The 102,556-nt window shown below is 41.3% G+C and overlaps 2 protein-coding genes and 1 pseudogene across 2 annotated transcripts; 1 reads left to right on the top strand and 2 right to left on the bottom strand.

Annotated features, from left to right (window-relative positions):
- Positions 1-1,743: 1,743 nt before the first annotated feature.
- On the top strand, positions 1,744-97,496 carry Wdr33 (WD repeat domain 33). The gene is made up of 22 exons (XM_027400657.2): positions 1,744-1,931; positions 24,111-24,337; positions 26,382-26,450; positions 27,046-27,150; positions 30,613-30,708; positions 30,880-31,031; positions 32,706-32,803; positions 72,801-72,927; positions 73,948-74,102; positions 74,197-74,275; positions 75,411-75,521; positions 79,631-79,725; positions 80,297-80,383; positions 80,630-80,769; positions 81,990-82,142; positions 82,380-83,465; positions 85,710-85,818; positions 88,733-89,171; positions 92,873-93,036; positions 93,128-93,223; positions 94,724-94,939; positions 96,815-97,496. Exons 2-22 carry the CDS (start codon positions 24,134-24,136, stop codon positions 97,042-97,044), a joined length of 4,011 nt encoding a protein of 1,336 aa, XP_027256458.1. The 5' UTR covers positions 1,744-1,931; positions 24,111-24,133; the 3' UTR covers positions 97,045-97,496.
- Positions 89,310-89,822, bottom strand: LOC100754447 (annotated as a pseudogene).
- A 2,942-nt stretch (positions 97,497-100,438) lies between the features above and the next one.
- On the bottom strand, positions 100,439-101,304 carry LOC113834028 (vesicle transport protein SFT2C). The gene has a single exon (XM_027400658.2). The coding sequence runs from the start codon at positions 101,239-101,241 to the stop codon at positions 100,588-100,590; it is 654 nt and encodes a 217-aa protein (XP_027256459.1). The 5' UTR covers positions 101,242-101,304; the 3' UTR covers positions 100,439-100,587.
- Between the last annotated feature and the right edge of the window lie 1,252 nt (positions 101,305-102,556).

The raw sequence follows: 102,556 nt of genomic DNA, 5'->3' as shown, positions 1-102,556 counted from the left end.
CCATATACTAAAGCCTATTGGCTTCTAAGTTCCCTTTATTTTTATACATCTGCCAAGGCCAACTGAGGAATGTCTCAGGCTGTTTTTGGACCTAGATTCAGAATCCTATAGAGCACCTATAACCTCTTGTAGTCAGTAATAGCCTCCAACAGCCTAGGTAGCTAAGGACTTCCTTGAACTCTTCTCCTTCCTCTCCACATCCCAGGTGCTGTTATTACAAGCATGTCCCACCATGCCTGATTCATGTAGTGTGGGGAGCAGATGAAGTCATGAGTGAATGTGTGTTTGTTTACACGCACAGCTATGTCAGGGACTCCAATGCCTGAAACCCATGGTGTCTTCATTCGGGTTTCTGTTGCTGTGGAAAAATACCATGACCAAAAGCACTTAAGGAGGAAAGGGTTTATTTTGCTTACACTTCCAGATAACAGTCCTTCATATCCTGAGAGAAGTCAAGGAGGAATGCAGAACACACAGAGGACTGCTACTTACTGGCTTGCTCTCTGTAACCTTTTTCTTATCGAACCCAGGACCACAAGCCCAAGGGTGACAGTGCCTACAATGAACTCCCACATCAATCATTAGTCAAGAAAGTGCACCACAAGCTTGCTCATAGACCAATCTGGTGGGAGCATTTTCTCAATTGAGGTTCCATATTCCCAAATGATTCTAGCTTGACATGTCATCTATCCAGTACAAGACTGAAATGGACAAGTAGGGAAGGATAGTTAAATGACAATGACTTCGACTATTGCAAACTTTCTGTAGATAGTGTGTTAGGCTTTGGAGTGTTTAATACTTTCTGTCCTGTCTTCTGTGTGTGTGGGGGGGGGGTAAAGGAAAAGTGTGTTCAATTGTTCTCTGCCTCATATATCATTTTCACACACAGTAGAGCATGTTTTTAATCCCAACTCTTGGGAAGCAGAAGCACGTGGCTCTTTGAGTTTGAGGCCAGTATGGTCTACATACCTCATCCCAAGCCAGTCTGAGCTACAAAGGAAGACTCAAGTCTTCTCCAAGAACATTATACCCTCTAAACCTCTGAGACATCTCTCCAGCCCCTACAAGCTTTCATTAAATTTACGAAGTAACTTAAGGTTAAGTATTTTACTCACAATTTGGTTCTTGCATTAGGGATAAAAGACCCATGCCACAGACCATATGAGCTGCTCCTGCTAGCAAGGGCTAGGGGTGTGGCGCACTTTTTATACAAAAAGAAATTACCTTGCAATGTTCTTTTCCCTTTGTTTCTGTGTTTCTTTTTGTAGATACAAAGATTAATCTTTCCTTGGCTTTGGAGGCTATCCTGGAACTCGCTCTTGTAGACCAGGTTGGTCTCGAACTACAGAGATCCGCCTGCCTCTGCTTCCTTAGTGCAGGGATTAAAGGCGTGCACCACCACTGCCCGGCTTTTATTTTGTTTTTTGTTTTTTTGAAACAGGGTTTTATTGTGTAACTGTTCTGGCTGTCTCAGCCTCTTAAATGTTCGGATTACAAGCATGAGCCACTACTCTCGGTTTGAACAAGTGTCTTATTTAGCTTTGTAAAATTGGATGTTTTTGAGAGTACCCATGACAGCTCACAAGGTGAATAAACTCAGTAAGGCTAAAGGTTCTGGTGTCAGGATCTCTCCAAATACCGACTCACATCTTTGGGCGCCGGAGATTCAGGCCCCACCCCTCACCTGCGCGCATGCTCTGACTTGAGCCCTATGGGAGACCTGCAGTATAGGCGCGCGTGACGTAGCACTGTGTGGCCGTGATGACGCACAGGCGTACGCTCGGTGGCTCCTCGGGGAAGATGGCGGCTGCATCTTTGAAGGAGAGGAATTGAGAGTGGGGAGAAGAGAAGAGGACCAGACGGGAGAGACATTCCCTGCGGCGCCGAAGGACACCGCGCTCGCGGTTAGGCGCCCTTCCAGGCCCCCCACGGTGAGTGCGCGGAGGGACCCACGAGGGCCGCGGGCGGTCGCGCTCCGCCATTTTCGGGCCCGGCCGTTGCGTGCTTCGGGGGGACCGGAGGGGACAGGTCGCGGGAGAGAGGAGGGCGGGCATCTGCGGGGCCGGCCGCGGCTGGTGGGGGTCCCAGCGGAGGGACTGTGGGGAGAAGGAGGCCGTGCGGCAGCCTCGGCCTAGCCGGGACGGCGAGGCCGGCCGCAGAGACGCGAAGTTCGGAGGAAGGAAGCGCGTTGGGATGGGAGGGGAGTGGAATCGAGTGCGGCTTTGAGGGCTGCCCAGAAGGGGGCTGGAGAAGTTCCGGGAATCCGGGGAAACAGCTGGAGACTGAGCCTGGATGCTTTCTAAAATTGAGATCCGTGTTGGGGACCCGGAGAAAGTCAGAGCCTTGCTCTTTTGCGCGAGTTTCATTCCTGTCTGGCTCCTTACAAATGTCCCACTAAGTACTAATTCTTCACTTACAACTGGAAATAACTTCTCAGTATGTGAGAGACACAAAGGCCACCTGGCAACTAGGTATTCATGGTATTAGAAAGCGGCTCTGGTTTTCTCTTCTCCTTTTTTCTATTTCTTTGAGAGTGGTCTAGTTGTATTGCCCGGGTTCGCCGAGTTTTTCCAGTCTTTCACCTGCCCGGCACAAGCGAGAGATAATAAGCGCGCGCGCTACCTGGCTTGGCCAGCGGTCCTTTTTGTTTGTTTGGTTTGATTTTTATTTTATTTCTGATTCAGGGTTTCACTGTGTAGCCAGGCTGGCCTAGAAAGTCACTGTGTGTGTAGTCTATGTTTCGAACTTAGCGGTAATGATCATGTCTCATTCTCCCAACCGATGGGATGACTAGCCCGAGCCCCACTAGATTTGGCTATAACCCAGGCTGGCACTAACTTGCTATATGCCTCTGGCCTCTATTCTTTGATCCTCCTGCTTCCACTTCCCGAGTGGGATCAAAGGCGTGGGGCCACACCTGACCTAGAATTCCTGGTTTTTTTTTTTTTTTTTTCTGTTTTGAATCGAGGAATTGCACATTTGTTTGTGTGCGCGCTCGCCCCTTCTTTCCTTCCCGGGGGGGGGGTGGGGTTGTTCAGAGGACAGTTTGCTGGAGAACGCTTTTCCACTTGTATTGATTGAATTTAACGCTGAACGATTTATTGGGTCACATTCTTGTGTTTACTTTCTTTCTTTTTTTTTTTTTTTTTTTAAGAAAGTAAGTATTGATATTTGGTTGTAACCCTTGTGGTATGGCCTTTCAGAGTAAGGAAAGAGGCTGGCTATAGGGATTACCTCCTTGGGTTAGGAATCCAAGTCAGAAAAGTGTTTTAACTAACGCGTAAAGACTGTCAGGAATGCTTTAGTTTCTATACGGGAGACAGCTATTCGGGAGCTTTGGATGACAGGAACCAAGCCACAGTGGTGACATACACCACTTGGGAACCAAACTTTCACGTACACTCTGGATATAATGCAGGCAGCCTTTTGCCTGTGAATGTTTAACCCAAACAAAGAACAAAGCTCTTAGTGACTGTTAAAAGAAAACACTTTAATTGTTTCCCTGGTGGCATTTTTTTTTTCTTTTCCTAATCTTAATTGCATTTGAGACCCACCTTTTGTTACTATTAGGTACTTTCGCGTTTTTAACTTGTTTTCTTGCCCAGTAGAGGTAAAAATACTGTATAGTTTTGGGCCAAAAACTTGAAGCACTGTATTAGGATATTTACTGTAGACATTTTGACACCCTTCCCCCCAATCCTGAGAAGGATTTTGGTAGAAGGTTGGCTTACATCACAGTGCATTAGAAAAAGTAGTTTGACTGCCAGGCCTGATGGCACATTGATTTAATTGGGGAGGCAGAGGTAGGCAGATGTGAGTTTCAGGCCAGCCTGATCTACAGAGTGAGTTCCAGGACAGCCAGGGCTACATACAGAAACCCTGTTTCAAAAAGCAAGCAACTGAAAAACAACAATAAAAAAGAAATAGTAAATTGTTATTTGTGAATGTGAAAGCTTACTTCCTACCAGTTCTTTCTTTTGTTGGTAAAAATACGAAATGACTAATTTTGTCATCACAGTGTTAGCCTGACCTAAACCTTAAATAATATTTTTACTGACCTCTTAAGGCCTGTATTCAGAGCTTATTTTGCTAAATAACAAAAAGTTCATTAACAAAAAAAGCCCAGTAGATAACAGAAAGTCTTTATTGTTTTGTTTTGTTTTTGGTTGATAGTATTTGATTATTGCCAAGCTCAAACATTTGTATTTTAGAATGAAAAGTGAGATTATGGTAAAGTTTCATAACTCCAACAAAGATACTAGTGAAAGTTTTTTATTTTAAATCTACAGGAATGCATTTATGTAATCCTTTTGAGGTTATTTAACATAAATGTGGTATTTTACTTGTGTTTTTAGTTTGTAGGTAAAGTAGTATTAGTTGGAGCTAAATGTTCACTGTCAACGTTTGTTCATTAGGAATTTACATTTATTCTGCGTGTGTGTTTATCATGAGTGTAGAAGTCAGAGGACAAAATAAAGGGGTTGCTTTTCTTTTTTCTTTTCTTTCCTTTCCTTTCCTTCCGAGATAGGATTTCTCTGTGTGGCTTTGTACCCTGCCCTAGAACTGGATCTATAGATCAGGCTGATTTTGAACTCACAGAGATCCGCCTGCCTCTGCCTCCTTAGAGCTGGCATTAAAGGTGTGCTTCACCGCCGCCTGGTTGGTTTAGGCTTCAGAGTTCCACTTGGACATGTTTTCTTGGTGACATACTGTTTGTCTTGGACTCCAAAGCTTGTCAGCATGTTGGAAAGTATGACCTACATTGCTGTTAACTCTTTCTGGACTGTAAGCATTTTAGCAATTTTCAGGTATAGTAACAGCTTCATAAATTTTCTTTTTTGGTTTTTTGAGATAGGGTTTCTCTGTATTGCTTTGGAGGCTTTCCTGGAACTAGCTCTTGCAGACCAGGCTGGTCTCGAACTCACAGAGATCCGCCTGCCTCTGCCTCCCAAGTGCTGGAACAAAAGGCCACCACTGCCCAGCACTTTTAAAATATTTTATTTCAGCATGATTGTATAAGAAATATACTTGGGGGCTAGAGAGAGATGGCTCAGTGGTTAAGAGCATCTAGGGAACTGGGTTTAGTTCCCAGCACCTCTGGTGCCATGTGTGGCAGCTCACAGCTGTCCGTAACTCTAGTTCCAGGAAATCTGACACCCTCACACAGACATACATGCAGGAGAAATACCAATGCACATAAGTAAAAATACATTATATATAAAAAAAAAAGAAATATACTCAGCCAGGTGGTAGTGGCACACAACTTAGTCACAGCACCTGGGAGGCAGAGGCAGTTGAATCTCTTGAGTTCGAGGCCAACCTGGTCTATGGATTGAGTTCTAGGACAGCCAGGACTACATAGAGAAACCCTGTCTGGAGCTGCACACCCCCTACTCCCCCCACCCCCGCCCAAAGAAAAGTTTTTACAATTATTCTTGGACTGTGCTTTGGCATCCTGTTGTGAGTTCCTTGTTTCTCAAAGTTTTAGCTAGTGATTGATGATTGTTGACTAAGCCATTGGGGATTCTAATAAAACAACTGTTTCTGCTTTAAAAATGTTGATAAGTCAAGGTATACAGGGGTTTGATGTTTTCTTAGGATCTATGAGTCCTCAGTCCAATATGCTAAGAATTGTTTTTACTGCAGGGCCACACCTCCAGCTGTCTCCATTTTGGTATTTTATTTTATTTTTTTCTCTTTCTTCTGTCTTTTTCTTTTTTATCTTTTGAGACAGGGTTGTACTGTGTAGCTCTGAGTGGCCTGGAGGTTACTATGTAGACCAGGCTGGCCTCAAACTTGCATCAGTCCTCCAATCTTCTTGTTGCCCTACATTTTGAGTACTGGGACTACAGACATGTGACATCACAATCAACTTTAGTAATTTTTTGATTGGGTCAGGGTAGATGTAGCCTAGAGTAGTTTCCATGATATATACCTAGACTAATATGTACCTTGCTATTTTGTTGTTTTGTTGGTTGAAGTGCTGAGTGAGAATTAATTGAGTCTGGGACCTTGTGCATGTTAGTCCAGCACTTTTATCATTAAGCTATATACATTTCTGGGCTTTTGTTTTTATTTTTTTTAAACCTTGCCAAAGCTAGCTTTGAACTTAAGTGTTCCTTCTAGTTCAGCTGTACTTTATTGTGAATCATATTGTAGCCGGGCATTGGTGGTGAACACCTTTAATCCCAGCACTCAGGAGGCAGAGGCAGGAGAATATCTGTGAGTTTTGAGGCCAACCTGGTCTACAGAGCGAGTTCTAGGACAGTCAGGACAGTTACACAAGAAACCCTGTCAATCTGCCGCCCCCCCCCACTCCATTCTTTTTTTTTTTGCGCGTGTGTATGTGTATGGGTGTTTTACTTGCACGTATGTTTGCCTACAGAGGCCAAAAGAGGCTATCAGATTCCCCTAGAACTGGAGTTACTGATAGTTGTGAGTTGTCATATGAGTTCTGGGAGTTGAACCTTGGTTCTCTGGAAGAGCCGTTATTGCTCTCAACCTCTGAGCTGTTTTTCCAGCCCTCTGTTGCATATTTGTTTGGTGCTGCAAGTATTTAATCCCAGCACTGGGGAGGCAGAGGCAGGTGGATCTGTTGAGTTCTGGGCTAGCCTGGTTTACCTAGCAAGTTCCAGGCCAGCCAGGGCTACATAGTGAGATCTTGTCTCAAGGGGAAAAAAAGATTTTTTCATTTAAGATGATTTAATTCTCCTTTTGTCATCTTTGGGTTTTTATTAGGTGTTTTTTCCTTGGATGTGTACCATGTTGCAGAGGAGGATGCAGGGTCACCTAGAACTGTACATGCAGATGGGTTGTGAGTCACCTTATGGGTGCTGGGAATTGAACCTGATCCTCTTCAAGATCAGCAAGTGCTCTGGATTGCTAAGCCATCTATCTCTCCAGCCCTGGGTTCTTTTTTCTTTTTCTTACTGAGTTGTAAGAGTTCTTTACACATTCTGAATGGCCTCCACATTACTGCCTGCCTCACTGTGGGGCAGGGTCTCATTAGCTTGCCCCTGGCTAAGATTATGTGCGTGTGCTGACATGCTCTGATGCAAGACTCTCATTAGACTTGTGATTTGCAGATACTTTCTCTGTAGATTTTTACTTCTATTTTTGTGTTTCATGGGATCAGAACCCAGAGACTCATATGTGCTAGGCTGGCTGTTCACTGTCACTGAGCTGTTCTCCCAGCTTTCTTTTTTATTTCTCAAAAAATTTATTGTTTGTTTATTTTTTGTTTTTTGAGACAGGTTTTCTCTGTGTAACTTTGGAGCCTGTCCTGGCACTTGCTCTGTAGACCAGCCTGGCCTTGGACTCCTCACAGAGATCTATCCGCCTGCCTCTTTCTCCCGAGTGCTAGAACTAAAAGCGTGCACCACCACCACCCAGCTCTTTTTCACTTTATTTAAAAAAATTTTTTATATGCTTTACTTGCATGTAAGTAAGTGTATCACATTTATTCGACATCAGAAGAGGGTACCGGAATTTTTGGAACTGGAGTTAGAGACAGTTGTGGGCCATCATGTGGGTACTGGGAACTGGACTTGGGTCCTCTAAGCAAGAACAGCAAGTGCTTTTAGCCATAGAGCCATCTCTCCAGCTTCACTTTTTTCTTTTTTGTGTTTTATGTGTGAGTGAGTGTGTGTGTGTGTGTGTGTGTGTGTGTGTGTGTGTGTGTGTGTATCTGTGTAGACCAGAGGTTGATGTTGACTATTTTCCTCATTTGTTCTCTTTTTTGTTTGTTTTTCAAGACAAGGTTTCTCTGTGTAACAGCACTAGCTGTCCTGGAACTAGCTCTGGAGACCAGGCTGGCCTCCAACTCAGCCCGCCTCTGCCTCCCAAGTGCTGGGATTAAAAGCGAGCACTACCACCTCCTGCCCCTCCCCCCTTTATTTTTACAAGGCTCTCTTAATCTAGAGCCAGGCTGGAAATCAGCAAACCCTGATGATAATCCTGCTTTTGCCCCTCCCTCCCCCCAGTGTTTGGGATTACAGGTATCTGTGGCCACACTTACCTTTTTAAAAAACGTAGCTATGTATCTGAAGCTGGCCTTGAATTTACAGATCTGCCTATGGAGTGCTGGGACTAAAGGTGTACGCTACCACCAGGGCAGTGGTGGCGCTCGCCTTTAATCCCAGCACTCAGGAGGCAGAGGCAGGCTCTGTGAGTTTGAGACCAGCCTGGTCTACAGAGTAAGTTCCAGGACAGCCTCCAAAGCCACAGAGAAACCCTGTCTCAAAAAACAAAACAAAACAAAACAAAACAAAAAACATGTGTGCTACCATACCTGGCAGTTTTACAAAGCTTGTGCACCTGCTGCTGATATTCTTGATGTTACCAATAAGTTTTGTGACTGTAGCAAAAAGCTGTCTTTTATTTTCATTTTGACCTTGGATTTAGTGGTCTAGTACTTTCTCTTGTACATGGTTTTTTTGAAATATATAGGTTGGGAGTATCTGTCAGTCCCATGGCAGGGTTTCTCCAATAGTAGAGCTTCATATTCTTGGGTTTTTAGCATTAAGGATACCCTTAAAAGCTATGGGCTTTTTAGCTCCAGGTTATTTATTCGTTCGTTCGTTCATTCATTCATTCATTCATTCATTCATTCATTCGTCCAGCCATCTATCCATCCATCTCCTTTGGAGACAGGGTTTCTCTGTGTAGCTCTGAGTGTCTTGGAACTAGCTCTGTAGACCAGGTTGGCCTTGAACTCAGAGTTCCTCCTGCCTCTGCCCCACCTCTGTTTCCTGAGTTCTGGGATTAAAGGCATGCACAACCACCACCAGGCCCAATCCTGTAAGTCTTTAAAAATACTTACTCTTTGTGTATGTGTGTGCATCTGTCTGAATTTATATGCATCACATGTGTGCAGGAGCCCTCAGAGACCAGAAGAGGACAGAAGATATCCTGGAATTAGAGTTATAGGCTGTTTCAAGCCCCCCATGCAGACCTGGCCATGGATCTTCCGCAAGAGCTTAAGTTCTCTTAAACCACTGAGCCATCTCTTCAGTCCCTAATTTGATATATATTTATGAGACTGATTTAAACTTATTATTCCATAATTTTTATTATTCCATAATTTAATTTTTATTTTGTTTGCCTTCATTTACCTTTTGATAATTATGTTTATGAGTATGCCTGGTTCCTGCAGAGGTCAGAAGAGGGTATTGGATCCCCTGGAATTGGAGTGATAAACAGTTGTGAACTACCATGTGGGTGTTGGAACCAAACCCAGGTACTATGCAAGAGCAGCAAATGTTCTTAACTGCTGAGGTGTCTCTGTTCCCCCTTCATTTACCTTTTAAGATACTCTCTTTCAATGTATTCAGGTACTTAGTCATGGTTCTCCTATGTTAGCCTCCTAAGTACTGTGATTACAGGTGTATACCATCATGCCTTGCTCATCATTAGCTCTTTGTACTTGTTCTTACTGTATAAAACTGGTAATGGATAAAACGATCAAACTATGCTACCGGTCTTTGTGTGTTGATTCCTGTTTCACTACCACAGTGGTTCTCAAACTGTGGGTTACAGTCTCTTGGGGGTTTGAAGACTCTTTTACAGCGGTCACCTGATACCATCAGAAAACACAAATATTTACATTATGATTCATAACTAGTAAAATTACAGTTATGAAGTAGCAACAAATATAACTGTATTAAAGGGCTGAGAACCACTTCACCAGTAGGTACAAAGAAAACATGTAGCTGTGCAGTGGTGGCTCATGCCTTTAATCACAGCACCTGGGGGTTAGAGGCAGGTGGATTCTTTTTGAGTTCAAGGACAGCCTGGTCTACAGAGCAAGTTCCAGGACAGCCAGGGCTACACAAAGAAACCATGTCAACAAAAACAAAACAAGATCCCCCCAAAAGAAAAAAGAAAACATGCAAATTACTAAAGAATATAATTTTTTTTTTTTTCCGAGACAGGGTTTCTCTGTTTATCTTTGTAGCCTATCCTGGCACTCGCTCTGGAGACCAGGCTGGGCTTGAACTCACAGAGGTCCGCCTGCCTCTGGCTCCCGAGTGCTGGGATTAAAGGTGTGCACCACCAACGCCCGGCTAAGAATATAATTTTAAAAGTGCTAAAAATAGTTCCATTAATATTTTTACATTTTTTATTTTTTATGTGTGTTCATGTGCCATTGCCCATGGCTACACATGGGAGCCAGAGGTTGATGTCAACTGTCTTCCTCCTCTGCTTCTCTTTTTATTTTTGAGACAGGGTTTTACTATGTAGTCCTGGAACTTGGTATGTTGGTCTTAAACTCACAGAGATCTGCTTCCTCTGTTTCTAGTACTGGGATTAAAGGCTGGCCTTGAACACAGAAATCCTGCCTCTGCCTTCTAAATGCTTTTCCTATCTCATTTTTTTTTTCTTTTTTTTCTTTTTTTGGTCTCTTTTGTTGTTTTGAGACAGGGCCTTTCTATGTATACTAGGCTGGCCTTGAACTCACAGAGATCTCCTGCCTCTGCCTCCTGAGTGCAGGGATCAGAGGTGTATGCCACCATGCTTGGCTGAGACAGGGTCTCTTATTGAGCATGGAACTTGTTCTTTTGGCTAGACTGGCTGACCATTGAGTTCCAGGGATCTTCCTGTCTCCCTGTCACCTACCCCCATAGCATTGGGGTTGCAGATGTGCACTGTTGTGCCTGGCTTTGTTTGTTTGCTTGTATTTTTACTTGCTTAGTCTGCACTGTTCTATAGTGTGCATGTGGAGGCCAGAGGACAACATGGGGAGGGATTAAACTCAGATTGTTAGGTGTAGGCGGAGTTTTCCTGTTCCGAAGCCCATCTCAAATAATCACTCAGAGGCTTAATATTAATTAAAAATGCTCAGCCTATAGCTCAGGCTTGTTACTAGCTAACTCTTACATTTAAATTAGCCCATATTTCTTATCTATGCTTTTCGAATGGCTCATGGCTTGTTATCTCATTTTCTACAGTCCTGCTTCCTGGGTGGCTAGTTGGCATCTGTCTCGCTTGGCTCTACCCTTCTTCATCCCATTGTTTTTGTAATTTGGTTGTCTTGCCTGGTTACTGGCCAGTCAGTTTTTTATTAAACCAATCCGAGTAGCAAATCTTGCAGTGTACAAAAGGATTATTCCACAGCAGTTAGGCTTGGTAGTAAGAACCTTTACCTACTGAGCTTTCTTTTGGACCCTAGTCCTAGGTTTTTTTATGTTGATATCTGAACTCTGATCCTCAGTCTTGTATAGCAAACATTTTATCTCTCCAGTCCCAATAACCATTCACTTTTTTTTTTTTTTTTAATTTTTGAGAGCAGTTTACTGTGTAGTCTTGGCTGGACTGGAATTCTTAGTAGACCAGCTAGCCTTGAATTTAGAGATCCTTCTTTGTCTGCTCCCGTGCTGGTATTAAAGGAGTGAACTACTAAGGCTGGAAAGATGGCTCAGCACTTAGGAACACTTGTATATATAAACATACATATACATACAAATGTATACACACACACTAAGTAGGAATACACCCTAAAATAGAGTATTATATAGTATACATAAGCCTGTAGTGTCAGTTGTTTATTACCATTGTCAAGTATACACAATTGTGGTTTATTGCCATCGTATTGTACATAATTCAGAATTGTATATGCTATATTGTTATGTACCTGGCTACATAGATTTACATGTACAAACCCAAGCAATGCTTTATGCTGTCATGTGACTTTACTAGGCAATAGGGATTTTTATTTTCAGTGTCATGGTACCAAATTTGTTTATGTGGTCCTTTGTGGGCTGTATTATTTTAATGGGGCACAATATCAGGAATGAAAGAAGAATTTTAGAGAAGATCTTACAGATGTTAAAATACTGAGATACCGGGCTGGAGACATGGCTCAGGGGTTAAGAGCACTGACTGCTCTTCCAGAGGTTCTGAGTTCAATTCCCAGCAACCACATGGTGGCTCACAACCATCTGTAATGTGATCTGGTGCCCTCTTCTGGCATGCACTGTATACATGATAAATAAATAAATCTTTAAAAAAGAAAAAATACTGAGATACCACGTCCTAAAAATTGGTAACATGGGAGAAATTAATTTTGTTAAAATACAAACAACCAAAACTAACTAAAGAACCCCAAATCAGTCTACTTTGTAGCTCTGACAATGGTGCTATGGCCACTAGTTCTAGTATGTTACCCCTGCCTAACTTGGTGACTGCCAAACTAGGTGAATTTATTTGTCAGGACTTCCTGTATGATGGTAGCCTCTGTTCTGCTACACTGTTGTACAAGTCTGTTGAGCCGTCTTAAAACATACAAGATACTGTTTCTCAACATGAAATGACACCCCCACCCCTACCCCATTTCCACCTCTCCCTCCTTGCATTCCTCTTCTCTCTTTTAAAGCTGTCTCTGCACCCCCCACCCCCACCCCTTTTGTGACAGGATGCTGCTATGTAGCCCCTGGCTGGCTTGAAATCCACTGTGTTGACCAGGCTGGCTTAGAAAGTCAGAGATCTGCCTGCTTCTTCCTTGGGATTGCTGGGATTGAAGGTGTGTCACCATGCTTGACAGAATTCTAGTTCTTAAAAACCCTTTAAAAATAGTGGAAATCGGCTTGGCGGTGGTGGTACACACCTTTAGTCCCAGCACTTGGGAGCCAGAGGCTCTACTGAGTAAGTTCCAGGACAGCCTCCAAAGTCACAGAGAAACCCTGTCTCGAAAAACAAAAAAAAAAAAAAATAAATAAAAAAGGAAATCTATTTTTATTCTGCCTCATACTTGATATTTCTCTGTATGTGGGTTTTCAGAACAAGGTTTCTCTATATGACAGCTGTGGCTGTCCTGGAACTCACTTTGTAGACCAGGCTGGCCTCAAACTCATAGAGGTCAACTTTCCTCTTCCTCCCAAGTGCTGGAATTATAGGTGTGCACCACTATGCCCAGCCTGATACTTCTTCCTCCTCTTCTTCCTCCTCCTCCTCCTCCTCCTCCTCCTCCTCCTCCTCCTCCTCTTCCTCCTCCTCCTTCTTTGGATGTAACACAGGGTAGGCCAATGGAATTGTAAAGTGGTACTGCCGGTTTTGAAAATAGCTTGGTGTTTTTCAGAAGATTAATCACAAATTTAAATGACCCAAGTTTCAGTTCTATTTATTTACTCTAGGAAAAAAATAATACAGTCACAGAAAAGTTTTTGTAGTGTTTATAGTAGTTTTATTCAAATTGCTGAACAGCATACATCCAAACGTCTTCAGTGATAGCATAAACTGGTTATCTCTATAGAATTTAGCAACAAAAGAAACGAATAATTTAAAAAGCGTTGTTAATTCTTCAAAAACATCATGGCACACAAAAAAATGCTACGGTCTCAAGGCTTCCTGAGATATATATATAATATATATATATATATATATATATATATATATATATATTTTTTTTTTTTGTATTGTTTGAAAATACAGACTTTAATGATGGGAAACATTCCAGTGGTTGCTGTGGTTAAAGTTAGTGCTGGAGACTAACAAGGGACAATATAGGATATGTGTACACAAACAGAAAATATAAGTGTAATGATAGGTGCCATTCATCACAGACTTGCTTCAAACTCTCTGTGTAGCTGAACATGATCTTGAATCTCTGAGCTTCCTACTGCTACCTCTTGAGTGCCACTGTTACAGATATATGCCACCAAACTTGGTTTGTGTAGTGTAGTTCAAACCCAAAACTTCAGGCATGTAGCAAAGCATCCTGCTAACTGAGCTATATTTTTAGCCCCAATGTCTGTATCTTGATTGCATAAAATGAATATTAAAATTAATTTTAATTATGTATATCTGTGTGTTTGATTGTGGGTTGCACATGTTTGAGTGCAGGTACCAGAAGGAGGTGTTGAATCTCTCTCTCTCTCTCTTTTTTTTTTTTTCTTTTTTTTTTTTGGTTTTTTGAGACAGGGTTTCTCTTTGTAGCTTTGGAGCCTATCCTGGCACTCACTCTGTAGACCAGGCTGGCCTCAAACTCACAGAGAATGTTGAATCTCTTGTAGTTGGAATTCTGAACTTTCTGACTTAGGAATTGTGTGTAATAGTCAAAATAAATTTGGTGCTCAGTGTTAGGGATGCTGTGGTGATCTTGCACAAATAAAGCCTGTCTGAGGGTCAGAGAATGGAGCTTGCCACTAGCTTTCCATAGAGGTCTGGAGGTCTGTACAGACAGACAGGAAGTGAGGTATCTGGGCAGAAACAATATAAAAAACAGGGAGAAATAGGAAATCACTCTCTTGTCTGCTGAGATGCGAAAGAGGTAAGCTGTGGTTTGCGCCTTCTCTCTGATCTCTCAGCATTTATTTCCCTCTATATCTGACTCTGGCTTTTTATTATCTAAACCAATTAAGAACTTCATTTTACAGATGCTTGTCTAGTTGTGTGCAAGAGTCTGGGTTTTATCTCCAATACTTCAAAAATAAATATAAATATCAAGTAAATACACTTTAGTTAGAAGAATGAGCAGAAAAGCCATAGATCATGAGAAAAATTCTTGTAAAAAATATCTCACCAGACAAAGGTGATGCTCATCTTTAATCCGAACACTCAGGAGGCAGAGACAGATGGATCTCTGAGTTTAAGGCCAGCCTGGTCTACATTGAGAGTTTCATGCCAGCCAGGAGAGATCCCGTCTCAAAAACAAAAACTAAACCAAACAAAAAACTCATTAAAGGTAAGATATCTAAAACAGCTGGCCGGTGGTGGCTCATGTCTTTGGTCCCAGCACTTGGGAGGCAGAGGTAGGTGGGTCTCAGAGAGTTTGAGGCTATTCTTGTCTACAGAGTGAGTTCCAGGACAGCCTCCAAAGCTACACAGAGAAACCCCCCTGCCTGGTGGTGGTGGGGGGAAGACATGGACTGGATGGGACGGGATGACTATTTAAGAAAATGGACAGAAAGGTCTGAATAGAAACATTATCATATAGATGTCAAATAAGTATGTGGAAAATGCTGAGCTGGGCATTATGCTTGTGTACAGTGTTATAATCCCAGAACTCTGGAGGCTAAGGCAGAAAATTTGCTGCCTGTCTCTGCCTCCCAAATGCTTGGACTAAAGGTGTATGCCACCACTGCCTGGCCTGTTGGTTTATTATACTATTTTTTTAAAAAAAAAATATGGAGTCTCTTTATGTAGACGAGATAGATTGGCCTTCCGTGACCTCCTAAATTTTGGGTTAAAGGCAGAAAGGCCACCACATGGGGCAAGATTCCTATTTATTAATGTTAGGACAAAATGAAGAGAGTGGGCATGTTGATAGTTTTATTACCAGCCCAGTTAACCAGCAGTTAAAGTTTGGTGATAGATTAGGGATCATGTGTCTTTTGGGGTAGTATCTGAGGTTTGATTATCCAGTCCAGAACCTATATGGGTAATCTAAAACAGCTGCTATTACAGCTGATATAAGATAACACTTCCTACTCTTAAAAAACAAAACCTAAGGACCTACAATTTTAAAGGTTATAAGAAACTATTTCAAACATTTGTTTCCTTAAAAAGTTCCCTTTGTGCTAGCACAGGATCACAGTATACTAATATATTCATCTATGTAACCCAAGGTTAGTCTTCAGAGACTGTAGGAGGAGCTCCTTACCTGTGCAGGGAGGCTGGCTTGGCCTCTGGTAATAGTCTCTGTTATACTAGACCCCTAACAGTGGCCTCTGCTGGGATATCAGTGAATGGTTGGCTTCTCCCCACTTCTCCCTCCCTCCTGATCCCTTTTCTTTCTCCCTGTCTCAGGTCGATGAGCCTGGTCTCAAACTTGATATGCAGCCAAACTCCTGATCCTCCTGCTTCTACCTCCCAAGTACCGGGACTATAGGTGTTTGCTCCTATACTCTGCAGGTGTATTTGTTCTTAGTGGTGTAAAGTCTGTCAGAACTTAGAAGGTACACGAATTTGGAAGGGACCTTGACGCCAGCCCAGTCTAAATAATGAGACCCTATATTAAAAACAAACAAAATAAACTAATCCTGAACAAATCAGGATTTTTTCTTTTTCTTTTTTTGAGACAGGGTCTCACTATGTAGCTCTGACTGCCCTAGAATTCACTGTGTGCATCAGGCTAGCTTGGAACTTACAGAGATCTACTTGTCTCTGACTTCTGAGTGCTGGCACTAAAGTTATGTGCTACTACGCCTAGCCAAATCAGGGAAATTTATACAGAAACCAATTGGTTTTCTAAAGAACAAACACAGACTGGAAAAAGGAGCAGGAGTCTTTCATTGAACAAAGAACCTTAGGAGATGGCAAATACCTAACTGTAACCTCAATATAGACCTTTTGGAATAGTTAAGTCTCCTAAGTGGTTTTGTTTTTAAGAACATTGATTTAATGTGTATTTTTCTGAGTATATGTATGTACCACATGTATGCAGTAGTAGCCCATGGAGGTCAGTAGGTATTAACCATCCTGAAACTGGAGTTGGGGGTGGTTGTGAGCTGTTGTGTGTGCTCTTAAGAATGTAAGAGCAATGACCACTTTTACTGACTGCTAAACTATCTAGCTTCTCCTAAGCAGAGAGGTGTGCTCCAACACCCGAGTGGGCACTCATACGCACGCACGCACACAGATTCTTTCTCTAAATACAAAAACATTTTAAGTTTTTTGTTGTTGTTGTTCTTGAAGAGCTTTTTGTATTCCTGTGTGCATTGTGTATGTGGAAATGTTCATGCATATATGTGCACATGTGGGTGGAGGACAGAAGTTTCGATTGTATTACTTTATTGCTATCTATCTTACATACCGAGGCAGGGCCTCTCATTTAACCTAGAGCATGCTGATTCAGCTAGTGTAAGTACACAGTTTACTCCAGGGATCCCTTTTCTGCCTTACATGCACTGGGATTATACAGGTGGCATTTACATGGGTACTGGGGACCCAAACTCTGGTCCTGACACATGTGTGGCAAACATTTTACTTGATGAGTGATCTCACAAGCCCCAAATTATTATTATTATTTATTTTATTTTATTTTTGGTTTTTTGAGACAGGGTTTTTTAACAGGAGCTTTGGAGCCTATCCTGGCACTTGCTCTGGAAACCAGGCTGGCCTCGAACTCACAGAGATCTGCCTGCCTCTGCCTCCCGAGTGCAGGGACTAAAGGTGTATACCACCACCGCCCAGCTGCCCCAAATTATTTTTTAATTACACATTTGAAAGTAAAAAGCATTATTTGTGAAAAAATGTTTTCTTTTTCTTTTTTTAGTTTTTTTGAGGCAGCGTTTCTCTGTGTATCCCTGGCTGTCTGGAACTCTCTCTGTAGACCAGGTTGGCCTCAAACTCATTGAGATCCGCCTGCCTCTGCCTCTCAAATGCTGGGATTAAAGGTGTGCACCACCACTTCCTAGCCTGCTAATGGAATTTTGTATAGTTAGGATATGGTTGCAATATAAATACAGAGTAGACCAGGTACCATGGAGCCCGAGTCAGAATGATGTGATTTTACCTGATGTATGTAATATAAAGCAAACATTTGACAGAATTGTGCTCCTTGCTTGAGACATTACAAGTTTGTGTTTAGGAGAAAGATGGAATGAATTTAGTTGTTTAGGTGGATTTTTATCCTTAACAACTTGAATGTTTAGTTATATTATATATGAATAAACTTAGGTAAATTATTTGTCTCCTCCTGACTTCTGTTCCTCTTCCAACCCACTTGCCCACCTCTCATTCCCCAGCTCAATTATGAGTTTGTTTGGGGAAAACCTAACTTTTACTTGAATTTTGGCATTCTAGTACTGAGTCTGAAGCAAATACTACAGTGAGTACAAAACTTGTATTAGTATTTCATTTGGCTAAAGCTACTATTTCTCTGCATTTGGTTAACATAGTTCCATTGTGAAGTTTGAAAGATAACTTTGATTTGAGGCTCTCTATGTGAGTCACTGTTTTTTCAAATTTGTGTCAGATTTTCTGCTTAGGCTCCTATTGAATGAGAGTCAGGAGGAGGAGAGCCAGGCAATTTACTCTGACTCTGCCGCTCTATAAATTGCCTAGAAGGAACCATAACAAGCACCACAGCTTTGGTGGTTTAAATAAATAATTTTCCTCTCAGTTCTCAATGCTACAATTCAAAAATCTAAGATGTGAGCAGGGTTGTTTCTTCGTGACGCTTTCTGACTTTTTTTTTTTTTTTTTTTTTGGCATGCTGTGTTCACCTATGTATATTGCTCTGTGTTGTCTCTCCCTCACTCTCTTTTCTCGAGACAGGGGCTCTCTGTACAGCTTTGGCTGTCTTGGAACTTGATCTGTAGACCAGGCCTCAGTTCACAGGGATCCCTTTGTTTCTGCCTCTTGAGTGCTGATATTAAAGGCGTGTGCCACCACCACAGGGCCTTTTTTCCTTTTTTCTCCTCTCTCTTTTTTTTTGTCCTCATTTTTTTGCTGTTCAGGTTAGATTAGAACCCTAAAGCTAAATATTATATTCTGAGATACTGGGATTTAGGCCTTTGATAAATGTAGTGGGAAGGGTAGTTCAAACCAAAACATCAACAAAGACACACTGTTTAAAGTTTGACCAAAAGAAATATTTTTTGTTTGTTATTTATTTGATTTTCCTTCTTTCCTCCCCCTCTCTTGCCTTCCCTCCCTCATTTGGAGAAAGTCTCATGTAGCCTAGGCTAGCTTCAAATTCACAATGTAGCAGAAGGATGACCTTTATGCCTCCACCTTCCAAGTGCAGAGATTACACAAATACATCACTGTGCCCAGCTATTTTTATTTTTGTGGTGCTAGGGAATGAACCCAGGGAATTCTCAAATAATCTCAATCTCTTTCTCTCTCCTTTCCCACTACTAAGTAATTTAATGGGTTGTCTGTCTGAAAGCTGTAGCTTGTAAGATATATTGTAAAGCTTGCTCATGGTAACTGTATGGTGAGATGTTTTGTTTTTGCTTAATTTCATGTTAGACTTTTAAATTTATTTCATTGATGAATTGTGTGTGGGGCTGGGTCCATGCTTGCTGTGTTATGTGGGTGGGTACCAGAGGATAACATGTCAGTAGTTGTCCTTTCCTTTACACCATATGGCTCCCGGGAAATCATCAGACATGGTGGCAAGTTCTTTTAACCCCTGAGCTGTCTTCCTGGGCCTCTGTCTTAGAAATAACGTTAGGTGTCACAAAAGAGGAGACCACTCCTCCAGTTAAAGTGTCTCAACAGGCAGACTGTATTTCTGAGCAGCGGATGTGCTGTTTAGAAAACCAAAGGAGCTAGCACACTGGGGCAGGGAGGTGGTGACTTTCCCTATTGATAGGGTTCAGCCTCACAGTTTTTCTTGATTTAAAAGAATCAGAGGAAAGAAAAGGAAAGACATCACATAGTGGAAAGTTACCGAGTTCTAAGACCACAGCAGGACCTTTAAAGCACAAGCAAAAGTTGTACCTAGTGGGGGGGGTACTAGGTAAAACATTTGCATAAAAGTTGTACAAGGTGGGGAGAAAAGTTTTGCATTCCTTATAGTTAACAAAAGTTTTACAGCATTTGACAGAAACAAGTAATATTTAATGTTTCTTACATGAAGGCTGAATTTTGTTTTGAAATTAGTCATTAACCACCTCCACCCCCTTTTTAAGACAGGTTTCTCTGTGTAGCCTTTGCTATCCTGGATCTCACAGAGATCCACCTGCCTCTGCCTCCCCAGTGCTGGAAATAAAGGTGTGTGCCACCCCTGTGTGGACTTTTTTTTTTTCATTATTCCAGAGTTTTGGTTTCTTGAACATGAGTAGTACTTTGGCCATTTAGAAATCAAAAAACAGCTGGGCGTTGGTGGCGCTCGACTTTAGTCCCAGCACTTGGGAGGCAGAGGCAGGCGGATCTCTGTGAGTTTGAGGCCAGCCTGGTCTATAGAGAAAGTGCCAGGATAGGCTCCAAAGCTACACAGAGAAACCCTGCCTTAAAAAACAAAAACAAACAAAAAAACCAAGAAGACCATTCTCAGAACACTCACTTGATTTTGTTTTATGTATTTTCCTGAGACAGAGTCTCACTGACCATATTGTTGGCTGTCCTGGGGCTCACTGTCCTTAGCTCCCCCCCTTTTATTTTTTTACATTTTCCAAGTTTGCTTTTAACTCACCAAGTAGCCAGGGGTGGTTTTGAGCTTCTCAGAGTTTTATGTTTATCCTTAGTGCTAGGATTACAGGTATTTGCTGTCAGCCTGGGTTTATGTAGTGATAGGGATAGAACAAGCACTCTACCAGCCCTTGCTGAACAAATTTTACTCAACAACTTGCCTTTTCTTTTTGTGAATTGGACCTTAGTCATTCGTGCATCAGTCTTGGGTCTTGGTTAGTGCTCTATCCAGTTGAAGCCTCTACCTTCAACAGTCACCAACTTTTTGTTATTGTTTCATTTGATACCTATTTGAATTTTTTCCTTACATTTCCCATTTTTAGTTGATGTATATGTCACACATCATTAAGGTCACCTGGAGGCAGGGGCATTTCAAGACAGGGTTTCTCTGTTTAGTCCTGGCTGTCCTAGAACTCCTTCTATAGACCAAGATGAGCGCAAACTCAGAGATCTTCCTGCCTCTGCCTCCTGAGTGCTGGGATTAAAGGCAAGCATCACCAGTGCTCCGCTTTTAAATCCACTTAAAGTGCACCTTTCCTCTCATTTAGCACATTCAGGGTTGTATAGATGCCTCCTCTTCCTAGTTCTAACCTTTTCTTGTCCTTGAAGGAAAGACCATTCTTAGGAAGTAGTCTTCCTGGACTCTTGTAACCTGTAATTGAGAGGCTTTATCTCTATGAAGCATATTCTGGGTTTTTCATTTAAAAAGACTCATAACATGTGGCCTTTTGTTTTTGACTGCTTTTCTTTGACACACTTCCCACAGTATACATGTTATAATTAGTATATATATATTTTTTTTGTTGAAATTCATTCCAGTAAAATTAGAAAATTTATAACAAAAGTTAGAATTTTCAGCTGGGTGGTGGTGGCACACATCTCTAATCCCAGCACTTGGAAGGCAGATGCAGGCAGATCTCTGTGAGTTGAGACCAGCCTGGTCTATAGAACGAGTTTCAGGACAGCCTCCAAAGCTACAGAGAAACCCTGTTTCTTTCCAGCCTAGTCCCACAGCTCTTAGTCCCAAATAAACACACAAAGGCTTCTATTAATTATAAACTGTTTGGCCAATGACTAAGGCTTCTTAGTAGCTGTCTCTCTTAATTACTAACCCATTTCTATTAAACTGTGTGTTGCCATGAGGCTTACCCGTAAATGCTCAGGTTGGTGGCTACATGGCATCTCTCTCCCCGCCTTTCCTTTTCCTAGAATTTTCCTTGTCTTGTAGCCTTCATCAACCAATAAGAGAAATATATATTCACAGCATACGGAAGGACCTCCCCCATAAAAACAAAACGACAACAACAACAAAATTAGAACTTTCTAAGTATGCTTTTTTGGGGGCTTGGGCCTGCACCTCAGTGTTATAACATGTGAGATGCTAGACTCAATCCCTAGTACCATACTCTATTCCCTAAACTTAAGAGTTTTTATTTTTTATTCTTTTTTGATTTTACTTAAAAATACTTCATTTATTTTTGTGGTGTGTGTGCGTGTATGTGTGTGTATGTGCATGCATCCATGTATGTATGTATAAAAGTATACATGCACATGGCTTTCCAAATGAGGATCTATGGAAGTTGGGAGTGTAAGGTTGGGTCAGCCCTCCTTCCATGTGAGTCTTGGGAATCAAACTCGTGATGGCAGGCTTCTCAGCAAGTCCCTTTAACTGTTGGGCCATCTTGCCAGCTCAAAATATGCCCCATCCCTCCGTTTTCTCTGTGTAATCCTGGCTATACTGGAACTCTCTGTAGAACAGGCTGACCTGGAACTTAGAGATCTGCCTGCTTCTGCCTTCCCTGCCTGCTTCTGCTGGCATTTAAAGCATGTACTGCCACCACCACCTGTCCCAGAATACTTTTAAAAATGGTATTGGGCACACAGCTCAACATTTGGGAGGCAGAGAGTGGAGGATTCTGAGTTTAGAACTAGACTGTGTTATGTAATGAGACCATGTCTCAAAACAAATTTAGAAAAAAAATTAGGCCTTTAGAAAAATTGGCCTAGATATCTGGATTGGAGCTTTTAAATCTCATAGCTGAGATGTAGCTGTGTTTGTGAGGTGTTTGAGTAAGCTGATTCCTCACCAGCCTCTAAGCGCTTTTTGTACACAGTAATTATACACAACTCTAATAGTTGGGGTGTTTCTCATCTCATTATAAACTAACATGCTGGGGCTGTCGATCAAGAATTGCTTCCTAGTAGTAGAAGAACACATTAAATACTTGCTTTGTTGTCCTATTTATTTTGGTGTGTGTGTGTATTTTTGTCCTCGACATCACTACCACTCCTCTTTTGCATCATTGCTGTCACACTTGCAGGGGCAGAATGAAGTAGTACCAAAACCATTTCCCCCCCCTCTCTCTCTCTCTCTCTCTCTCTCTCTCCTCCTCTCTCTCTCCCTCCCCTCCCTCTCCCTCCCCCTCTCTCTTCCTCTCTCCCCTCCTCATTTTTTGAGACAGGGTTTCTCTGTGTAGCTTTGTAGACCAGGCTGGCCTTGAACTCACAGAGATCCGCCTGCCTCTGTCACCCAAGAGCGCTGTGACTAAAGGTGTGCGTCACCATCAACTGACCTTCTCTTTTCTTTTTCTTCTTATTCTCATGTATTACAATCCAGCTGCTGTTTTTCCTCTCTCCTCTTCCAGTCCTTGCCTGCCACATCCCCTCTCTCCCAGACTCTCTCCTCCTCTCTTCCCTTCACAAAAAGGCAGACCTCTCAGGGGCATCAACCAAACACAGAATGTCAAGTTATAATAATGTCAAGTTATAATAAATCTAGGCACATCCCCTCATTAGGCTGGATGGCAACCAAATATGAGGGAAAGGGTCGCAAAAGAGAAGTAGCCTCGCTCCCACGGTTAAGAGTCCCACAGGAACACCAAGATACACAACCTAGGCCAGACCCATATAGGCTCCCTGACGGTTTCTGCATTCAGTCTTTGTGAGCTTCCATGAGCCCTGGTCAGTTGACTCTGTGGGCCATTTTCTTGTTGTGTCTTAACCCTTCTGGCTCCTGTAGTCCTTCCTCACAACCTTCTGCAGGATTCCCTAAGTTTCACCTAATGTTTGGCTGGGTCTCTGTATCTGCTCCCAAAACAGTTGCTGAATGAAACCTCACCAATGATGCCAGGACCATTTTTACCTGAAGAATATCGTATTTTTTAAAAAGTTTAGAAAAAAACCAAATGTAAGAACAGGCTGGGCGTTGGTGGCGCACGCCTTTAATTCCAGCACTTGGGAGGCAGAGGCAGGAGGATCTCCGTGAGTTCGAGGCCAGCCTGGTCTCCAGAGTGAGTGCCAGCATAGGCTCCAAAGCTACCCAGAGAAACCCTGTCTCGAAAAACCAAAAAAAGAAAAAGAAAAAAGAAACATAGTGAAATAAAAACAATAGTGGCCAGGTGGTGCTAGCACATGCCTTCAATCCCAACACTTGGGAGGCAGAGGCAGAGGCAGAGGCAGGTGAATCTAAGTGAGTTCAAGGCCAGCCTTGTCTACAGAATGAGTGTCAGGACAGGCTCCAAAGTTACACAGAGAAAACCCTGTCTTGGGGAAAAAATAACTAGGCCAGTGATGGTACATGCCTTTAATCCCAGCACTCAGGAGGCAGAGCCAGTCGGATCTCTGGGAGATCAAGGCCATCCTGGTCTTCGGAGCTAGTTCCAGGACAGCCAAAGCTGCACAGAGAAACCATCTCTAAAATCCAAAAACAAACAAATAAATAGCATTTTAAAAACTATTCACTTAAATTTAGCTTGGGACTGGAGATGGCTCATCAGTTAAGAGCACTGGCTACTCTTCCAGAGGACCCAGGTTTATTTTCAGCATGTACATGGCATCGCACATCCATCTGTAACTCCAGTTCGAAGAATCTGATGCCCTCTTCTGGCCTTTTCAGACATATTCTTGTAGGCAAAACACCCATACACATTTTTAAAAAGTTTAAAAATGTTTTCAGGTTAAAAAGAAATATGCTTTTAGGCACTGTTGTCATGCTGACATGTGTACTGAAAATACTTCCTCTTCTATTCTAGTGACCTAGTAGGAATACATCACCATGGCTACAGAAATTGGCTCTCCTCCACGATTTTTCCATATGCCAAGGTTTCAACACCAGGCACCCCGACAACTATTTTATAAGCGACCCGATTTTGCACAGCAGCAAGCAATGCAGCAACTTACCTTCGATGGAAAACGAATGAGAAAAGCTGTAAACCGAAAAACCATAGACTATAATCCTTCTGTAATTAAGTATTTGGAGGTAAGTCCAATCAATGTACTTTGTCCAAAGTGTTTTGTTTTTTTTTTGTTTGTTTGTTTTGTTTTTCTTTTTTAAACTAAAGGGTGGTATTACTGGTATTTCTTGAATTAGTGGAATGGATAAGCATTTTAGATGTAGAGTTCATTAGTCATCTTCTGAAAATGACCCACTATGTATGTGAACTAGTAACTGACTACCAATAGTAATATTTCTGAGACACTGGCACTGAGAACGTCCCTTGCCCCACTTCTGAGTTTCCAAGGGTAAGAATTTTAATCTGGAGGAGGAGATCCATATTTAACTTGAAGATTGAATCTCTACTACACTCATGGAATACAGTGATATGCTGAAAGTGCTTTCAGCTCTGTTTCTCTACTTTTGAGTTCTTGAGGTACTTGTGTTAGCCTGTTCAATGTTACTATTCCATCCATTTAGCTTAGATTGCCTTTTTTTTTTTTTTTTAACCTTAGTTCGGTGGTTAAAGGCCTATTTACACATTGAACTAATTACTAATTAGTGTATTACAGGCACATGGCAAAATGTGTCAGAGGTAAGGACAGATTTAGACTTTAGGTTTTCCTCTTTTTTTTTTTTTTTTTTTTTTAAAGACAGGATCTTATGTAGCACAGGCTGGTTTTGGATTCCCTGCATCCCCCAAGTACTGAGATTAAACCATGTGATAATACACTGATTGACTTAGAGTTTCTTGGGAATTTCATTTGGGAAACTAGAGTATTGAGCTAGAATTTGGAAAGAATAAAAAAGAAAGCCAAAAGAGAGATACAAGAAACTGTTTTATACTAATGGTTTTGGCAGAAGAATGGTTGCCATTCTGTCTTCACCTCCCCCACCAACTTTTATGTGTGTGATTATTTTGCTTGCATGTATGTATGTATGTCTGGTGTGTGTATGCCTGTTACCCATATAGGGAAGAGGAGGATGTTACATCCTCCAGAACTGGAGTTAACAAGCTGTGAGCCATGGCCAGGCATTGGTGGCGAATGCCTTTAATCCCAGCGCTCAGGAGGCAGAGGCAGAGGCAGAGGCAGAGGCAGAGGCAGAGGCAGATGGATCTCTTGAGTTCAAGGCCAGCCTGGTCTCCAGAGAGAGTGCCAGGATGGGCACTCTCTGTGCCAAGATACACAGAGAAACCCTGTCTTGAAAAACCAACCAACCAACCAACTAACCAACCAACCAACCAACCAACCAACCAACCAACCAACCAACCAACCAACCAACCAACCAAATAAATAAATAAATAAATAAATAAATAAATAAATGAATGAATGAATGAATGAATGAATGAATGAATAAATGAATAAATAAATACAAGCTGTGAGCCATTTGGATACTTCTGAAAGAACAGAATGTGCTCTTAACCACTGAGCCATCTCTCCAGGACCCTCCCTCACTTCCATTTATCAGGATGAAAAATGAGTGAGGATGTGCTGGGGATCAGAAGAACTGGGTGAGTAGAGAAAGGGCTACGTGAGTAAAATTGTAAGCTGGGACAGCAGAAAAGGGAACATCTTAGACACTGCCATCACTCTTATCTGTGTTTGAGAAAATAACCTGCTGTGTTGTACCTTTTATCCTAGTGCCGTGGAAGCAACAACTCTGAGTTCCAAGCCACACTGCTGTATATACAGGGGGTTGCAGACTAGCCAGGGCTATACAGTGAGAACCTGTCTTTAAAAAAACAAAAATAAAATTCAAAACACACATGAATCCTGTTACATTTGTGGGCTGGAGAGGTGTCTCAGTGGTTAAGAGCACAGGCTGCTCTTCTAGAGGACCTGGGTTTGATCCTCAGTATGAACATGGTGACCCATAACCATTTGTAATTCCAGTTTTAGAGTATCTCATGCTCTTCTGACCTCTATGGGCAACAAGCATGCATATGTTGCTTGGTACCCACATACATATACATGCAGGCAATTATCTGTATACACATATGAAAAATATGCATTAGAATTCATTATTAATTAAATTTTATATGAAGGCCACAAGACCATATACTCATTAGTTAATTTGTTTTAAACAGAATAGGATATGGCAGAGAGACCAGAGAGATATGCGGGCCATTCAGCCGGATGCAGGTTATTATAATGATGTAAGTATAAATTCTATCACACTAGCTCCTTTTTTGGTCATGTAAACCTCAAAGCATGTGAATTCACGGTTAAGGTTGTTTTTTCTCCTTACATTTTTATAGTTAACATATTTCCAAAAGTATAATGTAGTATGTCTGTATTTACCTTGATTTAATTTTTTCTCAACTTAAATATTCCTTTAAATTTAATGATGAATAAACTTTGGAGGCAAAAGCAATGTCGAAAGATTGAACAGCCTCAATTCTTTTAATAGAAAAATTGATTTTTAAATTTGGGTTTTGCAAACATGCTTTGCTGTATTGACCTTGAGAAGAAATTTAAAAAATCTGATACTTAAACAGACGTTGAAATTAAGTCCCAGATTAATACTGATGGGGTTTAACTTTTTATGTTACTTTTCTTTTAATTAATGTAGAATACTTTAATCTCCTAAAAGTTTTGGAAAGTTATCCTGAAATTTTCTTTAGATGTTGAAATAGTTATCTTGCTATGTGTTGAAATAGTTAATCTTGCTATGTACCTCATTTCTTCCCTGTGAGTTATCAGGTATTATAAAAACCTAATGTTCTGTTTTTTCTTTTTCCTTTTTAATAGCTGGTCCCACCTATAGGGATGTTGAATAATCCTATGAATGCAGTAACAACAAAATTTGTTAGGACATCAACAAACAAAGTAAAATGCCCAGTATTTGTTGTGAGGGTAAGTATTCTGTTAGATTTTTTTTTTGAAAAATTAATGTTTAGTTTTATAAATGTATTTGACAAGGTTGGGCCAGGTGGCACATGTCTTTAATCCTAGAAGCAGGAGGATCTCTGTTAGTTCAAGACCAGCCTGGTGTACGTAGCTCCAGGATAACCAGAAGTACATAGAGAGACCTTGACTCAAACAAACAAAAAAGTATTTTACAAAATAAAAATTAAATATTATTGGATGTATACATAAGAAAATATTTAGTTTGTTATTAGCACTTTTACTTTGGAATGCACTGTTTTATTCATTTTGTCCAAGTTCTTTGAATTATTTTTCATCATGTAGAATTCTGAAATATGTAGCATATTCATACTGCAGCAGGTCATTGAATAGAGATGGCTTTGTTGCTGTTGGAAAAACAGCATCCCAAGATGAATGAAAAACTGTTGGGTGTTGATAGGAAATGATGTTTTGGGAGAGCTGAAAAACATAACAGATACATCATACTTAACAGCTCTGTGAAGGTGCCTAGTAGTTTCTTTGGATTTATAAAATACAATTTTATTTAGTCGATGGTGGCATTTGCCTTTAATCACAGCACTCGTGAGGTAGAGGCAGGCAGATCTCTCTTGAGTTCAAGGCCATTGTGATCTACAGAGAAAGTTCCAGGACAGGCTCCAAAGCTACACAGAAAAACCCTGTCTAGGAAGAACAACAGCAGCACACACACACACACACACACAGAGTTTTATAATCAGAATTATATTCGCATTGCTTAATGTTTAGAAGGGTTTTTTCAGTAAAACGGTTCTTTTCCATATTGACCAGACATTCAGTTCATATTCCTACAGATGGCTAATGTAATTATTTCTTTTTGTTTTATTTCCTTTCTCTTTCTATCCTGTTTAATTTTTCTTACTCTCTCTTTTTTTTTTTTTTTTTTTTTTTTTTGGCTTTAGTTTTCTGAGGCATGGATTCTCTGTGTATTCCTGACTGTCCTGAAACTCGTTCTGTATACCAGGCTGGCATCAAACTCAGAGATCTTCCTGCCTTTGCCTACAGAGTGCTGGGATTAAAAGCTGGAACCACTACCACCTGGCTTGATTTCATGTTAAATGATGTGTATAAATGCATATCTGTGCATGTTAGTAGAGGGGTTTTTGGAGGCTAGAAGATAGCATCCAATTCTTTGGAGCTGGAGTTAACAGGTTAGGAACTACCTTATGTTGATGCTGGCAACTGAACTCAGGCCTCTGTAAAATCAGTATAGTCTCTTAACTGTTAAGCCATCTATCTTTTCAGCTGCCTTGTTTTTCATTTCATTTTATTTATTTTTTTAAAGATTTTTATTTATTTATTATGTATACAACATTCTGCTTCCATGTGTATCTGCATACCAGAAGAGGGCACCAGATCTCATAACAGATGGTTGTGAGCCACCATGTGGTTGCTGGGAATTGAACTCAGGACCTCTGGAAGAGCAGTCAGTGCTCTTAACCTCTGAGCCATCTCTCCAGCCCTCATTTTATTTTTTAACTGAATTATTATTGTGTGTGTATGTAGGGGTTCTCCCTTGTGTATGTGTGGAAGGCAGGATCACCCATGGAATTGCATCTCTTCGTTGACATTTATGTGGGTTCCAGGCATTGGGCTTAGGCTGTCAGGATTCTCTGGAGCTGGAGGTGACAGGTGGTTGTAAGCTGTCTGATGTTGGTGTTGGGAACCAAGTGCTGGTCCTCTGGAAGAATTGCAAACACTTTGAGCTGTTGAGTTATTCTCCAGCCCTTTATCGTTTTGTAGTACAGAAAACCTTTTTGAAATGAAGCTGGCATATCCCATATTTTTATTTTCTCCCCTTATTTCTAGGGATAGAACCTAGGGCCTTGCATATGCTCTGAATTACACCCTTCGCCCCCTTACTCCTTAAGAAAAAAAAAAAACCAAAACAATAATAAACCCCCTGCTGGTCTTGAACTCATCTTGTATTGTAACCCAGGCTGCCCTAAAACTCTTGGTCCCCCTTCACCTTCTCCATGTGGTGGAGTTTCCTTCTTTGGAGATCAAGGTATTAGATCTTGGGGAAAATTTGTGTGCTAGATTTGAAAGTTATTAAGAAATATTGTATTTACAGTTTGGTTTACTACAGAATTGATAGGGTTGGAATCATAGCAGATAGCAAAATCTAAGAAGATAGGAGTACCTTATTTAGAATCATTAAAACGATTTATTGATAAAGCAATGAAGGGCCAAGTGGTCACACTTATTTGTATCATTTTCCAAATAAACTTCATTTTATTTTATTATTATTTTTTTGTTTTGTTTTTTGAGACAGGGTTTTTCTGTGTAGCTTTTGAGTCTGTCCTGAAACTTGCTCCAGCCTGGCCTTGAACTCACAGAGATCCGCCTGCCTCTGCCTCTCTAGTACTGGAATTAAAGGCGTGTGCCACTACCACCTCTAGTAATTTTATTTATTTATCTTATTTAGGGTCTCATGTAGCTACAGATGATCTTGAACTTCTGCATCCTGCCTCTGCCCCCTAAGTGCTGTGTTAGACCTCTGTCACATAGCTAACTTTGTTTTTTGAGGTGATGTCTTACCGTGTATCTGAGGCTTTCCTCAAACTAGTGATCCTTGTCCATCCAGCTGTTAAGTGCTTTGTAATGTATATACCACCACATTGATTATTTTCTCTCTATATATATGTCAAACAGCAATTGAAAGATTCCTTGTTTTTCATTCAGTCATTTGAACTTTTCTGGTGACTGTCCACTTAATTTATATTAGTCTACTATGTTGTCTAGGTCAAAGTGAAGTCTTTATATATTATGATTTAACTTGATTTTTAAGTACATAGGGATATTCATAATATATTTCTTTTTAAATTTAGCTAATGAGCCAGAGTGTTAGTGTTTTTCTTGCACAGTGTGATCCAAGTTCTTTTCTGACAATATACTTGCTTATAAAGATACATTAACTATAAAACTTAGTGTTGTCTACTTTATTTTGATTATTTAATATTTTATGAATAAATATTTTGGGGGACTGGAGAGATACTCAGCAATTAAGAACAGCTACTGCTCTTCCAGAGGACTTGAGTTCAGTTCCCTGCACCCACATTCTGCAGCTGGACAACTGCCTGTAACTCTAGCTCAAGAGGATATGATACCCTCTTCAGACCTCCATGTTCTCCTGCACACAGTGTGTCTGTCTGTCTGTCTGTCTGTCTGTCTGTCTGTCTGTCTTCTGTCTGTCTCTGTCTCTCTCTCTGTCTCTCTGTCTCTCTGTCTCTCTGTCTCTCTCTCTCTCTCTCTCTCTCTCTCTCACACACACACACACACACACACACACACACACACACACACACACACCCATAAACAGGCAAACAAAAATACCTTTGAAAATATTTCTTAAATTACTTAAGTTGCAAGGCTTGTACTTATGTATAACCTGTCGTCCTTTTCCTCCTCCAGTGGACTCCAGAAGGAAGACGGTTGGTCACTGGAGCTTCTAGTGGAGAGTTCACCTTGTGGAATGGGCTGACTTTCAACTTTGAAACTATATTGCAGGTAACAGTAACCATCAAATGGTAGCTCATCTAAGAACTTGAGTGTACATCATTGCCATTGTAAAACTTAACAATTGGACAGTTTACTGCTCTGAGTTGATATAGGTTCCTATCAGCCTCAGCCATATATTCTCTTAAAGAAAAATTAAAAAAATGTTTTTTGTTTTCACAGGCTCATGATAGCCCTGTGAGGGCCATGACTTGGTCACATAATGACATGTGGATGTTGACAGCAGATCATGGAGGATATGTGAAATATTGGCAATCCAACATGAACAACGTCAAGATGTTCCAGGCACATAAGGAGGCGATTAGAGAGGCCAGGTTTATACACAATATACCATTTTCTGTAGTCCCTATTGTCATGGTTAAATTACTCTCTAAGTGTATTATGGGTGCAGAGATGCATGGGCACTCTCAGATTCTGGGAAACTTTCTGCACCTTATGAACATGATATTTCTCTTTGTTTTCACACACTCACCATTTTGCTGGCACCTTTCTGAAGTAGTTTTGTCCTGGTATCAGCCTTTGCAATATGTTAGAGATGTATTGTCTGCCACATTTTGCACTGGTTTTCTCTTTTCATTTATGGTTAATAATGTGTATACGTTATTCCTTTTTATTATCTACTGTGTAAGACAAGAATATTCCAAATAAAGAATTCAGTCTTTAATTATACAACTGAATAAAATCTAAAGCCTACAGAAATCACCTTCAGAGTCCACACAAAAGTCAAGGAAAAAAAAAAAAAGGCTTAAGTGAAGACCTGGTTGGCTTGGTTCTGCCACGACTTCAAAAAGAAAGTATAGGACTAAAAACCTCACAGATAACTCTCTGGACGTGGCAAATATTAACGGAGTAATGAATGGGTTCTTCATGCTTTGCAGCTGTAAGCAGACCTTTGTCAAAGAAGACTCTAGGACTTTTCCTCTGATTCACTGTTGATAACATGACTTATGCAAATGTATGAGTGGAGTTAAAACATTTTCAGTGAGTTGTATGTTTTTACATAATAGTGAGAAATGTATAGTAAAACTGGGGGAAAGAGTTTCAAAAAGAAGCCTGAAGAATTGCTGCAGCCTCAGAATAAAGCTAAGCAGCATTCTTTTAAGGTTGTGCCATCCACATGTGGGAAGAGGTTGACTATAGAAACACCATTGGCAGTCACTTGTTTCTACTTTCAGAATCCACAGAACTTGTTGCATATACATGTTTCTGCTTTATAGACTTGGCCTCAGTGTCCGTGCTCATAATTTTTTTTTCACTGTTAGTCATTCAGAAGTTCAAGGGAGTTTATACAGTTCATCGAAAATCTTGATGTTTTTCACACCCAGGAAGAAAACTGGCTCCCTCTTGTGTAGCAGAGTCATTGGCTTTAAAAAAAAAAAATCTGATGTATATTTTAAGTTTTGCTCCAAAGGTACAACATTCATGGGATTGCTTTACACCTGGAAGAAGGCCTGCAGTTTTCATAAGCCTTTTAAATAAGTGAGAAACATGGTATATAAGGATATTGAGCAGTCAGTCTTCATAGCCTGCTTAAAACAGTTTTAGCCTATCATTTTTGAAGTTTAAGTGTCTGAGGCAGAAACTGATGCTCATGTTTTGAGCAGTATTACTCTGTGGCTTAAGCGATTATATGCAGACATATTAAGAGTAGAATACATACAGTTTCACTGTTAAGGTAGTTCCTCATGTTTTGTTGATACAGGAAATAGACTAAAAGGAGCACAGGTAATGAATGATAGGACTAGCAGTGCACTGAGAAGTTCTCTCAATATTGATTGAAAACTGAAAAGAAAAAACCCTATTCTTTTGAAGTCTTGATGAGATGCATATGTTAGCTGACTACATTCTCTTTAAGGGCTTCTTCACTGGATACTTCCTTCTCCTGTTTATAATGCAGCACAGTGTTTTTATTTTTCCCCTGTCTGAGAAGCATGGATGATCTGTTAAATGCTGACCTCTTTCCCCTGCTGTGTGTCTTCATGTAACAGTTTCTCACCCACGGATAATAAATTTGCTACATGCTCTGATGACGGCACTGTTAGAATCTGGGATTTTCTTCGTTGCCATGAGGAAAGAATTCTCCGAGGTATGTGTACTAACAGTACTGATTGAAATATTTAAATAGGGAAGGCATTTGTGGTTAAATCTTCACAATACACAATACTGGCTTGTATCTCCATTAAAGTATTTTCACCATCTCTGTCAAGGAAACATAGCTGTTCTCTAGTTTGCATTCATTTTATAAATTTTCACTAATAGTAACTTCACTATCTGTGAATTCTTTGAGCTCTAAATTAAAATATAAGCTCTCCCTTTTCTCCATCACTTCTTATCTTTGTGTATCCTTTAGGGAAGTACTCTTTCCTGACATAGACATTTCAAAATAATAGACAACTCACATACTCTGACAGCTCTTAACCGATAAAACAGAGTTATTAGTAGCTCTGGTTACTGATACTTATTTACCCTCTTTTTAAGGAAAGGTCATCATTTTGAAGCTTAATCTGGCCTGGAATTTACAGTCCTTAGTCCTTGTCTCAGACTTCTAATTCTGTGAGTGCAGTTGTGCTTATTTGCAACTGACTTACTTGGAATTTGTAGATTATTTCACTTTGTATAGTGGGGCTGTTAACACCCTTTATTCGCTATGTTTTATATATCCTTAGTGCATACATTACAGTATAACCATTTGTACTTCTAAGTACTTGGTTTTTTTTTCACTAGGAATGTAGTGTTTTCAAGTGTTAGTTTAAACCTGCACTAGTTTTTGCTCCATGCCCTTGATTCCAGAATGTCTCAGAAGTAACACCATGTGAAAGGGAGATTCAGGGTTGGGGAATGGGTACCAGAGATAACATTTGTCAGGACATTACGATTTAGAGATTTCCCTTCATGTTAGAGACTCAGAAGTTAATTGTCTTGGTGGAACTGTAAATTTCTTTTAATTGGTAAGATACTTTATTGTGCCAGATGTAGTGTGCACACTCTGTAATCCTAGGAGAGGCAGGTAAATCTCTGTGAATTCCTCCTTAGTCTGGCCTAGATAGATAGTTCCAGACCATCACTATATTGTAAAACCCTTTCTCAGAATAAAGCAAACAAAACTAACCTTAAAAAAAGAATTAAAGACACATATTTCTAGCAATTATCATTGAATGTATTGCCACATAGGCTTGGATCCATGTGCAGTTGTGTATAACCATAGTTAATGTAGGGAACTTGTTGGTGCCTGTCAAAATTTGAGAGGCATATATATGTACTGTGAAGATCATAATACCATGCAACTTAAGAATCAGGTAGAGTCTGTGAAAGCTTAGTCTGAATTGTTTTATGGATGAGTAGTACCATGACCCAGAAGATTTAAGTGACACATTAAAACAAAAAACAGGTCCACTGTCATAACTAGAATCTTAACCACTTAACTTTTATCCTGGTAGTATACTTAAATTGGATCTTTCCTCACTATTCTTAGAAGTATTAGATGTTACATAGGTTAATGTTTTCTAGGCTTTGAAAAATCCTTAGTAATAAAGAAAAATTTTTATTTAAAATAATTCTGAGGGATTGCAGTGATTAATTTTATAGTATTTTGAAATGTGATAACAGAATTCTCATATAAGATTGCTCAACAATTTGTATTGAACCAAAATCTTTTATATGTTACATTTTTTTCACCTTACATACCAATGAAGAGCTAGCTATTCATTTCCAGTAATAAAAACAGCTCTAAATATACCTTGCAATGTCTCTAAAGTGTTATAAGTAGCAGTTGATATTTTTAGATTTGAGTTAAGGTGAACTTTTTTATTATTAATTTGAGTTCAGGTGAATTTAGCTAAAATGGATGCTATTAAATAGGCAATACAAACCCAAGTTCATTAATATCATCTTTACTAATTAAATGAGTGTTTTATTCTCTGTATGAGAACTGTCCATTTTAGACTTTATATGAGTGTTTCAAATATACACAAAAGTATGCTGGATGTCCTTGTACTTTTAGGATTTATGTTCTTGCTTGTGCATATGTATGTCATTTTCTTCCTTGTAAAAACATTTTTACTGCCAAATGGTCCTAACTTTTAAGTACCTCCATGAATATATGAGGCAAATGCGAACTAAATTAAACAGTCCAAATAGTTTTGAGAGCAAGTCTCACATAATCCATGAGATTTTATATTCTAGTTACCAATTTCTGTCATTCAGTGTTCTAAATTCTGTGAAACTAAGAGTATTTCTGTTCTACTTGATGGTTGGAGATCAGATTTACAATTATCTCTGGGAGAATGCAAAAATTGTTCAACAAAAATTAGCAGAAAGGATTTTGAAGGTGGCTTCTCATGGAGAACATTGGATCCCAAAGTCAAATTGGGACAGGATGAATGTTCCATCTTCTAAAACATCAGTTGCCCTGTGTTATAGTCACAGTCCACTCATACCTACCTGGCAGGCAAGCAGGCACACTCCTTTATCTTGTGGTTTGTGTCAGCATTCACTTTGAGAAGTTAGGTATTTAGAAAATGAAGAAAACACTATTTAAGGGGAGGTGATGATCATATAGTCTGAGGCTTAATCTTTTCTTCATCATCCCTGAAAATCAGAGGTTTACTCAGATTTTTTGTGATAAAGTACTTGTTATCTCATGTTTCCATGAGATATTTTTAGAGCATTCTTCCATTATGGTGGTAATTAGCTTTTTTATAACCTGGTCTTCCATTTGGGACATCAAAGGAAAAAAACCAAAAACATAGTGCATGGCTATAATCTCAACACTTGAGAGGTGGAGCACAGCCTGGGCTACGTAAGAAACTCAAAAAACAAAATAAAAAACCTCTTTATTCTGTTCTGTCTGACAAACAATTAAAAATAAAAAATAACAATCATGTCTTCTTTTTTCCCTCCAAGTATTTCAGCTTTAAGCACATAGTATTCTTCAGGAGCCACAATACCATTGCAAATACAAACTTTACAGTTGCTGTTTTTTATTATCATTTCTCAGCTTGTTCTTAAATCTTGATGTAAAATAAGTTATACAAGAAAAACATTATGTGTAAAATGGACATAGAGCAATTGTTGGGAAGGTTTGCTCTACAAAAGGATTGGTTGTTTTGATTCATAAAATTATGAAATTGAGTATAGCATAGAATTGAGGACATCTTGTAAATGTCCCTCATATACTGGAGTTTATACACATTTGTTGTTTTTCTGCAGTAAAGTGCTTAAAGTTTTGTAGGCAGGGTATTTTCACAAGCTTTTATCATCTTAAGAGCAGAGACCAGAGAATAAACTTAATAATACTGGTTAGAAATACTTTTATTGACACAGAAGAGAGAAGAAGACCTGCAACCCTGTCCTAAAAGCAAAACAAATCTTTTACTACTATGTTGAAAACATGTAATCATTAAGAATGCTAAAATACATTTTAATGAGAGGTATATACTTAAAAAAATTCAGTGCACTTGAAGTTTCACCTTCTGGATTTTAGTACTGATAGCTGACGCACTGATCAGACATAGTTTAAGTACTTAATTTAGCATCATCAGCAACCCTCTGGATTGAGAATTGAGTATTTCCCACTTTACAAATAGAGGACATGATTATTAGGAAGTTAAATAAACCTGGCAAAGATTGTAAGATTGTACATACAGTATAAGAAGTAGGGCTTGGATTTGAAGGTAGGCTGTTTGGCTTGAGTTTCTTTTACTACTATGTAGCTCAGGGAACAAGTTAGGCAAGTAACCCAACCACTGAGTTATATCCCTAATCTTTTATATTTTAAAAGAAATGTCATCATAGATTGTTTAACTGGGCTGTAGTCTTTGAAATCAAGATTTTGGGAGGGGTGGTGGGAGAGCCGGCAAAAGGAATTTCAGTTCAATACTTTTCTTAAAAACTGTCCATGTAAGTTACAGGTTTTTTTTTTTTTTTATGTACCACATATTGAACCACGAAAACAGTAAATCACATGGAATTGTTGAAACTGCAAATGGGCTACAAGGTATCTGCTAGATTATATAAATGTACAGAAAGGGATACCCTGCAGTAGGTTCAAGAGGCAATACCTCAGTTTCAGAATGAATCTGTTAGTCACCATGTGGTTGCTGGGAATTGAACTCAGGACCTCTAGGAAGAGCAGCTAGTTCTCTTAACCGCTAAGCCATCTTTCCAGCCCCGAAATGAATCTGTTTGTATGTGCTTGCTTAGCATGTACTAAGTCTCAGGATCATTCCCTAGTACTGCATAAAACTGAGATTGGTAGCTCGGACCTTCTAATCTTAGCAGTGGGCACGTGGAGATAGTGGGATCAGAACTCAAGGTCATCCTTTGCTACATAGCAGTTGAGAACAGTCTGGACATGGTGCAGCTCTGTCTCTAAAAGCAAAACAAAATCAAACCTGTTTTATTAAATTTGATTTTGGTTTGCTTTAAGAAAGGGTCTTACTATGCAGTCCAGGCTAATCTTGAATTCACTGTGTAGCATATGCTGGCCTAAAACACAAAATATTCTTCCCGACTTACCCTCTAAAGTGCTGGCTGTCTTTTCAAATACTAGCACTTGTGAGAAGAAATGAACTCACATATTTACCCCACAGCCTAAGACAAAGAACAGCATTCATACTATTTCTTTTTCTCCCTTCCTTCCTTCCTTCCTTCCTTCCTTCCTTCCTTCCTTCCTTCCTTCCTTCCTTCCTTCCTCCCTTCCCTCCCTCCCTCCCTCCCTCCCTCCTCCCTCCCTCCCTCCCTTCCTTAAGATAAGGTTTCTTTGTGTTGCCTTGGCTGTCCTGGTTGACTAGCTCTGTCAACCAGGATGGCTTCACAGAGATCTGCCTGCCTCTGCCTCCTGGTTGCTGGGTTTGATGGCATGTGCCACCACCACCCAATAGCATTCATGATAAGTTTCTATGTGTAGTTTTTCTTGACTGCTTTCAACTGTGATTTTTACTAAATAAGCTAAAGCCTCCACTACAAAGATCTTTTAGTTTGGTAGAAGGCTTTTAAACTATGTAAAGACATGTTTATATAGTCTTGGTATTCAAGGGGGAAAATGTGGTCTTCGTTGTGAATAATTTGCTTACTATCTATAATATTTTATATAGCATTGATAGAAGAAAGAGTTTTTTTGGGGGGAATGGTTTACAGTTTAGAGGGCTAGAGCCCATGACCATCATTGGGGGAGGCATGGCAGCAGCAGGCAACAAAGCCAAAAGGAATAGTTTTCGTCTTCTGAACAACTATCAAAACCTGCCCCCAGTGAGCACCTCCAACAGGGTCACAACTTCTAATCCTTCCCAAACAGTTCCACCAATTGTGAACCAAGGATCCAAACATGAACCCATAGCGACCATTCTCAAAAATAACACCACATTCCTTCCACTCCCTGGCCCTCATAGTCTTGCAAAAATGCATTTTGTTCAAAACCCAGGAATAATGACACATGGCTGTAATTCCAGCACTTGGGAGTCAAGAAGCAGGCTGATCTCTAGTTCAAGGCTAGTTTGTCTACATAGTGAGTTCCAGGATAGCCAGAGGTAGTACATAGTGAGACCTGCTTGAAAAAAAAAACAGACAAACTAAAAGCCAGGTGGTGATGGCACATACCTTTAATCCCAGCACTCCAGACAGAGGGAGGTGGATCTTTTGTGAGTTTGAGGCCAGCCTAGTCTACAAAGAGAGTTCCAGGGCAGTTAAACAGAGAAACTGTCTCACAACAATAAAACAAAACTAATTCAACTTCAAAAGTCCTTAGTCTTTCACAGTCTCATTACAGTTTAAAAGTCCATAGTTTCTTCTGAGACTCAAGGCAATCTTTTGTCACTTTCTATAAAGTCAAAAAGCAGGTACATACTTTCAACATACAGTGACACAAAAGGAAGAATAGGGGCATGATAGGCAGGAAATACTGGATCAGAGCAAGACAAACCCAGCAGGGCAGACTCCAAATCCTGTAGCTCTATGTCAAAGGGTTTAGGCAGTTCTGTTCTTCCAGCTTTGTTGTGAATCAAGATGTGGCTACCAGCCATTGTTTGAGTGCCATGTCTGCCTGCCTGCTGTCTCCTGTTATGTTTCCTGCCATGATGATTTTAGACTTACTTATCCTCTAAGATTGTAAGCCCCAAATAAGCGCTTCCTTCATTCAGTTGCCTTGGTCATGGTGTCTTATCACAGTGATGGAGAAGTAACTACAACACCAGAGTAACTTCTTCAGGTGGCAGAATGTGTGCTGGTTTTTAAATACTTCTGACATCTCATTTAATCAAACAACTAGGTTGTTTGTTTTTCTCCCTTAAAAAAGACTGGGTCCTTTAAACTCATGTATAAGAGGGAAAAGACAATATATAACTTTTGAAGTATATCATTGAAAGTAATTAGTCGTCTCAATACTTTATGCACACATTCATATTTTTACAGGAATCTTTTCTTTGAAGCTTTATTCTTTCCATCTTTACTTACCTTAAATGTTGTACATAAAATGAAAAATGGTTTGAAGACCAGTTTGGTTTTCTTGGGATAGTAGAGTTGCATGTTGTTATGATGTCTAGTGTTTTCTTTTACTCTTTCCCTTCCTTCCTTCCTTCCTTCCTTCCTTCCTTCCTTCCTTCTTTTTTTTATTTTTTTTAAAACTTTTTTTTTTGGTTTTTCGAGACAGGGTTTTTCTGTGGCTTTGGAGGCTATCCTGGATAGTAGCTCTTGTAGACCAGGCTGGTCTCGAACTTAACAGAGATCCACCTGCCTCTGCCTCCCAAGTGCTGGGATTAAAGGCGTGTGCGTTTAATCTTTTTTTTTCTCTCTCTTTTTTCCTTCCTTCCTTCCTTCCTTCCTTCCTTCCTTCCTTCCTTCCTTCCTTCCTTCCTCCCTCCCTCCCCCCTCTTTCTCTCTCACTCTCTTTCTTTCTTTCTTTCTTTCTTTCTTTCTTTCTTTCTTTCTTTCTTTCTTTCTTTCTGAGACAAGGTTTTTACTCTGGAACTCACTTTGTAGACCACGCTGATCTCAAACTCACAGAGATCCGCCTGCCTCCTGAGTGCTGGGATTAAAGGCATGTGCCACCACCACCACCCTGCTTCAGCCTTTACTATTTATCCCATGGTATCCTGGAAATCTTCATTGTCCTACCTTGGCCCCCAAGTGCAGGGATCACATTTGTGTATTATATATACCTAGCTTCTAGGGTTTGTTTTTTGTTTTGTTTTGTTTTGTTTTTAAACTGTTTAGCTTTTGTTGGCCTCTAACTCTGTGTAGACCAGCTGACCTGAAACTCAGAGATCAGCCTGACTCTGCATCAGTCCCATCTGAGTGCTGGGACTAAAGGTACGCACATTGTCCTTGCTTTTAGTTCTGGGGATAGAGCCAAGTTAGTGTTTTCCTAACATGCACAAAGCCCTGGTTTTCATGCTTAACACCAGTTAAAAGGGTACACATCTGTTATCCAAGGAGGATCAGGAGGTTAAGGCCAGTTTAGACTACATGAAACCATCTCAAACAAAGTCAGGGACTGAGGATGTAGCAGAGTATTTATTCACTTTGCATGCATGGGTGTTATTCTTTCAGTACCATACACAAGAGCCAGGGTCCCAGTCTTATATTTTGAGACAGGGTTGCTATGTAACTCTAGCTATCCTGGAGCTTGCTATGTAGATGAGGCTGGCTTTGAACTTAGATTCACCTGCCTGTGTCTCCTGAGAACTGGAGTTAAAGGCATGTGTTACTTAGGCAGCCTATGATCTCAATTTTTTACAGCAGTCAGTTAATATTACTAATTTAAGCAGTCAACCTTGCCCAAGGTGGTGGCACAAACCTTAATCTCAGCATTTGGGAGGCAGAGGCAGGTGGATTTCTTGAGTTCGAGGCCAGTCAGGGCTATGCAGAGAAACCTTATCTTGAAAAACAAAAACAAAAGCAGTCAATCTTTATGTGTTCTTGTATTTAGTGAATAGGAACTATACAAATCAGCTTTGTTACTATAGGGAACAAAGTAAACATTTCTATTTTATTTAACCTTTACTTTTTGGTTTTTTGAGACAGCGCTTCTCTGTGTAGCTTTTGGAGTCTATCCTGGCACTCGCTCTATAGACCAGGCTGACCTTGAACTCTCAGAGATTCACCTGCCTCTGCCTCCCAAGGGCTGGGATTAAAGGTGTGTGCCACCAACGCCAGAACTGAACCTTTACTTTTTTCCCCTCTCTACTCACTTTATAAAAACTTCATTTAGTCCTAGGAGATGAGCCCAGGCCCTTGGACATGTTATGCAAGTGTTCTAACCCAAGCTAAGCTATACCCTGAATCATACTGTTTTGGGTGATGCTTTAAAGAAAAGTCTTTGTAATATCTAAAAATGTGATTATTTTAGTTATAAAGAAGTTATTAATTTTTTTCAATATTTTTTAAGGGCTAGAGAGGTGGCTCAATAGTTAAACAGCACTGCTCTTCGTTAGGACCAGAGTCAACTCCCAGCACCCATGTGCGTGCCCATATCTGCCTGGAACTGCAGTGCCAGGGAATCCCAACATCTTCACACAGGCATACATGCAGGCTGCAGTTCTAGGGAATTCAACACTATCACACAGGCATATGGGCAGGCAAAACACCAATGTACATAAAATAAAAATAAATAAATCCATTTTTTTAAATTCATGTTTTGACTACCTACATGTCTGTGCATTACTCAGAAGAGTGTTGGATTCCCTGAAACTAGATTTACAGATGGTTGTGAGCCACCATATGGAAGGTGAGGGTAAAACCCGAGTCCTCTGCCAAGGAAATTGAAGAACAGCAAGTGCTCTTAACTGCTGCCTCTCTCTAGCCTCAAGAATTTGTACTTAATGGAAGAAATGGTGGTTTTACATATATATGTCTTTTAGAAATAAGCCATGTGCACTATTAAATCTCTTGAAGCTTATCTGTCAAGACCACCTAACTTGTTTTCCCCCTTGGTTGGATATATTTTAGTTTTTTTAATGATTTATTTTTAAGTTGTGTGTGTGTTTCTGTGTGATTGGATGCCATGTATTGAAACTTGCATTATAGGTAGTGGTGAGATGCCCCACATGGGTGCTAGGAATTGAACTTGTATCCTCCAGAGGTGCAAATAAGGCACTCTTAACTGCTGGACTGTCTCTCCAGTCTTTGAATGCATTTAACACTTAACTGTTGGTGTCATTTGTAGAACTTCTCTTTGCTTGTTAAAGATTTGGAGAAATCCTCTCAGTGTCCAGGTTTGAAATACCAAAAGTAGAAAATTTCAGGGCTGGAGATGACTCACGGGATAAGAACAGTTGCTATTCTTTTCAGAGGCTCCAGGTTTCATTCCCAGAAACCACAAGATGGTTGATAGCTGTCTGTAACTTCATTTACAGGGGATTTAATGCCCTCTTCTGGCCTTTGTGGACACCAGGCACATATGTGGTACACAGATACACATCTAGGCAAAATACATACAAAGTTACATAATAATTTGACCCCACCCCCACCCATGCCTCTGTAACTTTTTGGGTTTTGTTTTTGTTTGAGTCTCACTATGTCATGGAAGTCTGTGTAGACCAAGCTGGCCTCAAACTCCCACAGATCTGCCTGCTTCTGTTTCTTCAGTGCTGGGATTAAAGGCATTTGCCGCTATACCTGGCTGAATAATGTAATTCTAAAAGTTGACATTTTAAGTAGTCCTCCATATTGAAACAATTAGGAAATACTCATGGAAACACAGTGGTACAAAGTTGTACACAGGTAGACTCTAGAAACTCAGGAGAATCAATACTTTATTTCCAACAGAAACCTTTTATGGTATTAAACAATATTTATTGTGCTAAAGAAGACTGAATAGTAGTTTTTAATTCTTGTCAGATCTGATGAATGCACTCTCACTCTCTCTCTCTCTCTCTCTCTCTCTCTCTCTCTCTCTCTCTCTCTCTCTCTCTCTCTCCCTTTCTCTCATTTTAAAGATGTATTTATTTACTATGTATGGTGTTCTGCCTGCATTTATGCTTGCAGTGCCAGAAGAGGGCACCAGATCTCATCATAGATGGTTGTGAGCCATCATGTAGTTGCTGGGAATTGAACTCAAGACCTGTGGAAGAGCAGCCAGTGCTCTTAACCTCTGAACCATCGCTCCAGCCAGATTGCTTTTTCTTATAATTAGTAGTCTGTACTTTTCTAAAAGGTACTGTAGCAAAAGACTGCTACACATATTTAAAAAAAATGGTATCAGCATGCTGTATTGCACAGGCTCTGGACAGAGGTGAGGGATCTCTTCAAAATGCTAGAGCTGGGGAGATTCATTTTGTAAAGTGCTTGCTGTGCAAGCATGAAGATCAGAGTTTAGATCCCCAGTACCCAAGGTTTCCTTGGGGGCTTGCTGGCTAGTTAGTCTGGCCGAAATAGTGAGCCTCGGGCTCAGTGAGTGACCCTGTCTCAAGAAAAATGATGGAGAATTGATAGAGGAAAATACCTGAGTGTTGAACAGTGGCTTCCAGGCATGGAAGAACATAGCCCCACTCCCACTTGGACACACACAGTTCAAGGTGTTGGATCCCCTTGAACTGGAGTTACAGGTGTTTGTGAACTATCAGGAGGATGGAACTCTGTCTTGAGCAGTGCACCTACATCTGCGTCCCAGCCCACACCAGAGTCTCACATAGCCTGGCTAGCCTGGAATTCATTGTGTTGACTAAAATTATCTTGAATTTACAGAGCTCCCTGCCTTTCTCCCAAGTACTGGGTTACAGACGTGTATCACCACATCCAGCCATCTCACCATCACTATACCTACAGCTGATTTTCTAGACTGGCTGACTAACAATCCTTAGGGATCCTACTGTATTTGTATTCCCAGAATTGAAATTACAAGTGCACTTCCTTCCCTCACTATTTATGTAGGTGGTAGGGATAAATTCTGGTCCTTAACTTGTGCGGTAGGTACCTAATCAACTGAGCCATTTCCTCAGGCCCTCATTCAGAGATACTTCGATGATTTTGTAGGGAAGTAGGATTGGGTTTACCTTGTATGGGTCTCTAGAATATTGAGGATGGAGAATATAGTACATATTTGGATTTGATTTTAGAAAAGTTTTGTGTAGAAGAGTATAGAGTGGACTGTTACATAAACTATTGGGGTCTTTTGAAATTGTGCTGCATTTTCTTACTAGCTGTTAGGGAAATTATTTTAATGGTTGGTTGGCTTTCACGGTGTTCAAGCAGATTGCATTTCTTTCTATATAGTTTTAAAAAACTATTAGGTTAAGGACGCAGTGTTACCTGTTCAAAGCTTTAATCCTAAGGGTATGGGGTATGTATATGTACATGTGTACGCTGGTTCTTAAGCCCATGCAATTGCATCAAGATTAGAGAACATTTGGGTATTCTGTTTTAGCTGTCTTACTACCCTGAGATAAGGTCTCCCAGTGACTTTATCTAGCCTAGGGTTTTAGGATTTATGGCTATGCTGGCTGGCCAGCAAGCTCAAACCATTCTCCTGTCTCCACCCTTGAGGAGCTGGGATCTGGTGACATCAGCACACCTGGCCTTTTATCTGGGTGCTGTGGATCTTCGCTTGTGCAGCAGTCTTACCCACTAAGCCATCTTCTTATTTAGACTCTTGAGGCAGAGCCTCCTCGTGTAACGTAAGTTAGTTTCAAACTCATGGTTTTGGTCTTATGTCCCAGGTGCTGGGGTTACAGGCATGAGCAACTGTGTCTGATTTGACACTACTTTTAAATTGTTTCCCTGCATGTGTGTGTGTATATACACACATGTGCACATTCACAAATTGTACCTGTTATTTTTATGTATTTACACTAAACATACCTAGCCCCTTCTATGATAAGATGAAATTTTTCAGATCTCCAGAGAGTCTGCCATGCCTCTTTTCCCATTTTAGCACGCTAACTTCCGAGATTAAAAAAAGCTTCGATTAAATTATTTTCTTCTAGTTTATTTTTGGTTTCCTTTATGTTACTTTTTGTTAATTGTCTTAATTTCCTTAATTGGTTTACATCAATTTTTCTTTGAAAACACTTTTATGATTAACCTTACCTACTGGTTTCCTACTACTCAGTTAAACATGAGGCAAGTTAATATACCAAACTAAACATGGTGGCTGTTAACATAGTCATGGCTGCCTGCTTGGGAGGTCTTCTTAAGATCTCTTGACCCCAGGAATTTAAGGTCAGTCTAGATAACATAGTGTCCCAGTTTGGTTTCTGTTTCTATGATAAAACACTGACCAGAAGGTAACTTGGGGAGGATAGGATTTCCTTCATTGAGGAAGCTAGGGCATGGGCACAGAGGAAAGACTGTAACTGAACTGCAGAGAATGCTGCTTACTATAGTGGGTCTCCCGTCAGTCAAGAAAATGCCCTACAGCCGTGCCCACCGGCTGATCTAGTCTTTGCAGCTCTTCAGTTGAGGTTCTCTCTCAGGCGACTCTAGTTTGTGTCAGGTTGGCAAAAACTAAGCCATAGTCATAACAAATGTTCTGCTTAAAATAACACCTCCTCCCCAACAAAAGCAAACCAATAATATCAAAATGAGTATATAAGAAAAAGGGTACTATATAGAATTATATGTGTGTGTGTATGTGTATGTGTATGTATGTATAAAACCACACAGTCCTAACCCCAGATGTTAGTCACAGTTTTAGATCATAGCAACATGATGATACACTGGGGAAGTACTATTGAAGGAAAAATGATGATTAATAATAACACTTTTGAGTTGGTTTGTGAGTTAAATGAGTTTATGAGAACTGTCACACTAGTTATTACATGTATAGTATTCAATGTTAGTTACTGTTAGGTGATTTACAGAGCTAATTTCACAGCTGCCTCTTTGATTCCACTATAAAAGTAGTTATTTTAGAGTCCCTTTATAATATGTTCCAGGATCTCTGCAGATATCAAAGTTGCAGATGCTCTAATTGTTTATATACAATGGTAGTTGCAGATAGCCTAAACATATATCCTTTCATGCCCTTTTATTTATTTTGGCACTAGGGGTTAAACTTACAGTTAAACATGCTGTCCATTGTTGTGTGTACTTCCAAGCCTCCTGCATTCTTGTAAATAATCTCTACATTACCTGTACTATATAATACAATGTTAGTGGTAGATAAATAGTTGTTTAGGGAATAAAGACAAGAAAAAAGTGTACATGTTAGAAGACTCAGTGTTTTACTCCTGCTGTCACACGTCTGAGATTGGTTTAGTTTGCAGGTGTGGGACAAATGGATGCAAATGGCTGGCTTTATTTTGTAGTACTAGGATTTCATGCGTGTTAGCCTATATCCCCAGCCTCTATTTTTTTTAAGTTTATTGTTCATTATTGTACTGCATATATATGCAGCCATTGGTTTATAAAACATTAAAGTTGGCCTTATCAAGCTCTTCTAGAAGTATTTAATGATCTGTCTTGTTAGGTGAATCTAGTGTTTGTGATTATTCATTGTGACAAAGATGTGGTGCTTTGCTTGGTGATATATATTTAGATGATCTGTCCTTTTCCCTGCATCAGTATTTTTGTAATCCTAGTTTCTCTGCCACTTTGAGACATACTTTTGTGACTTGTCAAAGTTCTGTAAGTAAACAGGAATTCCATAGACACCTAACAGCTAACTTAACTTTTTAGACACCCCCCCCCCCATACACACACACCTTGGATATGTGATGAGCAGAAAGTTAGGAGTTTGGGGAAAAGGGCCTTGGCATTTTGGGTATAGGTAGATAAGATGATTAGGCTTCTTCATCAACCTCTCTCCAGTACTTCTTGATATCACACATGTCAGGCCAACAGCTGGCTGACTGGGGTGTAAAGAGATATTGGTTAGTTGTAGTAATGCTGGAGTCAAATTCATACCTAGGATATAGACCTACATCTGACCAGACAGTTACAGAAAACAGGGATAGTAACAAAGGAGATGTCTTGAGTTGAAGAACATTTTGTTTTTGTATTTAACTCCTACCCATTTCTTGAGGTTTTCTAGCACAGTGCCCATGTTTAGGTGTGTTTCCATGGACCCCAATTATTAAGTTGCCAGTTCGATGTTAAAATTCCATAATGTTTTCCCTGCTGATCAAATAATTTAATTATTTTTCAAGTATATTGCAAGTCTAGACTTGAGTTTTTATATGTTTAGCTTTATAGTTATAATATTTTAATTTTTCTTAGAGATGCACATTACCAGTATTCTGAGTGATTTGGCTTATTGAATTCTAGCAGGTAAATAATTAAATCAGTTGCCATAAAATACTGTATTTTGTAGAATTGTCTTAAAAATAGTTTCTTTTCTTTATATTTAAATCTTTTTTAAAATAAAGAAGGGTTGGGGAGATGGCTCATTTGGTAGTATTTGCTACATAAGCATGAGGACTTAGGTTTAGGTCTCCAACACTCATGTACAAGGCTTTACACTGTTTGTACCTATAGTCCTAGAGCTGGGGAGGTAGAGATAGGAGGATTTCTGGAGCTCTCTGGCCAGCCAACCTAGCTTTATGGGTGAGCTCTTCCATACACCAGTTTAAAAAAAAAAACAAAAAAACCCCACCTGTTCCGGGTTGGAGGGAGAGATGGCTCAGAGGTTAAGAGCAGTTGCTGCTCTTCCAGAGGTCCAGAGTTCAATTCCCATCTATTACATGATGGCTCACAACCATCTATAATAATGTCTGATGCCCTTTTCTGGCATGCAGGCATATATGCAGGTAGAACACTGTATACATGATGAATAAGTAAATCTTAAAAAAAATAAAATAAAACCTCAAAGCCCACCTCCAGTGACACACCTTCTCAAATGAGGTGTCTCTTCTTTTCTCCTCTCCCTTTCCCCTCTGCCCTCTCTTTTCTTTCTCTCTCTCTCTCCCTCTATTCTCTCTTTTGCGTTTCTTTGTGTAGCCCTGCTGTCCTGGAACTCACTCTGTAGACCAGGCTGGCCTTAAACTCTGAGATTCACCTGCCTCTGCCTCCTAAGTGCTGAAATTAAAGGCCACTGCACTGGTAAGGCCATATTGTCTAATTTTGTTTGTACGTTTGTTTTTTGGTTTTTTGAGACAGGGCTTCTCTGTAGCTTTGGAGCCTATTCTGGAACTCACTCTGTAGACCAGGCTGGCCTGGAATTTAGAGATTATTCCCCCTGTGTCAGCCTCCGGAGTGCTAGGATTAAAGGCCAGTGCTACCACTGTGGGAAGAGGCCACACTTTCTAATCATTTTTAAAGCACTTCCACCAACTGGGGACCAGATACTCAGATAGATGAACCTGTGGGGCCATTCTCATTCAAACCATCATCCAGGCTATTGTGAACTGCCATGTGGGTTCTGGGAATAAAACTCGGGTACTCTGGAAGAGCAGCATATGCTTCTAAGCCGTCTCTAGCTCCCTGTATTAAGTCTCTTGATAATAGGAAAACAGGAGAGTAGAGTATACTAAGCTTAGTATCTAAATAAGATCTTAGTACTTGATGAGTTGTATCTTTATAGCTGGCTTGAGTCAGTTCATTTTATGTAAGATCCCACTTAACAGGAGGCAGTAAATAAAGACTTTTAAAGGTGATGTATGAACTGCTTTCCTAACATTAACAAAGTATATTAATTGTGATATTCCTATATTAGCTATCAAGTTGACTGTAGGCAAAGAAAAGGTTTTTCTCTTTGGTTTTGTTTTGCCGTGTTGGGCAATGTAGCTACCACTAACATCCTCATGAACAGTGAAAATGACGGCCAGAGATGCTTGGTTTGAAAGCCTTATTTTTAATGCTATCTTCTTTTGTACCATATTTATTTTAAAACAAGCACTGCATACTTGAATGATAGGACGGAGACTATTTCTATATGATTAGGTGTTTTTTTCTGATGATGAAAGTGATAATTTTTTAGCCAGGTGGTGTTGGTGCATGCCTTTAATAAGAGCAGAGATGGGTGGATCTCTGTGAGTTCCAGGACAGTCAGAACAGTTATACGTTATACAGGGAAACCTAGTCTCAAACAAACAAACATAACAAAACAACAACAATAAGTGGTATTTCACACCCCCTTTAAAAATTTATTTGTTTTTACTTATGTGCATATCTGTGTGAGGGTGTCAGATCTTGGAGTTATGGACAGTTGTTAGCTGCTATGTGGGTGCTGGGGATTGAACCCGTGTCCTCCTGGGTGGGTGCTCTTAGCCACAGAGCTACCTCTCCAGCCCCCCAAAGTGGCAATTTTTAAACATTACTTTTATTGAAGGTTTTGGAAGATAATGTGTCTTTTAGTAAGCTTCAAGATAGATAGGTCTCTTCCATATTTTCATGATAAATCAAGAATATTCTTGTGTGTGTGTGTTTATTTTTTGTTTTTGGGTTTTTGAGACAGGATCACTATGTAGTTCTGGCTGTCTTGGAGCTCACTCTGTAGACCAGGCTGGCCTCAAACTCACAGAGTTCTGCCTGCCTCTGCCACCAGAGGACTGGGATTAAAGGTGTGTGCCACCTTACTCAGCTGAGGATATTCTCTTTAAGATTGAATTCCTTACGTAAGCATTTGTGGGTGTATATATGTACATGTTCTCATGTGTGTGTTTGGAGGCCAGAGGTCATCATTCCTCGGGAGCTATCTGCATTTCATTATTGTTGAGACAGGGTCTCTCATTGAGGTTTAGGGATTGTAATTAGGCTAGACTGGCATGCCAGCACACCTCCCCAGTACTTACAAGAACGCTTCAAAAATACATAAATAAAAATTTTAAAAGTGTATATGAATGTTTTGCCTGCCTATATTTCTGTGCGCCATATACATATCTGGTTCCTGAGCAGATCAAAGGAGGGCATGGGACTGGGAATTACAGACAGTTCCAAGTGGTTACTGGGAATTGAACTCACAGCCTCAGAAAGAACAGCCAGTGCATTTAACAGCTGCGCCTTCTCTCTGGCCCTATATGCATGCTTTTCCCCCCTCATGGGTTCTTCGTGAACTCAGGTCTTCCTGCTTGTGTAGCAAACACTTCACTGACTGAGTAACCTAACACCCTCTTAGACCTCAACTCTCTTATAATTAAATAAAGCGAGTAAATTTTAAAATCAGAAAAGTTAGGTTTATTGATAGGGCTTATTCAGCATTTATTAAAAATTGAGACCACATTTGTGAGTCATCTGTAGTACAGTTGAACAAGCAAGGCATATATTTCTTTGAGAAGTAATAAAAAATGGGACATGGTTGCACACACTTTGAATCCCAGCACTCAGTCAGCATGCCTGGTGATATCAGTGCTTTCAGAACAAGATTTTTCACATGAAAAAATTCATTCAAGTTAGGATTTTGTTTTTACAGTGCTGGAGAGAGAACCCAGGGCCTTGTACATGACATAGATGTACCACTGAGTTAGGCCTGCAATCCATTTTAGGTGTAGGGGTGTCTCTCTCTCTCTCTCTCTCTGTGTGTGTGTGTGTGTGTGTGTGTGTGTGTGTGTGTGTGTGTGTGTGTGTGTGTGTGTATTTGTATTTGTATCTGTGTGGCAGTGTGTTCTTTAAATCTCAGTAATTGTGAGGCAGGAGGCTTGCAGTGAAACACTTTAGCTGATTTAAGAGGAGGTGGGTTGGAAGTGATTGGAGGTAGGAAAAGATTTGCTTAGGGGAGAAGATTTAGAGTTAGGATAGTATGTGATTATACTGTTTTCAGTGATGACTCTTGAAATTTAGATGTATCATTCATTTATAATACTCACTGTATGTAAGCCACATGTACAGTATTATAGTCTTGGCTGGCTAGATATCTGCCTGCCTGTTTCAAGTGTTGGCACTAAAGATGTGTGCTATCATTCAAGGCTTTAAAAAAACCTTTCTTTTGTGTTATTCTGGCTTAAGGAAATTGACTCCCTACATTTCCCATCTGTAAGTTTATTTTTACTTTGTCTACTAGCGTGCGTTTGTTTGTTTGTGAGACAGAGTCTCACAATTGTAGTTCAGGCTAGCCTTGTACTGGTGGTTCCCCGGCCTCATTATGGGTGTGTACTCTCACACTGGGCCCCTTGTTCCTTTTTTGAATACATGTTTTTAAAATCTTCTCTGACCCCTTAGCTACTTTTTAAGCTTTCTAGGTAGGTAAATTCTTGTTTATTGATATTATACTGAATTTTACTATATAGATTTAAAACAGACTGTTCTTTCCATTGCTATGTTTTAGTAAGTTTATAATATCTTGAAATATGAGTTGTTTATTTTGAATGTTTTAAAAAGATTTATTTATTATGTATATACATTCTGTCTGCATATATGCCTGCAGGCCAGAAGAGGGCACCATATCTCATTGCAGATGGTTGTGAGCCATCATGTGGTTGCTGGGAATTGAACTCAGGACCTTTGGAAGAGCAGTCAGTGCTCTTAACCACATGGCCATCTCTCCAGCCCCCTATTTTGAACTTTTTTTTTTGCACGGGGCACAGTTTGAGACAGGGTTTTTCTGTGGCTTTGGAGGCTATCCCGGAACTAGCTCTTGTAGACCAGGCTGGTCTCGAACTCACAGAGACCCACCTGCCTCTGCCTCCCGAGTGCTGGTTATTTTGAACTTTTTTAAAGGCAGGATTCCATATATCCCAGGCTCCCCCAGCTCATTATGTATCAGGAGGATCTTGAACTTACAGATTATGCAGTACTGCAAATTGAATCCAGCTTTCATTGAGTGCTAGGCAAACATCCTACCAATGAAGCTTTATTGCCACCCCTTATTTTGAACACTAAAAAATATTATTCTGTGTGTGTGTGTGTGTGTGTGTGTGTGTGTGTGCGCGCGTGTGTGTGTGCGCGCGCGCGCGCAGCAGATTTGGTGTGGAGGTTAGTGGACTGATTATGGGAGTCAGATCTCCTTCACTGTAGGATCCAGGGCTCAAACTCAGTTTGTCAGGCTTGTGTGGCAAGTACTCTCCTCACTGAGCCACATTATTGGCCAAAATTAGATACTACAGTGAGTTGTGGTGGCTGAGATGCATGGCTATCATTGCAGCACTTGGCAGGCTGAAACAAGAGGAGTGCTGAGAGTTTTCGAACTAGGGCTACATAGTCAGTTCTGGGCCACACTGGGCTACAGAGTGAGGTCCTGGTTTAATAAAAACAAGAACTCATAAATAGAACAACCAGATCCTTCATTATGAATATTTATGAATTAGAACTTTTGTTGCCTTCTAACCTATTTCTCCATCACCATCTGCTTTTTTCTTCTATTGTCCATGTTCCCAAAATCGTGCAACGAAAGAAAACACTTTTTTCAAAGTTTTTTGTATGTGTTTGTATGTGTCTACATGAATGAGTTTATAGGTATCACCTGTATACAGGTGCCAACAGAGGCCATCAGCAGAGCCCATGGATCTCTTGGATCTGGAGCTACAGGCTGTGGTGAGCTGCCTGATGTGAGTGCAGGGAACTAACCCTGACCCTCTGCAAAAGCAGTCAGTGCTCTAAGTGCTGAACCCTCTTCAGCCCAAAACACATCCATAAGTCCAGAGAGTGAGGGGCCTTCTTGCTCCACTGCTTTGACCTTGGTTTCATGTTCCCTCAGATGACTGGGAGCCACACTGTTACACATTCTGACATCACACTGGTCCCCAGTCAGAGACAGCCCTGTTACACATATCTGGTTAACCAGCGTTTTTGTCACTGGAGCACATTGATCATATGGTTTCTGCATGCTTATAAGTGACACAGAATCTCTGGTTATATAGGAAACACTCTTGAGGAGATACCAAGTATGCCACTCATGCCTGCTTTTGGTATATGTTGTTTTCATTCGGGTTTTGACATGTCTTGTCCTGTAAGGTTCGGAAAAATCACAGTTGATGATAATGACAGCAAACATAACATTATGGACCTCTGTGGAATCACACTTGGAATTAGGTTTTATGAGCAGTTCCATTTCCTAAGCAACTCAGCTGAAGATGAAGTGCAGTGCTAAGGTGCGTTGATTCCTTACAGCCTTGCGTGGTAACAAGTGGATTCTGTTTTATTCATTCAGTGGAAGTTAGAATTGGAGAGTTGTAAGATCCATTAAAACACACCAGTATTTGGGAAGTAAAAGGGTGAAGAGCTAGGAAAGAACTGGCTGGGATAAATGTAGAAGTGATTTCTCCTGAAAATGTCTACTTTTTACAAAAGTAGTAAGTACTCATTGAAAATTTAAAACAGATTTTGGTGGCGGCGGTGATAGATGCCTTTAATCCTAGCACTCAGGAGACAGAGGCAGGCAGATCTCTGAGTTCAAGGCCAGCTTGGTCTACAGAGTGAACTCTGGGACAGCCAGAGCTACACAGGGAAACCCTATTTCGAAAGTCAAAAAGGAAAAAGAAAGTTTAAAGCAGAAGTAAAATAGTACAATGCCAGTCTCAAGGTCCCCTTTAAGTCTCAATCCAAGATAAGGAACATTTTATTAGTAGTTTGCTGTCTTCCCCCCTTTTTTTTCCTTCTATTTGAAACAAGAATATTACATATTCAGGCTGGCCTCAAACTTGATAGATAGTGGAGGATGACCTTGAACTTCTGTTTATCCTGTCTCCACCAAGTGCTGGGATTGTGATCAGCATGTCTGACCTTGTTGTATATCTTCCTAGAATTCCTGTAAATATAAACAAATATTTTAGTCACCTTTAATTGTGATGCATGCTTTTAATCCCAGCACTCGGGAGGCAGAGGCAGAGGCAGGTTGATCTCTGTGTTCCAGGCCAGCATGGTCTACAGATCAAGTTCCAGAACAGCCAGGGCTGTTAACACAGAGAAACCCTGTCTTGAAAAACAGCAACAACAAAAAACCTCATTTAAAAAAAATGACCTCAGAAAGTAGTTTACCTTACATATACTCATGTGTTCGTTTTTTTTTCTCTCTGTAGGCTATCAGGATTCCTATACAAATATCAAACAATATTTTTAAAAAATTACCTTAGAAAATAGTTTACATTACACATTCTCATGTGCTCTTTGTTTTTCTCTCTATAGGTTATCCCCTGCTGGTCTATCACCTAGTCCATGCTCATCTTTCTCTGTTGTTACTTCTCACTCTTTGACTGCTCAGTAACATTGTAGACTAGAGCTTTTTAACACATACACATGCTCTCTTCTCTCCTTGAACTCATGATTCTCCTGCCTTAGTTTCATGTTCTGGAGTTAAAGCCAAAGCCATGTATTTTCCAAGGCAAAGGGCTTTTTGTTTTATTTCTGTGGAGAAGCAGCAGGGCATGGGATTAGTTGAGATTTCATTTTGTAAAGTTCTGATTGGTAGAACATAGATCATGGTGACCTGGAGCTTGCATTGATACTCCTGACTCTTCTCCCTAGCGCTGAGAATGTTCTGCCCTGCATGGCTTTGCTGAGACAAAGTTTTATTCTGAGTTTCTTTGCACTTTTCTATTTGTATCTACTCATGGAAATATGGCCTTAGGATAGACTCTGTAGCATCAGAGTGTGTAATTATTTATACTCTGGGAAGATAAATTTGTCTTCAAAAGTCAGTAATAGTATTTAAGAAAGTTGTTTTAAGAAATCTCTGTATTTAATTAAAATATCTTTACTTTATGTATATGAGTATTTGCCTGCATATATGTCTATATGTATGTGCATTTGTGGAACACTGGATCACCCAGATCCCCTGGAACTAGTTAAAGATGGCTGTAGGCTTCCATGAGGCTGCTGGGGATCAAGCCCAGGTTTTCCACAAGAACATCAAGTGCTTGTAAACTACTGAACCATCTCTCCAGCTCTTCCAGAAAGCAGTTAAAAAAACTTGTTCCAGGTTGGAGAGGTGGCTCAGTGGTTAAGTGCATTGACTGCTCTTCCAGAGGATCTGGGTTCAGTTCTCAGCACCCACATGGCAGCTCACAACTGTTTGTAACTCCAAGATCTGACACCTTCACACAGGCATACATGCAGGCAAAACAGTATACATAAAATAAAAATAGCTAAATTTAGAAAAAAAAAAACTTGCTCTGTGTGTGTGTGTGTGTGTGTGTGTGTGTGTGTGTGTGTGTGTGTGTGTGTGTGTATGTTGGTCTGTCTGTCTGTCTGTGTTGGCCCCCTCTCCCTTAGTGTATGGATGTGGACCATTTGTGTGTAGGAATCTTTGGAGGCTTGGAGCTGCTATGTGGGAACCAAACTCAGGTCCTCTGCAGAAACAGTAAGCTCTCTTAACTGTTGAGCCATCTCCAACCCCACTAGGTTTTTAACATTTTTCTAATTATAAAAATATTACAGGGTAGGGCTGGAGAGATGGCGCAGAGGTTAAGAGCACTGGTTGCTCTTCTGGAAGTCCTGAGTTCAATTCCCAGCAACCACATGGTGGTTCACAACCATCTACAATGAGATCTGGTGCCCTCTTCTGGCCTGTAAGCAGACATGCAGGCAGAAACACTGTACACATAATAAATAAATAATCTAAAAAACAAATAAATAAAATATTATAAGGTTAAAATCATACACCATTTAAGGAAGGATTTTAGAATGTGGGAATCAGCCAGTCTTCTCCAAAGATCTCCAAAGATGGTTTTTATTTAAAAACTGTGCTTATTAGAATATCGGTGACACTTTTTTTTTTTTTTTTATATGCCTGGCATACTATGTTTGTGTTCTGTTCTATAAAATGGTCAGTTAAGTGATCTCACCTGCTAGCCCTGCCTCTACATCCTGGTTTTGTTTAAATGAATTTTAGTTGTTTTAGGCAGCCCTGGCTATCCTGGAACTTACTTTGTAGACCAGGCTGGTCTCAAACTCAGAGGTAATCTTGCCCCTGCTTTACATATTCTTAAATCTTAAAAATTTTGGTTCCAGTTTTAGGCAGTGTATTCATGATTAGTTTTTGGAGGTAATCTCTTCCTCCTAAGTGTCTTTTATTTTTTCCTCCACCTTTCTTTTTCTTTTTTTTTGGAGACAGGGTTTCTCTGTGTAGCTTTGGAGCCTATCCTGGCACTTGCTCTAGAGACCAGGCTGGCCTCGAACTCACAGAGATCCACCTGCCTCTCCCTCCCGAGTGCTGGGATTAAAGGCCACCAACGCCCGGCCTTCCTTCACTTTTCTACCTTTATTTTCCTTTCACATTATAATTTTTTACTGTTGTTCCACAAAAGCTATTGTCTATTCTCTTTTTTAAAACTTTAAGAAGTGGGGACTCGAGAGCTAGCTTGCTTGTTCAGGTACTTGTCACACAGGTGTAAGGGCCTGAGTCCCTGGGTGAGGGCTTCATTCTAGAGGTGGAGACAGGTGCTGTCCAGGCAACCTAGTTTACCCAGTGAGTTCAGGCCACTGAGAGACCCTGCCTTAAACAAGTAATCGGATAAATAAAGAGGAATGTGGGAATAACAGCACCTGGGGAGCAACAGACAAGATTGTCCTCTGCCTTCCACATTGCAGGGCCACATATGTGCACACCCATGACCCCATCCCCAACACATAAATTCTAAGGAATGGAAACCAAGAAACAGCATTTATACTAAAAATGATACCATTAGTCACAGAACACAAGAAGGTAAGACCTTAGGAATGATATTGCTATGTCAATTGAAAATTGTTCTGCCTGTTGAATATTAAGCTAAGATAATCTTTGCATTATTTTTAAAAATGTTACTTCAATGTTTGATGTGTATGTAAATCCCTATGCATATATTGAGGTCAGAAGACAGCATTTGGAAGTTGATTCTTTCCAGTGGGTTCCATGGATCAAACTCAGGTTGTTAGATTTCCACAGCAAGTGCCTTTACCCACCAAGCCTTCTAGCTGGCCCATGATAAGTTTTTCTTAACTCCTTCATTTTATGAGCTATTGAGAATGTCACTATTAAGTTAACTTTAGTTTTTCTCACAGGTTCTAGTTATTTTTCTAAATGTCATTAAAACTTTCATCTCTGCAAATTAAAGATTTATTTACTTTTATTTGTATGAGTGTTTTGTCTGCATGTATGTTAAGTACATTGTGTGTGTTTCCCTGATGCCTGTGGAGACCAGAAGAGGCACTAGATTCCCTGGAACTGGAGTTCTGGACTGTTGTAAGCCACTAAATGTGTCCCTGGGAACAACCTCAACCTCAGGGCCTCTGCAAGAGCAGCCAGTGCTCATAACTGCTGACCCATGTCTCCAGGCTCAAATTTTAACTTCTTAGTTTTGCATCTTAAATTTTATCTTACATAAATTATTTTTAGTTATATATTATTTTAATGCATATGAGTGCTTTGCCTACATGTATGACTGTGTGCATGGTTGCCTTTGTACTACATGAGTGCCTGGTGCCCAAGGAGGTCAGAAAAAGGTGCTGAATCCACTGGAGCTGAATTTACAGACAGTTGTGAGCCACCATGCCAGAACTGGGGATCAAACACAGTTCCTGTGGAAGAGCAGCCAGTGCTCTGAACTGTTCAGCCATCTCTCCAGTAGGTTGTAAATTCCCAAAGAGCCTTTTCCTCAGAAATTTTTAAATTTATAATTTTTTATTTATTTATTTATTTTCCAGAGACAGGGTTTCTCTGTGTAGCTTTGGAGCCTATCCTGGCACTCGCTCTGGAGACCAGGCTGAGTTTGAACTCACAGAGGTCCGCCTGCCTCTGCCTCCCGAGTGCTGGGATTAAAGCCAACGCCTGGCTAAAATGTTTTTATTCTTTGAGAATTTAATACGGTATTTCTATTTGTTTGTTCGTTGGGACAACAGTATTCATTACGTAGCCCTGGCCAGCCTCTTCTCTCTAATAGGGTGTAAATTCCTGAAGAGTTTTTCTCTCAGAAATTTTTAATTTTTAAAAATATTTTTATTTGAGAATTCAATACAGTGTTTGTTTGTTGAAACAATGTCATTATGTACTCCTGGCTGGCCTCAGCTGGCTGTTCTGCCTGCCTCTGCCTTCCAAATGCTGGTTTTAAAGGCTTTGTCACCGTGCCAGGCTTCCCTTAGAAATGTAAAGACAACAGTATCTTCATCAGCTTTCCTCACAAGAAGTCAGATGATCGTTTGAGCCTCCTGTTTTGTGTTTTGTGGTTGTTTTTTTTTTTTTTTTTTTTTTTTTTTTTTTTTTTTTTTGTGAAGGTAGCCAGGACCTTGAACATGCTAGGCCAGGCAAGTACTTTATCACTGAGCTACACCTCAGCCCATTATGTTTGCTTTTAGTGACTAAAATCTCTTTAACTCTTTTGTAACCATTCCCATTTATTAGAGCCACTTAGAGCTGTTCTTTTGTATTGATCTTTCTACTTATCTCTTCTCACACTTGTTTTTGTGCTGCCAAAGCAAGCACAACTCTCTCAAACTTGTAGTAATCCTCAGTTTTGACTGGCAAAATTGATTAGTTATCTCATCTTTCTTTTGGAGTTAGGTCCATTTTTCCTGGAGGGTAGCCCTCACTGTGGTTGATGTGTAGTGAAGAGAGTGTGGTGTAGCCTGTGGAATTGCTTTAGTTTATACTATTCTTAGATTGAATTGCTTTTTCTTTTCCCTTTCTCCCCTCTTTCCTTTCTTTCTTTTTTTAGAGACAGGATTTTTCTATGTAGCTTTGGAGCCTGCCCTGGAATTTGTTCTGTAGACCAGGCTGGTCTCAAACTCACAGAGCTCTGCCTGCCTCTGCCTCCCGAGTGCTGGTATTAAAAGTGTGCGCCATCAACGATAGGCCAAACACCTTCAATTTTAAGAAGAGCTGTATGCTTTCTATGGTTCCTGAGATCTCACTTATGGCCAACAAAAGTGGTCTTGCACCCCAGCCTTCATATTTGCCTTTTAGAAGTCCTGTTCCCACCAGGCCTCCACAGGTGCCAAGATGTCTGAAAGCATTATTCTACCTTTTAAAGTTACCCTGTTGATTTTAAAAGAATTTACTTTGGGATTTTATATGTAGAAATGTTTTGTCATGTGTATGAATGCCCTAAGGGCATGCCTGGTTCTGGAGGAGATTGGAAGGTGATAGATCCCCTGGAACTGGAGTTAGGGGTGATTATGGGTTCTAGGAATTCTACTTGGCCCTTTACAGTATCAACTAATGCTCTTGACTGCTGAGCCATTGTCCAGCCCTGTTCCCTTTTACCCAGACAGCATTTCTGTAGCCTGGGTCCTCAGATTGGAGCTCTCCTTGCTTTGGTGTTTTTTTTTGGGGGGGGGGTTGGGGGTTGAGGCAGGGTTTCTCTGTGGCTTTGGAGGCTGTTCTGGAACTAGCTCTTGTAGAACAGGCTGGTCTCGAATTTACAGAGATCCGCCTGCCTCTGCCTCCCAAGTGCTGGGATTAAAGGCTGTGACACCACTGCCCAGCTGCTTTGGTGTTTTTGAAAACTGGTACTACAAGTGTGTGCCTAAGGATTATTCCTTTACTGTGCAAGGGAATCACTGAAGGTTGTACTTAGAAATGAGAATTCTCATGGTTCATTCTCGATACTACTCAGAGAAGAGTGAGGGCAGAATGAAGCAGTCTGTTTGATAAAGGATAGTTTTTGTTTTTTTGTTTTGTGTTATTGGGAATTGAGCCTATGACCTCATCTGGTAGTCAAGTAATCTACTACTGAGCTACATTGTTTTGTTTTGTTTTGTATCACTGTATAACCCTGGAACTCAAAAAGACTTGGCTGCCTCTGCTTCCCAAGTGCTGGGGTTAAATGTGTGCCACTACACCTGGCCCACACTTTTAGCTTTTAATAAACTGTGTGTGTGTGTGTGTGTGTGTGTGTGTGTGTGTGTGTGTGTGTGTGTGTGTGTGTGTGTGTATCTATCCCCTCCTTCTGTCTTTCATCCCCTGCCCTCCCCTCCTTTCTTCCTTCCCTTTTTTTCTTGTTGTTTTCCATCTGGAGACCAGGCTGGCCTTGAACTCAGAGATCCACCTGCCCCTGCCTCCTGAGTGCTGAGACTAAAGGTGTGCACCACTACTTCCCGGATTTAATAAACATTTTCGATCTCTGGGTTTGTCATTATTTATTTGATAACAAGAAGTTCAAATCTGCAATAACAGCACACATGGGACTGAGGCAGGATTGTTCCATTGTCAGACGTAGCCTGGGCTGAGGGAGGGTGAGAAAAAAGAAGCAAAACTTTAAAAGTTCCTATGATCTTTATTTCATGCCTTTATTATAATAAGGTTTTGACTAGCTCCGGAATACTAGATGCAAAGCTAGTTTTGTTTTCTGAGGCAGGTCTCATTGTGTAGCCTTGGCTGGCCTGTGACTTACTCACTGAGTAGAGCAAGCTTACATGTGTGCCTCTGTGCGTCTCGGGAATGCTGGGGTTAAAGGCCTGTACCATTACACTCAGGTCAGAGTTTTTTTTTCTCCATCTCAGAACTTCCAGTATTTTTTCCCACTGTCGTAGAGTCTATTTCTGAAAGATTTTGTTGTATTTTGTAACCTGTCCATCAGCTGCAATTTACCAGGTACTTGCTTATGATTAGACTTGAGATTTTTTGTTGGGGGAAGAAAACAGCTGCCGTTTTGATCTCATTATCAATGGTGAATACTGTTACCCCTGGTTATGTCCCTTCTCTGTACTGCACCTTTAGATTGAAGCCATGGTACATAGTTTCCATTCAACAACCAGGGAGTTAAGTTCTTAACCTCCTTGAGAGTAGAGTAGCTATCTGAGTTATCCCATTTAACCAGTGTGGTATATAATCATCTCCCATTTGAAGTTTTCTCCCCCAGCTGTCCTGGAACTCACTTTGTAGACCAGGTTGGCCTCAAACTCAAAGAGATCCGCCTGGCTCTGTGCCTCCCGAGTGCTGGGACTCATACCTTCTTTTAACAATTGAGAATAATTGTCAAGATCCAGTTGGAATACGTGTCATCTCAGAATCCTTATTTGTGCAAAGAAAAAAGCCTTAGAGTAATAAGTTACAATGTAGGATGTTGGGCAGTAGATACCTGCTCCCAGTAGTATTTTGGGTATTTATGTGACCTTGTTCTGATGTAGATACGTTATTGTCACAGCTCTTCTTATTTTTCTTTAAGATATGGGTACCATTACAAAGAATGTTAGTTACAGTTGATGCTGCAAGTAGCCATGATTACCATGAAGTTAATGAAATACCCGACTAGGATTATGTGGTGCTTTTATGTACCTAAACTTAGGACATTAAGAAAAGTAAACAGTCATTACCTGACCAATTGAAAATGAGCCAATTGACCTTCTGTCTCACTTTTTGGGAGGAAGACTTATGTGAGTGTATCACTTAATCAGCTTTTATTCTTATTCTTGATTCTACTTTTGTGAGAATTTCAGTCCTGCCTCTGGTTTATTCTTGGCCCTGGTGACCTGTAAAAATAAATATTGTTACTGCAGCACAGATCCAGCTTTGCTTGTCTACTCCCTTATTTTTAAGAGAAATCTCTCAAAATATTACCCAGTCTGTTGTTCCTACCTCACATTAAGCTCATTAAGTACACATGTACTATGGCATTTGGCATATAGGTCTTTCTACTAATCTTGTCACTGCCAGACTTTGCCCCCCCCCATCTCTCTCTGTGTCTCTGTATCTCTCTCTCTCTCTCTCTCCTCTGTCTCCTCTCGATGTAGACAAACTTGGCCTCAAACTCACAGAAATCTGCCTGTTTCTGCTTCCTGGGTGCTTGAACTAAAGGCTCAGTGTGTGTTCCTCCTTACTCTCCATTTTGAACTCAGGCTGGCAGACATGTGCTATAGCTGAGGATGGTCTTGAACTGAAGATCATCCTGCCTTCACTTCCTGAGTTGCTGGGCTCCCACCACCAGTCCTGTAAATGTTTCTTTAGTAATGACATTTTTGTAGCGTTTCAAATAATGACTGACTATCCTGCTGTGTATGGAAATGTTTGCTAGAGGTTTTTACCTATTGAACTATACACATCCACGTACATCCATACCTCAGTAGACTGTTTTTCTAAAGCACTTCATATTGCTTTCTGCATATGTGGTGCAATATCTCTTAAATGACTTCGGTGCCTTATGACCCTGATATTAACCTGAGCAGTTGAGAGAGCAGAGCACTGAAGAGTATGAGGTTGTTACATTCTTTCCCTTTAATCTTTGATGAAGACTCTCTAAAAATCACCTTTAAACAGGTTTTAAATTTTTAAAAAGTCTGTTGGCACAAAACAGCAAAATTGTTTCTCAGTTGTAACTGAAGAATATAGAAGACTGACAAATATTCTATTTCTGCAAGACTGTCACAGTTTCCTGTTATGTTAGCCTCTTTCTGATTGCTTCCTTTGAAAATCCTCAAGGCTTTTCTCTGCTCAAGTGGAAATTGTACCCTTTGTTTATACTCTCTCCACATAATACTAGCAGCAGTCTAACATTGAAGTTTAAGTAGAACTCATGCATGTAGGGTTTTGTTGGACTCACATATATTCTATCATATGTGAAACAGAATTCACTTTGATATTAGAAGTACTCAGGTAGTTACATGATATTATTAGCTTTTAAGTTATATGCTTAATTTCACTTTCTAAGCTACTTAGTTTCTTTTAGGTCCACCTTTGGGAGTTTTCCATGTAAACATGCAGTTAGTAGAAAATTGTAGAAACTAATTCACCTGCTTATACAAGAGTGACTTTAGTAGGAAATTGGAAGGTCTATGATACATCTCCCTGCTCATTCCATTGGGTTTGAATTTGTGTATTGGTTGCACTTTTAACACCATACATTTGAAAACTGTTACAGGTTTGTTGAGTAGTTCTGCATTAGTATGTAAGTTTAGTTAAATCTTTACATCTTGTCATTTATTTTTGATTTCTTTTTGAATAAATACACATTAAAGATAATGGTTGAAGGCTCTTCCTTCTCATTGTCCAAATGTGTCTGCTTTCCTGAATTTAGGTATGTCATTGTCAGGCAACATAGTGAGCTAGCATTTCAAATTTTCCAAATGTGCTGAGAAAAACTTTGTGACCAAATCCCCCCCACACACATATTTATAATATATGTTGCAAGCATTGAAACTCTGAGGTTTGGAAGGGTGATTAAACAAACAAACTTGTCCTTTTAAAAAGTTCATCATTCCTTACTAGTCTATGTGATGATGTTGCTTGCGACATACACTGAAAACTGCCTAGAAGAGTACCCATTCTGGAATTAACCTTGAGTTCCATAGTTTGTCACTGATGTGATTTTCTAGATTTGGATGACAAGCATACAACTAGCAGTCATTCCCAGGTGATCTTGTTATTGGATATGTTAAGAATGATTTTGCAAAATGGGGAGATAAACATTGAGCAAGCCCCATACTCACTGATGAGTTCACAAGTTACTTTTGCTCCTCAAACTTCCCAGTTGTTGAATCCTCTGATCTTTGAAAGTGTCTAGCCTGAGGATCATGGCTCTGCTTACACTTAAACTGATGGACGTTTTATGTTTCCACAGCTGGCAATAAGCCTGAATTTGCTGTTAACATTTAACACATTTTCTGAGTGACAGTTCTCTAACTGTTAATATTGTACAAAATGGTACTTGAATTCATTGTTTGCCTGTTTTCTTTCTGTATTAGAAAAACTGGTGTTTTTGTAAGCCGTGTATATTCTTCTTAATATTTGTTCATATAATTACCTGATCCAGGAAAAATAAAATGGGAAAATGGACATTATTTCTGACCTTCAAATAAAACTCATTATGTATTGGTTTTCAGACTGTTTACCGAGCCTTGGGTCATATGTACCGTGTTAAGTCAAGGCTGTTTACCTGTGTGGGATGACAGGCCCCATGATCTGAATCCTCAAGGTTGTGGACAGGGCAGAAGGTCCTGGGAAAATGCACAGTCACAAAGATTATAGTAAATTTCATGGAAGCCAGGGAACCTTCTATGAAGGGAAGTATCAAGGACATCCTGTATCAAGCCATTCTGGCTTCAAGTCTTCTCACCACACTTCTGTTTTTAGGAAACTGTGGGAATTTTCCACTTGGTTTAAAAGCCTAGCCTATCAGTTCACCAGTTTAACTAAAACTTAAACATCGTGTTAGTCTTAGAACTTTTTCTTCTAAAATATTCTTTAAAGCAGCCTTTCTTTGGGAGAGGGCAAGATACCCGCTAGCCCAGATTAGCTGTGAAATCCTCATCCTCCTGAGTGCTGAGTGCCATGCAGAGGATTGAAGCCAGTGCTTTGTGCACACTAGGCAAACACTCATACCTACCAAGCAGGCAGCATCCTCAGTCCCAGAACCATCTTTTCATTAGTAAAGTTATATATGAAAGATTTGTGTGTGTGTGTGTGTGTGTGTGTGTGTGTATGTGTGTGTGTGTTCTACACTTAAACCATTTTAGATAGCTGAGTGTGGCTAGTAGCTACTGTATTGGACCATACAGGTTAATTTTTTTAAGTATTTGTGTTTAAAGGGAATTCCACACAGCCTTATAAACTATATATTTTGAAATTTTGCAACTGCACCTCCTGTCTCCCTGCATATTTTCCATGTCCAGTTGTAACCTGAATAAAATGGATAAAGTTTGTGACCTTTCTAGTCATCCTGACTCAGAACCCTTACGCCTTCCTGCTGCCTCCTCTGTAGGGCTAAATGTATCTGTCACATTCCACTTGGGGACTCTTGTTGTTCCCGTATAGGGTCACAATTTATCACTGATAGACCTTTAAAAGAAGTGTGTGTGTGGAGGCCGGAGGACAACCTGGGGCAATTGGTTCTCTGCTAGTATGTGAGATCTGAGGCTGGAACTCGGCTTGTTAGGTTGCTCATCAAGTGCCTTACCTGCTACACCATCTCATGGGCCAGGCAGGTCATTATTGTCCCGTGTTTTAACCTTTTTAAAAAGAATTTTGGATTTTGTTTTGTTTTTTGAGACAGGGTTTCTCTGTGTGGCCCTGGATCTTGCTCTGTAGACCAGGCTGTCCTCAAACTCAGAGATCTGTCATCTCCTGAATGCTGTGATTAAAGGAATGCACCACCATGCCGCCTTTAGAAATCCTTTCCAACAGTATCGAGTTGTCATTCCTAAAAACATTATTCATTACTAAATGATTTCAGACTATGTAGGAACCACCTGAGTAAACTTCACATCAAGTTAGTATTAATTCCTTTAATATTGGCAAATGCTATACATTTTTTTTTAGGATTTCTATGTTTGGGAATACAAAGAATGTTGAATGATTTCTGAAATTTTGTCTTTCAAAAATGAAATGATCATGCTGGAGGTGATGGTGCACACCTTTAATCCCAGCACCCAGGAGGTAGAGACAGGAGGATCTGGTCTATATATTGAGTTCAAGGATATCCAGGATTACATAGAGAGACCCTGTCTCCAAAAAAGAAAAAAAAATAACAATCAAGTGTAATATATTGATTTCTTTTAAATAAGTGTGAGTGTGGGATGCACATGTAGGAGCTGAAGGTCAGTGCCTGGTGTCTTCCCCTGTCGCTCTTCACCTTAGCTGTTTTAGGTAGGATCTTTCACTGATCCTGGAGACCATCATTTGGCTATGGACTGTCTATCCAGTGAGCCTCAGGAATCTGCCTGTCATTGTTGTGTGTCCCCCCACCCCCCCTGCACTAGGTAATAGACATTCCACCATGCTCAGCTTTTACATTGGTGCTAAGCATTCAAACTCAGGTTTCTATGCTTGTATTGGGAGCTATTTTACTGGCCCAGCCATTTCCCTAGCCATAATGTGAGGGATTTTTAGGGTTGAAGTTTGAGATCAATAAACCGTATGTTTGGTAATTTTTTTCCTGGTGATTATGTATGTAGATGAGTTTTAGATGTGTCTTGCCAGTTTTGAGTATGAGCTTCTTACTGAGGACTGAGGCTCATTTTCCTGGACTCACAGGCCTGCTTAGCTCCACATTGGCAAATAAAGATGTTAACTGGAGTATAAGCCATTCCCTTGACTTCTGAGTAGAGGTGAGGTCATAGTAATAGGAGCCCATGACAGGAAATTTCAAGTGTACAGAAGAGTAATGTGTAACTTTAAATTCCCACACAGTGATCCTTTGCTAAAAGATTATTACTAATTAACCCTTCCTTTAGATACCTGGGACCATACTGTACCTTGCTTTTCTGCCTATATATTTATTTGGGTGGGAAGTATGCTGTGACGTGTGTCGAGGTCTGACAGACAACAACTTGTTAGGAGTCGCTATCTCCCCCATGTGAGTCCTAGGGATCAGACTCAGGTCTTGGGTTTTGTGGCAAGTACTTTTACTCACTGATCCATCTCTCTGGCACTTCTATATTTATTTAAAGTCTGGCTTACTGCAGTATATTTGCATAAGATAGCACCCATTTTAGGTAGTTTTATGAATTTTCACAAATACATGCACAGTGTCCAATATGCAGATCATATTAGCACCAAAAGTCCATATTTCTGCTTTAGTTTTAAAAGCTGTATTATCTTGGTTTCCCTAAGTAACCAGTCATTGATTCATACATAGATGATTTCAGTCTTGTTAGTTCCGAAATGATACATGCAGTAAACATCTTTGAACTTCATGCATGACATGCTTCTGCAGGCACACAGTCAATTTCCACTAGAGATTTGTTATCCCGAAGGCTGTGTGCCAGTAAGATTTTGATAGTATGCATGGTCACATGTTTTCTCTGAGTTGTAGTAGTTTGCTGTTCCACTGTTAAAGAAGAGCCTATGCCTTTGACCAACGGGGAACAGTGCCACACATAGGTTTTGCTAATGTGGGACATAGTACCAAGAGTGTTACCTAGTAGAGTGACTTTACATCTGGAACATGGTGCCAAGTGTTACCTGATTGATTTAAAAAAAAAAAAAAAAAAAAAAAAAAAAAAGCTACCTGAGTGACAATCAATGTTGTTTCTCTCCCTCCCTTTGGAGACAGAATCTCTCTAATTGTTCTCTCATAACCTTCCTACCTCAGCCTCCCAAGTGCTGGGATGACAGGTGTGAGCCACCATACAGTTTTCTTCTTATATTAAAATCATACCAGGAAAGCTGTGCACAAACTTTACCCCATGTTATTTATTTGCAAAGCCCCCAAATCACACTCTTGACAACACAAACAGAATACCTTTAGCTTGTTTCCACTATTCCACTGTAAATTTCATTTTCTGGGTATCTGTTTATTTTGAGACAATATCTCTTTACGTAGTTTTGTCTCTCCTAGAGCTCACTATGTAGACCAAGCTGGCTCAGAACTCAGAGATCTGCGTGCCTTTGCCTCCCAAGTGTATATTTACTCTTAGAATCACCCCAAAACATTTGTAGTTTATAAATGTTGTTGTGTTTCTTTATTAGATTAGATGAACATTGCTATTGTTGTGTGTGATGTATATGTATATGAGTGTAAATTTGAATGTGCCACAGTGTGTGTGTGTGTGATCATAGGATACTTTTGGTAGTTGGTTCTTCTTTCTCTTGTGTACTAAGAATTTAACTCCGGTCATCAGGCTTACACTGTAAGCAAGCACCTTTACCTTAGGTTCATTGCTTGTTTCCATGAGTCTTTTTCTCTGTTTCTAAAATCTTTCATCTTAGTGGTAATACAATTTTTAAATTTGGGAAGCATGGCAAGTCTTACCATTCTACTTCTAAAATTTATTTTCAATTTTTGCTTGTTTTGGTTTTTCGAGACAGGGTTTCTCTGTGTAGCTTTGGAGCCTATCCTGGCACTTGCTCTGGAGACCAGGCTGGCCTCGAACTCAGAGATCCGCCTGCCTCTGCCTCCCAAGTGCTGGGATTAAAGGTGTGTGCCACCAACACCCGGCCAGTTTTTACTATTATGAACAGTGCTTTTGATACAATCTTTGTCATTCAAAAGTGGGTTTTTTCTTCTTTTATTTTCTTTTTCTTTTTGGGAGTGGAGGCTCTTTTTGAGACAGAATTATACTGGCTTTGAACTTCTGGTCTTAAGTGGTCCTGTTTCAGCCTTCCAAATAACTAGGACTTCAGGTGTGTGCTGCTATACCTGACTGTATTGTAAATTTTAAAAAATCCTCTTAAATTATTTTCTTAGGATAAATCTATGGCATTTTTTTTGCTGCTGTTTTCACATTCTCTCTCTCTCTCTCTCTCTCTCTCTCTGTCTCTCTCTCTCTCTCTGTCTCTCTCTCTCTCTCTGTCTCTCTCTCTCTGTCTCTCTCTCTCTCTCTGTCTCTCTCTCTGTCTCTCTCTCTCTCTCTGTGTGTGTGTGTGTGTGTGTGTGTGTGTGTGTGTGTAAGTCCCTTTATTTCACCTTGAGGTTTCCAGGTCATCAGGCTTGGGGGCAAAGTACCCTTAATGCTAAGCCATCTCACTTTATCATTTGAAATACTTTTTTTTTTCCCCTTTCTGGTTTTTTGAGACAGGGTTTCTTTCTCTGTAATCCCAGCTGTCCTGGAATTTATTCTGTGGACCAGGCTGGCCTCGAACTCTTGGAGATCCTACTGCTTCTGGTTCCTAAGTGCTGGGATTAAAGGTGTGTGCCACCATGACCCTTGAAGTACTTTCTGCCAAGAAATGGGAAGTTTCCTCTCTCTTGAGAAAGGAAATGGGAGTAGTTTTCACACTGCTCTCCAGCAGCACTTGGGAGCCTGAGGTACTTAGCATGGGTAACATGATGAAACACTAATAAAAGATTAAGTTTCATATCCACTTGCTTTTGTGCCAGCGTAGTTTATTTTTCTTACCATCTATGTTGCTAACACCCACACTGGGCAGCTCCCAACCACCTTTAACTCCAGCTCCAGGTCATCTGACACCTTCTTCTGACTTTGTCAGGCACCCAGATACGTGGGGCGTGCATGCACAAGGACACATGTATACCCATATGTCAAAAAACAAAACAAAAACCAAAAACCCTCACACAATACTATAAAGATTTCATACCTACTTTCCAGAGTTTATCCAGTTGTTACTGGATTTCTTTGTATCAGCCCTGGCTAACCGTGAACTGCCTCCCAAGTGCTGGGATTAAAGGCGTACACCACCACTGCCTGGTTTAGTAGACTTTTTTAAATGAATTTTTTCTTAATATTGAATATTCACAGAGTAATTTAGATGCCAAGTTATTTGCGTGTGCATAATGAGTGATCATAGGGCTAGTGACCCAAATCTAACATTAAGTTTTTCTGCAAATAATATGGTGGTAATCGTATATAGTACTTTTAGTCATTTTGTACACAAAACCAGGTTTCATGGTATGGAATTTGATGCTTGTGTACGCTGGTACATAAACAATTTCAGAAATTGGGTATTGGCGTTACAGATACTCCGTTTACACAGTGAAAAGTCTTATCTCTAAACACTGACTTGTCCTTGGAGGCAATTACTATCCTATTCTTGAAGATTTGTGTATGAGGTATGTGTGTGTTACTCCTGTTAGGGAAGTGCTGTACCACTGAGCTCCATCCACAGCTCCACGTGTGTCCTTTGTATACATGTTTTATGCATTTTTGAGCAGATGTGTGTTTGTTGTTTAGTTTTGTTTCCTGGAACTCAGTATGTAGGCTTATTTTGAACTCAAGACCCTCTGCCTCAGCCTTCCGAGTGTTGAGATTGCAGGTATGCTTGCCACCATGTGTGTGCTTTGTATTCTCTAGTGTTGTGGACATCCCATGACACACCCACTCCCCATGTTTAGTAGGCTGCACATATTTTCTTAATTTATTTTTATTTCTAAAGTTACTGCTTTATGTGTGTGTATCTCTCACCTGCATGTTTATGTATCACATTCATGCCCGGTGCTCATGAAGAACAGAAGAGTGCATTGGATCCCCTGGAACCTCCGCTGCAGATGGCTGTGAGCCGCCCACATGGTTACTGGCAATTAGACCCAGATCCTTTGCAAGGGCAGCCAGGGCTCTTAAATGTCAATTGCCTCTCTAGCCCCAATTTGTTTGTATTCTAAGTATAGTGGGGCTGGGAGATGACTCAGAGGATAAAGTTATTGCTGTGCAAGCAGGAAGACTAGAATTTGGATCTCCAAACTATATGCCGTGCACCTGAAATTCCAGCACTGTAGAGGTCAGAAACAGACAGTTCCTGGGGACTCACTTATTAGTGAGTCTAGTGTAACTGGAAGGGCTAGGATCAGTGAACGACCCTGTCTCAAAAACGAACCTGGGGTAGATGGTGACAGAGGCAGACATTGGTATCAATCTCAGTCCTCCACACCATCACACACCAAGAGCACCAGCACACAGACACACTCTAAAATGTTTTTAATTAACAACAACAACAAAAAGCAATAAAGAGAATAGGTGCCTCAAATGCAGTATCAAGGCTGAAGAATGACTCCTCTCCCCATTCCAGTTCCTGTCTGCTAGACCCTACCCTTAGATGTCTTCATGCACATAACACTGAACAAGGAAGCAAATAGTTTTGTTCTTTTCTCTATGTACCTTTAGTTTTTCTTCATTCTTCTTAACTAATTTTATTTATTTATTTGAGGCAGAGTTTCCTGTCTACATAGCCCTGGCTGGCCTGGATGGAACTCACTCTGTAGACCAGGTTAGCTGGAACTCACGGAGATCCAGCTCCCTCCCTCCTGAGTATTGGGGTGGAAGGCCTAGCTCTCCATGTTGCTTTTAAACTCACCTTGATGTGTGTGAAACCAGTCTAAAATAGCGCTTAAGAATGCGGCCTCTGGGGCTGGGGCTGAGCTGCTGCGGCATGTCTGCTTCTGCACAAAGCCCTGGATAAGCTGAGAGTGGTGGTTACATCTGTGATCCCATCACTTGGGAGATGGACGCAGGAGAACCAGCAGAGGCTCTGGGGCAGGCTTCTTGAATTTTCCAGTGATATATTCAAGGATACTCATGTTCTCTCTTGTGCCACATTATGCTATGGGATCTGTTTAAGTTTTTAGTATTAGATGATGACTCAGCACATGGTCTGTTCTTTGCTAGATGAGTACTGTACATGAGTTGTTTGTATTACTGTTTTTGTTTTAATCAACAACAGGGACTGGAGAGGTTATAGCTCAGTGGTTAAGAGGTTTTGCATAATTCCCATTTGATTGGTTAAAATCCACACATAAACATGGTTGTGCACTATATTTTTAGATAGAAATGGACCCCTAGATTTTATATTCTGTATGCATGCCAGTCTCATCAGTCAGGTTATGAGGACCACATGGTCCCATGTATCCTGCTTGTTTTTTCTCTCTGTGTATGTGGGTGGTGCTGTCATCTCTGGGGGGCACACTTGCCTGTGTGGGCACATGTGGAGGTTAGAGATTGACATTGGGCTGTCCTTTTTCAGTCATTTTTCCACCATATTTTTTCAGACATTGTCCGTCACTGAACCCGGACCTAACCCATCTGGCCTAATTAGCTGGATCTGTCATTAGCTGTGTTGGAGTTACAGTTGCCTAGTGCTGCCCTAGCTTTATGTGGGGGCTGGGCATCTGAACTCAGGGCCTCATGCTTTAGCAAGAAGCCACCACCCTAACCCTGGTGTTGTTTTGTTTGATTGTTTGTTTTTTTGAAATAGCATCTCATTATGTAGCCCTGGCTAGTCTGGGATTCTCTGTGTAGAGCAGGCTTCTGCATCTGCCTGGGATTAAAGGCTTGTGCCACTTCACTCCTTCCCCAACCCTATTTTTGAGACAGTCTCAGGCAGCACAGGCTGTCTTCTAACTTGTGCAGCTGAGGTTGGCCCTGAGCTCCTGATCCCCCTTGCGTCTACCTCCCAAGGGCTGAGATTGTAGGCATACACCACCATGCTCAGACATACCAGTCCTTTTTTTATGTTTTTTTAATTGTATTTTAAATTATTTTGTGTGTCTACCCCTGTGTATTTGTTTGGAATGGATGTACATGGTGCGTATGTGGCGGTCAGAAGACAACTTTGAGAGAATTGGTTCTACCGTGTGGACTCCAGGGATGGAGCACTTTTGACTTGGTGACAAAATGATGGATCATTACCCACTGATCTGTCTTGCTGGTCCCCACTTCTTTTTCTTAATAATATTCAAAATATAACTGCAGAGTTTCCCTTTCCTATCCTCATACCTCAGTTATAAAATATGTTCAGTGTTAGAAGATAATAGAAACAAACACACAGGGAAGGAAGGATCACCTTTCAGGTTTATGTCTGTATTTTTTAATCTTTCTCTTACACCTGGGGATGCACATAGTCATTTAAACATTCATGTTTGCCTTCTACAGTGATAGTGCACATTGATTTCAGCAACAAATTAACTTATAATAATATATGAGTCACACCATTAAATTAATTATACTCCTGAGTACTGTGCTGTATGGCAATTATTTTGGAATATATTTGAACTCTATTCAAGAGCATATCCTTTAGAGCAATCCTTTTGAACATCCTTGATGACACAGGATGACGAGATCACAGGATGTGTGCTTCCTGGTCTTGGTGCACCCCTCCCTGCCTGCCTGGAGGATGGAGAAGACTGGTCTGAGCTCAAACCCATGTGATATACATGGCATGCACATTTTGCCTTCTGAATGAATATAGATCACTTCCAATGTCTTGAGAGCATCTCTCTCTTCCTCAATTCTTTTTATCTTTGTTCCTTCCTCCTTTTCCCTTCCACTTGAAATTTCCAAGACCTGGATTTGCTTCAGGTGAAGGAGGGGGCTATTTGGAAAGTTTTCACCCTGTATTTGCCACATAAATACTCTTGACCCTGTATAGTACAGCCTTTCAAAAACCATAAACATTTCTTTGCTTTGTTCATTGTGATATTTCACATTTGTGATTTTTAGTAACTCAATTCTTCATTTTCACATCCTACTCACATATGAATGAATCAGTCAGACATTTGTTTCTCTTTTCAACTTCAGTAAACAACAGCAAAAAACTTGGAATACAGTCTTCCTACTTAGAAATCTGTAGTGTGTAAACTTGCGTTTAGGACTTCTGATTTATCTAGACTCCCGTAAAGAAGGAATACTGAAGGGAACAGTACAGGTTGACTCTTAGAATTGAAATAACCAGGAATAGCATTAAAAGCTTAAAAAGCTTACAGAGTGCATCTTCCAAGACTCCTCGGCTGACCTGCCAGTAGGTAGGTGAGCAAGATGCACATAGTTCCCAGAGAAGAAAGCTGGCTGTGAGCACGGCAGCATCAGAGGATAGCTGGCCCTGGGTTCAGCAGACCCCCAGATAGCCAAGCGCCTTTCAGGAAGTTCAAATCAACCAAACACTAAGAGCAGCTCATCTGCCAGGTTTTTCTGCTTTTGCCATTTAGAACAGAGCCCCACTTGCAGTGCATATGACCAATGAAATATTGTTCTGACTTGTTTCCCATTAGGTCACGGTGCTGATGTGAAGTGTGTAGACTGGCATCCAACTAAAGGGCTAGTTGTTTCAGGAAGTAAAGATAGCCAACAGCCAATCAAGTTCTGGGATCCCAAGACTGGCCAAAGTCTTGCAACACTGTAAGTGATAGGAAGCCCACCTTGCCCCTTGAAGAAGAGGGACCAAAGGCGGCTTGCATTACTTAACTTTTAGCTTTCTCCTGTTTTCCTTTAAAAAAAAAAAAAAAGTAGTTTGGACACAAAGGACGTTAATCTTTGGATTTTAGTTAGTTTGTTTTTCTTAGTTTGTTAGGATGTTTTGTTAATTATGATTTACCTCTAAATCTCTAGTAAAGGATGGTATTTCTGCTACAGACCTAAATTTTACTGGGTTATCCTAGGACCAGTAGGAAGATGAGGTTCCTACTGTTGTCTCCCTGTCTCCTCAGAGTACCCTGTCATCTGTAGTTTTAGCATCTGTGCCTCTTACTAGCCATGACCCAGCTTACTCCGTAGCTTACTCCATCCAAATATAAAGATTTCTCTTCATTTTTGTGCCATTTCTCTCCTCTCCTCCTCTCTTCGCGTTTTTATCTCTTTCCCCCTCCTCTTCCTTCCCTGTCCTTTTTTAAAAATCCGATGAATTTGATTGGTGTATGTAGTCCAAGTACTTCCCCCATTTCTCAATGGACCTTTCTGTCCAGCATAATCCCATTGTTCTTTTAGCTGGACATTGAGAGCTGTGTTCAGATACTAGACTTCATTTCTATCATCAACAGAGGTGGTTTTGCTTTATTTTTCATGTCCCATTCCCCCACTTCTTTTTTTGTTTTTCTTTTTGAGATAAGGTCTCTATGTAGCCTTGCCTGTTCTGGAACCTGGGTAGACTAACCTGGCCTCAAACTCACAGAGATCCGCCTGCCTCTGCTTCCCAAGTGCTGGGATTAAAGGTGTGTGCCACCATGCCTGGCATTGACAAGAGTTTGCAAATATATTTTAAATGTGATCTTATCTAGTTATAGTCACATGCTTTATTACTACCAGGCCACCCCTTTCCCCATCTTTATCCATTTGTAGTGCTTTCAACAAGAAGGACCATAAAGTGATGCTTGCTTTGTATCCTGACATGCCTTGTTTATACTCTCGGTGCTTTGTTTCTAGCCACGCCCATAAGAACACAGTGATGGAAGTGAAATTAAACCTCAATGGCAATTGGCTCCTCACAGCATCACGTGACCACCTCTGTAAGCTTTTTGATATCCGAAACCTGAAAGAAGAGCTTCAAGTGTTCCGAGGTCACAAGAAGGAAGCCACAGGTCTGTGACTGTGATGGGCTTCATTGTGGTGACCAGTCCCTGCGGCCATCTCACACTGTAATCATTTCACCTTTCTCTGTATTTTGTTTTGCAGCTGTAGCCTGGCATCCTGTTCACGAAGGACTTTTTGCCAGTGGAGGGTCTGATGGTTCTTTGTTATTCTGGCATGTTGGGTATGTACCATTTACAGTGTGGAGAAGTGATAATGTCTGTACACCCATTCCCACATAGTATGGCAGCAGAGATGTCTTGGCTCTCTTGGCTCCCTCAGCTTTAGAAATTCTGGTGGTTGGGCACTGGGGTGTTTTGAAATCTGACTCTATTGGAGCTGCCTTTAGAAGCGTCAACATATGTCCGCTGCCTATGACTTGGGCTTCTCCAAGTATAAAGACAGGGTCCTTCATGGCAGATTTGGGACAAATAGTGTACTGAGAGACTCAGATGAAAATGAAGGGCCTTGGGTTAGTGAGACGGCTCAACAGGTACAAAGCATTTGCTATGCAAGCTTGACACCCTGGTTTCTGTTCTTGGAACCCATGTCAGAAGGGGAGAACTGACTCCTAAAAGTTTACTATGACTTTCCTTGCATACTGTCATAATCCGCACACGTGTGCGTTGATGCTCTCTCTCTCTCTCTCTCTCTCTCTCTCTCTCTCTCTCTCTCTCTCTCTCACCCTTCTTCCCCCTCTCTCTTTCTCTCTCCCTCTCTCTCTCCCTCCCACCCTCCGCACATATACATGAACCACACACATCACATACACATTAATAAGGTAAGTTTAAACTTAAATTTTAAAAATCTTTTGAACTGCCCTCCAAATCATGCACTGTAAAGTTTGCAATGCTGTGATGATTATAAATGACTGCAAAGAATGTGTTTTGTGAAAAGAGTTCTCAAATACGTATCAACATGATCAAATCTTGTGTTTTTCTATTACAAATGTGTCCTAAGATACTGCCCTGCAGTTTTCAATTTTGTAAATCTGGCTTGGAGTATAAAAGACAGCACTTGTGTTTTGAATGTAGAAACAAGTCATTCTGGAAGAATAAAATAGATTCCTTAGTTGAAATAATTTATAAATTATTTTTTCCTATTGTTCTTTTATGTTTTTTGTCTACTTTGGCTGAAAAACCACTGTAACACATGGCAGTGACAAAATTCAAAATAAGAGATGTTGCTAGTTCTTTTTTTAATACTAAAGAAAACCTTTGTTTTGATATTTTAAATGTTCTTTTCTCTATGTGTTGTGTGTTTTGGGTGTTCTCTCGATAATTTTAGTTCAATAGTTTCTCTCACTGGTGCTGTTATAGGGTAGAGAAGGAAGTAGGTGGGATGGAGATGGCCCATGAAGGAATGATCTGGAGTTTGGCTTGGCATCCTCTTGGGCATATTCTTTGCTCAGGCTCAAATGACCATACCAGGTAAGTACCATACTGAAAATAGTAAGAAATGTCTGTACTCAGGGAGTAGTAGGAAATAAATACTATATGTATTTAGTTTGCATATATGTTGGTTTATATTGCTTGCTTGCCTTCCTTCCTTTCTTCCTTCCTTCCTTCCTTTCTTCCTTCCTTCCTTCCTTCCTTCCTTCCTTCCTTCCTTCCTTCCTTCTTCCTCTTTTTCTAGAGAAAGGGTTTTACTGTGTAGCTTAGGCTATCCTGGAACTCTGTGTAGATCAGGCTGGCCTCAAACTCAGAGACCTGTCTGTCTCTGCCTCCCGAGTGCTAGGGTTATAGGTGTGTGCCACTACCACCCAACCATTTCAAGTTATTTTTAGAAGTAGTTTTATAGGAAACAATATTTTTTTGGGGGGGTGGTTAGCATCAAATAAATGAGTTTCATATTCATTCTTACATGTGAATAATCTTTGTTCTTAGTTGTTCCTCTCCTCTACCCCATTTCTTCTGAATGTAGATAGATACCTAGTTTTCTCAGCACTGTTTCTTGAAGTGCCATTTTCTGGTGTCTATTTTTGATGCCATCGTTAAAAAAGTAAGTGGACATGACATGTTGATCTATTCTGTTCTATTCTACTTGTCTACATGTCTTGTTTTTTTTTTTTTTTGTTTTTTTTTTTTTTTTTTTTACCAGTACCATGCAGTTTTGTTAACTATGGGTCTGTAGTGTAATTTGAGATCAAGTATTGTAATACTTCTGGTATTATTCTTTCTGTTAAGAATAAGTTGGATATTTTTTAAATTGTTTTGTTTTTATTTTTGTTTCCATATGAGTTTTAGAACTTTTTCCCCCTTTTGAGTTCTGTGTAGAATACCATTGGAATTTTGAAGAGATTGAGTTGAACTGCAAATCATTTTTGACATAACAATATTCTTTTAATCCATGAGTATAGGAATTTCCACTGACAATGTTCTTCGGTTCTTTGGTCAGTGTTTTAAAGTTTTCGTTGTAGAGGTCTTTCATCTCTTTGGTTAGTTTTCTTCTTTTTTATAAAGGCAATGTCTCATGTATTCCAGGCTGGTCTTGAACTCACTGTGTAGTCAAGGAAGCCTTAAACTTTTGACCCTGATACCTTATCTCCCTGGTACTTGGATTATAAGTATGGGCTGTCATGTCTGAATTTTTTTTTTTTTTAACTTTTGAAACTTAAAAATTTTTTTTTTTTTGGCTCAGAGTTCTTTCTCAGGAAGTTCTGTATTGGTATATAGAAACGCTACTTTTGAAGATTGCTTTTATATCATTTTACTTTGTTTATCTAGTGTAAGGATTTTCTGGTAGGTTCTTTGGTTCTGGTAGGGATCTTTCAACTGTATGCATGGCATCAGCCAATAGGAATAATTGGGCTTCTTTTCCTGTTCTGTCACTTTTGTTTTGTTCTCTTGTCTAATGTTCTAGCTGATACTTTGAGCATTATTTGAATAAGGGAGAGAATCGGTATCCTCATCTCATCTAGATTTTAGGAAAAATATTTATTTTTTTCCATTTACTATAATGTTGGCTATAGATTTGTCATATATAGTTTTTATTGAGAAATATATCCTATTCCTACTTTCTTCAGGGCTTTTATCATGAAGTGATATTGAACTTTGTCAGAGGTTTTTTCCACATCTATTGATGATCATATGACTTCTGTCTTTAATTCTATGTATTGTATTGCATTTGTTGATTTGCATATATTGAATCAGTCATATTCCTGGGATGAAGCCACTTTGGATATTGTTCTAGTTTGCTTTTCTGTTGCTGTGACAAATACCATGGTTTAAAGCAACTTGGAGAAGAAAGGATTTATTTCATCTGACAGCTCCTGGGTCACACACTGTTACTAAGAAAGTCGAGCAGAGCCATGGAGCACACTGCTCCCTTTCTTGTTCTCAGGTTCATGTTCGGCTTCCTTTATGATACAACCTAGGCCATCTGCCTGAGGATGGTACTGCCTGCAGTGGGCACTACCCTCCTACATCAATAATAATCAGGAAAATGCCCCCACAGACACGTTTGCAGGCAGTCTGATGGAGGCAGTTCTTCATTTGAGGTTGTTCTGTCCAGGTGTGTCTAGCTTTGTGTCATGGACAATTGAATCTATCTATGATGGATATGTATTCACTTAATGTGTTCTTTAATTTGCAGTGGAGTTTATTTTCAGGGCTTGAAATATTTCATCCCATGCTTTCCTGGATTTCAGGGTTGCTACTGAGAGAATTTCACTGAGATAGTGTATTAGTTATTTACTTTTCTGTTGCTGTGGCAAAACTCCATGACCAAAGGCAACTTAAGTCCGGCTTATAGTTCCAGAGGGCTAGGAGTACATTAAAGCAGGACAGAGGCATGGCAGCAAGTGGCAGGCATGATGGCAGGAGCCGGAAGCCGAAAGGTTACACCCTCACCTGCATGCATGAAACAGAGAAGGGGAACTAAGTAGGGCAAGGCTACATATATAATCTCCAGTGACATACTTCTGGCAACTGTGCCACCTACACCTCTCCAAACAGTGCTGCCAGCTGTGAACCAAGTGTTCAAGTACCAGAGCCTATGGGGCTGAACCTGGTTCAAACCCCTGCAGGTCGTATAGAAATTGGGGTTGGCCAAGTGTTTGGAGTGACCTCTTTTAAATGTATAATGTTAGTATTTGTGTAGTAATTAGAATCAGATGATTTTCTTCCATCACAATAAGTAAATAAAAGGAAATAGCATCAGTCAGTATTTCTTCCTAATTGGGTTGTAGCTGGCTCTGCAGGTGGAGAGAGAAATGCTGGTCTCAGTAATTCATAGGGTCAGATCCCTGGTGATGAGTTTCTGTGGTGGAGCACTCCCAGCACTCAGGAGGCAAAGGCAGCTGATCACTGTGAGTTTGAGGCCAAGCCAACCAGGGCTACACAGGGAGGCCTTGATAAAACAGTAAAACCACAAGTTTCTTTCTGTGTTTGACTCAGTGTTGTGTAGGAGCTTCCCAGTCTGAGACATCCCTCGTTTTGCTCACCTCCTGCCAGTTCCCCCTCCTCTCTCTGCTGCATGGAGATTACACTTTTCACAGTGGGATCTCTGTGTTTGAGGTTGTAGGGAGAAGGGACAGTGTACCCATGTTTGTATTTACACTTGTGGTGGGGTGTTTTCTTCCCAAAGAGATAGGAGTTGCTTTTTCAACAATGTTCAACTGTCTGGGAACATTTGTTAATCTATTGGCTACATTGTGCCAGGTTGAGGACTGGTCTCATGTTCCCATGTTGTTGCTGAACTAGGCCGTGGCTGAGGTGTTGCCTTACATGTATTTTTGAGCTCAGTGAGAATTGCAGCTTTAAGTTCCCACACTACACTTTTGTTAAAGTCTCTACAGCCAGTGTTGTCCCTTTGGAGTGTCTCTCCCTAATGTAACCATCCCCTCCCTGGTCACACTCTGCAGTCCACTCAGTGTCTGCTCCTCTAATGGCATGCCCAGGAAGGGTTAGTATATTCCTGGCAATTACTGCTGACCCAGGCAGTATGGCCCAGTGCTAGTTGGCAGCTGTTGCTGGTATTTTCTCTCGGAGGATTTTGTAGATCTCACCAGAGCTTATTTATTTTCTCTTTACTTCCTACCCCTTCTTTTCCACGCTTTCAGCCATTTTATCATTCTCTTTGTGTTTCTGATATTTTTGTTTTCTTTCTCTGATTCTGGTCTCTACTGCCACTTGCCATGTAGCTAAAAATGACTTTGAGCTTCTGTTCCTGCCATCTGCCTCCAGAGTGCCAGGATTACAAGGGAGTCCCATTATACACTGCCTGAGTCCATTATTTCTTGTCCAACTCTTTTCCTTCACTGAGTTATAGCTTCTAATCTGCCATTTTTGTAGTGATTGGCATAAGGGTTTTATAATAAAGAGATGGTACGTTAAATGTTAACTTTGGTTTTATTTTGTATTCTGATTTAAAACACTCTTTCCACAATTAAAATGTTTCAAAGAATGATACTTTAAAAACTTGATTTGAGCTATTGTGCCCAGGGAAAACATTGAAACCATGTTCCCCTTTTTCCCACTTGAATGAGTATTTGTATTAAATAAATTTGTATTAAATAAAAATACTTTTATTTCATCAGCAAATTCTGGACTCGAAACAGGCCAGGTGATAAAATGCGAGATCGATATAATCTGAACCTTTTACCTGGCATGTCTGAAGATGGAGTAGAGTATGGTAAGATCTGCATATTTGTCCTTCGAAGACTCGTGATATTCCATTATAACTGCTAAGTATTGAAGGCTCGTACAAAACTAATTTGGGGTTAGGGATGTAACTAAGTGATCTAGTATTTACCTAGCATGCTTGATGCTCTGTTCTCAATCTTCACACCAAATAAACCAACCAACAAACCAAATAATTTAGTTTTTTGTTTGAACTCAGAGATCTGCCTGTTTCTGCCTCCCAAGTGTTGGGATTAAAGGCTTGTGTCAGCTCACCCAGCCTTTAATTTTATAATTTACTGAGTTATAACTCACCAGGAATATCACCTGTTTCTTTAGTTTGTTTGCTTTTTTTTTGTTTTGTTTGGAGACATGGTCTGATTCTGTATTCCTGGCTGACTTAACTTGCTATTGCTATATAGTATGTGCTGATTTTGAACTCCTAGAGATCTGTCTGCCCCTGTCTTCTTAATGCAGTGATTAAGCCATGTGCTACTATACCCAATGATATTATGTATTTTTATAAAGCATCCTTTGTAGAGAACACTATGAAACTCTGTTGATGATGGGTGTATTATTTGTAGATGACCTGGAACCTAATAGCCTGGCAGTGATTCCAGGGATGGGAATCCCAGAACAACTGAAGTTAGCTATGGAGCAAGAACAGATGGGTAAGGGCAGTTATGTTTATCCATTTAATTTTTATAAGTTTTTGTAGACCCCTGTCTTATTTTCATGGCAAATTAATTTGTCAATAAATGGTGTTAAAATGCTCACATGGCCATGTTGAGAATTGTGAATAAAAATAATTCAAAATATGTAATGTTTAAAAATTATTCTTCCAACAATTTGTTCATCTATTTAAGTTGCTACATTGTTTTATTTAAGGGACTAACTAGTTCTTTCTATGGTTTCAGGAAAAGATGAATCAAATGAAATTGAAATGACAATTCCAGGCTTGGATTGGGGAATGGAGGAAGTAATGCAAAAGGATCAGAAAAAAGTTCCTCAGAAGAAAGTCCCTTATGCAAAGCCCATTCCCGCTCAGTTCCAGCAGGTGAGCCACCAACAGTGACCTTGTGCTGAGGGATTTAACTGATGCTCAGAAATAGGTCCCCTTGGATGATCTTATCCAGCCCTTTTGGTGCCTTCTCTCCGTATTCTTGTTTTTAAACATATTTGTCATTTGCTGCTCTAAAGTTAAATACTTAGCTTGACATTTATCTTCTCTATGCCTTCTTTTATTATTGCCTCATTTTTATCATTTGCACTGTCAAAGGGAGGAGAAAGAATCAGTAGGCAGAGTATGTAGTCTGTCTCCTGTATTGTCAGTCTTCTACTTCATTAATATAAATACTCATTCAAGTGGCTAGCAAGATTTGCATTCTTTTTGTATTTTGTATTTTGTGTGCATTGGTGTTTCTTCTGCATGTATGTCTGTATGGGAGTGTTAGAAGCCCTGGAACTGGAGTTATAGACAGTTGTGAGCTGCCATGTGGGTGCTGAGAATTGAACCTGGGTCCCTGGAAGAACAGTCAATGCCCTTAACTGCTGCATCTCTCCAGCCTCAAAGCTTTATATTCTTGGTAACTGCAGTATCTGGCAGTATTTCAGTCAGCTTCCTGTCAGTGTGACACACATCTCATGGTAACAGCTGAAATTGAGGAGGAAGTTCCAGAGGGTTCATGGTTCTGTGGCATGAGAGAGCAGCATGATGGGTGCATGTGGTAGAATGAAGCTTCATGGTTCCCAAGCAGAGAGAGAGAAAGGGGCCTGGATCCCCTTCAAGGACGTACCCGCAATGACCAACTCATTCCGTCAAGTCCCTATCTCCCCAAAGTGTCATTACCTGGGCACCAAACCTTCACCTTACGAACTTTGGAATACCAAACTGTAACTTGTAGCTGTCATAATTTTAGTAATTTCTAATTACTTTTTTAAAATCTTTTTTATTTTTCTTATTTTTGAGACAGGGTAGTTTTGGAGGCTATCCTGGAACTAGTTTTTTTGGACCAGGCTGGCCTCAAACTCACAGAGATCTGCCTGCCTCTGCCTCCTGAGTGCTGGGATTAAAGGCGTGTGCCGCCACCACCAATTATTAATTCAATTCCAGTTACTAATGCACCTGCCCCACTCTATTCTTATGTCACAGAGAATTGGCTTTAGAAGTGAAAACATTTCAGGCTTGTATATTGATGGTATTAGAGGTTTTTTTTTTTTTTTTCCAATCTATTATAATTTTCATGCTTGTCTGTAATTTAATTTTCTCTTTCTAAGGCCTGGATGCAAAATAAAGTTCCAATTCCTGCTCCAAATGAGGTACTGAATGACAGAAAAGAGGATATTAAATTGGAAGAGAAGAAAAAAACACAAGCAGAAATTGAGCAAGAAATGGCCACATTACAGTATACTAATCCACAGCTTTTAGAGGTATGTGAGCTAAGAAAGTAGAGATAGCATCTTTTATTGATATCCTTTGTACCCTCTTTATTTTTTAAGTGATGCTTTCTTTGTGTGTGTGTGTGTGTGTGTGTGTCTGTATTCACATATGTATGTGCCATGGTGTACACGTGGATATCAGAAGACAATGCAGCAGTCTTATTTGAGAGTTCTAGCTTATTTTATTTGTTCAGCACACTAATTTTGTTTTCTCTCTCTCCTTTCCAGCAACTTAAAATTGAAAGGCTTGCACAGAAACAGGCTGATCAGATCCAGCCACCGCCCTCATCTGGTACCCCTCTCCTCGGACCTCAGGCCTTTTCTGGACAGGGTCCAATATCTCAGATTCCTCAAGGTTTTCAGCAGCCTCATCCATCTCAACAGATGCCATTGGTGGCTCAGATGGGGCCTCCAGGTCCTCAGGGCCAGTTTAGAGCCCCTGGACCCCAGGGACAAATGGGACCACAAGGCCCTCCATTGCATCAAGGAGGTGGGGGGCCACAAGGATTCATGGGACCACAAGGACCCCAGGGCCCTCCCCAGGGACTGCCACGGCCTCAGGACATGCACGGTCCCCAAGGAATGCAGAGGCACCCTGGACCTCATGGCCCTTTGGGTCCTCAAGGGCCACCGGGACCTCAAGGTAGCTCTGGTCCTCAAGGTCACATGGGCCCTCAGGGTCCACCTGGACCACAGGGTCACATTGGCCCCCAAGGTCCACCTGCTCCTCAGGGCCACATGGGCCCACAAGGGCCTCCTGGTACTCAAGGAATGCAGGGACCACCTGGTCCCAGAGGAATGCAAGGACCTCCTCATCCTCATGGTATACAGGGTGGGCCAGGGTCTCAAGGAATCCAAGGTCCAGTGTCTCAGGGACCTCTGATGGGACTGAATCCAAGAGGAATGCAGGGCCCTCCAGGACCTCGGGAAAATCAGGGTCCTGCTCCTCAAGGGATAATGATTGGCCACCCGCCTCAAGAGATGAGAGGGCCTCATCCTCCAAGTGGATTGCTGGGACATGGCCCTCAGGAAATGAGAGGTCCTCAGGAGATGCGGGGCCTGCAGGGGCCTCCTCCACAGGGATCCATGTTGGGCCCTCCCCAGGAACTGCGTGGGCCCTCAGGTTCACAAGGCCAGCAAGGGCCACCCCAGGGCTCTTTGGGACCTCCACCCCAGGGTGGCATGCAAGGACCCCCTGGACCTCAGGGACAGCAGAACCCAGCAAGAGGGCCACATCCATCTCAAGGGCCAATACCATTCCAGCAGCAGAAAACACCTCTGCTAGGTGATGGGCCCCGGGCCCCCTTCAATCAGGTATTACTTATTTCCAGCTTCTGTGCTTTACCACATGAGAATGGACTCTGCATTGTACAGTGCTGATAAGGATGCAGAACAGCACTTATGGCTGGGCCCGGCTTCTTAAGTGTCTGTAGTGGCTTACAACAGGGACAGCCTGGCTGCAAGAACATGGTGAGACCAAGATGAAGAGCTAGTTGCACCATCACTAATTTTTCACAGAGATGCTTCCAGAACAGATCAGCTCTCAGTGGAATACAGTTTACTTGTGCCCCACTCTATAGAGTTGTGGCTCTTAGGAGGGAGTGTGCTAGGTTGTGGACAGTTCCACAACTGTTGGATTCTCTTGTGTACTTTTTAGCCTGATTATTCCATGAGCCTGCAAGTAAACAGCCCACTCTCAACATTTCTGTGCACTTCACTTTAAATTTTTTTTAAAATTGCATTTATTTATTTTATATGCATGTGCACATGTTCACATGCCACAGTAAGCATGTGGAGATCAGAGGACTGTTTGTGGAGACCAATTCTCTCCTACCATTTGGGCCTCAAGACTAATTCAGGTGTTATGCATGGTAACAGGTACCTCTCATTCATTCCACCAGTTTTCATTATGTTTATTTCTTTTTACTCTCTGTGTGTGGCACATGTACTGTTTTTAAAGATGGTATAGGGTGTTTAAGGATACTGTAAACTATCTGCCTCACTATTTTCATTTCAGTGGATGCATTTTTAGAAAAACTAATTCCAGACGAGAGTACTCAAAAATAATGGCCTCATGCATGAAATTCCGTTCAAGCTGTTTTTGCCTGTCATATAGAATTACTTTTAGGATCATGAAGATGCAGCTCATTTGACAAAATGCTTTGCTGGCATATGTGACTGGAGAACACATTTCAGAAAACCTCTGTCTGTGTGTGTGTGTGTGTGTGTGTGTGTGTGTGTGTGTGTGTGTGTGTGTTAGGAGAAAGGGTCTCACTTTGTAGCTCTAGTTGGCCTAGAGCTCATTATATAGACTAGGCTAACTTCAAAATCACAGAGATCCCTCTGCCTCTGCCTCCCAAATACTGGGATTAAAGGTGTGAACCACCCTATCCAGTCCCCAAATTTTAGAGTTAAAAAATGTTATTTATAGAAAGGTGTATTTGATTATTTTTCAAGGACTCTTCAAGAAGTTTTGCTACTCATTCATTAATTTGGTACTTGAGAGATGGTGCAAAGAGAATTTTAACTTGTTTGGGGGTAAGTTACACAAGATAGCAGGGGCATGGATAGATTTAATAGTGTTTGGTTACGAGATCTAGGTCTTGTTTGGGTATGAACATCTGAGCTTTGGGCTAGAATTCAGTTGTGGATGCACAGAAAGTAAGTGAACAAGCAATATTGACCCCCACAGCTCTTCACTGAAGGATATACAGTTACTGGGTGAGTGGATACTACTGGGTGAGGAAGGTAATAAAATAAAATAAAATAAAATAAAATTTTTTTTGGCCTAGCAGTGGGGATGCACACCTTTAACCCCAGCACTTGGGAGGCAAAAGCTGGCGGATCTCTGAGTTTGAGGGCAGCCTGGTCTACAGAGCAAGTTCTAGTACAATCACAGCTCCATAAACAAAAAAACTTTTTTCTTAACCTTTTACTGGGGAAGGAGACGGCTGGGAATGGTACCCAGCACCATTGTGCATGCTAGGCATGCTCTGTACTCCTCAGCACATCCAGTCCTTTCCTGTTACACTCTCCAAATTCCACTGAGGATCCATGATCCAGAAGATAGCCATTTGGGCTAGTGGCATGGCTCAGCAGGTCAGGGCACTTGCCAAGCAGACCTGACAATGTACATTGAGTCCCCCAAACCCATATGGTAGGAGAGCCACAAAGTTGTCCGCTAACCTCCATGTGTGCCTTGGCATACAACATGTGCATACAGTGTGAAATGTAACCATTGGAGTTACTGGATATGTGGTCGTGTTCTATATATTTCCAGAACTTGAAAATGTCATGAGTTATGTGGCGTTTGTGTTATTTCCACTTTGTGGAACTTAGAGTGAGTTGGATAAAATTCAGAGCTGTCACCTAAATTGCCCCAAAACTCCATGTATTATGTAAGATCTATGTATGTGTGTGACTTGGGGGATTTTGTTCTAATGTCACTAGCTAAATATTTAATTCTAGCAGCTTGGGGCAGCTTATCACATGTTATGGTTGTTATTCATGCAGTACCTGTCTGTGGTCTCACACCTGTCTTTAATTGTTTCACCTCAGGAAGGACAGAATGCAGGTCCCCCACCCTTGATACCAGGCCTAGGGCAGCAGGGAGCACAAGGCCGCATCCCTCCTCTGAACCCTGGACAAGGACCTGGCCCTAACAAAGGTAAATATATGCTTACCTGAGGAAGAGTTTGCATTCTACCATTGTTGTGTGCACTTTACAGTAAATAGCTTTTTTGGTAACTGATACAGTGGCATTGGGACTGCTGGGGAAACAAGGTCACAGTCATTTCAGGTGATAGCTTGCTTTGTCTTTTGTTGTCATAGGTAATGATTCCTTAGTCAGTGATGTTGGCCAGAGAAAATGAGTTCCACACCACTAGAGACTGGTAGTGAAACCACTGAGCAACCCTGGCATTTGTGTCTGTGCCTCAGGCCAGCATGGCCGACATTGGAATGGGAAGTGGGTCTTGTGCCTGTGGAATGCAGGTTCATGTGTCTGGCCTCCCAAAGAGCAGAACTGCCTCTCTTTTAGGCTCCTTGATGGGGTAGTGGATGCAGGATGTTATTGGTGTTCTTATAATTTGCACTCCCCTTTGCTTCACTATACCCATGTATAACTGCATACATTGTTAGAAACCATTTGAAAAGAAGAAAGCAATGTACTGATATTATGAAAAGCAAAGATGAGGCTCTGGTTGAGTGTTGAGCCCTTGCTCCCAGGTGGGCAGTGTTGGAGTAAAGGCTAAGGACTGGCATGAGAGGTAGCGTGGAAGAACTTTGGGGAATGTAAGCAGAAGAGAGATGGAGTGTAACGATCCCATTTAGCATCCTTAGGAAAGACGGTACACTAGCACGTGGGGCACTGTGGGGACTGTACTTCACAGTGCTGCATACCTCTATTACTAACTGGTCAAGCCTGCAGCACCATGTGGTACATGTTAGGTGTTTTTATCCCATCCTATTGGATTAAGAGAAATCCTCATCAGCATTTATAATCCTGGGAGTTTAGCCATTAAGAGCTCAGCTTTGAATTTATGTGAGATATTAGAGGTAGATATTAGTGGTATCAGGGATTTGGAGAGCTTGTATTTCCATCCCCATTGCATAGACTGGTAGCAGTATATACACAGAAGGATTTGCAAGAGAGAAAGGAAAGTTTTCTTGGGGACCCTTGGGAAGGGTGTTGGTTATCCACTAGGTACTTCCATTAATGAATGAAAGTGGCCTCTCTGCCACATCTGCGTCTGTCTCCACTTGTTCCTGCTCGTCTTGCTCGCCCCTTTCTCTCCCCTTCTCCCTTTCTCCCTCCTTCTCCCCACCTGCCCTGCTGCCTTCCCTCCCCTCTTTCTCCTAGGGACCAGAGGGAGAAGGGAGAGACATGCAAGTGGCCTACCACCCCCTCCTGGATTAGTTGCCACCACCACATCACCGTTTGTAGTGGTAGGTTGCTTTCCTTGAAAGAAAGTTGACAGGCTACTTTTAAACAGAGAGATGGTGAGATGAGTATTCGTAGATTAATTAAGTCCAAGTGGAACATGTGTTGTATTCTCTGGTCAGATGTCATCCATATCTGAAGTTACACTAAGTTCAGACAACCTGAAGTTGGAGAAGCAACTGTCTTATCAGGTTTCTGTTGCTGTGATGAAAAGCAACTTGGGGAGGAAAGGGTTTGTTTTACCTTACATCATCCCTGCCCAGGGAAGTCAGGGCAGGAACTCAAGGCAAGAACCTAGAGGCAGGAGCTGATGGGAAGGTCATAGAGGAATGCTCATAATGGCTTGCTCTCTGTGGCTTGCTCAGCCTGCCTTCTCATACAGCCTAGGACCACCAGCTCAGGGATGACAGCACCCATAATGAACTGGGCCCTCTCATATCAGTCATTAGTCAAGCATCACAGGAGCATTTTCTCAGTTGAGATTCCCTCTTTCAAAATGACTGTAGCCTGTATCAAGTTAACAGAACTAACGAGCACAGCTGCAAGGGTGCTTATCTATTAGAAAGGACAGATGAGCTCAAGTGCAGAGGCTTTTCTGACATCACATTTTTATGCTGAGATTTCCAAGTCTCAATCCATGCTGAGTGGAGAGGAGTTGAAATGGCTGGGGAAATGAAAAAACGAATGGCTGGGAGTTGGAGGCAGGAGAGTTATCTTATTGACAAGAAACATCAGCAAAAGGCATGAACTGGGAAGTCTTGAATGAAATTCCTGTCTGCAAAAAAAAAAAAAAAAAAAAAAAAAAAAAAAAAATGCTAGTAAGAGCATATTTGAGGCCCATCATTCCAAGAATGAACAAAATAAGGTGTAATTACAAACCCCAAAGTGGAAAGCCAGCAGGACTCTCTTGTCCCCAAACGGTCCAGAGCGGTGTGGAACATGCCAGGGATAAAGGAGTGGCAGCCTGTAGACCTGGTGCCTGTGATGACTTTGTGTTGTTTACACTGGCAGGAGAGAGAGAGAGAGAGAGAGAGAGAGAGAGAGAGAGAGAGAGAGAGAGAGAGAGAGAGAGAGAGAGAGAGAAAGAAATTTATATTTAGTTTTGAGACAGGATCTTACTATATATCCCTGGCTGGCCGAACTTACTCTATACACCAGGCTGTTCTCAAACTCAAATCCATCTACCTTTGCCTCTCAAGTGTTAGGATTAAAGGCATGTGCCACTACACCCTGGCTGAGGTGAGTTCTTGATAGCACAGCCTCCCAGCTTTTAACTTCCCAGCCTGCATCCTGACTTCTCTGTTGTGACTCTTGGTATCAAACCAGGGACACTTATGAAATCATAGGAACAACAGGGACAGGGTAGGAAAGGACATTCTCATGCCAAAAGTTCATTTATCTTTTCAACATGTGGCCGAGAAGTGGACATTTCATAGAGATTAGTGATTATCTTTAGGTCAGGTTACCTAGCTGAAAGTTTTATCCCCATTATATAATGCTTTGGGAAGCTTTGTCTTCTAAGTATGCTGAGAGGCCAGGAGGGAAAGCATTACAGGGCAAAGCACATCCTAAAATTGATGAGTATTATAGAGCAGGGCCACATGGAAGCCATAGTAACAGTCAGCTTTGTTTCTTGTAGGTGACTCCCGAGGCCCTCCCAACCATCACCTGGGCCCCATGTCAGAGAGACGTCATGAGCAGAGTGGTGGCCCCGAGCATGGGCCTGAGAGGGGGCCTTTCCGGGGTGGCCAGGACTGCAGGGGTCCTCCTGACAGGCGTGGCTCTCACCCTGACTTCCCTGACGACTTCAGCAGACCAGATGACTTCCACCCTGACAAACGCTTTGGCCACCGGTTAAGGGAATTTGAGGGACGAGGAGGACCCTTACCACAAGAGGAGAAGTGGAGGCGAGGGGGCCCTGGGCCTCCCTTCCCACCTGATCATAGAGAATTCAGTGAGGGGGATGGCCGGGGTGCAGCCCGAGGCCCTCCAGGGGCATGGGAAGGCCGCAGACCTGGAGATGAACGCTTCTCCCGGGAACCTGATGACCCACGCTTTCGAGGGCGCAGAGAAGAAAGGTAGGGAAGTGTATTCTGTGGGTTCTCTGCATATTTCCTATCCTTACTACAAAGATGTTTTTCCCTTCCTAGGGGAAAGTACTACATTGATTTAGCCCTATGTGGCTAGCATTTAGGCTTTTTTTTTTTTTTTTTTTTTTATGGTGAAAAGGTGTATATTTGGAATTAGCCAGCTGGACTCAGGTTAGATGATCCCAATTTTGTTGGCAACATCCAGAGCATCATAATCAGGAGCCAACCAAGCATATACTTCTTCTCTCCGTCAGGTCTTATGAGGATGTCATAGAGTTTCTTCTTCACAGCCTGTTTGATCTGGTGCTTGTTGACCTTGACATCACAATGAACACAAGCGTATTGTTGTCTTTCTATCTTCTTCATGGCTGACTCAGTGGTCAGGGGGAATTTGATGATGGCATAGTGGTCAAGCTTGTTTCTTCTGGGTACATTCTTTTGAGAGTATTTGGGCTGCCTCTGAAGCCGCAGGGTCTTGGGCTGCCGGAATGTGGGTGATGTGCAGATCTTCTTTTCATGGTTGTGGGTGCCTTTCAGCACTGCCTTCTTAGCTTTCAAGGCTTTCTCTTTGGCTTTAGCTTGGGGAGGGCCAGGAGCTTCTTTCTTCACTTTCAGCATCATCTTGGAGAAAAGCTAGACTTTAATTTTTGCTTCATTTATTTATTTGCTTATTTTTCTACTTGTTTATTTATTTAGGTTTTTTGGGGACAGGGTTTCTTTGTGTAGCTTTGGCTGTCCTGGAACTTGTTCTGTAGATCAGGCTAGCCTGCAGCTCACAGAAATCTACCAGCCTCTGCCTTCCAAGTGCTGGAATTAAAAGTCTGTACCACCATGCCTGGCAGTATTGTATTATTTAGGAAATGACAATGAGCAAAAAGCAGTATGACATGTTCAGTACAGGAGTGGAGAGGTGGCTCAGTGGGTAAAAGAACTTTTCATCCAAGCTTTCTACTTTGAGTTTGGATCCCTGGAACTCAAGTAAGTAAAAAACAAGATGTGGTAAGTGCACATCTGTAATCCCAGTACTATGGCAACATAGGAGGCAGACACAGGAGACTTTCCTATAAACTTGAGGGCCAGCTAACCTGTAATGTGTTGAGCAGCAGAAATAACAGGAGACAATCTGCCTGAGCAAGATGGAAAGTTATTCTTTGACCCCCACGCATGCATACAAAGACACACACGTATATGCCTGCATTCATATACCAATATACTTAAAAAAAAAAAAAAAGGTAAGTTCTTGCTCTGTAGCCTGGGTTGACCATGAATTAATAATTCTGGGATCACAGACATGTGATACTACACCTATCTTCAAAATTAAAAAAGAAATTGTATTACATCTTTATTCAGTGTGTTATTTTGTGTGGGTATATTATATTTTGTTGTGTACCCTGGAACTGGAGTTACAGTGACTATAGGTACCCTTGGAAGCTGGAATTATAGGGACTTGTGCGCTGCTTGCTGTGGATGCTGGCATCTGATTGGGGTTGTCAGGAACAGCATGCACACTTTACCTCTGAGCCATCTCTTCAACCCTATTTTTTATTTTTGTATGTGTGTGCGCACATGCGCATGCAAGAGCCATCTGCCATGGTGTGCAAGTGGAGATCAGAGAACTACTTGCAGTCACTTCTCTCTACCATGGGAACCCTGGATATAGTACTCAGGTTATCTGTCAGACTTGGTAGCAGGCGCCTTTACCTGCTAGGCTATTTCACTAGCCCAGACCAAAAAGTGTGTGTGTGGGGGGGACCTTAAAATAAAGATTTGCACCACATGCCTTTAATCCTAGCACTTGGGAGGTAGAGGCAGGCGTATCTCTGTGAGTTTGAGGACAGTCTACAGAGTGAGTTCCAGGACAGCCAGAGCCACACAGATAAACCCTGCTCTAAAAAAACCAATAAACAAATAAGTTAATATTTGCTTATTTTGTGTGTGTGTTCCTGAATGCATGTTTATCATGTGCATGCCTAGTGCCCATGGGGGACAGAAGAGGGTATTGGATATCCCAGAACTGGAGTTGTAATAGTTGTGAGCTCCCATATACTTGTAGGGCTTGGTCCCCTACAAGACAGCAAGTCATAATCACTGAGCCATCTCCCCAGCCTTGTAGACTGGTCTTAGACTTTCTATTTAGTCAAAGTTTAACTTTGAACTCAAGTTGCTATTTTCTCCACCTCCCAAGTATAGAAATTACTCATGTGTGTCATCATGCTTTGCTATATTTATTTATTGCTTATATCGATTGCAAGCATATCAATTTCCTGTTGTCTCCTTAGGACCTAGAGTTGGTTGTGGTTAAATTGGGGAGGGATTTGAGAGGAATCAGCTGATTAAAATATGGCTTTCATTATTTATTATCTGTTTGTTTACTTTAGATTTTCAAGACAGGGTTCCTCTGTGTAGTTCTGGTTGTCCTGGAACTTACTCTGTAGACCAGGCTCGCCTAGAACTCAGAGATCTTCCTGCCTCTGCCTCCTGAGTGGTGGGATTAAAGGCGTGCACCACCACCTCCCTGTGTGGGGTGGGCAGTGGCTCTGTTGTATTTTTCTTCCTAATCTCATTATCCTGTACTACCTTCATATCCTCATAAAACCCTGCTTACTTACCACTTAGGTATTAAAACTTCAGCATAGGAACTTAGGAGGGCATAATCTGTCTATACCAGTAGGTATTATCTAATAAAGGCAAAGAAGATACATTTGTACCTGGGGTATTGGCATAGTGGTTGCTTACGCACAGGTAGAAATATGCTATGCTTCAGGAATAACATTCCTGTCAAGGCTGTCCTGGCCCACTCATGCCTCTTGCAGTTCTACTCTGACCCAGGTTTGTTGTGCTTACAGCAAAGATGCTTTGGCCATGTCAGCTAGGGACAAAGGTAATTAAAAGGGAGCTAGAGGAAAAAACATACAAACTGGACCATGCTTGGTATCCTAGTGTTCTATTGCTATGAAGAGAAATCATGACCAGGGCAGCTCTTTAAGTGGGGGCTTGTTCAATTTCAAAGGGTTAGTCCATGATCGTCATAGCAGGAAGCAGACAGGCATGGCACTGGAGCAATAACTGAGAGCTTTACATCTTGAACCACAGGCGGCAGGAAGAGAGAGAGACAGACTGGGCCTGCTTGGACATTTGAAACCTGAAAGCCCACTTCCAGTGAAACACCTGCTCACAAAGCCATACCTCTTTATCTTTCTGGAATAACCCCACTAACTGGAAACCAAGCATTAAAACATGAGCCTATGGAGGCCATTTTCATTTAGACCACCAGAGTGGAGATTATGTGCCGGAGCAAATACAGAGTACATGTCTCCAAACAAGGCATGATCAGCCCCCCTTTTCCATCTGTATATGTAAAAAAATGTTCATCATAAAAAATATAGCTGAATCAGGTGTAGTGAAAATAAAAATCAACTGAGTGACAAAAAGTTCTAGTGTAATGATTGGTGAGAAAGAAATGAGACAAAATAATACAACTTTCCTATGAGCATAAGTAACCTACATTCTGCTCTGTTGTTGCCTTCCTATCTGCTTTGGACTAAAATGTTAGTACCATGAGTGAAACTTTAAAAACCATATCATGTTTTTCTCTCCATTTACATTGTATATTAAAATTTCCTGTTAAGTTCTCGCCATACTTAAAAGTAATGTATTCCAGAAGGTGGACATGCTGTTTTTGTTATCAGCTTTAGAAGAGGAGCCCCCCCAAGACATGAAGGCCGTGCTCCCCCAAGAGGAAGGGACAGCTTTCCTGGTCCTGATGACTTTGGTCCAGAAGAGGTTTTTGATGCTTCTGATGAAGCAGCCCGAGGACGTGATCTCAGAGGGCGAGGCCGTGCCACCCCACGAGGTGAGCAGTTAAGAATTGCTGGTCTGAGGGACAGCAGCTTTTGACACAGCTGGGTGGCCTGTGAGCATAGTTTGTTTGTTCCCTTGTGTAGGGGGATCCAGGAAATGCCTACTCCCCACTCCAGATGAGTTCCCTCGCTTCGAAGGAGGAAGGAAGCCAGACTCCTGGGATGGAAACCGAGAGCCTGGTAAGGAAGGAAACATGCTTGTGGTTTTTAGTTCACAGAGTAGGGCCTGTCTCCAGGTTCTGTCCTTGCTAGTTTGACTCCATGGAGGCAGGTTGTTTTCCTGTCTGTCTGCTCCAGGGTTTTATCTCAATAGGTATAATGCAGAAACAGGTGGGAGAATCCGTTTTGTTTTGTTTTGTTTTTTTTAAAGCCCTTTCCTTAAATAAGGTGGTAAGGGGATTTGTGTATTATAAAAAAATACACTCAGGTTAGAGAGATATCCTGGTAATACACATGCCACGTAAGCATGAGTTCCAGGCTTTGAATCCTCAGCCATGCTTGGCAGTAGCACCTGTGTTGGATGCACTGAGGAGGCAGAGACAGGAGGGATCCCTAGAGCATGCTGACCAGCCTGTTTAGTCAGTTGGTGTGTGCTGCTTTAGGGTTAGTATCAGGCCCCATCTCCTAAGGTTGTGAGGCCAGATGTAGTGGTACATAACTTTAACCCCAGCACTTGGGAGACAGAGGCAAGTGAGTCTGAGTTTGAGGTCAGCCTGGTCTACCTAGCAAGTTCTAGGTCAGTTAGTAAGATCCTGGCTTTGAAAAAAAAAAATCCAAAGAATGGAGACCCGAGGAAGATAACTATATATTGACCTCTGGCTTCCAGACATACCAGCACATACACAAATAATACCACTCTTCAGTAAATTTTCATCTATTTGGAAAATAATGATAAAAGAATTAAATTTTTCTTCATCTTAATTTATCATACCATAAAAATTAGTACATGTACTTCATTGTTGTTGTTTGTTTTTGTTTTTCAAGATAAAGTTTCTCTATGTAGCCCTGGCTGTTATGGAACTTGCTCTGTAGAACAGCTGGCCTCGAACTCAGATCACCTGCCTCTGCCTCCCAAGTGCTGGGATTAAAGGCATGTGCCACCATGTCCAGCTGAGTAGATGTTTTTTTTTTTTTTTTTTTTTTTTAGTGGACTTTTCAGTTGTATGTGTGTATATGTGAGCTATGTATCTGTGTATATGTATGTTCACATGTGTGTGGGTGTACTCATGTGCAGGTGGGCATGCTTGTGTCTTCATATGTAGAAGCCAGCTTTCCTTGCTGGCTGTCCATGTTATATATTGAGGCAGGGTTTCTCATTTGAGTCAGGAGCTTGCTGATTGGGCTAGTCTAGCTAGCCACCTTCCCTGGGATCTCATGCACATCTAGCTTTTATGTGGGGGCTGGGTATTTGAGCACTAGTCCTTATACTTGCACAGCAAGTACTTTTCCCATTGAGCCAGCTCCCTAGCTCCTTCCTTCCTCAGTAATTTTAAAGACAGTGATGATTCCTGCTTCCTCTTATTTTAGGAATTCCTTTCCTTCACATTCATGGTGTCACTCAACCTGGTCTGTTCTCTGGTTGCTCTAAGTGGCATCACTCCTGGTGACTGTGGGCTGCACTGATTCACTGAGGTAATAGTGTCGATCCTTAAAAGCATGGACCAACGGTTCTCATTTCAGGACCAGGTCATGAACATTTTCGTGATGCTCCCCGCCCTGATCACCCCCCTCACGATGGCCATTCACCAGCTAGCAGAGAGCGCTCCTCTTCTCTCCAAGGCATGGATATGGCCTCCCTACCACCTCGGAAGCGCCCCTGGCATGATGGGTCGGGCTCTTCTGAACACAGAGAGATGGAGGCCCAAGGAGGCCCCTCGGAGGACCGAGGAAGCAAAGGTAAGAGGACTGCAGCCTCATTCCAGAGCTGCACGGGTCTGTCGCAAATGCCCGAGTCCCCCAAAGGGGCCTCTGCTCTGCCTAAGCCTAGCTTGGGCAGAGGATAGCTTTGACACTTAGTGAATGTAGTTTGTCTGCCACAGCTGGATGGTGCAGCAGAATTTCCAGCAGCTCCCAGGAGTTTTGGGGGGTTTCTACTCCACTCTTGACTATATTTTACTTCCTTAGCTGGTCCCCCTGGCAGTTGTATCCTCCACCAGTGGCTTCTTGGTGCCTTCAAGGGAATCCTCTCAGGAAAGGGAGAGTTATCTTCTCCCAGGTTCCATACTGTGCTTCTTGGCCTGAGCACAGGAGGAAGATCAGTGGCACTTTAACCAGGAGTACAGGCATTGGCCTATGCGGTGTGCTTTGGAAAGGAAGCTGCTGGATGCCCCACCTTGTTCACTTGCCTCTTCTGTATTCTTTCCAGTATGACGTACCCAGTACATCTCCTGCTCTAGTTAAATGTAATACTGTTCAGTATGCTATGGTCCTAGATGAATTCATGGGCAGTCAGGATGTCCTGGCTAAGGACATGTGGCTAGCATGACAGCTAGGCAACTATAGCTTGACCTAACATGCTTTGCATAATAGAAAGCCAAGCTTATGCTTGGTTGGTGAGTTCCCCTAACATCTTCATACATTAGATTAAATTCCATTCAAACATTTCAGACAAAATAGAGTTGGTGGTAGTGTTGGAAGAACATGCTTTAAGAGATGAACCAGTCCCATCATTTCAGGTGAAAAAGTTCTGTTTATGTATTCATTTATTTTGCAGTGCTGGGAAGTACACACAAGATCTTGGCATTCAGCAGGAAAAGCACTGTACCACTGAGCTCCACTGAGCCCAAGAAAAACAATTAAAAATTGTATCTGTTCTTTGGTAATTTATAGTACAGTCTAGAACACAGTATATTTAGGTCAGCTCATCCCAGACCCAATCCCCTCATGGTCCTTTTCCAAACCTAATGTGTCTTCTTGTTTGTATAACCTGAGTTGAGTCAACACTGTGCATGTGTGCATGGGTTTGGGGTGCCATCCACTGAGCATGAGCCATCTGTCATGGAGCACACCACTGAAGAACACTGACTTTCTCTTCCCAAGTAGCTTCTTTTACATTTTTAAATTGTATTTGCATTGTATGTTTGAATGTGGGTGCCCTGGTGCACATGTGGAGGTTAGAGGACTATTAAGTTTGATAGCAGGTGCCTATACCTGCCGAACCATATCACTGGTCTAAGGTTTTTTTGTTTTTGGCTGGTTGTTTTTTAAGAGTTTACTTAGAGCTAAACATTAGTGAATCTTAAATCAGAAAACAAGTCAAAGTTAGTAAATCTCTGAAAGCCTGTTTATTTTTGTTCCTTGAGAATGGGTCACATCACTAAACATGTGAAAAGGAGCCAAAGTACCATGTGTCATGGAATGTGCACATAGACCCTAACGAGCCCTTGTTGCTAATATCTGCAACAGCCTATGTATCTTAGTTGCTTCTAAAGTTAGTATGTGCTTTTGAAATCTTCCTTAAAATTCTCTGTTAACACAGAAGAGCACAAACATGTTAGCGTGGTGCAGTCTCCTGGGGATTTGTAGTGTTTGGCTAGCTTCCGGCCTTCTCTCCAACAGCCCTGGGATGGATGGCCTCCATAGATCCTGAGGCCATGAGCCAGGGTGGAAATGAGGTCAGGAAGGGACAGAGTGCTCTGAAAGCCACTGTGTTATCTCCTTAGTACTTCCTCGTATTCCACTGTCATCAGGGAGTGAAAGCTGTACCAGGAATTACAGAGAAGCAGCCACTGTGATACAGAACGTCATGTCTTGAATCATGTTTTGTTTCAGGCCGAGCAGGCCCAGGACCTTCCCAGAGAGTGCCAAAATCCGGGCGTTCCAGCTCTTTGGATGGAGACCATCATGATGGATACCACAGAGATGAACCTTTTGGTGGCCCTCCAGGCAGCAGTTCATCTTCTCGAGGGGGCCGGAGTGGCAGTAACTGGGGTAGAGGGAGTAACATGAACTCTGGCCCTCCAAGGCGAGGCACTTCAAGGGGTGGTGGGAGGGGTCGGTAGAAGTAGGGGCTGAGTAGCCCTGGGCCTCTCTGGATAGTATTTAAGAAGTTCTTATGGACTTACCAAGTGAAGCGAAAAGAAGCCTTTACCACTGTAGCCCTGAGCTTTCTTCTGGGGCAGCTGAGTTCTAGGAGCCCAATGAGGTTTCGAGATGAAGAGACTGCCGCCACTACCCAAGGTAGTTGGCTCTGTTTTGTCTTGTCCACTCTCATTGCCCTAACTCTCCCATGTTGTTTGTGAAGATAAAAGCTGGAATCTTTTTTTTTTTTTTTTTTAAGTGTCATAAGAAATGGAGCACCTCCACAAAGTTGAGTTCATGTCCAATTGGAAATTTATTTCTATATGTACAGTTTGTCAGAGAAAAAAAAAAAAAAAACCTTGTTTTGTATGAATACAGAATGTGATTTACTCAAGAATTAACAGAACAGCCCGCTGTGTAGTGCTTGCCTTAAGGAACTGGTTTCTACTGCATTGGACCTCTGCAGTTACTGCTGTTGCTCACAGCAGATCAAGTTCATGTCAACTTCATGCTTTTCCGGTAATCTTTACCTTCCTGTTTTTACTGTCTCTGTTTTGCAGTAAGAAATACTTTAAAATTGCTCTAACATAGTTCAAGAAGACTCAAAACCTCAGACATACTCTACCAGGTAGAAAATTACACCTGAAGAAAAACTTGAATCTTCTGGGTTCACTGGAGGCTCTCCCTTGGATGCATCTGCTAGCAGTTTAGGTTTGAGTTGCCTTATCTTCATTGGGAAAGAAACCTGGTGTAAACTGACGTTAGCTACATACATCTTACAGTTATCTCACGCACTTCAAAGGACATGGAACAAAGTACATTTTGAAAACAATCTCCTCTTCCACATTTGCTTTATGGGGACTTCCGGGTTTAGGGTAGACAATAAGTGTACCGGAAAGTTCTTTGCCATGACACATTTCTTGCTTTAAAAAAGCCTTTAATCCCAGCACTTGGGAGGCAGATCTCTGTTAAGTTCAAAGACAGTCTGATCTATAGAGTTCCTGGACAGTCGGTACCACACAATGAAATCCTGTTTTGAACCCCCCCCCCCAATAAACAAACAAACAAACAAAGCTGAGTGTGGAGGCAGAGACAGGATAGTCTCTTGAGCTCAAGGCCAGCCTGGTCTACAGAGAGTTTCATGACAGTCAGGGCTACATAGAAACCCTATTTCAACCCCCCCCCTCCCTTAAATAAAACAAAGGTAGGGCCTGGAGAGATGGCCCAGCAGTTTAGAGCACATACAGGGACTGGTATTCAGTTCCCAGAACTACGGTCAGGCGGGAGAGAGGGAGAGAGAAGAGAAAATATTCTCTTAAAAATACCCATCTATATCTGGACATGGTAGCACACATGTATAACATGTAGCGCCAGAAGGATCAGAATTTCAATGCCATCCTTGGCTACATAATAATTTTCAGGGTAGCTTAGGATTCATGAGAACTTGTGTCACTACTCCCTACCCACCCCCCCCAAAGGAGGGGGGCCTCAGGTTGGAAGTCAAGTTTTAGTATGAGAGCCCTTTCTATGCTGGCTTTCTTTCTTTTTTAAAGCTATTTCTTTTTTTTTTTTTTTTTTTTAATTTCTTGTTGTTTTTACTTGCATTTATGTCTGTGCACCAGTTGTGTGCCTGGTGTCTCTGGAGGCTGGAAGAGGGCATCAGATCCCCTGGAACTAGAAGTTATAGGCGGTTTACAATCACCAAGTGGGTGTTAGAATTGAACCCATGTCCTCCTCTGGAGCAGTCGGTGCTGTTAACCACCGAGTTGTCTCTTTTATTAAAAGGTTCGTCCTCAAGCTGCTAACATCTCATTACATTACCAGCTTTTTGGCACATGACAACAGGGTTTCTTGGCAAGTTGAAAAGAGATGACATAATTGGACAAGTCTACAGAAATCTTCCCTGGCCCTTTCTGAGTATGGAGTGGAGAAATGGTGATTATTTGGGTGCTAGAACCTGAAGATTTCAAGAAACAATTTTCTTTTTAGTTCAAAAATAAAAATGTCAGCACCCACACTATTAGAAGCTGTAGTCCTCCTCACTTGCATTCCTCTGGCATAATATCAAAACAACTTACAATCAAATTCCACGGAGCTACAAAGGGAGCCAGAGACCATCCAGGTCACATTTTGAAAATGAATTCATTAATAAACAGAACCTTCACATTATACATTAAATAGCTACATACAGCACTTTAAAAACTACTGTGAAAATTTAAGATGTACTTAGAACTTTATAAAACTTATTTTCAAGTAATGACTTATTGAGACAATTTTAATATCTTGAATATAGTAACATAAAAAATGTGCACATCACTACTTACAAATAGCCTTTCCTAAGAGAGGTAGGGAGCCCCATTTACTGCCTAGGGGGTCACTAGAGAGAATGGTAGCTTGGAAGCCTGTGAAGGGGACATTACTCAGAATGGAATCACATCACAGGCAACTGCAGGAACAGCTGCTATCTGACCTATCGATACAGCAACATTGGGGCCGTCTGGTTAACAGCTACATTCACATGGTACAAGCCAGTGTACAGATGTGGTTCTCAATTTAGCCAAACACGAAAACATCTGGGCATATATATTTTGTGTGTGTGTGTGTGTGTGTGTGTGTGTGTGTGTGTATACATATATACATACATACAAATAAATAATGTCTGGACCTACTTTCTGATGCAATACTGAATCCACTTTTTGGCAATAAATTATGATAGATTTAGATGCTGATTCTTCCCAGCACAACAAAAACATAACAGTCATATATAAGTAGCATTTTACATTGCATTAGTATCAAATTATATAGTACTTTAAAGCAGCAATAATGTTAGGAATAGTGAGCCTTTGGCAAAAGTTCTCTTTTATATCAAGTACAATAACTGCAGATGAAAGATTTTCCTGTCTCTCAGGACTCCCAGGCCCAGTTCTGCAGAAACCTTTTCACACATCATATTGGATATCTGGCTTCTTGATGCAGAAAATTGCTCTTTGGTATATTGCTTTTACAATTAATTTTCCTTAGATATTATAAAGCACCATATTTAGTATTTAACTGAAGGAAAAAACCTGAGGTAGGCTGTATTAACTAAAAACTATTTTAAATTCAGTGGCTAAATTTAGTGTTTAATCTGATAATCTGGATTTACAGCGAATAGGAATGAGGAGGCTTCGAAAAGCGGCGGCAAAACCGAAACCTTATGCTCAACTACATAGACCACTGCATTCTTTTTTAAATGATAAAAAGGGAGAAGGCAGTTCTTCCACAGCCACCAAAGCAGCCAAGTCAGGCACTCCCCCCCCCCCCCATTAGACTGACGTCCATGTACAGCCAGTTAGTTCGAAAGTAGCTCCATGCTGCCCACCCAGAACCAGAACCCAGAACGCTGAAGAAGCCAAAGGATCTGCTGAGACCTCCAGCCCGTTCGTGTCGGTTCGCGGCAGTTGTTGCTCCAAGCTCACGAACTCCACCGCACAGTCCAGTGGGCCGCCGCTGGTAGCGCTCGCTAAGACGGACTGTCAGGACTGTCACACCGGGAGAGCGTTGGCCAGGCCCGCCCCACGGTTCAGACGACCCAGCGCGAGGCGGAGCGCCGTCACGCCGCCCCAGGGCAGGAGCCCCAGCAGCGTGTAGAGGAGCGCGGCCACCTGTGCGCAAGCGCCGAGCGCCGTCAGCACCGTACTGCGCAGGACCAGCGCGGCGTAGAGCGTGGCGCCCAAGGCGGCCGCGTAGCACAGTGCGTTCCGCGAAGGCGTCTCCTCGCCGCGCAGCAGGCGCCCGCAGGCCGGGCCGCCCCGCAGCAGCGCCGCGCTCGCCAGCGCCAGCACGGAGCCCAGCGACCAGAGCAGCGCGAACTTGCGAGCGCGCAGCAGCAGCACCGGCGCGTAGAGCGCCGCCAGGCCGAAACAGAGCGCGGCCAGCAGCAGACACAGGCCGCCCGCCGCCAGGCGCTGCCCGCGCGTCACGTTTGGGAGGCACCGCGAGCCCGCGGGCGGCGGCTCTGCGGGGCTCCGGGGCCACGGCCATCGCCAAGCCGTGCGGCCTAGCCATGCCCCGGCAGCTCTGTCCCCGGCCGCGGGCTCCTCTGCCGTCCTCGCGGCGAGCAGCGGCTCGGCGGCTGCCGGCCGGTTCGCTTTCCCCTGCATCAGGTAATCCTGCAGCTGGCGGTGGAGGTCCGTCATTTCGGACTGAGCAGCGATGGCAACGCGGCTGACACTTCCGAGTTTGGCGCCCGCGAGCGGAAGTAGCTAGGTCCTCAGGCGGTGGTTGGTCGGACAAGGCGGAAGGGTGGCGTCCAAGGCTTTGCGGAAGTCCCGGAGTAGGCTGCACGTCTGTGTTGTATAGTCAGTCTCCCAAATCCTGATCTCGTGTTTCAGTCACGGAATAAATCCTGTCAGGTTTAAAAGATAGTTGAGGGTGGCCGTAGCAATAAAAGGATGCACTAGGGATATCTCTGCTAGCATGATGAATAGTGACTGTCAGGTGTCTAACATGGTTAAAACTTTATTAAATGGAGCAATCAGAAAAGGGGAAGAAATTTTCCTCTCCTTCCTTCCTTTTTCCTTCCTTTTACAAGTGTCTACGTTTCTACAGTTACCTAAATTCTAAAGAAGGAGCTGCTCTTACAGGGGACCCAGGTTCGGATCCCAGCCCCAGCATGGCATCTAACAACCACCTGTAACTTCAGTTCCAGGGAATCTAACACACTCTTCTACCTTCTGCGGACGCTGTGGTACTCGTACAACAAACATGCAGGCAGATCACCCATATATTTTTTTAAAAATTTAAAAAACCACACCTACGGAGCTTAGGTTAGTCTCTTTGAAAGAAGAGTTGGGGGACTGGAGAGATGGCTTAGTGGTTAAGAGCACTCCAAAGGACCCAGGTTCAATTCCCAATACCTGCATGGCAGCTCACAACTGTCTGCAACTCCAGTTCCAAGGGATTTGATGCATACAGACGGGCAAAAACACCAATGCAAATGAAATAAAAATATTAAAAAGAAAGAAGGTTTCTGTTTATTTTTTTGTGTTTAAATTATTACTTTTTATATTTTGAGAATATAATTACATTGTTTCTCTCTTCCTTTTCTTCCTTGCAAACCACACATTTCTCCTTGCTCTCTTTCAAATTCATGGACTCTTTTTTTCATTAATTGTTATTACATGCATATATGTGTGTCCGTGCATATATACACACTACCAAAAATAACTGCTCAGTCTGTATAGTGTTTCTTGTATGTTTTCAGAACTGGCTATTTGGTGTTGGCTAACCAGTTACTGTGCTTTCCCCTCAGAGAAGACTAGTTCTTCCACTCAGCATTCCTTAGCTGTTTGTAGTTCTTTGTGCAGGGTTGACGTCGCCCATCCACTGTAGCTTATCTATTGTTTTTGTTTAGCTCATGCTTGGGCAGTCATGCTGAAGAGACTTTATGGGTATAGATTCTGACATTCCTGGGAGACAGTCTCACCGCAAATTCCCTGGCCCGCTGGCTCT

The sequence above is a fragment of the Cricetulus griseus genome, chromosome 2 (genome assembly GCF_003668045.3).
Source record: "Cricetulus griseus strain 17A/GY chromosome 2, alternate assembly CriGri-PICRH-1.0, whole genome shotgun sequence".
NCBI classification, from domain to species: domain Eukaryota; kingdom Metazoa; phylum Chordata; class Mammalia; order Rodentia; family Cricetidae; genus Cricetulus; species Cricetulus griseus.
The sequence above is the reverse complement of the archived record's forward strand: the minus strand, read 5'-3'. Positions and strand labels throughout refer to the sequence as shown.

What these genes read in the sequence shown, in the direction of transcription:
- LOC113834028 (XM_027400658.2), bottom strand. Translation starts at nt 101,241, where the DNA reads ATGACGGACCTCCACCGCCAGCTGCAGGATTACCTGATGCAGGGGAAA.
- Wdr33 (XM_027400657.2), top strand. Translation starts at nt 24,134, where the DNA reads ATGGCTACAGAAATTGGCTCTCCTCCACGATTTTTCCATATGCCAAGG. An exon ending in ATGCAGGTTATTATAATGAT is followed by an intron (nt 26,451 to 27,045) that starts GTAAGTATAAAT and finishes CCTTTTTAATAG; the next exon opens with CTGGTCCCACCTATAGGGAT. An exon ending in AGGCCGTGCCACCCCACGAG is followed by an intron (nt 93,037 to 93,127) that starts GTGAGCAGTTAA and finishes TCCCTTGTGTAG; the next exon opens with GGGGATCCAGGAAATGCCTA.